General features: G+C 31.7%; 10 protein-coding genes across 16 annotated transcripts; 7 read left to right on the forward strand and 3 right to left on the reverse strand.

Moving 5' to 3' along the window:
* Positions 1-11,850: 11,850 nt before the first annotated feature.
* LOC133678221 (photosynthetic NDH subunit of subcomplex B 4, chloroplastic) lies at positions 11,851-13,481 on the forward strand. Of its 2 annotated transcripts, none has more exons than XM_062100466.1 (6): positions 11,851-12,047; positions 12,162-12,206; positions 12,321-12,480; positions 12,587-12,642; positions 12,729-12,800; positions 13,127-13,362. In XM_062100466.1, exons 1-6 carry the CDS (start codon positions 11,952-11,954, stop codon positions 13,130-13,132), a joined length of 435 nt encoding a protein of 144 aa, XP_061956450.1. In that variant the 5' UTR covers positions 11,851-11,951; the 3' UTR covers positions 13,133-13,362. The 2 variants fall into 2 exon arrangements, with proteins under 2 accessions (XP_061956450.1, XP_061956449.1); XM_062100465.1 differs by having other exon boundaries at positions 11,860-12,047; positions 13,253-13,481.
* Positions 13,482-28,269: 14,788 nt separating this feature from the next.
* LOC133677783 (GDSL esterase/lipase At1g74460) lies at positions 28,270-31,044 on the reverse strand. Its single transcript, XM_062099904.1, has 5 exons — positions 30,672-31,044; positions 30,329-30,459; positions 29,971-30,210; positions 29,589-29,838; positions 28,270-28,656 (listed from the first exon to the last, which is right to left on the reverse strand). The coding sequence occupies exons 1-5, from the start codon at positions 30,910-30,912 to the stop codon at positions 28,385-28,387; spliced, it is 1,134 nt and encodes a 377-aa protein (XP_061955888.1). The 5' UTR covers positions 30,913-31,044; the 3' UTR covers positions 28,270-28,384.
* Positions 31,045-38,573: 7,529 nt separating this feature from the next.
* On the forward strand, positions 38,574-41,122 carry LOC133678089 (geranylgeranyl diphosphate reductase, chloroplastic). The gene is made up of 2 exons (XM_062100283.1): positions 38,574-39,365; positions 40,133-41,122. Exons 1-2 carry the CDS (start codon positions 38,655-38,657, stop codon positions 40,832-40,834), a joined length of 1,413 nt encoding a protein of 470 aa, XP_061956267.1. The 5' UTR covers positions 38,574-38,654; the 3' UTR covers positions 40,835-41,122.
* A 7,248-nt stretch (positions 41,123-48,370) lies between these two features.
* On the forward strand, positions 48,371-51,294 carry LOC133677836 (uncharacterized). Its single transcript, XM_062099967.1, has 4 exons — positions 48,371-48,682; positions 49,152-49,832; positions 49,964-50,062; positions 50,729-51,294. The coding sequence occupies exons 1-4, from the start codon at positions 48,539-48,541 to the stop codon at positions 51,041-51,043; spliced, it is 1,239 nt and encodes a 412-aa protein (XP_061955951.1). The 5' UTR covers positions 48,371-48,538; the 3' UTR covers positions 51,044-51,294.
* A 4,896-nt stretch (positions 51,295-56,190) lies between these two features.
* LOC133678729 (probable methyltransferase PMT2) lies at positions 56,191-62,255 on the forward strand. 6 transcript variants are annotated; one of them, XM_062101207.1, is made up of 7 exons: positions 56,191-56,247; positions 56,775-57,420; positions 57,605-57,815; positions 58,233-58,521; positions 58,983-59,363; positions 60,530-60,607; positions 61,673-62,255. In XM_062101207.1, the coding sequence occupies exons 2-7, from the start codon at positions 56,782-56,784 to the stop codon at positions 61,905-61,907; spliced, it is 1,833 nt and encodes a 610-aa protein (XP_061957191.1). In that variant the 5' UTR covers positions 56,191-56,247; positions 56,775-56,781; the 3' UTR covers positions 61,908-62,255. The 6 variants fall into 6 exon arrangements, with proteins under 6 accessions (XP_061957191.1, XP_061957188.1, XP_061957187.1 ...); XM_062101204.1 differs by lacking the exon at positions 56,191-56,247 and adding an exon at positions 56,254-56,521; XM_062101203.1 differs by lacking the exon at positions 56,191-56,247 and adding an exon at positions 56,254-56,405.
* A 7,881-nt stretch (positions 62,256-70,136) lies between these two features.
* Positions 70,137-74,578, forward strand: LOC133677928 (NAP1-related protein 2-like). The gene is made up of 10 exons (XM_062100068.1): positions 70,137-70,489; positions 71,033-71,155; positions 71,282-71,332; positions 71,446-71,517; positions 71,670-71,783; positions 71,874-71,935; positions 72,761-72,821; positions 72,957-73,013; positions 73,095-73,139; positions 74,086-74,578. The coding sequence occupies exons 1-10, from the start codon at positions 70,361-70,363 to the stop codon at positions 74,173-74,175; spliced, it is 804 nt and encodes a 267-aa protein (XP_061956052.1). The 5' UTR covers positions 70,137-70,360; the 3' UTR covers positions 74,176-74,578.
* Positions 74,579-80,797: 6,219 nt separating this feature from the next.
* LOC133678820 (flavonol synthase/flavanone 3-hydroxylase-like) lies at positions 80,798-82,480 on the forward strand. The gene is made up of 3 exons (XM_062101336.1): positions 80,798-81,298; positions 81,388-81,709; positions 82,082-82,480. Exons 1-3 carry the CDS (start codon positions 80,940-80,942, stop codon positions 82,352-82,354), a joined length of 954 nt encoding a protein of 317 aa, XP_061957320.1. The 5' UTR covers positions 80,798-80,939; the 3' UTR covers positions 82,355-82,480.
* Positions 82,481-92,340: 9,860 nt separating this feature from the next.
* LOC133677947 (HVA22-like protein a) lies at positions 92,341-94,832 on the forward strand. The gene is made up of 5 exons (XM_062100094.1): positions 92,341-92,649; positions 92,938-92,964; positions 93,169-93,291; positions 93,827-94,073; positions 94,557-94,832. The coding sequence occupies exons 1-5, from the start codon at positions 92,588-92,590 to the stop codon at positions 94,608-94,610; spliced, it is 513 nt and encodes a 170-aa protein (XP_061956078.1). The 5' UTR covers positions 92,341-92,587; the 3' UTR covers positions 94,611-94,832.
* Positions 94,833-102,100: 7,268 nt separating this feature from the next.
* Positions 102,101-105,553, reverse strand: LOC133677949 (microtubule-associated protein RP/EB family member 1A-like). The gene is made up of 8 exons (XM_062100096.1): positions 105,259-105,553; positions 104,790-104,858; positions 104,592-104,678; positions 103,492-103,598; positions 103,233-103,375; positions 103,051-103,127; positions 102,657-102,770; positions 102,101-102,549 (listed from the first exon to the last, which is right to left on the reverse strand). The coding sequence occupies exons 1-8, from the start codon at positions 105,364-105,366 to the stop codon at positions 102,424-102,426; spliced, it is 831 nt and encodes a 276-aa protein (XP_061956080.1). The 5' UTR covers positions 105,367-105,553; the 3' UTR covers positions 102,101-102,423.
* Positions 105,554-134,805: 29,252 nt separating this feature from the next.
* Positions 134,806-136,376, reverse strand: LOC133678931 (transcription factor PRE3-like). Its single transcript, XM_062101453.1, has 2 exons — positions 135,922-136,376; positions 134,806-135,187 (listed from the first exon to the last, which is right to left on the reverse strand). Exons 1-2 carry the CDS (start codon positions 136,045-136,047, stop codon positions 135,038-135,040), a joined length of 276 nt encoding a protein of 91 aa, XP_061957437.1. The 5' UTR covers positions 136,048-136,376; the 3' UTR covers positions 134,806-135,037.
* Positions 136,377-144,179: the final 7,803 nt, after the last annotated feature.

Raw genomic sequence — 144,179 nt, forward strand, 5'->3', positions numbered from 1 at the left:
TGGGTTAGTCAGGTTGACCCTTCCGAACCGTGACCTAAAACTTGCCTCTGTTTGACTCTCAAACTAGGTTTTAAAAATATGATAATAATCACTTTTATCCATATGTTGACATAGTCAACCCGTGTTGACCCTTTCAACCTATGACCTAGGTCTTGCCCCGGTTGACCTCTAAGTCGAGTTTTAAAACTATAATAATAACAAATTTTATTCTTACATTAACCCGGGTTAGCCCTATTAATTTGTGTCTCGGGCCTTGTCGTAGGTTGATCCCCAAATCAAGTTTTAAAACTAAGATAATAAGATAATAACCACTTTTATTTTTATGTTGACTCGAGTCTCAGGCTTTGCATTGGGGCAAAACCTGAGTTGGTTTTAAAATCATGATAACAACCACTTTTATTTTTATGTTGACTCAGGTCAATGGTGAACCCCACTCATGGCTTGGGTTGACTCCTAAATCAGATTTTAAAACTATGATAATAACTATCTCGGGTCAACCCAACCCTTAACTCGGGCCTCTACCAGTGACCTGAGATTTACCCTTGGTCAACCACTGATTGATATTAACAATTTTTATCCTTACATGTTTTATTTAAAAGAATTTTGGAACTAAAAGTTTTTTACGTAAAAATTAGAAGGATTAATTAAGTTTAAGGACTTAATTAAACTTTCAAGGGGTCTTGTGGATTTAATCAAGGGCTCTATTGAAAAAAACTCAAGTTTAAAGGCCTAATTCAGATTAATTTGCAAAGATTGGAAGAAGAAAGACACAATTGAAACTTTATAAAGGCCAAATTGGTGCAATTAGGGGTTCAATTGCAAGAAACTTGAAGTTTGAAGGTTAATTAAAGGCCAAATTGAAGAAAAAAATTCAAAGACCAAAGACTTTTTCGCAAAAGACACACAACATGGGGTTGTACTGAACTTTTCCAGGGACTAATTTGAAAAAAATCAAAGTTTATAGCTTAATTAAGGACTAATTTGAACAAACTGGAAACCAAGGGCTACTTTGTAAAAGGCGCAAAACTTGAGGATTCTCATTTGATTTTTGGTAGAGACCTAACTACATAAAATTAATTAATGTTGTCTCAATTAAAGATGTTTGAGCTTAAATTGAAACAACAAGGACCAAATTGAAATTTATCAACATTCCAATTAGAAAACCCTAATTTTTAAAGTTTAAATAGATGACATGTCAATAATTTTTAATAAAGAGATTGAGTGACACATCGTCAGTCCTTATTTTATTGTCTTCCTCAATTGAAAGGTTAATCTAATTACCACATTTAGACGAATCAACATGACATCTCTAACTACCTTAGGAACTCCAACCACCACCATTTGACAAAGAAAATTTTCCTTTTCAAGGTTGAGCCACCTTTGTTCAACGTTTAAGTCTCACCTACCGCATAGAAGTCCTCAATTTATTGTCCCAAGGTAACCTTGTCTGATTTAGCAAAATTTAGTAGTGTTACACCCGACTTTGGATTGATGGTGGGAAAGCAACATGCCACCAAATCAATCATGGTTTGATCCTAGTTAAATAATAACACCCCTTCTAATAGATCAGAGGAAGAAAAAAAAAGGGAAAATAATCCCCTATGATCTAGTTTTAAAAAACCACCTTCAAACCTAGAAGTGGTTTTATAACTACCTGCCTTTTGAGGCTATAAAAGGAGAAGAAATCACAGAGCAAGAAAAAAAGGATGAAGAGGGGATTTTGATGAGATAAAAGCCATGAAAAGAGAAGAAACCTTGAGAAAGAAACCAAGCCAACAGTAAAAAAAATAACAGAAGAGAAAATAAAAGGAAAATGAAGATATTGTGTAGAAGAAGGTCAGAAGCTTTTTGAAAAAAACAATTAGAATCTATTCAAAACAAGCAAAAAAGGAAAGAAACTAGTCACAATCATCTTTTGAGGGTAAGTTATTCAACTTGATGGAATGGTATAACTCATTGGGAATACTCCTCATCTACATTTCAAGCTTTGATTCTTTCATTCAAGTATGTTATGGATGATATAACTCATTTTGATGTTGCTTGTGATGTTAAATGAGCTTTTAGATTGATAAAACAATATGGATATATATATTTGAATGTTGACAGTAGGTTATACACTTTGATCTATGTGTCTTACATGTTTTTAGTTGTTTTAAAGGTTTTAATATATAGATATTTATGTATGTGACTTGCGTGAATAGGTTTTTGTCCTTTATTTTGGATTTGGATGCTTTTTTCTAGGTGTAAGCTTTGCTGAGCATTTTGGGTTGGTGTTATTCAGATGAATTTTGCTTTGGGTCGTTGATTTCGGTGTCATTTTGGTCGATTGATAGTTCTTATATGTGTATGCATACCTGTTGATCTTTAATGTAAGGCTTTTTTGACTTAAAAGCATTGATTTAATGGCTTGAATGTTCGTGAATAGGTTTTCAAACCCTAAAATCTTACTTGAATGTTGATTTCACATATTATCCTCAGTCCAATCCATATGTTTAGAGGGAGTTCTGCTGAGTTGGAGCTTGCAAGTCTAGATAGAAAGTCTTTATAATTGTTGGCTCTCTTAGGTATACAGATTATTGTGATTCTTTGCCTTCATTTTTTTCAGAGAGATATCTTTGAACTTTCTAGAGATACTTCAAAATGGTGAGGTTCTTGGCCTTATAGAACCCTTGGTATTGGCCTACTGCTGAACAATTGATTGACCAACCACAATCTTTCATCCCTGTAATTAATCCCTCAATGAGTCGTATAAATTAGTCAACTACAGAAAGCCGTAAAAAGCTTAGATTGGATTTGAGCCTTCGTTTGTGAATCCTTGTTTCTTTTGGTTTTATTTCTAGCATAGTATTTTGTTTTGTTATTTCTTATTTTTGTTTAAGTGTGTTTCAGGTTTGTCAGTGTTCGTTGTTTCAGGTAATGTCTTCTATACTCTATCTTTCTACCTTAGGACATTGAGGACAATGTCTCATTTTGATTGGTATTTAAAAAACAAAAAACTAACCAACTAACTGTTTTTGTTTTAAAAACCATTTGGCAAAATTGTTATTACTAGGATGACAGAGTAAGGGGGAATTTTATTGACTCTTGAGACGCATCTTAGTAAACATTTTCTAATGGTTATTTGCAATATTCATAACAAGGCCTATTAGAATACTTCTTAAAATATTCAGGTTTACAAACTCTCGCATTGTTATCACTTGGTTCTGCTCATATACTCATTTAACAAATATTCTTAAACCTTCATTTTCACACACACATTTTAACATATGATTGTGGGTTGCACATTGGATTGTTTTTCTTCCAATAAAAGCCCCATCATCTATGTTTTCATACATTGAGCACATAAAAAAGAAGGTTTATTAATATCTTGTTTAAGAGGTATTGAGCAGAAATATAAAATTTAATGAGAGTTTGTTTATCTGGATAGATTAATGGAAGTTGAATGATAAATGCCTTGCTTTGTGGAATTTGCAAATTGTTTTTCTATTTTAACGCTTTGATTACTAGGGACTAGTAATAAGCTGGTTGGGGGGTGTGATTAGTACTTAAAAGTGTATTTTTATCAAGGTTTTATATCATCATTTTGCACTTGAAGTATCAATAACTCCTTAACTAAAACATGTTTTCTAATAACATATCTAATAATATAAGATACATTTAATTTATGGTAAATGTTCATCTTAAATGCAGGCCTATCACATAAATGAAAGAATTGATTGATGAGTTGAAGTACTGAAATTGAAAGGACAAAGAGATGGCCAAACTTAGAAAAGAGATGTTGGTGCAGTCGAAACTGAAACATTGTTCGGTAATCGAGTCATATCTGGAGCTGTAAATCTCGGATTTAGGTCTAGTTTATATGGATGGAAAGGTAAGACATAGGCCCACAACTTTCATGTGGAGTCCAAGATTTAACAAGGCCGTTTTCAAGTCCAAATTGTAGCAATAACAAAGAAGTCTGAATCTGTCCTGCAGCCCAGACACTATTCAGTGTTCAACTCATATCTCGAGTTCTAGAAGTCGAAATGATCTCAAAATTTTACCCTGGAAAGATGAGACAATTTCCTAGAACTTTCATGATTGAAGTCTGTTCAAATTATGACGTTATAATGATGTTGTTGGCAGACAAGAAGATAATAATTGTCACCAAGTCAAGATGTGGCCACCCATTCATCAATTAGTCAACAAATCAATAGTTTTGAATTTTGGCCTATAAAAGGAGGCATTTGCCATGTATTTAGGCATCTTGGTGTTCAAATCAAGATCATGCTCTTGCTCTCTCTTTTGTAATACTTAAGTTTTATATTAATCTCTTGTTTATACCTTTCATTTCCTTTTCTTTACTTAGTTAACTTCTTTCTCATTTATGTTCTTATCTTGTTTATTTATGTTTCTTTCATTCATTATGTCTAGCTAAGTTAATTATGTCAAGGTGAAAAGGGTACACTAATGGTGTAAGAATAAGTATAATATAAACTTAACATGGACCTTAATGTTGGATACTAACATGCTTCATATTTGTTATCTTGTTCACTTTTAATACTTTGCTTGTTAAATGGTTAATCTAGATTTATGTTGTATAACACTTGGTACAACAAATACTTGGCACTTTCATAGCCTATACTGTATGGTATAACCGACACCTGAGCTATGAAAGGAACTTGATTTGTTGTTAACATAAGTTATAATCATGAATGCGTGACAACATTTACAAGTATTAGCATTATTCAAATAAGATAACTAATGTAATCATGTTAACAATTTATAATCTGATTGGAACCTCCTTTGTGTGTGGTTTCTAATTGAATAATAAGAGTTTATACTATACTTGTTTGAAATACCATTAGTGGATCCTCTAACCTTGACATTTGTTGTTATCATTGTTTAATCCTTACGTTAATCTTTCATCTCAAAGTTCTCATCAACTTCTTCTTCTTCTTCTTCTTCTTCTTTATTATTATTATTATTATTACTATTATTATTATTATTATTATTGTTGTTGTTGTTGTTGTTGTTATTGTTGTTGTTGTTGTTGTTGTGTTGTTGTTATTTATAATTTATACAATTAACCTCTCTATGGTTCGACCCCGGTCTTGCCGGGTTATTTATTACTTTGACACTCCTACAGTTGGGAAACGACATCAATCTTTTGGTCGTGTCAAAAAGGTTTTCATTCTCTTGTGGTTAAGATAAATCCCTCGGAGATGAGAGGTAGGCTTTAAATCCCTCGAAGGATTTTTAACACTTAGGTGTTCATTCAAAGTTAAAAATATTTTTCAGGGTTTAGAAGAATGGCATACTACACTACCTAATACAAGAAATGAATTTATGAAGGGCAGCCAACCTTCCGATAAGAAGTCAAACCTCCTTTACTGATCGTGGAGGAGTCAAGTCAATATTACTTTGATTTTCTCAAGGTTGGGTTCTATCCTTTTAATGCTTACTAGGAACCTCGAAACTTCCCTTCTTTGGTGACAAACATATATTTCAAAGGGGTTGAGCTTTATTTGATACAAACCCATGACAAAAAATACTTCTTCTAGGTTAAGGAGGTGTTGCTCAAATGTCATACTTTTCACTAGCATATCATTCATATAAACTTTTATAATTCTCTCAATTGATGCTTGAAGACTTTGTCCATTATTCATTGGTAGGTGACTTTTGCACTCTTTAGTCCAAAGGGTATAACCTTATAACAAAATGTTTCATTTTCCATGATGAATAATGTCTTTTTCTCATCATCTGGGTGCATAGAAATCTTATGATACCTAGAGTTAGCATAAAAAGAACTAAGGAATTCAAAACCTGTCGTGGAATCCATCAATCTTGGGAAGAAGAAAACTATACTTTGGGCAAGCTTTGTTCAAATTTGTAAAGTTCACACACATCTGTCATTTTTCGATAGGTTTCCTTACCATTACCATATTTGCTAACCAATCTAGGTACATTACTTTGGTGATTGTTTTTTGTCTCTCTCCCTCAAAACTTTTCTTCTAACAGTAGGAGAAATGGCTAGATTAATATTTAATCAATGTGTGGCCACCTTATGGCTGATCCCAAGCATATTTGTACATTCAAAGGAAAAATTGTCTTTTTAGGTGATAAAGAGTCTTGTTAGAGCTTGCTCCTAACTTGGTTGTAGACTAAATCCCATCTTAGTGTCTGCCCTTGTCTCTCTAAAAGGTACATCTTTCAATTTTTCAACGGCTTTTATCCTTACTTCCACTCGTTCTTTCCTAGGACTTTGTTAGTCCACTGCTAAGGTTTTCTTACCCTTAAGACATGGAGAGGCACATTACCTTAAAAATGTTTGGTTGCCTTGTATTGTGGCCACACCCTATGAGTGGGGAATTTCAAAGCTAGGTATTCACTACTGATAGCAATGTTTATCTGATGGAGAAGAGGTCTTCTTATGATGGCATTGTAGGTCAGGCTCATATCAATGACCATAAAGGTTTGTTAGAGAGTTATACATTTTGGAAATGTCTCAACAGTGACAAGGATCTTCAAGACGCCCTTTACTAGTATATCTATGCTTGTAATCCTAATGAGAGGAGTCTTTACAGGGGTTAATTTCGAGGGATCTATTCTTATTTTTACTATCACTTTACTTGAGAGAATATTGATTGCACTACCATCATCCACTAATATCATATGGATATAGTGATTAGCCAAAACTATTGAGATGACAAGAGCATCCTTATGTGGGCAATTTACCATCCTCCTCGTCTTCTAGGGTAAATATAAGGGGTTCATACCATGTATTAGGGAGGTGAGTGGTAGTAAGGACTTGTTTCTTATACTTTTTTTTCCATTCCCACTATCACCTCCTATTGAGGTTCCACCTAAGATGACATTGATCTCTGGCAAGACTTAGTTAGGCTGGCTGAATTCTTCCATACCTTGTTCAGTGTGTGTGTATCCCTCTTCATAAATGATGCAACTATATTATTCGATAGTTTCACCAATATCTAACTAGTGTTTTACCTATGTTTCATATATATAATACCTTGATATTCTTTGTTTTATGTTTTGAAGGCACTTTTGGATGAAAGATGCAAAAATAAGTAAATTAGAGGTAATTCACAAATTTGACCATTAGTCAATGTTTTGTGTAGAGCATAAGTTCTAGATGTCAAAATGAAGTGATTCTAGTGGAATTAAAAAGCTAACATCTATACCTTTCTGGACATCTAAGGCAAGAAAATAAAATAAGGAAGAGCATGGAAATCGCAACCTTCAAAGTCAAATCTCACAATCTTCCAGTGTTGACCTTCAGCCATTTCAACTTGAATATATGGATCTACAAAAGTCCAATTGATGCAAACTCAATTTTGTTGGATTCCTGACTTAAAGACATATAAACTCTTCAAATTTTAGAAAAAAACAATGTCATATAAGGGAGATATGATTTTGCAAAGATGACAACTGAATTCTGCCAGCAAACAGGTTTCATGAAGAAACGAATCCAAATTATGTTCTGAAGCATCTAAACCGATATCCAAGTTTTTATTTCAGCAATTTAGCTCCTTTAAGTCAAAGCTTGAAGATTCCATGCAAGACTATTTCTTCTTTTTTAGGAAAATAGTTATTGAAGTATTTAAATGTAAACAATCTACTTAAGGAAGGACTATTTTGTAAAATAGAGATTAGGGTTTCCTAGGATATAAAAAGAATGAAAAAAGAGAAGGGGGGCAGCCAGCCAAAAGGAGAAAAACACCCCCTTCCTCTAAGAAACCCGAAATCATGCATTCCTTCTTTTTTATTAGTTGTTCAACAAACATGTAAGGCTAAACTCTTTTTCTTGGTTGTAAGGACACGGAAACCTTCGGATTTCAAGAACTGTGAGATCTATTTTACCTTTTCTTTTTAGTTTATATGATGAATATGTTTGTTCTCCTATGCTTATTTTTCATATGATTGTTTATTTTAATTGTTAGAGCGGACTCTAAGTTATTATTGTGACAATCTATTACTAAGTTTGATATCAAAACCGGAGTTGTGGTATATGAACTTGTGAAGCAATTGAGTTTAATAATTATGGCGAATCTACGTTATTAATCTTAGGGAGAACATTCAATTAAATCAAACATATACTACGGGTAGTTATGTTTTCTTGATTAATTAATTTATCTAGTTCTTAAGGCTGCCATTGAATTAAATTACTAGTGCAGACACTGTGGGTGTTTGATGGTTAGGGTTAATTATACGGTGGATCCATTAACTAACCAATGTTAAGAAGAGATAAATATTTAAAATATAAATTAATGTCTCGTTTTCATGATCAGTTCTGATTTTTGTAGGTGGACGTTTACTTGTGACCAAGGTTTGTTCTCTTGATAATTTTCTGACTTTATTTAATTTTGCTTGATAATTTTCTATTTTCTTTTACTTTAGCCTAGATAACGTCCACCCCCCCCCCCAATTGCATATCATCTAGCATAAAAATCTGACTTGAACCTTCCTCGTGGGATCGACCCCATGCTTGCTCTATACTATCTTGTGTGTTGTGTTTTAAGTTAGGGCAATTAATTTATGCGGCCGCGACATCGCAACAACAAACTGTTGAATATAGCCTTTGGCTATCAATTGTTTAATCTCATTCTTCAAAGCATAACACTATTTTGTATCATGTCCCTTGTCCTAAAAAAACATGCAATACTTATTAGAGATGCATGTGTAGAGAGTGGCTTTCATTGGTAGGGGATATTGGACAAGCTCCTTACCTTTAATGGCAGTATAGACTTCAATGATATTCATGTTTAAAGGAGTTGAAAATCTCTCGGGATAGGATTAGTGATCACGGGATGACCTTTTCATGTTGTTTCTAGAATTCAAATTATATATCGGGGAATGATTTGTCTATAAGGTTTTTTAGGTCAATTATCCTTATAAAAATGGAGAGGTTTGTATTGCAACACACTTGTCTCTTCCACCCGTATATGGTTTTTCATGACTTGTTTAACCTTAAGTAAGTTTCTGTCAGGTAAGGTATACAGGTCTCTTCATAGAGGACGTTCCCTCACCCCACGGATCAAGGCCTCAAATACCACTAGCTCAAGTAGCTCTTCTACCTTTAACATCTCCTCATTAAACCTTTTTAAGTATGCCCTTGTTGATTCACCCTCTAATTAAGTAACCCCAAATAGCTTTGTGGAACTCCGCTTTCACAAGTATACTTGTGCTAAAATGTGCCATCATCTTAGCACAGAGATATCTGAATCCTGTAATAAACCTTGGTTCCAAGTTGTTATACAAAATATGTGCTGATCTCTGAAAGTTATAGGGAATATCTTGCACATTGCATCACTCTCCACAGTAAGTAACTCTAAGCTACTACGCGTATTTCACATGTTCCCTTAGATCAGCGAGACCATCATAGTTATCCAAGCTCATCTTTGTAGAGATATAATCTTAGGGAATCCAGGTATTCAAAACTTATCTAGACAAGGAAGAGTCGCATACATGATGAGAACTATGGGAATCTCCTTGGAAATGCTCTAAAGTTAATCTATCTTCAATCTTTTGTCTACTTGATTATGGTCGGGTTAGTAGGTAGGATCAATCCCTCAGTATTAAGAAGAAGCACACCTTGAATACTCATTTTCTTGAATGTCATTTTGCCCAGACCTTTCAAACGTGTGTGACTATCTATTGGTATTAAGAGCATCCCTTTATAGTGGTACTAGGGCCTCTAGTCTTCATGAGGGTACTGGTGCTACGAAGGATGTTGATACTGAGGGTGTTGAGATTTGTTAGGGTGACATAACTTGATTCTGCCTTTGAGTAGCTAGCATTATTTAAGTCGGGATTCGTACTTGATTAATAAGCTACTGGAGGTCTGGCTGGGTAGAAGTACTCGCCTCACCATGCTGAGCTGTTACATGTCCAGGCCTGGATGTATCATGGTTACCTGTCATTGAATGATCTAGAATGTCTATAACAAGTTGGGGAAAGCACACTGAGGATTTTTTTTTTATCAGATTCTCATAGATGATGCCAATTGATGAAGTGTTAAAATTAGAAGTATTTATAGGATAAGTTTTTTTAGTTGTTGAATCATAAATTGGTTAAATGTCTTTGTAAATAGCTCATTTCTTCAATGTTATGGTAAACTTTCTTGATAAATGCTTCTGGATACTTGCAAAAAGTTCTCTTTTAGGGTGTTTGAGGACCCTTCGATGATAATGTTAGCAACTTAATAGAGAAAAATGGTGACAAATACACTTAAAGAGCCTTTAATTCTAAGATTTTGGTTGTCTTTGTGTTGAATCTGTATGATATTAATGTAAGAAAAAACTTGTCATTTACCTGGTAGTTCAAAGGGTATTTATAACCCTAAGACCTTGTCTTTTTCTTGGGTGAAAGGGCTAAAGAGTAATTTCACCATGTTGATTTTTATGATGGATAAAATCATCAATGAAAAAGAATATCTCTTACACAAATATTAATGAGGAAAAAAAAAAGAATCAGCACATGTTTTTGGATTTAAAAAGTAGGTCAAGACACATCTTTTAAGGGTTGGACTCGGATGGTGTGCCCAAACCTTCAAAGAGGTGTTGGGCACCAGGCTTAGGTTGCACCTAAGGTTGTTAAAATCGCGATGTACGATTTTACAAGTCAATATAGGCTTAACGTGTGAAATTATTCAAAAAACTTGGAAATGAATGAAATCAGGTTGAAATCGCATAAAATCATGATTTCACCACCAATTTTATGATTTCTGCATAATCTAGCCTCTTCTATTAGATAACGTGAGTAGGAACAAGGACAAACCAATCACAGTTAAGCATGTGTGTGTTTGCCTGTCTCTGTATTTGATTATGCAGCAAAGGATGTTTTTCTCACAACATCACTCTTTTGCTTGCCACCTATCTTCTTATATTTTAATAAATAGCATTTGCTTTTGTGATGGGATATTTTTTTAATTGGTGACTCTTTCTCCCTTGAAGAGTTAACAATATTCCTTGATAATTAATATATTTTGATAATGCAATGTAAGCCAAGATGATTAGTGAGAGTTAAACCACAAGATCGATGTTCGTCATCAATAATTAAATAATTAAAAAAATGATTTATTGAATTAGATAAGTTAATCGCATGAGAATTTAATTTTTAAGCATAGTGCTAAAAATTAATTATAAATTAGACCAACGTGGTAAATTGTGCTTCGATAATTATTAATATTTGACCTTGAATGAATTAGAACGAATTAATATTTTTAAAAATTTATTAAAAATTAATGAAGATAATGAAATTGGTTTTAGTTTACATGACACACCAGCAGATTATTTGTTTTAAGTTTGTTAATTATTAGTTAATGAAAAGTTATTTAAACTATATATGTGTTTTTATTTGAAGCATGTATTTTAAGATACTTGAACTATGTATGAATTTTTATTTGAAGCATGTATTTTAAGGTGCTTGAACTATGTATTGATTTTTATTTGAAGCATGAATTTTTTTTTAATGTATTTTAAAATTCCTTATGATTTTACGATTTTACGATCCGAGTTTATTTTGTATTTTTCGTGCCGTGTTAAAATCGTGATTTTAACAACCTTGGTTGCACCTAAACCCAACAAAATTTGGAAGTTTTTTTTTTTAGTTTAACAATATTTTATTTTCTATAAAAAAAAATTTGGAAGTATATAGAAAAAGTAATTAGCTTAATTTCCATGTTTAATTAAGAAAATGTTAGATACTAAAATTTTATCTATTCATATATATTGGGAGGCTTGTGTGAATAATAGAAAACGATGGACCCCGTTCTGCGAACATGAGACTAGCATTCTAACCCGAAACCATATCCTAAGAGTTGTATGCTTGCACGAGCGAAGGAAGGGGGTGGATATGAATTGTTTCCTTATCCATTTCAAAGTACTTAAGAAGGAACGAAAAACGAAACTCCAGCGTTTCAGAACGCAGTTAGCCTCCATCCAAAATTTATAATGGCCAAAGCTATAACGGGCTTTACCATCACAAAACCGCACATGCTTAGCTCTCTGCAGAAAACAAAATTGGACCTCAAACCATGTTCAGGAGGGGTAAAATCTTACAAACCATATATGGCTGTCCATTTTGTCGTAGATAACTTACACAAGAAGTATGAAAGCCGATAAATTGAGTAAATCTTTTCTTCTTCTCTCTACTTTTTTCAGCTTTGGCAATGTTCAAGCAACGGGCTTCTTAGTGGGTGGCTGCAGGTAAGTGGCTCCTTGCTCCAAATTATTGACTCTTTGAGTTTTGTTCTTTTGAATTAATGAAAAAGTGTACACGCAGTCACAGTAGATTTTTCTTAATATACTTTTGTGTGATAGCATAAACGCAGCAATAAGAAAAGAGCTTCCTTGAGTAAAGTGAATGCCTTCCCAGATTGGCCTCTAATGGCAGTTATGGTGGAGCATATAGAAGGTCAAAGAGACCTTATAACTCACAAATCTATATGGCATCTCAGTGATCGAGCCATAAAAAACGTCTGTAAGTTTTTCTTTTTCTTCTCTCATTCATTAATTTTAGCCAACTAATCACTATATTTCGTTAGGGGTTTCTTCAGTTTCTCTAATCTTCTCTTCTCTGCTTGTAGATGTATTTTACCTTATGTTCACTTGCTGGGGATGTTTATTCTTCGGTTCAATGAAAGTAAGCCCATATGGTTTTGCATGGAGGATCTGAAATTTATACATATTATTTGGCGAGATTCTAATGTCTGAGTTTTTATTGTATAGGACCCATATTATGACTCAGAGGCGTATAGAAAAGATGGAGGGGATGGCAGTGGACATTGGGTATATGACAAGGTATATGTGCTGACATGGTCCTTCCGTTCACTCCCATGTCTTTCTTTTTCCAGTAATTTTAATTAAATTCGCTAATATTGTTGAGAAAACGACTTTGGAAAGCATACTGAAGAAAAGATTTTTTTAGATTAAGATTTGCACAAGTTTGATGTAGGGAGTAAGGGATTTACTTCTCTTACTTGTAAAAGATTTCATGATAGTGGGATGGAATTCTTCCATCTCTTCCACAAACATGATCGATGTATAGTTTGTTTTTTACGTATCACATTTGTTGAATCTAACCAATTGTTTTTAAAATGAAATTGAGTAAGAGAATTCCTTCTCAGATGTAAAAACGAGACTCTTCCCAATATCCATAATGTGTCGAAGTCGTATACTGCTATTCTTTCCGCCCTCACCAGTTAAAAACAAAGATTGTTGACCTATATATATATAAACGGATATATATGCAGCAAGACGATATTGAAGAATCTGCAAGGGCAGAGCTGTGGCGCGAGGAGTTGATTGAGGAGATTGAGCAGAAGGTTGGAGGTCTGCGGGAACTGGAAGAAGCTGGCCGAAAGTAGGAGTTTAATGGAGAAACCATCGACCTATCCTTGTGTTTTACTCTAATTCTCAGTCACGTCCTTGTAAAAATTCAATAAATCATAACACCACATTATGTGTTTATGGTTTTTATTATTTTTTATGTTTTACTCTAATTCTCAGTTACTTGCAATTAACGATGAAAAAGAATGTTGTTTCACTATTTAATTAGAAGTAGTTGTTGCCTCATTATACACTTATTCCCAAGTGTATTTAATAGGCAATATATAGATTGACAAGCTAGTGGAACAAGATTTTATATCTGTTCCATTAATTAACAATTATGCCACTTTTCTAAACATCACCGTCTTTATAAATTACTAGCGAGGATGTTGGTATTTCATACCTCCATCATAGCATCAAGGTTATCTCTTTGTGAGAACTAATGGCATCATCATATCTGGTTTGATCACATTTTTGTAGGTTAGTGGTGGCTCCTTGTGAACTCAACAAGACAATACAAGTTATGACCACTTAGTTCAATCAAATTAGAATGAGCTACAACAAACTAGATTTGAAACTAGAATATAAATTCTAGGATATATAGTCTGAAGATGGTGTTTGAAAGTGATATATTTATACTCTCTAAAAATAAAATGTTTGTAGTAAAAAAGGAATATTATAGTGATGGACTATTGTAACCAAGGATGATATTAATAATAACAATAATGTTTGTATAAACTAAAAGTGATTTTGTGTTGAATCAAAATTTATAAAATCTTATTTTTAAATAATTAAAAACTAATGAACTTATAGATTTAATTCACTCAAATGTTGGTGATTTAATGTTTGTACAAACTAAAAGTGAAAAAAAGATATTATATTATTTTTATAAATGGTTGCATAAGATATTATTATACCTATTTGCTTAAAAGCAAATATGAGAAGCTTGAAATATTTAAATATTATAACAATAAAGTTGAAAACCAACTTAATAAGAAAATAAAGATAATAAAAAATGATAGATGTGGAGAATGCAAAGTACTTTTGGTAAATTCTATTTTTAAAATGGTATTATCCTCCAAACTACTATTATTTATTCACTTCAATAAAATGACATTGCAGAATTTATAAAACCAAACATTAAAAGAAATGATGATTGTCATGGTGCCAATTATATACTTAATAAATGCCTCATGAAAAGACAGTAAAAACACTATATGTATTGTAAAAAGGTAGAAGACATTTCTATAACACCTCAAAGTATAGAGGTGTCTTACAAAAATGACGGTACTTGATCTGAAAAAAAAGAGTCAATATAAGACCTAAAATTATAGATTGTATTTTTATTAAATATGATTACAATAATAATGTATATCAATTTCTTGTGCACGGGTCAAGTATTGAGAACATTCATCCCAATACTATAATAGAATCAAGGAATCTTACATTCTTTGAATATGTATTTCCATTTAATAAAGCATACAAAAATTGTTCACTTACAAAAATAATTGAAGCTAACTCGAGTAATCATCATCAATCAAAATATGATAAAATTGAGCTTAGAATGAGTAGAAAGGCTAAAATAACCATTTATTTGCTTCTAATTTTCAAACATACTTGTTAGAAAATGAACATTTGACCTACTCTAAGACAATGTCTTGTCCTGAAGTTTTTTATTCGAAGGAGATAATCAATAGTGAAATTGAATCCATTATGAGCAATCATACATGAGAACTAGCGGATCTTCCACCTAGAAGTAAAACCATTAAGATGTAAGCGGATCTTAAAAAATAAGATAAAAGCTGATGGAACTATTGAGAAATACAAAGCAAGACTTGTTCTTAAAAGATTCAAACAACAAGAAAGTTTGGACTATTTTGACATTTATTCACTTGTGTCAAGAGCAACTTTCATACGAATGTTAATTTCATCACAACTATTAATAAACTTAAAATAAATCAAATGGATACAAAAATATTTTTCTTAAATAGTTACTTTGATGAAAAGGTTTATATGGAACAACCCAAGAGGTTTGTTTTAAAAGAATAAAAATAGAAAATCTATAAGTTTGTCAAGTTATTATATAGTTTGAAATAAACACCTAAACAATGGTATGAAAATTTTCACAAGGTTATATTGTCATATGAGATTAAAATCAATGAAGATGATAAATGTGTTTATGTAAAAAAAAAACACAAATAAATTTTATGTCATTATATATTTTTATATGGACGATATGCTAATTTGAGCATCAATGATTACATTATTTAATTTACTAAGAAAATATTAACTAGTAAGTTTGACATTAAAAATTTAGGAGTTGTAAATGTCATACTAGAAATAAAAATTACTAGGACATTTGATAGATCGATATTGTCTCAATCTCATTATGTTGAGATTTAAAGGTGACAATAGCACTGTCAAAACAACAATAGACATAAGTGTACATCTATCTAAAAATAAAGATAATAGAACAAACCAATTGAAGTATTCTTGATTAATTAGGAGCTTGATGCATGTTATGAACTACACAAGATCAAATATCGCATACTTAGTAAACTAAATAGATTTACCGTTGTCCAAGGATTATTAAAAATCAACAAATATGGTACTAAAAAAATTAAGATACACATTAAACTATGAGATACATTACATTGGATACCTAATGATACTAAAAGATATAGTGTTGTGAATTAGATTTCCAACACTAGAGATTTCGAATCTACTATTGGATATGGCTTCACACTCAGTAAAGTAATTGTATCATGAAACTCCTATAAAAAAAACATGTATTGTAAGATTCAAAATAGAATCAAAGTTTATTGCTCCTAATAAAGCTGGAAAGAAAGTCGAGTGACTTTGAGATTTCTTAAAGGATATTCTATATTGGCCAAAATCATGCCAATAATTTATGTCCAGTATGACAAACTATTAGTAATTGGAAAGGCTCAAAGTAATATAAATAATAGTAAGTCTAGACGTATACATTGTAGATATGACAATGTTAAATATTTACTCTCGAATAAGATAATTTGCATTGACTATATAAAGTCAAAGAATAATATTGCAGATCTATTAACTAAAAGGTTTATTGAGGAAGCTTGTGTATAATTTACTGAGGAAAATGGTTTAAAGCCTTTAAAGATGAAAAGGTGTAATGATTGTAACCCTATCTAATTGACTGAAGATTTCATGATCTAGGTTTAAAGAAAAAACTAAGTTATATAATATTCTTAGTAGCACTTGAAAATTATTGTTTCGTGTTTATTCCCATGATAAAAAAAAAAAAAAGTTTTAGAAGAAGCATGATAAAAGGTGAGTTGTGCTCTTAGTGATTTTTATGTCTTGGTATACCAAGTGTAGTATAATTGAATACTCCTAATGAAAAATTACTTAAATAAGAGAGAAATATAATCATTTCTTTTAGAATTTACAAAAATACTAAATTCTTGAGCAATTATGTATTTGTAAGTTGTTCAAAGTCAAAATGAAAATAACCATGATAACCAAAAAAAATCTCTAAATAGAAAACTATATGAGTACTATTATCTTGATTTGCATAGAAGACTATATGGTTTAAGACATTGTGTTTACTACTTAGCTACATAAATTTGATAGAATTTCACTAAAATAGGTTCAAAGACAAAAGCTACATATCTTAATATAGTAATCATTCAAATTATTATCTCTCTATGAATATTCAAGAGTCTTTGTACATTGATTAGATAATTTTTATATACGAGGAGGATTGTTAGAAATTTATTTTAAAAACATGGTGAATAAACATATTTGATGTCAAATTAAAATTAAGATCTATTAACCTTTAGAGTTAAAATTTTATTGAAAAATTTTCTCCAACAAAAATTCTTTAACATGAAGCATTTACATAATTAAAACAAATTATAGGTTGATGAAAAATTAATCTAAAAAAACTTTTAGCTACCATGTTTTTATTAAACCTTAAAACCCTCTATCCTTTATGAATACAAAATTTTCTTATGGTTTATATAATTAAAAGTTAAAGGGTTATAAATAAGCCTAAGCAAAATAAAATTGGGCTTAAGTCGCTTGGCTCGGTACGAGCTCAGCTTGCTCAAGGAACTCGAGCCCCGAGCCACATGCCTCGGGTTTTTTTTTTAACTTGAATAGTTTTATTTATATATTAAATATTAGATTTTCAAGATAAAAAAACAAATATGAGGTTAATTGTCTTTTTTATTATGGTAATTAAAGTAAATAATTGCTAAAATTAGTTTTGCATCAATTTTTATTTTAAAAATCAATATAAAAAAAAGTTAAAAAGGAGATTTTTAACGACAGCTGATTTGCCTTCTTTATCTAGTGATTTTAAATTTACTTTTGTCTCAAGCTTTACTTGATATTTTGTTCTCACTCCCTTTGTTATAGAGTTTAGGATCTTGTTCTTCTCAGAGAATTTTAAGTCATGTTTCCTGGAATTCTTGTATCTTGTTTAGAAATGTATGTGAACAAAGTATTGTTGTTAGAATTTACACAAAAAACAATAAAGCTCCAAGAAAAAAAAAATTGATTCTTTACAACAACATTTTATCTCAATCAAATTTATGTGCCAAGTATTTTATTTATACTACTTTCTCTTAGTTGATATATAACAATTGTTTTATATATGTGCTAATATATAGGACCTTATTTTAAACTTTATTGCAAGCTTATGTTATCTAGTTGCATGCAATCCATACAAAACTTTTATAACCTCTAAATATCACAACATTCCAATCCTCTTGACAAAGATACTAGAAATCGGAAACAAAGTTAGGGGGAGGAAGTGTCGTTATTGTACACCAACAGCAGCAGCTAGCACTGCCTCAAGAGAATCTGAATTCACAATAGCATGGCGAATACCTTAATCCACACCAGCGTCGGTCCTTCTCTGATTGCTTCTGGTTCAGCCAACATGATGTTTTCATAGCCAAAATACCCTGAAAAACCAATTAGCCGCTGCCCCCATCATCAGGAAAAGTGCCACCAGTTCCAGCATGAGACAATGTGCCAGAATTTCTGCCATCCATATTAATCTTGACTGTAAAACCAATTAGCCATCTGCTCCCTTTAATGACCTCTTTGTTTATCGCACACCAAATAACGCAACACATCAATAAGCATAGCCTTCGTTGTTCCCATTGAAAATCTCAATCAAACACAATTACCATGAATCCAGTCTGACCAAGTGGATGAGAATAAATTAGATTGAAGTCGAAACAGATAATTGTTGCCACATCATTTTAGCCCGCAGACAATCATGTAAAGCATGCACTTTTGTCTCTTGTTCAACGCCACATCTGCTTCACAAAGAAGCAGTCATTCCTAGCTTAAAACGAAGCCCATTAGTTGGAAGTCTGTCATTCAAACTGCCAGAGAAAGAATTGTTTTTGGGGAATATCAAATTCCCATAAGCTCTTTTGTCTCTTGTTCAACGCCACATCTGCTACACGGAGTAGTCATTCCTAGCTTAAAACGAAGCACATTAGTTGGAACTATATTCCCCTAAGCTCTTTTGTCTCTTGTTCAACGCCACATCTGCTACACAGAGTAGTCATTCCTAGCTTAAAACGAAGCACATTAGTTGGAACTCTGTCATTCAAGCTGCCACAGAAAGAATTGTTTTTAGGGAATATCAAATCCCCATAAGCTCTTTCAGTGAATATTTGCTTCCATAGGATAAGGAATTCGGGTAATAAAATCATAGCCAGACTTAGTTGTATAACTACCTGACTTGGTCATCCACCTATCAAACCAAAGTGAGGCTTGCAGGCCATTACCAATTCTCCAAGTTTAACCATCTTTCAGAAAAGAAAACACCTTGAAATAGCCTTCAGTATCGGAGAAGCTCTCTGTGAAGGTCGATAAGACACAAGAGACCCCTCGGCTAGATACTTCTTGTATAAACATGAAACCAAGGCTTATCTCCCCTTTGAATAGCATCCCACCATAGTTTCCCCTTCATGGCAATCTTATTATCTCTTGTCATTCTCAGACCCAAACCCCTTCTATATTTTGGCAAAGTAACTGCATCCCAATTTACCAAATGAATACCGTGTCCCTCATCTGGAGATCCCCAAAGAAAAACCCTAGCAATTTTATCAACCTCCTTACAGAAATGGGACAGTAACCAGGCAGATTGCATGGTATAAAGATGAATAGTAGAAATGGTAGATTGAACTAGAGTGCCTGCCTGCCTTATTCAACAATTTTCACTTCCAACCAGCAAGTCTACAGTGAATTTTCTCTAAAATATGCTTAAAGGACTCCTTACTGCTCTTGATAATCAAGAGCACACCCAACCCAAGATCAGATGTGAAAGAAAAATTCAATCTCTGTCTCAGCTCTTCTTTATGTCTACAGCATGCATTAGGAGAAATAGAAGATCACGTTTTAGCATCATTAACCAGCATCCCAGAACTAGCACAGAATTGATCCATAGTCTCCTTAACAACTCAACAAAATTTAGGCTTTGTTTGGGAATGCGGCCAACCATCCCAAACAGGTTCTTAATAGAAGCAAAACGAAGATATGAAATAGCCATACCACAAATTTGAGACCACAAGAGGCCTCCATTTCTGAGTTGTTTCTTTACCTTCAATAAGCAGAGACAGTTTCTCCATTCACAGAACAAAAAGATTCAAAAATTAGGATCTCCCTGACTAAGGTCACTTTTAGGTTGAAAACAATGGAAGTTTAGAACCGTTCCAAATGATTGACAGCAAGGAGTTAGAAACACAAAACATGATCAGTCGAACATATGATGGAGGAAATCCAAACACAATCACTGTCTAATGTGTAAAAACAACAATCAACGCTATCATTTCGCAAACTCAATCTTCAGAGCAAATGAACCCAATCTTCTCTTGATTCGACTAATAGAGTGCATTTATTCCCGAGCCAGCACAACATTAGCCAAACCTACGTGCCCAGAGAGAAAAGCACTTTGGAAAGGGCTAATCAACTGCTCAAGCATAGGTCGAATACGTTGAACCAGAACTTTCATCAGGATTTTATAACTAACGTCGTACAAGCTTATAGGTCTGAACTGCTTCATACTCATAGGATCGTGCTCTTCAGGAATCAAAACTACTGAAGTTATCTCAGATACATACCAATCAAATAAAACAATATGAACTCCAACCAAACAATTGCACTATAATTAGAAGATATGAAATACACATAAAATGAAATGATGTGGAAAATTTATTCACCTGAATGAAACAGACACATTGATGCCAAAATTTTATAATTTTATCTCTTATAACACCGACACCGTATTCATTCCCTTCCTAAAATAGCTTCTCATTTCATATTGGATTCTCCTTTAATTTTTTATTTTTTTTAAATTGAAGGAGAAGCCATTTTAGGAAGAGGAATGAACAACGTGGCTAAGAGAAAATGAGGCGGCCAGCGACAGAGGATTAGGGTTTTCTTTGCCCTTCTTTCATTTATGCTTGCACACACACACACACACACACAATACACACACACACACACACATATGCGCTGCGCATCTGCTACGCAAAAGCTAATGCAAACCATCTAAACATCTCCTAATTGGGCTATTTAGTGCTATTAGCATAGAAACTCTTTTTTTTTTCTAATTAAACACATTTATAAAAAGTTTTTATGAAATAATATAATTTCTGTTTATCATGATTTTGAGACATAACATTTAATGAAATAATATAAAAAAGACCTGATTGAAAACATAACATCGATTAAATATTATGTTTCAAAACCATAATATAAATTAATTATTTGAGAATTCTAGTAACCACCACATCCAACCAACCAACCAAAATCAAGTAGCCAATGAAACTAAAAATCACAACAGAATTTATGTAAAATGAGTTTTTTTTCTAAAACTATTTTTTTTAACTATACGGGATAAATAATAATAAAGTCAAGTTCAATTAAAGCCCCGTTTATTTATTGGAAAGTAGTTTTATTTTGGAAAGTGAATCCCAAGAAAATAGATTATTTTTCGATGTTTAGTAGTGTAATGAAAAATAAGTTGAAAAATATTTTTCAGTGTTTGGTTATGTCATGGAAAATGAGCTGGAAAATAACTTATTAATATTTTATTTTTTTCAAGTTTATTAAAATAATGAGAAACAAATCTTACAAATTAAAAAGTTGAATGAGAATGAAATTGAAAAAACAATATAATTTCATAAATTATCTCAAATAAAATAAATAATAAAAAAAATCAAATCTAAAAAATAAAAAAATTGAAAGATAAAGAAATTAAAATAATAATAATTAACATTTCATAAATTATTTCAAATAAAATAAGTAACAATCAAAAGAATGAGGACCAAATTTGATAGATAAAAAATTTCAATTAAAAAAATGATAAGGGAAAAGCAAATAACAATTATAAAAATAAAGACCAAAATTATATAGCAATTGAAAAATTAAATTTTAAGGGATGAAATTGAAAAAACAATATTCAAAATAATATATATATATATATATATATATATATATATATATAGCAATCAAAAGTTTGAGGACCAAATTCGATATAATCAACAAATAATATGACATTTCTAAATTTTTCACAACTTCCGGAAAGTGTTTTCCGTCCAAAATAAAAGGAAAACATTTTCCTAAAAATCAAGCCAAATTTTTCTTTGATTAGAAAGTGTTTTCTATTAACCAACTTTCCTAATGGCAAACAAATACAGGAAAGTTTAGAAAGTGATTTCCCGAAAACTAGTTTTCGGGAAACAAACACAGCCTTAAAGAGTAAGAAATTATCTAAATTTAACCAAACTTCAGCAGAGTTTTTTTTTCATTGGTACTACCTAAAATTTTATACAGCTTAAAAATACTTGTAAATAACCACAATAACTATAATAACCAAACGCAATAGTTCTCACAGTTGGTAATCACAAGTAACTTCAAGTTTACCACACAAAACACACATCTTAACTATTTTCACCAACCATATTTATGAGCTATTATATATGAGAATCTTTTCATGAGACGAAAGCAAATAAATAAGCATACATACATGGATATAAAATATGAAATATTTAAACAATGTAATATTTTTTTAATTGAAATCCTAAAATATATCAACATAACTATGTATCTATTTATCTATGTCTATGTCATTTACTATGAATGATCTAGGCTCATTAATAGTGGTTGCTTCATGCTCATGTTTGAATAGTCTCATTCTCAACTACAACATCATCAAAAGTTAACTTTTATCCAAAGTTTGCAAGTGCTTTGAGACAAATAGTGAACCATAATGTATCCTTTATTTTCTTTGTCATTATTACAAAGTACAAAGGCAACCATTTGACTCTTCCATAGCAAAAACCCAACCCAAAAAAATGGACCTCAATTTTTCAAACACCTATATGATGGCTGGAAATTGGTTTCAAGACAACATATCATTTTGTTTTGAAATAAAAGAGTGGATGACTTGTCTTTCATCCCAATGCAAAAGAAAGGAAATCAAACCAAGTGCATGAGCCTCGGTTTCCAAGCCCAGGCGTGCTTAGGCACATGGGTCTAATTTGCTAAGCCCATCAATGTGTAGCTTATATTTTGTTTTCTTTAAAAAATTAATTAAAATGCTTTTTTTAATGTATTTTTAGCTTGCGTCAATTTTTTATATTTAAATTCTAATTAATATGAGGCTCTTGTTTTTAAAATTTTTAATTTTTCAATTAGACAAAAAATATATAGATTCTAAAATATAAGGTCATTAAACCTAAGGGTTATGATCTAGGTCACAAGTTGGGTAAATTAAACCAGTTTGATTCAGGTTTATCTCAATTTAACTCAAGTCTATCCAATATATCATCGTTCCAATATTATCTTATAAAGAAAATGTTAGATTAACATTGTTTTTTATTTTTCTTTTTATAAAAGCATATTGAGGTTTGGCTTAGTCAATCAAGTTATCGGGGTCATACATAAAGACTCAAGTCCACCTAGAGCGTCATCATGTTAGTATTTATAGTTTTTAAACAAAAAACCAACATCTAGAAATTTTTTAGTCAAACTAGGTTTTGAATGGATCATAGTTGGATCTATTAAATCGACTAGGTTATATCAGATCAACTTTTACATGATTTAATTTGAAATCAAAGCCAAACAAAGTTGAGGGTCCTCCTGGTTGACCCATCAGGCCAGATTGATTTTAACAATGATATCAAAGAGTTCCCCAAAGACAACCCTTGCACAATATATTATTTTTATGTTTTTTTTATACATTTGCCTCAACATTGTCAAAATGCTATTTTTTAATCAAAACTTTTTTTTTATGATGCTGTCTAAAAAACAAATATTATGATAAAAAATTACTAGAAAAAATAAAGCATGTTAATAAAATAAAGAGATTTTAATTATAAAAATACATTTTTTACTCTTATTTTAAATTGTCCAGGAATTTTATTATTTTTATATAATGAATAACATATAACAATAGCAAAGTTTTTATTTTTTTAGTGGTAAGTGATATTAAGCATGTTAATACGGTGTAAGGTGTTTTTAAAAGTGTTTTTCAATTGAAAATGTATTAAAATAATTTTTTAAATATTTGTTTTTTTTTAATATTATCACATCAAAATTATAAAACATCAATTTAATATTTTTTCAGGTAAAAAATAGTTTGAAAAATACTTTAAAAAATAATTTCAATAACAAACACTCCCTAATAAATGAAATTTAAATTATTATTCTTTTTATATATAAAAATATCATCATATATTTAAATAATTAAAAGAACTTTAATGGCTCTTGTGGAACAATATCACATATCGTGCGTTTAAAATTTTAATTTCACAACCAAAATTTTTTTTTGCTAGAAAATATGTTGACAATAATTATGTTTTTTTTTGTATAAAAAAATTTGATGGACATGAGGCGAAGCGTAGGAATGCTAACATTAATTAATTATTAATACAAAAGTGAAAGGATGGTGGAATTTAATATTCACCCATACCCATTACACTGTAGATTACAAAAGTAATTTACAGTATATTTTTCTTTTTTGTTATTTTTTACTTTTTTATTTTGCATTTTTTCTTTTTTTTCACTTTTTTTAAAAAATTTATTATTTTTTTCACTTTTTTTATTTTTTTAAATTTGTTTTTGTTTATTTTTTTTTAATATTGATGTAATTGAAAATTAAGTTTTGTAATTTATTTCTTTTCATTTTACCTTTATACAAGGTTAAAATAGTTTATCTATTTGTTAGGATAACCCAAGTTGTTTCAATTTACAAGTTTGTTGGGATTTTATTTCTTTTTAGGATGCGTTTATTTCCCGGAAAATGGTTTCCGGGAAACCACTTTCCAAACTTTCCTGTGTTTATTTGTCATTAGGAAAGTTGGTCAACGGAAAACACTTTCCGGTCAACGAAAAACACTTTCCGATCAAAGAAAAATTTGGCTTTGTTTCCAGGAAAGTGTTTTCCTTTTATTTTGGACGGAAAATACTTTTCGGAAGTTGTGAAAAATTTAAAAATGTCATATTATTTGCTGATTATATCAAATTTGGTTCTCAAATTTTTTATTGTTATATATATTTTGTTTTGAATATTGTTTTTTCAATTTCATCCCTTAGAATTTAATTTTTATATTAATTTTGGTCCTCATTTTTATAATTGTTATTTGTTTTTCCCTTATTATTTTTTAATTGAAATTTTTTATCTATCAAATTTGGTCCTCATTCTTTTGATTATTACTTATTTTATTTGAAATAATTTATGAAATGGTAATTATTATTATGTTAATTTCTTCATTTTTCAATTTTTTTATTTGTTAAATTTGATCTCTATTATTTTATTATTATTATTTATTTTATTTGAGATAATTTATGAAATTATATTTTTTTTCAATTTCATTCTCATTCAACTTTTTAATTTGTAAGATTTGTTCCTCATTATTTTAATAAACTTGAAAAAAAAAACATTAATAAGTTATTTTCAAACTAATTTTTCATGATATAACCAAACACTGAAAAATGTTTTCCAACTTATTTTCCATTACACAACCAAACATCGGAAAATAATTAACTTTTCCATAATTCACTTTCCAAAATGAAATTAGTTCCAACAAAAAAACAGGGCCTTAATTGAACTTGATTTTGTTATCGTTTATCCCATATAGTTAAAAACAATAATTTCAGAAAAAAAAAAAGTCATTTTACATAAAGTTAAAACATGTGGGGAAATTACTATAACTTTCCTCACATATTACTGTAGATTGCTACAGTGCTTTCTCTTTTTTTTATTTTTTTTCCTAAAATTATCTTTGTCAATTTTACTTTTTTAATATTGAGCTAGTTAAAAATTTAGTTGTGTAATTTTTTTTCTTTAAAATATTATAGGTTACTACAATATTTTTCACATGGTTTTTCTATTTTATTATACATAAAGCTAAAATCTATGGAGAAAGTATTGTAGCTTTCATCGCATATTACTGTGGATTGCTACAATATTTTTTTTTCTACAATACTTTCCCTTTTTTATTTGTTTTTTTTCCTCCAAAATTATCTTTGTCAATTTTACTTTTTTAATATTGAGCTAGTTAAAAATTTAGCTTAGTAAATTTTTTTCCTTTAAAATATATTGGATTGCTATAGTGTTTCTCCACGGAGTTTTTTTGTTTTTGTTTTTTTTTATTTTTTCCAAAATTATCTTTGTTGATTTTATTTTTTAATATTGAGCTGGTTAAGAATTACAGTTACAATATGTGGGGAAAACACTATAGTTTTCCTTGCAAATTACTGTAAATTGCTACAATATTTTTTTCCACATTATTTTTTTTTTATGTTTTTTTCTAAAATTGTCTTTGTCAATTTTATTTTTTAAATATTGAGCTAGCTAAGAATTACAATTACATGTAAATATAAGTAAGGCTAAATCATGTGGGGAAAACGTTGTAGCTTTCCTCACAAAACACTATGGATTGCTAAAGTTTTTCTACACATGGTTTTTTTCCAGTTTCTTTTGTGTTTTCTTTTTTTTTTTGTAATATTTTTTTCCAAAATTATCTTTGTCGATTTTATTTTTTTAATATTAAACTGTTAGAATTTAATTTTATAATAAAGCTTAATCATGTGGGGAAAGTATTGTAACTTTCCTCACAAAACACTGTGAATTTCATTTCATGCATCACAATATGGATAATTATCGTACACAACACTTAGGGAGGACGGGGACATAAAGATGATTCTAAACACCAAACAAAATCTCATTTAGAGGCAATAGATGACCATACACGTTACTCAAAGCGACAACATTTTTTTTACTCGTTTATGCATGCCAATCTTTTTTTTTAAAAAAAAAAATCTTTAGTCTCTACTTCAATTAAAACTCTTGAACTAAGCCCTAAATATCATTTAAACCATTCAACTTAATCTCTAATTCATTAATAACTATTCAATTAGGTCTTGATTTTCATTCAATTAAATCCCTAATTCGATAATAAATCTTCAGTTAGGGTCCAAATTCTATCCTCTCTGAGCCAATCCCTTTTCTTTCAATTTAGCCCTTTAGTCTTTATTAAATCCTCCATTTAATACCAATTTTCCTTTGATTAAAGCACAAATAAGGCACATGAAGTGTTCAAATAGGGAAAGGAAAAGGAAAGAAATAGTTGCCCGACCAAGTTAGTGCACTATAATCTGTCAGTGATTCCATTGGTTATTCTGATGGTGAATTGGTCACGTTACTGTACGGAGATCCCGGTTTGAATCTTTCGGTCATTCTGTCGGTAAAATCACCCGCAAAAACTTCCACATCATCAAACCATTTTAATTCACTTAGGGTGATGAATCCTCTATTGATTACTCAAACACTTTCATATAGTTCATATTATACCCAATATATGCTCATTTGTTAACCTTGATTAGAACAACGTATAACAGAATCAAAGCATAGCATTCCCTATATAAAATAACTTAGTGATCTTAAGTATAAAAATCACTTATACAACCATAACGTGAGTCTTTCTATAGACACATGTGATCTTTTTATATTGAATTTTCATGCAGGTCAGTTCAATGTACATGTCATATGATAAACACCTACATATAAGTTTTACGGATTCCTTATACTTCATCTTATGAGAGAAACTGTTTCCTTTCATAAAGGAAAGAACATAATTTATATTAGTCTTAATAGCTCTAATTAATATCAAGTTTTAATAAAGTATTAACCAGGAACATTTAGAAACAATGCTTTGATACAATAAGAATCTCATAATTATAATAATTTTATAATTTTCTTTGCAAATCTTTTCAATCCTAATAACTTTATCTTTACTCTAGATTCATTAATCAAATATTAAATTCATTAATTAAATATTTAATGAATATATAAATAAATCCTTTATTAAAATTAAATATATTTATATGAATAAAGTTAATGTCACGTATAAGTAACCAATTAGCTATATAACATATATACTAACTATTAGTTTTAATATGTCTTATAGCCAATCAATATTAGTATATTTATATGAGTAAGAATTAATTTATCTTTAATATTTATATAATATTATATTCTATAGTATAGTGATTCTTTTCTTCTTGTTCTTTTTTTGATAGGCAGAGCACCACCTAACACATCATAAACCAATTTAAGCCTTCTTAGCTATTAAACTTGATACTTTATTTATTAAAAATAATAAAAAAAGAAAATTGGATAGATATATATATTGAGATTTTTTTACTAATAAAATAAATATCTCAAATAATAAACATTTGATTCTTAAGTATCCAGTGAAAAGCTAATAAGTTACTTGTTAACATGATGGTATGTGAATACAAGCATTAAATTCATATTTTTAGTTTTTTTTAATAATTTTAATATAATAAGATTAACAATAAGAACAAATCTAAAAAATTTATTTTAATATATTTTTAAATAAAAAACACTTATAAAAAACATCTCACATTACAATAACAAACACTCATTCAATTTTATTATAATTATTGAATGTACGATAAATTCGCAGAAATAATAAAATAAATTAAAAAGAAAAAGAAAACACAGTGATATTTTATCCCACAGGTGACGGGGCAATAACAGGTGACGGGGCAGTAACAGGCGACGGTGCTGAGGGTGGTGGAGCATTCGTGCCGTCGACACGAGTAAATCCGAATTTCTTGATAAGTTCATTTGCAATCAACTCATTTGCGCTGTCTGATGGATGGTATTCGTCCCAAAACACGTACTTGCTTCTATCCTCGCACAGCGTCGATGCCGGAAGACATGTAAGAGCAGGTCGTATTTGCCCAAAGGAGCAGCATGGCGAGTCCGCGTTGTCAAATCCTACAAACATGAAACTCAGAACTTGTCATGTAAAACGTCCGAAGCTACTTTTTTCTAATTTCCTCACTGTCTTGTCTTTAAAGCTTCGTTGCCGCAATGGCAGCTAGCCAGCTTTCAAGACAATTAATGAACTAGGTTTAAATTTGTCGAGACCAGTTTATTTAGTTTTAGTGTAATATAACAAGATTATCATCTATTATATAATTCAAAACTAATAGGTTAATTTCTTTATATAAAATGCATAAATAAAATCAGCCAACCCGTTTATATTAATATATGTTTCCACTTCACTTTAACTTTGATATATAGGGATTAATTAATATCTACGTAAATCAAATATCAAATTTTACAGTATGTTTTTGTTGAATATAATGGATTACGGAATTTAATTAATAGTTCATTGCATTTACAATTTATATGTTTAGATGAGTAATTTTAAATAGAATCGCAATGTCATGGACGACGTTATGATTAATTGTAATAATTCATTATATTACAAGCATTAATTATACTAAAACAATATTATACTAAATTAGCACATGATTAATTAGAGCAATCAATCATGCAAGAATCTAGTTGCTAAAAAAATTCATTACAAAGAATAAACTTTATTATATAAAGAAATATATAACGACCAAAATTAAAGAACATTCAAATAAGTATCAATTTGGAAATTGCTACAACATGTTCAGGATGGCCTCTGTGGTATTTTTCTGAGAAAAGGCTGAGTATTTTATTATACATTTTACCGATTTAATTGTCTTTCTAAATTCGTCGTTGGATTAATTATCCAAAATAACGAATCTTCGATAGACTCCTCAGGATTGGTTTTTAAAAAGAGTAATTAATGGACAACTTCAGATCATAAGCCTGCTACGACTGGCAGAGTAAAATTGAGTTGAGCTAGAGAGAAAGGGATGAAGCACACGCACCGTATTTGTTTGGATTGCTGATGACATCGTTAACAACATCATAAGCCTCTCCAAATTTGAAGCTAGCGTTTACAAGTTTGGTGGACAGATTATCTAATAACTTGCTTGAAGCTCTATTGAAAGCAATAGCTAGTTTGTTTGTTTTCTCTTGACATTTTCCGGTTGTGCTCAGGACCCTTTGGAGAGGGATGCAGCCCATTGGTCCCAGACCGAAAACCATCAGCTTCCGTGCTCCGAAGCTATGCAATTTCTGTACAAGATTAACAAAATTAAGTACCCTTTGAAACTGAAAGACAGATGAGGATATATCTTCTTAATTTTCACAAGTATTCTCTCTGATTCTTAAAATTCAAATCAAACACGTTTGGAGCACTCGACTTACTCTTAGCTGCCCTTCAAGAGTTTCCATTAAATAATCAATGAAAGACTGATCATTGTACTTCCATGAATCGCTGTAAACTGGCATCAAATAATTGTTGATGAAGTCATTGCTTCCTAATGCAACCACATATTGGGATTCTTTGAAAAACTCGTCTGATTTTTCTTTCCCAATTTTGCTTATTATCATCTGCTGCGTTCCTTGAAATAACTCAATTTGCTTATTGAGAGAAAGCCTCTGAATCTGTCAAAATTAAGTTATATGGATTTAAACATTTGCAAGTCTTAATTAGGGCTAGCGTGTGTGTTTGTGTGTGTTTATATAAACATATATGTACACTCCTAGTAATTGATTAACTTACAAAGTAGCCACCAGTTTCATTCAAAATGCCACCACCTCCAGATGCATAGTTTACACCATTTTCCAGGATCAAATCTTCGGTTAAAGATGGGCTTAGAAAAGCAGGTGGTCTCGGTAGCCCAGTATTGTCACCTGCCATATATATATATACACGAATTATTATCAGGGAACTATATATTATGAGTAAACTGAAAGAAAACACTTCTTTCTAGCTTAATTCGATCAATGACAACAAATTCTAATGTATAGCTGCAGTATCTAATCATTAAATGATTGCGCGCTGGCCTACTGCTAAATAAAGTATATAGTTGGCATGCATGCATGGTGAGCTCTTTTGACGTTACCTATTATATCAGCAACCGTCCGCCCATTGGTGAACCTGCCGTTAGGCAGTCCATTGCCAAAATCTATACCATACCATGGCAAGCTCGCCTGAGCAAGACTCCTACTCAGGTACATGTTGTTGCCGACATCCGAGAGTGAATCTCCGAAAATGAACTGCACAATCTTGCATTCACCTCCATCAATCGTAACTCCGAGGACAGCCACCACCACCCATATCGCTAAGGCAACCCCGAACTTCATTTCTTCACAGAGCTAAGGCAACCTCGAGTAATTACTGGTGTCTTTCCCGGTTCTTCAGAATATTATGATTTGAAATATCACCATGAAGGGTTTGATTTAAACAAATGCCAGAGTGAGATTCTAAAGATTTTTTGCAAGGCGTTGTAACTACTGAGGATATCTTGTGAGTCAGAGGGTAGATATTGTTTGATGAACAAATTGTTACACTGACCCAAACCTACTACAACGACCACGTACTCCTTGGAGTTCTGGTTTGTTACAACTTACATCGCCATCAGAAGTTGTTCTCTCTCTTATTATATGACACGTGTACTTTAAGTAATGGTGGCTTCTGGATACCCATGTTATGTCTTGAAGCCCTTGAAATGCCTCTCTGATTGGTCAATTACTATATTGTCCTTCATTAAAAACAAAAGGGCGAGGGAGTCGTTTTCTTTTCACACTACACTGCCTAAAAATAACATTAAATTAAATTAATTCTGAAGGGTATAGTTTAATTGGTCAGGTCTTGAGTTTACTCTTTACATGTCATTAATTCGAGTTTCATAAACCTTAAGGTTACTAGAGACTTACATGATTGTTAACTTCAGATCCCATAGGATTAATCGATATGTACGTAAGTTAGTCCGGATACCTATATTAATTCACGAAAAAAAAAACATTAAATGAAAAACCTTTCATCGGCTATATAAGCTTTTCTTTTTCTTTTGATGAAGCAAAATAAATTCATAAATATATAAATTAAACATTTTTATTATCGAAACTAGAAAACGTGTGAATTTGAAGTTTTAGATGTAGAAGAAAGGAATTAAAATTATTAATCGAATAGTTGTTGAGAATTTATTTTTAGGTTTAAAAAACACACCACAGTACAACAACACGCCTCGATGAGCGAGCGTGTAGGTGTGTCTTTGGTGGAAAATAAACCAAAATAAAAGGTTTTCGAAATTCAACAACACCGCTAGATTATGAAGGAATGAAGAATAAGGAACCGTGGACGACGCATCATTTTTGTCGTTCAAGAGCTCTCTCTTTTTTTATTAATTTTTCTTCAAGGTGGGGCCTGATGTACTGTAGCCCATGCGTGTGCAGACCTTCTACCAAGCCCAACGTGTTTATGCTGGTTCTTTTTCTTTCTTTCTTTTTTATAAATACCTTTTTTCCAATATTTTTTTATTTTTTTATAAAGGAAGATTACTAAAACAAATTATAAATTTCTCTAAATTTTGTTTCCTTTATCTTCATACCTTTTCTTTTCACTTATTTCTTCGTGGTAACAGAATTAAATGAAAAGTTTATAAACACAATGACTAGGAAAACTAAATATAATAAATAAAAACAACAACAATAATAAATTATTATTTATCACTTATTTGAATAAAAAAGTGATATTAATAATTATATATTTTTTAATAATACAATATGGATGCATTTATATCCTATAAATGAAAGAAAATTAATGTAAATATACAATCGAGACTGTTTAATAAGTAATTTATTGAAGGGGAAAGATAGAAAAACAAACTAGAAAAAATACAGAAGAAAGTAACATTTTTTTTATTAGAGGGCATATTATAAGAAAATATTCTTCTAGTTCTTTTGTTTTATTTCTTTTTTGTATGTTCATTTGATTTTTTTTAACGTTAAAAGAATACATAAAGATAGGGAAATATATCTTCTCATATGAAATTTTAATTATTTTTTTAATTTATATTCGTCGGTACAAGTTATATGAAATTATACAAGGTACATTGTTATTTATTTAAATTAAGATATATTAATTTGTTGGAAATGATGATATGGTAAGCTATCTAGAATATTTGTGTAATATAAGATTGATATAAGAAAATAAGGAGAGAGAAAAAAAGGTAAAACATAATATATACATATACATATATATATATATACATATACATATACATATATATATATATGTATGTATGTATATGTGTATGTATATGTATGTCTATATATATTATCCATTTTATATTTTTTAGTGTATTTTTTAGTTTTTTTTTCTGGTAATCGATACTTTTCCAATACATAGAGCAGTTTATCTTAGTGTCGGATCATGCAAAAAAAAAGAGCATATATTTTGCATATTTATAGGTAGAGAATCCTTGTAATTTCTAAAACGTATTCACAATCAAATCACACTTATTAATAATTTTATTTTAATTTTTAATTAATGGTTTTTATGTGTGTAACCCATTAGGTTCCCTAATAATTTAGCTTAAATATAAATCACAATCCGAAATAAAATAGAGTTAAATAAATTAATTTAGTATTAATTAAAAAATTAATTGATTTATATTTGAAGTCAAGTACAATATAAAGCAGCCTATCATGATCCCTTAATGATTAGGAAAGTCGTAAGTGGTTAACCAGTTTCTCAGTGTAATTATTATTTTTTCATCAACAATGTTCTGATTTAAATATTATAGTATGAATTGTGTATACTACTATGTCTAATCATATTTGTTCTCAGCACCATATTCATTAATTTTTTGAATAAGATTTAAACCTTTTTTTTTTCAAATCTCATTTCACATATCCAAAAATCTACAATCAATATTAGTTTAAAACATATGGAATATTTTTTCTTAATTCATGTTAAGTGATGAATCATCTTTTGATTACTCAAATATCTTCATATAGTTTTTACTATACTCAATATCTGCTCGTTTGTTTTCCTTGATTAGAACGTCATTTACTAGGATCGAAGCATAACATTCGTTGTATAAAATAACTTAATAATTTCATATCTAAGGATCACTTACAGAACTATCACGTGGGCCTTTTCTATAGACATAGGTTATATCTCTATATAGAAATCTCATACGGGTCAGTTTAGTGTACATTTCATTTGACAAACACTTATATGTTAGTTCTAGATATCCCTCATACCTCAATTTAAGAGTATAATTGCTTCCTTTCATGGTGAAAAAAACATAATATAAATCAGTTTTAACAACTCTAATTAATATTCAATTTTAATAGAGTATTGACCAATTTAATTAAACTTTGAACTTTTCAACTTTTCATGCATGCATTGCCAATTTAATTAACCTGTGAAGCATGAATGCATGCACAAGACGGATAATAATGGAAGGCCGCCCTCTAGGATTACCACATGTGACATGCCCACGGACATGAGAGTAGGTGGAAGCACCCAACTCATTCTTGTCCATAAGAGGGTCTTAGATACATTCCTCCATTTCCTTTTTCTTTAAATCGTAATGCTAATTATTTTTGCATCGTTTAGTTTTCTTAGAGAATCGGTTCCTGTTACTTCTTTTTTCATTGCTATTTCATTTACAAGCTTTGGCATATTCTAGAAAAATTACAAGAAAACCGGATTATGAATTTGATTAATTTATCTGTAATTTGGCCTTTATAAATATATACAATGTTTTTGATCTATGACTTGATATGTTTATGTATTTTGATTTTTCTTTTTTTCTTTTTTCTTTTTTATAATTGATTGGATAGCTGTATTGTAGTTCCTGCAGCATGGGAAGCTAGAAAGCCACCGTGATGGAGCAAGTGGAAGTGGCACCTCCTCAGGCTATGGAGGTTCGTTTGAAGATCCTCTTCACTTCTCTCTACCATACTAATGTTAAGCCATGGTACGTGATTGCATTTTCAATTTTGAGAAATTAATTAATACTTAATCATGCATGTGATCATGGAAATGTAGATATTATTAACTATTCCTAACTTGAAATAGTTAATTAAATTTAATATTTTTATATTTTAGGATGATCATGTCGATGTTAGTAAATCCTATTGACATCATTATTTTTTCATTCTCAAAACCGATTAATCAAATCTAGAAAAATACCGATAACAATGGAACTCATTGGTATCATTAATTATTTCTAACTAGAATAATTAATTAAGTCTGTTTTCATTTCTCATTCATTTCATTAGATGCTTCTCTTTTGACAACATTTATATATAAAAAATCCAAAAATTAAACAAGCTTTCATAATTATGTACATTTAAGAAAGATATAGGTGTAAAACACTTACCTGCTGTAAAAGTTTGACTCGTGCTCCCTTGCTGTTATTATGCAGCTCCTGTAATCCCTTATGTATTCACAGGTATACCATATTATTTCATATTCAAGTTATTTTTCTTTTAATAATAATAAAATCAGCAAATATTGACTTCCCTTCAACAATTTTTTCCTTCACATTTGTGTTTTCCTTTACATCCCTTAAGATCATTGTTTTTTTCATTTATCTAATCATAACTAACATTACAAATCTCGTTTCCGAACATGGCTTATTTTCTTTAAACGTTAAAACCCAAAACTACATAATTTTTTTAGAAGGGAAAGAAACTCAATTCTGCCCCTAATACATCTAAATTACCCGTTTTAGCAACTTATCGAAATTGCCAACAGGGATGGCAACCCGATCTCTTCTTAGATTTTTATCTATATTTGAAGTTCTAGGACTCCAAATTAGACAAGGCCAGTCTTGTTAGAAAGTTAATATCCTTGGCTATAACATCTATGAAATAACCTTTCCCAAATTCTATTATTTTTAGGTTCGAATCCCCTATGAAAGTTAGGAAGATGAATTTGTCCAATTTCGTTAATGTTTTAAATGAACCCTTAAATATTCTCATTTTCCACTCTCCCTCCAAAACAACCATGTTTTCATATTATAAACAACACATGACAAACAATTTATAAAAAAGATCATGAATTTGGCCACCTTTGCTTCTTTAACCGTTGAATTTTTTTCTTTGGTATCTTTATATTATTTCACATTCAAGACAATCTTCAATACTTTAATTAATTCAATTCCACACGATTCTATATTTTCTCAAAATTCTACTCAAGAGCCCTAACTCAAATTCAAGATTAATACACCAATTCCTAATTGAATTCAAATTGGCTTACATAATCAATTTTAGAGCCTCTTACATGATAATAAATTGGACTTCAATCCTTAACTAGTTGAAAAATTTCTACAACTCCCTTTTTGCACATCAGCTGGCCCTCACTCTCTCCCTTCTCCCCACAATTTTCTTCACTTGTTTCTTATTAATTTCCTTGTCTAATGATGCTTTCCTTATCAATTGATCCAAGCCTTGTGTAAACTTATCACATTTTGGTGTTTTTCTCTCATTTTTTTAGTGGAAAAAATCAAATTTCTCTTCTCCCTTTTATTGTTGCTACAACTGACCTTAAAGATAACAAAAAAAGGTATTTATAATCTCATTTTTTTTATTTTACACTTGACCCCACTTACTTAAGTGTTTTATTTTTGACCCCTTTTTTTATTATTATTATTTGAGTTACACCTCCTTTTATATTTGATAATTTCATCCCTCAACATTTGAATTTAATTTTTTTCGTTACATTTAACCTCACCCTCTTTATCTTCAAGTTAATTAAAACTCTTTTTTATATATATTTCAAAATATCTTACTTGGGAAATTCATACCAGAAAATTTTTCGATCCCTAATTTATTTAATTTGTACATTAATTATCCCATTTTCTTTCTTTCATCTATATTATTTTTAATTTATGTAAAAGTTTATTCTCATGGTTTATATTATTCATTACTCATTGGGTAGGATAACCATCCAAAAAACACCAACCAGTTTGGGCGAGTCAAGACGACATCTATTGGGTTCAGATTAAATTGCAATCCCTAATGTTAAGGAATGAAATTGAAAACAAACTAGAATTAGGAAAATGTTAAAAATAAAATAAATAGCTATTAAAAGAATGAGGACTAAATTTAAAATAAAAATTAAATAAAATTTAATTGAAAAAAATAACTTACAAAAGATTAAAAAAAACAATTTTTTTTATATATTTCAAAATATCTTACTTGGGAAATTCATACTAGAAAATTTTTCGATCCCCAATTTATTTAATTTGTACATTAATTATCTCATTTTCTTTCTTTCATTTATATTATTTTTAATTTATGTAAAAGTTTATTTTCAGGGTTTACACTATTCATTACTCATTGAGTAGGATAACCACCAAAAAACACCAACCAATTCAGGCGGGTCGAGATGGCATCTATTTGTTCAGATTAAATTGCAATCCCTAATGTTAAGGGATGAAATTGAAAACAAACTAGAATTAGAAAAATGTTAAAAATAAAATAAATAGCTATTAAAAAAATAAGGACTAAATTTAAAATAAAAATTAAAAAAATAACTTACAAAAGATAAAAAAAACAATTTTTTTATATATTTCAAAATATCTTACTTGGGAAATTCATACCAGAAAATTTTTCGATCCCCAATTTATTTAATTTGTACATTAATTATCTCATTTTCTTTCTTCATCTATATTATTTTTAATTTATGTAAAAGTTTATTCTCAAGGTTTACACTATTCATTACTCATTCGGTAGGATAACCATCCAAAAAACATCAATCAGTTCGGGTAGATCGAGACAAAATCTATTGGATTCAGATTAAATTGCAATCCCTAATGTTAAGGGATGAAATTGAAAACAAACTAGAATGAGAAAAATGTTAAAAATAAAATAAATAGCTATTAAAAGAATGAGGATTAAATTTAAAATAAAAATTAAAAAAAAATTAATTAAAAAAATAACTTACAAAAGATAAAAAAAAACAAAATAAATAAAAATCAAAAGAATAAGGACAAAATTTGAAATGAAAACTAAATGAAATCAAATGATAGGGATGGAATTGGAAGAAAACATTAACCTACAAAAGATTTTGAAAAAATATAGATGCAAATGAAAAGAATGAGGAACACATTATATAAACAAAACAAATGAAAAGAAACTTGTATACTTTGTCTAAAAGATGAGAGAGAAAAGGGAAAGTAGAAAAAAAAAGTCTATCAAAGTCACACCATCTGTCCTCCATTATAATGATCGTCACCGTTAAAAAGCTCATAATGCCGCTTTAAACATCATTGTTAAAGGTGGTGTTTAACGGCGACAGAAGCCTGAACATGCCACTCAAAAAGCAAGGGTTTTTCTCATTTATTAACGTGTGCGATACACATATCAATAACCTTTTCTTTTCAAATATATTTTATATATATTAAAAAAATCCAACCACTCCTTACTCTAACCAACCATTGCAAAAAAATAAAAACTAAAGAAAAGTGATGAAAGACCCTTGACCGAAATAAAAGAAAAACAAAATTATAAGAGTATTCAAGTAATTACATTGTTAAAAAAAATTACAAAACCAAAAACACAGGTTGTATTTTTTATTTTTAAAAATAAATTAATAATTTTTAAAAAATAAATTAATAATTTAATTATTCAATGAAAATATAAAGAGATTGATTTACTCCAAATAAATTGATAATATCATTTTAACCCGTGAAAAGACTTTTTCTCTCTCTCTCAAAACTTAGCCTTTTTCGTACAAATATGTTGGGCAAAATTATTAGTGCATTGTAATAATCCACGTTGCACCCAGTCTTGTTTTACATTGAAAGGCTGAGTTTATTTTATTTTTTAATAATAATATAATTAAATTATTAAGAACATCCCCCGAAATCTACATGCAATATCCATATCCAATCTATACCATTCACTTTGTTAATCCAACAGCCAGCGTCTCCTCATATCCAAAACCTTATCCACCAGAAATCTTGGAACTCGTACAAGAATTACTAAGAAAATCCAAGTACATACCAATGCTTAAGTCATCAGAAAAGATGAACAATATATTTTAAAAGGCTCAAAACACTCTCAAACCCAACCATAACAAAATGGCTTCTTCCGTTGTCTTCAAATCCTTCACCGGACTCCGGCACTCCTCCCAGGAACATCCCAAAGTACTCCATTCCCACACAAACCCCATATCCTCTTTCTCATACCGCCGCTTTCGAATCACAGCCAGCAAGTCTAGTCCGAAGCTCCAAAACCGCAACCTCCGAGTAGCCGTCATCGGCGGCGGTCCTGCCGGTGGTGCCGCTGCAGAAACATTAGCCAAAGGAGGCATTGAAACATACCTCATCGAACGAAAGCTGGACAACTGCAAGCCATGCGGTGGTGCCATCCCTTTGTGCATGGTGGGTGAGTTCGACCTCCCACTGGACATTATAGATCGGAGAGTGACCAAGATGAAGATGATCTCTCCTTCTAATGTAGCCGTTGATATTGGACGAACTTTGAAGCCTCACGAGTACATTGGCATGGTGAGGCGTGAGGTGCTTGATGCTTACTTGAGAGAAAGAGCATCAACGAATGGGGCTAAAGTGATAAATGGTTTGTTCTTGAAAATGGACATTCCTAAAAAAGGTAGTGAAAATATTAATTCACCCTATGTCTTGCATTATACTGAGTATGATGGGAAGAAAGGTGGAACTGGAGAGAGGAAAACTTTGGAGGTTGATGTGGTTATTGGAGCTGATGGGGCAAATTCGCGTGTCGCCAAGTCCATTGATGCTGGTGATTATGACTACGCTATTGCTTTTCAGGTATAGTTAATTGCTAATGTTAAATATTTCTTAATTGCTTGATATTTCTACTTTAAATTTATATGCTTTTGGTAACATCTTCCTTCACACACTGCTTTAATGAGTTAAGTTATGTTCTGTTCAGTTGTGAATTGCCTTGAAGACGTTGCTTAAAACTTTTATCCAAATGTGGAAGATGTTGATTTCACATTCCTACAGTAAAAAATAATGTAAATTATATATTGAAATTTCATTTAATAACTTCAATTTTAAGATTTTGGGTTAATTAATAGCATAAAGTAAATTGAGTTTATATAAATTACATGAGGTATCATCATTGTTCTTGCCCTTGTTTTTGTCTGTTGATCAACTGCATTGGAGAGTCCTTCGATCTCACAATAATATGGTACAATATTGAATTTCATCAGTGGATTGACGAATATATATATATATATATATATATATATGTGTGTGTGTGTGTGTGTGTGTACATAAAAATCATAGCTGCAATGAATACTGTAGTCATGCAGCTGAAATTTTGGTGCTCGTTTGCCATATAGCTAATCTTATTATTATTATTATAGCCCGGATGAATTATTACTATAATCTCTCAACTGTTTCTGTAAATAAACATTTTAGATAAAATGTTTACATAAGCTTCTGAGATACAGGGCATTGTTTATGCTTCCACAGTTGGATTTTGTTCAAACATTTGTATTGAACTCACGAATCCTCCACTGTTGATGCTCTTGAATTCTTCTTAATCTCCCCCCCCCTCATATTTACAGGAGAGAATTAAAATCCCCAGTGATAAAATGGTGTACTATGAGAATTTAGCTGAGATGTATGTTGGTGACGATGTATCACCAGATTTCTACGGGTGGGTCTTCCCCAAATGTGACCATGTTGCTGTTGGAACTGGCACGGTGACACACAAAGGTGACATAAAAAAATTTCAACTAGCCACAAGAAACAGAGCCAGGGACAAGATCCTTGGTGGTAAGATTATACGAGTGGAAGCACACCCAATACCAGAACACCCCCGGCCTCGCAGATTATCAGGGAGGGTAGCGTTAGTGGGTGATGCAGCTGGGTATGTAACCAAATGCTCCGGTGAGGGTATCTATTTTGCAGCTAAAAGTGGTAGAATGTGCGCGGAGGCAATAGTTGAGGGTTCTGGAAATGGCAAGAGGATGGTGGATGAAAGTGACCTGAGGAAATATCTGGAGAAATGGGACAAGACATACTGGCCTACATACAAGGTGTTGGATGTGTTGCAGAAAGTTTTCTATAGATCAAACCCAGCAAGAGAAGCTTTTGTGGAGATGTGCGCAGATGAGTACGTGCAGAAGATGACATTTGATAGCTATTTGTACAAGAGGGTAGTGCCTGGGAACCCCTTGGAGGATTTGAAGTTAGCTGTGAATACCATTGGGAGCTTGGTGAGGGCTAACGCACTCAGAAGGGAAATGGACAAGCTTAGTGCATGAGAGATGAAGAACCATGCCGTTAAGACGCCTGGTTCTTCCCCCACATCGACTTCCATGAGAGACAAGCTTGAATTAATGTGTCCCTCCTCGAACTTATGCAAGATGATATTTGTAATTGCGCACAAGTAATTTGCGATTTTTTGTTATCCTTGTAGACTGCACTAGTTTTGCGATGTCAGGAGGATTGATGTTTCGATCTTGGGAAGGGCTCTGAACTTGAGAAAACATTTTTCAATTTGCATGCCTAAGTGCATATTTAATGCCAACTTCTTCTGATCTTTATCCTTACCATGGTAGCATGTTGAGGTGTTGTTCTTTTAATTAGAGGTTGGTTTCTTTTTACTTCCCTTCAACTATCATGATAGCTTTATCCACTTTCTTAGAGATTTCTGTATTCATCTGTCTCCCTAATATGTTTAATATGTCATGGTCTGTTACGACCTCGTTTTGCCCTTACCTTTTTCTACCAAGGTTTTTGTTTGTATTGTGATAGATATTAATTTATGATCAACATTGTTGTTTTGCATAAGAGTACAAGAGATCCTATCTAGTGTTAGTTTTAAAGACTACGATTGTTAATATCATGTTTCCATTAGTCATGCCAGTTACAATACTTTTCCCCCTTAATCTTGTAGCAGTAGTGATGATGTGATTGTTAATATCAATTGGTTAAATATTTCTTCACCTCTTTTTTTTATGTTAAAAAAAATACTCTTTGTTTTCTTGAACTTCTTTATTAGCCTTTGCAATTTTTGAAGGAAAAATAATGGTACTGATTTATCTTTTTTTTAAAATCTCTGAAATAACTTCTCACGTTACCTATTTTACAGGTATATTTAATACTTTTACACTCTACTAAATTTAACCAAACTTGCATGAAAATGATCCTCTATAGTTCCTCTACAGCTCCATGTGAATATGTCATTCTGAATGACAACCCATCGGTGCTGGTGCCGGTGACGGCCTAAACATACCAACTCAAGTAACTTTTTCTGCAGATTTGACAGTGCACCATATCTATTGTGAGCCAACGGTTGAGATCCTTCCCAACAGAATCAAGGGCTGAAATTTTTTTCTTGTGTAGACGAGATTGCCTTCGTCCACCACCTATAAATAGAGGTGGATTTCATGGCCTGAAAAAGGAGAAAATCGGGTCTAAAAATTGTAAAAAACCAGCCTCCCACCAGTTTCCATTTTCCTTCTTTCCCCGTCAGTCTTCTGCAACTCTCTCCACCTCTTCCCCAGCTGCCTTCTTTGGCGAGAATACCAACAAACCCGGCCTATACACCACCACGAACACCAGCTCCACCACAGGAAGCCAACACAACCAAGCAGCCACCACGACTCTCTCTCTCTCTCTTCTCTTTCCGACCTTTCTCTCTCCTCTGCGAACTTCTTCATCTTGCGTAGTAGCAACTACGACGACCAAGCTCTCCATCAACGCCGCCACCAGCCTCTCCACAAGCATGACCACAGGCCCTCATCACCTCAGGTGGTTCTCCATCCCTGCCTTGTATCAACCATCCCTATTGCTCACTATTGCTATCGCTGCATGCAGAATGAATTCTGCATGCAGCAACCAAAATAATTTTTCCACGCATATTTTTCATAAAAAAACAAAAGTTGCATCTTTTTCATGTTTAAAAATCCAAAAATGAATATCATAACCAGTTTATGATTATCCATTAGGATTTGGCCAACATGTCAAAAATATTTTATTATAGAACACATAATAAGTGTTATATTTAATCTGAGTTATTGGGTATTAATATTTAAATATTTCATTCCATTTATGAGATTAACTTCTGTAATTGATTTTAGAGTTTACACAAAAAACATTTAAAAAATATGTTCAACTCAATTTTCTTTGCACAATCAAATATAATAAAAAAATATTTTCTCATAATTTATTTTTCATGAATAAATGAGACTTAAAAATAAAGTTAACTAAAAAATTCTACTAAAAAAAAATATGAACTAAAAATTGTTATTTTCTCTCATTTCCTATTATATGATAAATATCCAAAAATAATTCTATGCTTATTTTCATAACACTTTAAAATATTAGAAAACAATAATTTTTTTATTAATATTTCCTTTACCATATTGAGCTTCAATGCATGTGTTATTGCAGCTTTTTCCATGTGTTGTTATTATTATTATTATTATTTAGTTATTGTAGCTTCATGTAGTATTACAGTTGTGTTTTGCTTCTTTTCTTACCAATTATCTAATGAAATAAAATAAATAAATAACATAATAAATCCCAGCTCTTTAGATCATTCCTTACAAAGCATATGTCAATTAAAAAAGACTTTTTATGTGTCATGATTATATTTTTAGAGTCATTTCTTGCACTGCCTTTTTGACCTACCAATTGTCTTATATACTCATTATCTTTAAATTTCTGTCACTTTGTTAATTTTACAAACAAATATTGGCTTTGAAAATGTGAGACATTGTTGATCGACCAATAATTTTGACTAGTTAATTTTAATAATATCTTTTCTTCAACACTATCTTCAAAATTACTATTTAAAAAGACAATTAGCCAAGTTTGGCTTAAAAAAAATAGTTGAGTGAACAACATGGTGATCTCTTACTCGGAATTCTAACATACACTAAATGTATGCTAGTCCACACCCCATATCACACTTCTTATATTTCTTTTATTAGCGATAATTTAATCACTTGACAATTCATATGACATCCTTTCACCTTGAATACCATTCAAAATATCGACATCATTACGCAAAATTTCCTCCTTTCTCATAATATCCAACATTCGGTAATTCACATTTTACATCAATAACATATTAAATCATGGAATTTAACTAGAAAGTATAGGTGCGGATCATCTATCTGTAGTAAAAGCTCTACTCGTGCTCCTTTGCTGCTGCTGTTGCACCACACCGATGGTCCCTCATGCAATCACAGGCTCATCTCATAAATTTTCCTCATTCAAGGATACATTTTATAATGATCATATCAACAACCAATATGTCTTTCTTTCAATCATTCCTTTCTTTATATTTGGATTGTTACTGTTTAAATCTTGAATTGTTACTCTTTCGAACTGTTACTCTTTTGAACTGTGAATCATTATTTTTTTGAACCGTTACTCTTTTGAATCGTTACTCTTTTGAACTATCACTGTCTGCAGAGGTCGCATTCCAACTTCTACTCTATTTTTAACTATATCTGAAGTTCTAGGACTCTGTTTCAAGCGAAGTTGGTCGCATTGGAAAGCTAAGACATTGGGCTACAGGTACCCTGAAGGAAGGAGAATCCATTTCTGCCCTTAAGATAGTCAAAATTGCTCATCAACTAATCAGTCCTACTGCCCTACAAAGTCAGTCATGACCCAGTCTCGGTTGGTGACCCATAACTTGAGTTTTATAGCTTCAAATTGAGCAAGACAAATTTTTTTAGTTAGCTAACATCCAAAACTACAATTTCTATGAAGAAACATAATCTTAATTCCCTTATACTCCCACCTGAAATCTCACCGAAAGTTAGGAGACAAGTTTGTTCAGATTCGTCACCCCATTCCATTCACACATAACATTCACAAACTACATTTTCTAGATAAATTATCATGGTTTCACGCCACCAATCATATACCACACATAAATTAACTTAATTTTAATAATTGATACTTTTTTATCAATTCAAGTCTAATAACCCTAATCTATAATTCAACATCAAGGCATCAATTCATAATCGAATTTAAAATGAATTATAAGATCATGTTTAGAACATCTTACCCGGTAAGAATCAAGATTTCTATCTTCAACCATTCGAAGATTTTTTACTCTCCCTTTTTTCTATGGATAGCTGGTACTCCCCTCCCTCTTTTATTCAAATTTTTCTTGTTAATTCCTTGCCCCCAAGTGTTTATTCTACCTATAAACCCTTAATCTTGGATGGGTTCTTGAAATTTTGGTGTTTCTCTCTTGATTTGCAAGAATGAAATACAAAAACTCTCTCTTTTCTTTCCTTATGGTTGCTGCAGATTTTTAATGAGGAGATGAGTATTTATACTCTATAATTTCTCTTGTTTGCACTTATACCTCATTTCCTTTAAGTGTATTATTTTTGCCCCCACATCTTTTTTTTTTATAACTCCACCTTAGAACTTTTTGTTTAGCTTATTTTTCTCAATTTAATCCAATTCTTAACATTCCCGGGTTAATTATAATGTCTCGAAATATTTCACCCGGAAATTTATATCCCAAAAATTTCTGAATTCCCATTTTTTTTATTTAACTTTATGTATGAATTTCTTCCCTTTATTTCCATTTAGTTAGTTTGCAATTTATGCAACCTTATTTTCCCGGGATTTATAGTGTCGACGGGGTCGTTGGGCTCTTTAAAGGGGGTGTATTGTAATATCCCACATCAGAGGGTAAGGATTTAGTAGCTGACCTTATTAGTAGTGTTGGTTGTTGACTTGTCAGACGTGTTTTGGAGCCATGCGTGGTCATCAAAAATAAATCCGTGAGGGCAGTAAGACTCAAAGCGAACAATATCTAGCAGGTTGAGCTGGGTTGTGACAAATTTCATGTCAAATTGAGCAAAATTTCAAAATTATTTACATTAATTTGGTCAAAATGCCCATTCAAAAGGGAACATAATTTTTGTACAAATTTATCCACAATTCATTCATTACCCATTCCTAATTTATGCCCAAGAACATGATTCTTAACAAATATTACAAATTTAAACATTTCAATTCAACTTTCCATAACATACATATTCTTTCTAAGCTTCAAAACATACCAAAGTAAAATCAATCATGGTGAAAGTGATCTTTACCTCTTAATCACAAGAAATCAAAAGGAAATTGATGAGAAATTCAAGTTTTCTTCACTTCTCTCTTTCTCTCCTTAACTTTTAGCACCTTTATTTATAAGTTTATAACCCTTCCCAAAACTTGAAATCTTTTATTTTAATCTCTAAACACTTTAATCTTTATTTCTTAAGTGTTTTAATGAAGAAAAATCAAAAGAAATCATGAAGTTTTGCTCCCATTTCTTCCCTCAATAACTAGCAAATCTTGGCTTCCAAGGAAGCCATGAAAACTATTTAGTATTTATCCAATTAATCGTTATTTATCATATTGCCATTATGTTATAACTTATGAAGTTTTTTGTTTACCTAGAATCCTGTTTCAATGAAATTTTTACAATTTATCTTACCTCAAAGTTTTAGTCCATAAAACTTCATTTTAGGTATTTTAATACGTATATATTTATTTTATTCCATTATTCTTGGGGTAAATTTTCTAACATTATATTAACACAATAATACTTTTAACCGAAGTTTACAACCGAAATGTCATAGTTAGTTCCGACTATTGTAAGATATAGTTAAATCCATATAAAAGATATGCATATGGTTGTGTATGAGGCGTAAATACACTAATATATCCATCTATAATTGGTGGTGGTGATGTCATTAAAATCAATAAAAATATAAAGAATTGTATGGGCGTATTAGGGGTGTGTCTGGACACATTTCTATGTTATAAGGGTGGATTAGATTAAGAAGACCTATATATAAGAATGTTTAATATTGGTTAATGTACTAAAACTTAAAAAGATGATAAATTGTTAGACTTTTTATGACTAAAAAGATGACCTCTCTTTGTTGCTTGTACTAATTATTTGTCTAATACAAATACAATGAGTTTACTTATGTTTTTCTTCAAATGCATAATTATTGGCACTTTGGTGTTTGTTAGCATAAATAATGTGAAATTTGATCCCATTTGACATGCTAATCTTTTATTTTTTAGATGATATTTTAATTAATTATATTATTGGTTAATCATTTCTACATTCCAATAAGAAGAAATTATTTTTTCGCATCTAACTTCGCGGCGACCTTTAAAAATTAGATTTTCAAGAGAAAAGAACAAATTTTTAGCATCTTGTTCTTAGAGAAAATGTCTTGTTTAAAAAGGAAAGGTCTTATTTAAAGAGTCATCACCTAATATTATAGTCACTAGAAATCCTAACTAGTCAATATAGATTTTATGGTATGAGACAGGTTACGCAAAAAGAAGATATTATCACCCCTGAAGCATCCTACCTGAGATACTGCATTGCTGATTTTATCTTAAATTTCCAAGGATTTGTTGTGCTATGCTCCCGATGGTCTGCTTATAATATTCATGACCCTGACATCAGTGAATATTCAACTACGAATATTTTCAATTCCAACGTTGGTAAATATTACGTAGCAAAAAAATATATATGGTATTCCTGACTCTAACATCAGTGAGTAAACCAGTAAAATGAATTGAAATCAATGTATACATATACTTTTTAAAAGAAAAAAAATGTATCATAAATTTGATTTGCATTTCACAGTAAAAATCCATAGATTAATTATACAGTGAAATACCTAAAAACGCATTAAGGACTTACAAATAAATTTAAAAAGGTCAATAATTTTTTTTTTGAATTTTCTGATATCCGAAAAGGTTTATTTGGTTAAATATCAAAATTAAAAAGGGTGGAATAAAAAGGATAAAGCATAAGAGTATAGTCAAAGCCCAACCCAACATCAAAATTTTCTTTTTCTTAGGTCTAGTCCAGCCCGATCATTGACACAAACTAGTGACCCGACTGACCAAAACCACAAATCAATAGATAAAATTAAAATGGGTTAATGTTGTTGCTCATCCATGTACTCTTTCTCTTGTATTTAAAACGTTCATATCCTATTTTATTTTATCTTAACATTGGTCTTATGCATTATATTTTTATTATCATTAAATATCTTCATGATGCAATCACCAACACCATTAGATAATGACACATGTTAGATGGCCAAATTTTAGAATATTTCATTGATGTACGTCTTAGTCCTTTAAATTTCTTAAAAATTACTTTGATCCCTATATTTTATTTTTTATTACAAAAAAGTCCTTAATTGAATATTTTGGGTCCTTATGTCTTGCAATAAATTCAAATCAAATCCCAAACTTATCAAATTAATATATATGATATTATAGGAAACAAAAGTCTTATTTTTTTAGTACTTTATCTACTTTGAAAGCAGTAGCGACATTTCATTGTGAAAATAGATAAAACAAATAACCTTTAATAATTCTTGAAAGAGATATGTGGTGACAATAAAGCTATTTTAAAACTATATATATTTTTTTGTCTGATGTTCATAGTTTATGCAATAAAACTATATTATTTTAAAGAATATTGACTAAAACGCTAATGGATATTATTAATAGAAGGACCTGATTCAAAATATTCTAAAATATTTAATAACATATTGATAATGTTTATTAGTTTACCATCCAATTAAAATTAAAAAGGATTCAATTTGAATTCTATAAATCTTAAAGTTACTAAAAATTTACGTAGTTGTTAACTTGAGAGTTATTGAAATTAGTTAAGGTACGCGCACCTGAATATCCATATTAATAAATGTTTTTTGAAAAATACATATTTGTAACAGTTGCCTTGTGATAAAAAGGATAAGATTGCAACTTCTTGAAAAACTATAGTGGTAACAATCGGGATGTTTGAACTGTAAGGGAAGATATGAAACATTGAGGAATCCCAGGGGCAATTTCATCTATTTTTTACTTTTCTAGGTTGAGGAAAGGAGGAGGAAGAAAAAGAAGCCCATAAGGATCGGGAGTGATTAGAAACAGGGAACGAAGGGAGAATAACCATGGCAGTGGTCATGGAATCGGCAGGGAAGTGGTTGGAGAAAACGCTGGTAGATTTGGGTTTGGATTTGGATAGGGATATAATATCTGGGTTAGTCTCCTATTGCGAACTCGCTCAACCTCTCGACGCCAAAGAGTATCTCCTTGTAAATCCCATTTATCTCTTACTTTCTTCTCAAGATTTTGGAATTGTCTTTTTGGGTTGTATATTTGAACCGCTTAGTCTTACATGTAATCGATCTCTTTTATCACCACACCTTCCGTCATCTGTTCGTGTTATTGTTCTTATCTTTCTAGGAATGTGAGGCGTGTAAGATAATTTACCAATCTAGGAGTGGACAGTCAGCCTGCTTAAGACCCGACTAGCTAGGGAAAGCGATACCCTTAACGTCACAAGCTAGATGTGATCTCTTCTGTTTGTGCTTATCTTTTTGCTGAAATTGAAATGCTTATTTTCTTAAAAATTGAATCGCAATGGTAGTCATATCTGTGCGGAATGTTAAAAATATTTCCCCACTTGTTGGTATTATGATTCAGAGACTGCATGTCAAGAAACGACTGTTGTTTCGCAGTACCTTTTGGCTGTTTACATTTCTGGTTTGTCTCTGCTTGCAGAATATTATTGGGCAGGAAGCCAGCAAAGGTGTGATTGAGGAATATTTACAGCGTAGAGGTCAATCAACTCTTGTCAGTAGCGCCCCAGCTGCTCAATCTTCAAAACTTCAGCCATACATCAAACCACTAACAGAAAACTATGTTGTCTCTGGAGGCAAGCAACAAGCTAGAACATCTAAAGATATAGTTTCCAGTGCTCAGGGACAGGCAGAGCCAAAAACAGATACTGTTTCCAGACATATAGGAAATAGGGGTCCAGCTGAGGCCAGTGAGTCGAGGCAAAAAGGAATCCAAGGTAAGTCTAGGAAGAAGAAAGCTGGAAAAGTCGTTTCACTTGCAGAGGCTGCCAAAGGGTCATTTGTCTTCCAGCAGGGGAAGCCATGCCCATGTCAAGCCCGTCAGCATAGACTGGTGAGTAATTGCTTATCCTGTGGCAAGATTGTCTGCGAACAAGAAGGAGAGGGGCCTTGCAGTTTCTGCGGTGCCCTTGTGTTAAAGGAAGGAAGTACGTATGCTGGTCTTGAAGAAAGCATGGCTCCTACATCAGATGCTGAATTTGCAGCTGAGGCATATGCTAAAAGGCTTGTGGAGTATGATCGAAATTCTGCAGCACGTACAACTGTTATTGACGACCAAAGTGATTACTATGAGATAGAAGGCAACAGCTGGCTATCAAATGAGGTATTCAAGTTATTGCGATATGCAACATACTGGTTGCATTCTCTCTGTTGCATCTGCCTACAAGGAGTTGAGCTCTCTCCTTTATCTTTTATCTTTTTATCATTCTTTTTTTTTTTAATTTCTCTTTACAGGAGAAGCAACTCTTGAGGAAGAAACAAGAGGAAACAGAAGAAGCAGAACTGGCCAAGAGAAGTAAAGTGGTTGTGACTTTTGATTTGGTTGGACGCAAGGTATCGAATTTTTAGCAACCAGGCTTTTTTGTGTCATTTCAAATAATTCTCGTTTCTCCATTCCTGTAAAAAATCCTTGTTTTTTCAGTAAGCTTTCTGCTTTAAATTTTAAATAGTGGCACAATTATGACTGTTCCTGCTTTTGACATCTCTTGCTCATTTTTTAAAAGCTTTGACTGTAATTTTGATGCTGCCCAAGCTCCTGCATCCTCACCTTTGTCATTCATTTGAAATAAAACTGTATCCGGATATAGTTATTACAGACTTTTCCTTTTCGTCACGGTTTGAATGGGTAATGTGTTGAGTTGGGGTTTATAGGATTTATATTCATGACTTTGAACAATGTAACTGCCAAATCAATAACACTAAGCACACATGCACACCTGCATGCAAACCTTGTTGTTGCACGCGACCTTTTGCTTGAATAATGTAACAAAGAAGAAAAATAAAATGAATGTGAGAGTAGCTTTTGTGTTGAAGTTCAGAAAAGAAAACCCAGCTTTTCTGTGGTGTACATTAGTCCCATCTTTAAAGTTACGGAATCACTGGTTTTTCCACTTCTTCTGTATTGTTCTTTGCCTCGTGGATTTTATTTGCAAGTTATATGTGGGCAATGCTTTGCCTATTGATATGTATTTCCCCCCTATAACTTGCAATGCTGTGCAGGTCCTCTTGAATCAAGATGATGTTGAAGAACTCAAGTCTGAGAACAGAATACTTCGGCCGCTAGATGAAGGAGACAGGGAAGTGAACCGAATTAAACCAAACCCAAGTCTTCGAATACAACCTGTTTTTTTGGATCCAGGACCTAGTAGAAAGCCTGCTAAGGGCAAGCAATCAAACAAGGGCGGCCTTTCCAAAGGTTTGTGCATGGAGATAACTGGTAGGGTGCAGCATGACAGCAATGAATTGAAATATTTCATGTTTGACAACCGGTCGGAGACATCTTCCATTGGAAATCTTGGTAAGGTTCGCAATTGAGCCGGCATGTACGCTTGCAAGATGGTGAATGACTGTTCGTGGATCGACATTAGAATCGCTGTTCGGGTTTTGGCTGTCATTACTATTTAGTGGTGACATACCTTTTCTTCTATCATTGATGCAAACGTAATACTCCGTTTATTGCTGCGGATTTCTGGATGTTAGATTTTTTTTTTTGTGACTAGTACAAATTTTTACTTTGCTTCTAAGATTTGGGGGGTTTCTTAATTTTCCCCAAAGCTTTTGTGTCTTCCCTTCCATGTATCTACATCCATAAACTACAAGTATAACATTTCTCATTTTATTTCTCATTTCTTCTATTATAATTCCACTCAATTATTCTTCCACAACTAAATTTATTTCTCATTTTCAACTTATTTGATACAATTCCTATTATCATAAAATTATATAACATTTAAATGAACATGAATTTTATTCCATCTTGCTTCAATTACAAACACAACTACAAGTATAGATACAACTAAAACTCACTTTAAGTTCAACAATTTCTCAAAGGTATTAAATTTCTAAAACATTAAAAATTCATTTTTATCATATAACAATAGAACCACTCATGAAAAAACATTATTCATAAGCTTAGTTATCACAATTTCAATACAATTTACAAGAATAAAACATACATCAAACCCTCTTTTTTGTCGCTCTGTAGCCGCCCCCTAGGCTTCACTACCCATCCAACATGATTTTGCTCCTACAATAACTTACAAGGATTTAAGAAGCTCAATTTCTAGAAAATCCACTTTTCCTTCAATTTCATTTTAAAAACCTTAATTCAATTTTGATCAATTTTACTCAAAATCACTAAACTTTTGCTCTAATTGATACAAAGGAGTTCCAAACACATTACATGGTTACAAAACATATTTTGAAAGTCGAGTTGTCAAAATTTTCCCAAAGCTTCTCTATTGTCCTCTTCTTTCTTAACTTTCTCTTTCTAATTCAATCTTCCATCTTTTTGATCTTTTTAACTTTCTAGGATGGATGTGTTCTTCTCTCTCAAAACACTCTATTTATACTCCTAAATGTCACTCTCTAGCCCTTCAAGGTGAAAATGATATCTTTCTCCCTTGACTGCACCCTGTAAGTTTTTAGAGGGCAACCAAAATGATTTGATTGTTTTGAGAAATGGTCAGCATGGTTTATTAAATCGGTCCAGCCGTTTTGAGAATGACTAAATTATTTTTTATATTGGAAAATGGATATTTTCGGTCATAAAGTCTAGCCGTTTTGAGAAATGACTAAATTATTTTTTATATTGGAAAATGGATATTTTCTGTCATAAACCTTTCTTCTTTTATCTTCTTAATCATTTTTTTTTCATTTTATTACATCATAATTTTAATTATATTATTATTTTTTTCAATTTATCCTGAGATTTACATACCCACCCCTCTAAACAAAATCTTTTAGTTAGCCTCATTCATGTTATAGAGCTTAAGAAGCATCTTAACCCACTGATCGATCCTTTTCCATTTCTTATATTTCCATAAGCTTTAACCATTCAGGATGCTCATATTGCTGAATTACTAGTGAACATTACTCCTTCAACTTTAAATGTTTCAATAAGCCTAATTTGTCCTATAAAATAATTTTAGCGCTAATGTTTATTAATAAAGTGGAGGAATATTTAATATGAATTGATGCTAGAATGGTCTTTAAAGATAAAAAAAAAATACTTGTTTTGATATTTTAAATGGAAGATCTTACTAATTATATTATATTATATTAGAATAACACTAGTTAGTGATATGCATATCCTACGCTACAAGATGAACTAATTTTTTTATTCAATGTTAAAAAAGATTGTAGTCATCAACGATGCATATTTGACCTTCAATTTTTTTTTATTGCATATTGTGAATATCATAGTTTTTAAATCCAGTCCGATCCAAGGTCCGGGTTCCGAGTTTTGACTGGGTCACTAAGTCGTCTAGGTCAATTCCTATTTTAAAAAAATCAAAACAACGTTGTTTTAGTAAAAAAAAAAAGTCAACGAGTTGTAACTGAATTTTATCGGGTCATCGAGTCATGATTTTTTCTATTTTTTTTTCAACCTGACCCGGTTCTAATCCTGGGTCAGTCGGGCTCCGGCCGAGCCAAGTTTCAAAACTTTAGTGAAGATGTTGCATGCGTTTAATAAAAAAAAAAGGGAAGCTAATTTCGGCATAAAATATTTTGAGAAACGATAATTTTGACATGAATGTATTTAAAGAATTATAACAACAACTCACTACTGCTTGCAGATTGGTGAGGGGAACTTATTTTAATCCATTATCTATTATATGATAGGAGAAATTGAGATGTGGAATAAAACTTGATGAAATGTCTTTTAAATAAAAAAAAACATGAATGGCTGCTCAAAAGAGCACTTGCTAATATCATACAAAGAATGCTAGATAAAAAAAATAGAGTAAAAAATGAATGTTATATAATACAATAATATAATATTTTTTTAATAATTAAATTTTGAAATAACTTAAATCTAAATAGAAGAGAATTTGTTTTTCATTAAAACTTGTTTTTATGATTATGTTAAGCTATTGCTGAGAACCAAATATTTTGGCAAATACAATCTCAAAATTATTGTGTTATATTATTTATTCGATTATATAATAAGAAAAATAATAATGCACATTAAAGACAAGAATAAAATTTAAAAAAAAATAAAGGTTATATAAAAAGAGTGCTTGTTGATATTATAAAAAAGAACGATACAATCTTATAACAATAGAGTAAAAATTGAATGTTGTATAAAAAATATTATCCTAAATATTTTTTAATAACTTAATTCTATATAATTTAAATTTGGAAGTTTGAATTGTCAAACTAGGGTGATGTTTGTTTGTTTGTTTTTATAAATGGAAGGGCAATGATCTGGTTTTTTTTTTAAAATAATTCTTTTTTTGCTTAAAATTAATTTTTTTAATGTTTTCAGATCTTTTTGATGTGTTGATATAAAAAATAATTTTTTTAAAATAAAAAATATTATTTTGATATATTTTCATAGCACTTTCAACCACAACCACCCTCTTAATTAGTTAGTTAGGAGTTAAAAAATTAGTTACAATTCTATTAGAGTTTAAGAATGGCACGAAACTCTTGCATATAAAAAGGATTATTATTTTTTTTATATTTTTGGATCATTTTGATGTGCTGATTTTAAAAATTAATTTTTAAAATTTGATGTATTTCTAAATAAAAAATACTTTGAACCGCAACCACAATACCAAGCAAGCCGGATCAAAATTTTCTAACTACTACCTACTGTGTAATGTATATTCCTTCTTGTTAGTGTAACTTTTGCAGCTGCCAAATAGTCGGCATAACTATTGTTGCCTCTTTGTCTTCCTTGTAACTTTCCTCCTCCTCAACACCTCATGCTCATGAAACAACAATGATAGCCCTGAAAACCCCCAAGCTTCCATTTTTTTTTTTTAAAAAAAGAAAGAGCCCACCAGAGGACTGAATCAGCTCTTCCAAAACCTGTTGATTTTTTTAAAGAAAATCATCATGCTCTCTCATCAATGAAGTAACTCTAACAAAAGAGGAAGAAAAAACCCAAAAAAATTAGTCAACTGACGCCTTCACCGGGTGTAGCATGTTTCTAGTTATTTTCTAAGAGAATTCCCATTTCCCTTATATATTTTCTTTATTTTCTTGTTGATGCCATGAACATTATATATAGTTTAACGTGGATGTCCAGGCCAGTTTGGACGCACCTCGACTAATCCCACGGGTCCTGAAGTTAACGATCATATAAGCCTCCAGTGGTCATCATATGAGCAACCATAGAGGGAACAAATCTCTTAATCCCAAACTCTTATCACTGAGTCACTACCTAGATGACTGCCATGAACATTATATTGCTAATAATGGCCAGCCTGAGGGAGCCTACTGGGGAAGATGTTAGGAAGTCACATAAAAAGAAAATGCAAGGCAGTAACATAACTTCAATGATTTTTTTTTTTTTAATTTCATAATATTCATCCCTTACCGATTGAAATTTCAAATCCACAAATACAATGTAGAGAATGTCAAGATATCAATTAGACTTGTAATTTGTAACTTACATTAAGGTTTTAAGTTTGTTTTTTTAAAATTATCAATTTAAGTCTTATTAATTTTAAAACTATTAAAAATTTATATGATTATTAATTTTAAAATTTATAAAATTAATGAAAATAAATACAAACTGACCCAACATCAATATTAATTTTTAAAAAGAAAATACAAGCGTGTGGTGTGAAGTGGGTTCTGTTTTATTTGTTGTTTGGTTTAAGTTGAAACTATTCCAATGAAATCATTAGCAAATCTCAACTTTTGTCTGTTACCTTCGTGTTCGAGAAAGAAAATTCAGAGCTGTTTTTACGGTAAAATACATTTTAGTAGTCCCTCTATTTTAAGAAATTAGTCGTATATACCCTTCTACTTTAATTTTTTTCACACAAGACCTTGTGTTTTTTATTACTGGTCATGCATAATCCCTCTATTTAGGTATGTTAATGTTACTTACAGTGCTAGAATTCAGCACACTTAAATTAAGTTGGATTAACAAGATATCTAATTTCTAGAGATAATTAGACTATTAGAGAATGTTTTACGAGGTTATATCTTTTATTGTATTATAATTTTATTGGGTTAATTTTTTCTCGATTAATTTAATCTTGCTCGAGTTTAAATTATAGTTTTAGAGATCTATTGAAATCAATTGTTTTTATTGTTAGAGTAATTGTGTAAAAAACAAAAAAAATTGAGAACCAAAATTAAAAATGGTTCTTTTATATCAATTTTTAGTGGGGAAAAGATAAAAAGAAAAACAAGAAACTATATTTTCAATTTTCTGGAAGAAAATCTTGAAACTAGATTAATAAAGAAAAAAAAACAAAAACAATATATAAGAATATTTGAGTTAATAACTAAATCATTATCTCTACCATTTGTCCACCACCATTACGAGATTCATACCATAGATTACGAAATAAAAAACTAAAAGAATAGGGTTTGTGAACAAGATTGGATTGTAGGGGTAAGTATGAATACTTTGAAAGAATAGAGGGACCGTGAAAGTATTTCACAAATAAAATAAAATAAAATAAAATAAAAAGCAATCGAAATGAAGGAAGCGAAAGGGAAGCCGGGAAGAGAAGAGAGATCCTCGTGTCACTCTCCACGTTTGCATTTAGGTAGATGACGATAAGTGGATATACCTTCTCGCCCAATCAAAAGTATAAAACTATTTGTCTCTTCTCTGCATCTCTCACACAACAAATTTCTGAAAATGAAACGTCAGTAGTGATTTTCTTCTGATTTGTGGAACTACACGACATCATCCTCATCCTCCGTAAGAATTGTTCAGTTTTTGGATCTTTTGATTTGGTCCTTGAAATCAAGAAACCGTGTTCATTGGGATTTTATTTTTCATGTACTGGTAGTATTTGACTTTTTCCAACATGAAGGGTACATGCCTTGTTTTATAATTCACCTTTTGCAGCATGAAGAGAAGATGTCCTGTCGTATAATCATTACATTAGTGTTCAATTATGAATAATAAGAACAGGGTTTGTTGTTAGTTATCCAAGAGTAATTAATTCTCTTTGATTAACACTAACTTGTTATTATCTGCTTGCTTTCCATCATAACAGAAGAGAAGAGAAGAAAAAGCAGCTGTATTTCTTAATTTTAATTCCGACTACATTTCTTCACATCTCAGGTGCGTTATGGCTACAAAAGGGAATTCAGGAGACCGCAAAAGCAATAACAGTTTGTTTTCCATATTTTTGATTGCGGGTTTATGCTGTTTCTTCTACATCCTGGGTGCTTGGCAGCGAAGTGGCTTTGGAAAGGGTGATAACATAGCCTTAGAGATCTCCAAACAGACAGATTGCGGTGTTTTCAACAATCTTAATTATCAGAAAAGTGGTGATGCTGGCATGATTGATGATGGAGCACAAGTCAAGGAGTTTAAGCCCTGTGAAGACAAGTACATCGATTATACGCCTTGTCAGGATCAAATGAGAGCAATGACGTTTCCCCGAGATAATATGATCTACAGGGAACGCCATTGCCCTCCTGACAACGAGAAGCTGCCCTGCCTTATTCCAGCACCAAAAGGATATGCAAACCCATTTCCTTGGCCCAAGAGTCGCGACTATGTACCCTTCGTTAATGCTCCTTATAAGAGCTTGACCGTTGAGAAGGCTGTGCAGAACTGGATTCAGTACGAGGGCAACGTGTTTAGGTTCCCTGGTGGAGGAACGCAGTTTCCTCATGGAGCAGATGCCTATATTAATGAACTCGCTTCTGTTATCCCCATGGATAATGGAATTGTTAGAACTGCTTTAGATACTGGATGCGGGGTAAGTTAAATTATACTAGTAGCCTTTGTTTTCCTATCATGTGGTCTCTTCTCTGCATCTCACACAACAACGACTGTTTTTCTTAATAGTCTGATTTTTGCTTAGTCTGCACTCTGCCGCATGGAGCTTTGGTATTTACTCTCTTTCGAATTTCATTTTGCTCATTGCTTTTGACGGTGCTTAGGTTGCAAGTTGGGGTGCATACCTTTTCAAAAAGAATGTTATAGCTATGTCGTTTGCACCAAGGGACTCTCATGAATCACAAATTCAATTTGCATTGGAAAGAGGCGTTCCTGCTGTTATTGGTGTTCTTGGAACTATCAAGCTTCCATATCCATCGAGAGCCTTCGACATGGCCCACTGTTCTCGTTGCCTGATCCCTTGGGGTGCTAATGGTGAGAATTACCTATGCTTTGTTGTATAAAACTATAAAGTATTTTTAAAAAAGGCATTGCAGGCAAGTGCTCTAAATAGTTTCTTGCTGTTGATTTATCTTTTTGTATGCATTACAATTACCTTATAGAAGCATGAACCAGCCGAACCACCTTGGCCCTGTTGACATGACTTGCAAAATCAGGACATCTTGGAATTTAGCCATTAGAATGTTTTTTTGAGTTTAGCCAGCATTGGATCAGTTAAAACATTATGCTATCTGGCTATAATAAAGTGTAGGATGGCTACTGACATGGACCTTCAATGTGTTTGTGGCCTTCATAATTTATATGTTTATATTTTCATGATATTTGATATTATTTGGCTAGATAGTTGCAATGCAGTCATTGAGAGCTTCAAGTTTGGACTTCCCTTTTCAGATGGAATGTACATGATGGAAATTGACCGTGTTCTTAGACCTGGTGGTTATTGGGTGCTTTCTGGTCCCCCCATTAACTGGAAGAATAATTACCAAGCGTGGCAGCGTCCTAAAGAGGAATTGGATGAGGAACAAAGGAAGATCGAAGAGGTTGCCAAACTTCTTTGCTGGGAAAAGAAGCATGAGATTGGTGAAATAGCTATCTGGCAGAAAAGAATAAATAATGATTTTTGCCGTGAGCAGGATCCTAAACCAACCATGTGTAAATCAACAAATCCAGATGATGTTTGGTATGTTTTTGTGAATGTTTAGCAACAAATTTATGTTTAATATTTCTTCTCCAGACAATTTGCTAGAAAGAAGATGAACTTTGGTTGAAAAATTCAAAATAGTTTTTTTTTTTTTTTTTCCTGTTGTGGAACTTCTGCCTATTATTTTCCAGCAAGAACAACATTGATATAGCAGATCCATGTGATTGTTGTTCCCTAAGCTGCTTTGTTAGTTTATTTATTTATGTTCTTTGGTCCTGTTTGAGTGGATTGCCAGCTGTTGCAATATTGATGACTGAAATTATGCCAATAGTGTTACCATTACTTAAGTTGCAAGCTGCAACGAGGATGAGTTTCCATGATGAAAGATTTCAGTAGCTTGCGTATTTCAAATTATTCAGAATGATAAGTTCTTTGAAGTTATTTGTTTGAGGTAGAAAACTTTTGCTCCATGTTTACTGTAGTTTTTCATATTTTTCTAGGTACAAGAAAATGGAGGCATGTGTAACTCCTCATCCTGAGACAGATGAAGTCACTGGTGCAGCATGGCAGCCATTTTCAGAGAGACTTAATGCCGTTCCTTCCAGAATATCCAGTGGCTCCATTCCAGGATTGTCAGTTGAGACATTCCTAGAGGACAGTCGAACATGGAAGAAGCATGTCAATGCCTATAAGAGGATAAACAATGTCATTGACTCAGGGAGGTATCGCAACATTATGGACATGAATGCTGGCATGGGAGGCTTTGCTGCAGCTCTTGAATCTCCAAAATTGTGGGTTATGAATGTTATGCCCACAATAAATGAAAGAGACACTCTGGGTGTTATATATGAACGTGGCTTGATTGGCATATATCATGATTGGTAAGTTTTGGAAAATGCCCTTTTTGTTTTTTTTTGTTTTTCCTTTCTCTGCTCACATTATTTTGTTGATTGAATTTCTACTACTAAGTAGTGCAGATAGAATAGCCATAAATTTCTGTTGATCACGGCTACACTTTCCCCGTCATTTTTCTAACAACGTTTCTTTTTGGCCTCAACTCAGCGAGGCTTCTGTCCCTACTATCTGGTGCTAACTACACTGGTCTTTTAGGTCTCAACTATTTGGTTATGATCCAATCCAGAGCACTACTATGGTGCAATGGGTTCTCGTAACAGGACGGTCTTGAGTCTGGGGTTATAGAAAAACATCCAAATCTTCTTCTCCCTGATATAAGTTTTCTTAAAGCAAATATTTTGGCTGTTTTTAGAATTAGAAGCCTCTCAGCTCACTTTTACTGGAGGTTTGAAGCTTAACTTGGCCCACTGTTTAGGACATAACCAATTTTAAGGTTAGTTAATATGGGATTTTATGAACCAAATATAAGCATTTTAACAACATTTTTCCAATGAATACACTGCAAATTTATTGGATAAAAAAAATTTCCCATGTCATTCATACTTTTGCATTTTGATGAGTTTCTGTCTGGTCTTGAAAAGAATTGTGGAGATGAGAAAAGGGAACCATAAACCAAAGAAATTATACTTGTGAGTATCTTTTGTGCATGGTTGGTGTCTTAGAGGATTAGAGAACCTAATACATCTTTTGTTCTTCCTGATAAGCAAGAAAAATGAATTTAGACTATGTTGTAGATGGAGCTTGATAGGTGGTAGTGTTTACTCTTTTACTGACTAATTTTGGCTATGCTCTAACCGTGGTTATTCTACCTGGCCATGTGAAAACTACCTTCATGCTCTGATGTTTAATATGTTAAATTTTATCCAATAATATTACTGTAGTATGGGGAAGGTTTAATCTTATTCTGGTTTTTATTAAATTTTTAATTTGCGAACTTTCATTTATAGGAGTACAAGAAGAAAGTAACATGGGTATAACTCTTTTTACTGTTTTGTGTGTGTAAATTTCTGCTGAGAGTTCCAACTCTTTTTATTGAGAAAAGATTGTTTATGTTGGACTGATGTCTCTCTTATATCATTTACGTTCTTTAATGTCTTACTTTATCCTATGATCTTTCTTCTTTCTGCATCAGGTGTGAAGCATTCTCCACTTACCCAAGGACATATGATCTTATTCATGCAAATGGTGTTTTCAGCTTGTATAAAGACAAGTAAGTCTTTGTTTCTGATACTTTTTATTCAATTCTAATAGAATAGAGCTTTAGGATTTGAGGAAAATGCTTGGTAGCACAAATGACAGCTTGAGTGGGAATGATTTATAGGGGTTTAAATGATTATATTTAACCATGTCCCAGTGTTCCACCAAACCTAACTTGCAAGTAGGTTCGCATGTTGCCTTGGGTAAGATTACGAAAGCAAAAGATCATTTGGTTCGTTATGTAGTTTTTCTTGATCCAACAAATGTTGCATATTATTTTCTAGCACTAAATAGTTTTTAGATTACAAAAATAGATTCTCTATGGGACCAAGTTATGTAGGACAAAAAAATATCTTAAATAATTTGTATTATACTGATGAACGGTTAGTTATTGTACTTTTTAGGTATTTAATAAGCATCAAATAATTTTATTTACGGTTTGAATTATTTATCTTACTAATTAATAAAGTTTTAATATACCAAGAAGTCTCAAATCACTTGTAATCGTGGTATCCATATGTTGTTGATACCTTGTTTTGTAAATCCTGATTTAAAATAAAATAACAAGTTAGATCCATTCCTTTATTTTTATATTTTATGTTTTAGTGTTGTCTGAAAAACTTTTTGAGAATAACGAATGCAAGTCCTAGGATTTGTTTCATGACTTGCGTCAATTGGAAGTGTAAAAATGTATCATACGTTGATTTTTCCTAGGATTTGCTCTCTCTTCTCTGTTTTATGTCTTACAAATTATTAGTTCACTCACTAGGATCGCAGCAAACTTATTTTGATCCACTACAGAGAGAATCAACAAGGTCAAGGGACGTTCTGACTTAAGTGGGTCAGTGTTTATTGCTAGCGCGAATCAGTATATTTTAAACTCTTGATTGCTTCTCGCCTAAACACCACTTCCTTCTCAAAAGTGGACGTTATTTTGCAAGGATAGGAAGTATTTTTGAAATGAAATCAATGCTGCTGCTCACCCGCTCTTCTTTAGCGTTTCTTGATGAAGCATGCCAACCTTCAATTATGGTATTTTAAGAATCTTTGCATTTTTGTTTTGTTGCAACCATTGCAGGTGCAATATGGAAGACATTCTTCTAGAGATGGATCGTATTTTAAGGCCTGAAGGAGCAGTCATATTCCGTGATAAAGTTGATGTGCTTATCAAGGTGAGGAGAATTGTGGGAGGGATGAGATGGAAAGCGAAAATGGTGGATCATGAGGATGGGCCGCTTCCGTCAGAAAAAGTGTTGTTCACCGTCAAACAATACTGGGTTGCAGGCGAAAACAATAGCACTTCATCACAGTGAACAAGTGTTTTTGGATTATATCAGGGGGGTGATTGTATCAGGAAGAGCTCAACCTTTCCTAGTCAGATCCTACAGATTACTACTACACATGGGTCATCTAGCTTCCAGCCAGCCAAGGAATGCTGTTTATGCAGAATTGTTCTAGCTTCCAGCCAGCCAAGGAATGCTGTTTCTGCAGAATTGTTCTAGCTTCCAGCTAGTCAAGGAATGCTGTTTCTGCAGAATTGTTTGTTTACCGAATTATGCTCTTTCATTTGAGATAGTTATAGAATGTAGATAAGTTAGTTTCACCTACCAATTGCATCATTCTTTTCCCGATTAATAAATCTCTTTCTTGGCTTTTGAACATGCTGCTACCATGTTTAAAAAGTGATTTTTCAGTGTGATAATCACATCTTTTGCATTAAAGAGCTTCAAGAGAGTTCCACCTAGATTCATTAATGACCTTCACATCTTTGGATTAATGTAATATAATGGTTTGTTACATTTTCAATGTGTAATTTTTGAAATTGAAATGCTGGTTTATTGCATTACAAGATATTACATAAAAAGAGAATTTCAAAACATCATTAAGAGTGTATTTGGTATTGTGGTAACTATTGTGGTTGTGGTTTGAAAAAAGTTATTTTTATAAAAAGTATTTTTAATTGAGGTTGGTTTGAAAAAATAGGTGTTTGTTTAAAATTGTGATTGAAATTGAGGTTGAAGAAAAAGTAGTTTTAATGTGTTTGGTTAAAAATGCTCTTAAAATTGAGGTTATAAAATATTTTTTTAAAAAAAAGTACTTCTAATGTGTTTGGTTAAAAATGCTTTTGAAATTGAGGTTATAAAATAATTTTAAAAAATATATATATTAATATTGATGGTTTTTAATTTAAATTTTATGGATTTAACTATTGCTATTACATCATGAAATAGATCACACTTAAAAAAATTATTTTAATAAAAAACTATCTACAATTTCATTATGTACAAAATTCATCCGACAAGAACTACAAAATTAGATAAAATATTATCAAGAATAAAATTAAGATTATAGTACGAGTAAATTTAATTCACCTTAAACTAATTTAAAAAAAAAAACAAAAAAAAATTGTTGTTCACGTTCACATGAACAATACGAGTGAAATCAATTAACTACACTGATTTTTTTTAAAAAAATCCCTATTCAGCGAACAGTGGAGACATGCTCCACTGTTCACTGAATAGTGGAGGCATGCTCCACTGTTTAAAAAAAAAACTATTCAGTGAACAGTGGAGGCATGCTCCACTGTTCACTGAATAGTAGCCTCAGTTTGGGGGACCCATGCAATTTGCTGCTTTCCATTTCCCTGCGTCTCGCACGCAATAAATTGGGGGACCCATGTACAGTAAACAACTTTTTTTTCTTAACCAAATATTTGCTTAGTGCATTTTTGAAGAAACGCAACCTCTACCTCGTAGCCAAACGGGCTCTAAGTAATCATGCAGAGGCAAGTATTTCATCCATTTTATATGTATTTTTTTAAGAAAAAAACACAGAAAAAAAAGAAATAGTTGGTTTCTTGAAATATATATACACAATGAAAATCATAAATCTAAAAATTTTTAGGAGTCCTAATAATTATGTTGACAGGTCTAGAATTTATACAAAGATTACTAAAAGATTAGATATTTCTTTTGGCTTTAAAAATTTACTTAACGGCTAGATTATTGCATATTATAGGTTGTCCAAGTAACTCGTCTCTAATAATAATTCACATGAATTATCAGTAAGAAATCTCCTAACTCTTTTTAAAAGAGGTTTAGGAGAGAGTGATCACTATACTTTAGAGTGCTAGCTTTTTTTATGTGTGTTTTAGGTGTTTATGCATTCTACTTACTTTTAGAAAATAAGAGGCATGCATTTTTATTTGTAGAAAAACCTAAAAATCTTATAAATGATAAAATATCAATTTTCCCCTCAAATAATATCACATATATTATTTTAGGCTAATTTTAAAAATTTATTCAATCAAGTCCTTATTTGATTGTTTAAAGGTCTAGAATTGTAATCATAATCTCCTGTATTAATTATATTATAATCCTCAAATTCTAAAATTTATTTATAATCAAGTTACACTTGATCAATTATCCCATTTTAATTTTTGACCAGTGGTTCTTATGTGTGTGATTTATTAGGTTTCTAAATAAGTTGACATAAATATAAATCATAATTCTAAATAAAATAAGATGAAATAAATTAAAAAAAAATTAATTTATTATCAATTCAATAATTTATTGATTTATATTTAAAGTCAAGTACAATACCTAACAACCTCTCATAATCCCTTAAATATTAGAAAAGTTATAAGTGGTTTCACTTAACTTTCTAGTGATCAATTTCTAAATATAATTATTATTCCTTCATCAATAATATCCCTACTTAGATATTATAACATAAAATATGTCTATATGTCTATTATGTCAAATCATGTTTATTCTCAATATCATAGTAATTGATTCTTTGAAGAAAATTTGAAACTCTTTTTAAATCTCATCCCACCTTACATAAGGATTTACAATAATGTTATTTGAGAACAGATGAAATATTTTCTTTAATTCACATAAGATGATGAATCTTCTTTTAATTATTTAAATATCTTTCTATAGTTCATGTTATACCTAATATCTGCTCTTTTATTACAATTGATTGGAACAACATGTTGGAAGATCTCGAATTGTGTAAACTTGTTTAGTATATTTGTTATTAATATTAAAACTAATAATTCCTAAAACAAAGTAATCTTGAAAATAAGCTTAAAAAGAGGCACAATATTTTAAAAAAAAAAAGAATTCAGTTAAAAACCCACTACAAATTTAAACAATACAGGTTCTAAGGCCTAACTCAGGCTCAAAAGGTCTACGGGAATTGTAAAGACCCATCTCGATTCACTCAAAAAAAGAAAAAAGAGAGAAGAGACGGGGTAAGAAAGGCAACAACACATATTATAATATTATACTTGTACTATATAAATAACGATCGATAGACTAACTTCTAAAATAATAAATATCAAAGATTAAGCACATATAAAATATAAAATATTAATTAATACAAAAAAAGAAGAAGAAGAAGTAAGCAAGCCATGTTGAGAATAGGAAAAGTTATGGAGGCAACGATCACATGAAAGCAGCTGCAAATGGTATGGTATGGTATGGTTAGGGTTCTACCTTTGTTAGAGAAAGTGTTCATACTGAGGTCATAATTAATAGAAATGATGTTAAGTCAATGAGATTTTTTAAAAGATTTGATGTCAAATGGATGGGATTTCTGTTGTTTGAATCCAATGAGTACTATTCGATGTGATTCTATAAATAATTTTTAATGTTTTTTGTTTTTTGTTTGTATATATTTATTTGCCAACCCTTCGAGATTGTGATATTTGAGGATTTTATGTAATAATTAGTATTTATTTCTTATTTATTTTTGTGAGATTGACATATTGATGTATTTATTCATAAATCTCTCATTAATTACTCGGGTTGGGTCATTCAAGAACCAAAAAGATCAATTAGTAAAGATTTGACCATAAAATAAACGAAATAAATAAGCTTCCAAGCTCAACTTTGACCACCTTGCCAATTTTTGGTCTCAATGACTTAAATAAATAAATAAAAATTAATTAATGAATTAATTAATTATTCTAAATAAATCTTGAATTCCAGTAAGAGGCTTGATTGAAAATTAATCAGCAAAATAAACTTGGAAAATAATTAGAAAAATAATGGCAGGAATGAATTAGATCTTAGGATTAGAAACATGTAGGGTGGCCATTCTTAAAAAATAATATTTTTATCTTCTCTTAAATATAATTAACTACTAAACCTTCATCTAAAATCATGCATTTTTTTAAGATTCTTAAAGTACTCTTCAAATATTAAAAAATAATATTTTTTTTAAATTTGTGTTTTAAATCATCTATACTTGTCTATATTTATTTGAGACATCTTATTTCAAATTTATGTTTTTTATGTTTTATTCAACTTTTAAACTACTTGATATAATATATCCTTATTTAGAATAAAAAAGAAAATCCAAAGGGTGGATGGCCAGTGATGACAATGCTAAACCTTACTTCGAGAAATAATACTCGTATAATTTATACTTCGAGAATTCTTTCAACCTTGAATTCCAAATCGGTTTTTTTATAAGGAACTACTAGCTTTGATTCTACACAAAACACCTAATATATTAGATAATTTAATAATAAATCTTAAGAACTTCAATAAAATGTTTTTGATCTCTCATATAATATATTTAATTAATCATCCTTAACATGTTGATTCAATCATTGATTCCATGAACAATATTCTACATATTTTTTATTTTTTCCTTTTTAATATAAAAAAATACAATTAAAAACTTAATTTTGAATGAAAATGAGTGACACCTGATAAATCAAGATGAAATATGGAGTTCTAAACTTAACTTTAAAAAGTTAAGAATAAAAGAACAATAATGTCAAAAACTAAACCATATAAAAATGCAACTCAAGTAAATAAAGCTATAAATAAAACTTTAAAAGAAAAAATTAAATTGTAATAAATAAAAAAAAGCAATAGATAGCACAAAGATGAGAATAAATTATGTATATAGAGTTGGTCGTTGTTTTCAACGACTAAATGATCTATTTATAATATTATAAAGAGATAATTTCATATAAATATATAATTTTAATCCTAGTATAATTTATACTACTTTATTTGTACTTATTTTTCTGATAATTTTATATGTTTATACCACTCTATAATATCCACTAGTTAATTTGCTAAATACTACTTTTATTTAAACATCATTATAAATTTTAAATTACTGATTGATGATGTATTTTACTTTTTTTTATTATTAGATTGTCGAATCATCGTCTTCATCGATTTACTTGAAAACAAATAGCAAAGAACTAATATTCTTGATCATACGACATATAGATAAATTAATTTTAGTATAAAAAATACTTTAAAGTGATTGTTATCATTCTTTGATATAACTAATCTTCTTATCTTAAAATTCTAAAGACTAGTCATAAATGTCTTGGCTTTCTTTAAAATCAAGAGGTGGCTCCTTTTCTCTTAATTAGCCTTTTCTATACTAATCCTTGATCATGTCCTCGTGTAAAATAGAAAAAAATATGTGTAAGTAAGGGGCCTTGAATTTAAACCCCGAGTTTTAGAGTTTTAGAGGGTAACCACACATTTAAATAAAAACACTCTTAGTGTCATTAAGTATGGTTATTTATTTAGGCACAGCTCTAATTTTGTTATATTAATATAATAATTTAATTTAATTAAAAATATTATAATTATAATTATTTAATGTTATATCTAGCATGTCCTTATGCTAAGTAAAAACAAGTATGAAAGCATAACATTTTACAAGTATGGAAAGAGATTATATGATTCTCAAGACAAAAAAGCATTATCTTGAAAGATTTTTTTAAAAAAAAGTGAAAAGATTGAACCTTCAAGTAATCAAGACTTTTTAGCTTAAATATTTTCACTAAATTGTGAAATAGCTAAATATAATTGATGATAACCTATGATGCTATCTTTGCATTCAAGAAGAGCTCCTAGGAGGATTATGCATGTTGGACATACTTATAAGAGTTATATGAACCTAGTTGGGTAGGGGAAACTTGAGAAATATCAAGTGTTGGTATAAAAAATTAAAAATAAAAAATAGGATGAACAAACTATTTTATTAACATACCTAAATTTATTGTCTTACAATTTTTTAAATTTGAGATTATTATAATTATAATTATTTAAAATTTAAATAATTATAATTATCATAATCTCAGTTAAAAATTGTGCCTAAGTAATAATGTTGTATTAAAAATTGTGCCTAAGTTAACTTATTAATAATAAAAAAAAAAGGATGAACAAACTTAGGACCAATCAAACCAACCGAACTCTGAAGCAGGGGGGGTTGACTTCGTACATGATTTTGCTTGCTTTGGTAAGATTTTATGCAACGACTACTCTTGTACAAGGAATAATGACTAATTTTTTTGAATCCCCTATAAATATCCTTGATTCCTATACATTTGAATTTAGAAACTAAACAAGAAAAAGAGAATGAACGTTAGAAAAATTATTGTATTATCAATGCATCTTTCTTGAGAGCTTACTTGATTGAAACCTTTTATATTATGATATTGAGCTTGAATATTTGATGGATTTCCTCTCAGAATGAGCGTAATCATCTACCTAAATTTATTTGTGAAAACATTGTGTAAGTTTGAGTGTCATAATAAGTCAGATTCTAGATTTATTCTCTATAAGTTATTAGTTCGAGTTTTACAAATCTCATGGTCACTGAAGGTTTACATAACCGTTAACTTTAAGACCCGTTGGATTTGTCAAGGTGTACGCAAACTGACTCGAACACCCACGTTAATAATAATAATAATAATAAAATAGATAGTGGATTAACTTTAAGGGGTGTAGCTCAACTGGTTAGCTTTATATTTGCTCCCTAAAGGTCACTAGTTCGAATCCCAAAAACTCAGGGTCACTGGAAGTTTACATGGTCATTAATTTTAAGGCCCGTGAGATTAGTCGAGATACGCGCAAGTTAGTCCGGACACCTACGTTAATTAAAAAAACAAATAGTGGATTGTGAAATTATAAGTTGTGCTTGGAATTGAATGTGGACTTGGTAGAACTAGTATATTATTTATCAATCTTTACAATCTTTATTTTTATTATGGTATGGTTATATATTATAAAGTTTTAATCATCTTCATGTATTAATTGTCTTGTGTTTGTTGCTTTAAGTTTTCACATATGAATAGAGTGTGTTTTATTCTATCAAGGCATAGTAACCCTCTTCTATGCCTAGCTTTCAATCCTATATGAACCAAATCTCTAATCCCTTTCTATTGATGAAAAGATCAACCCAACTCCTATCATTATGGCAGACACTTTAGTGCCTAAAAGAATGGAAAGGAAAGTGTAAACCTAACTCCAAATAAATTGTTATGGGTACAAGGGAGGCTCGAGTAAAATGGGGCCTTTTAAAATATTTAAAAAATATTTTTTTATGGATATATAATAAATAAGGCCTTGAATAATCTTCATTTTATATTTAGGGTATTTTATTAAGTGAAGACAATATTCATTTCATAAAATATAATTGAAGCTTAAGACTGCTGGGGTGTTTGATTGGTTGTGATGTCTATATATCCCAAAGGGTTAGAAAACATTGCAATTATAATGATAAGTTTGGATTATCTAAGGTTTAAGGAATAAGTAAAGGCATATAAAACTTTTTTGTATTCAAAGTAAAGAGCTTGAATAAAATGAACACAAAAAAAGATATTAGTTGAGGTACATGTAAATTGATTCAAATATTCATATTAATAAAATAAAAAAATATATCATTCTTTGATATCTTAAAAGTTAGATGCTAGAACTTTGAATTTTTATTTAGAATAGAGAAAATTTTAAAAACCTATTATTTCAAAATTTCATGATAATTTTGAATTTTTTTTTTTGTGAAATATAGATTATGATTATTAAGAGCTTTTTTTCTTATACAAAATTTTTGGATAGTTTAAAAATAGAGTAATACTCTAATTATTTGAAAAACTAGATACAAAAGCAATATTTCTTTTCCTAGAAAATTAAAAGACCAGTTTTATTTTTCTATATCTTTTAGGGAACTTCATTTATGATATATTTATTTTGAAATATAAATTTATAAAATCAAAAGTTTCATGATTGAATTAAAACAACACTTGGTATATTGAGGTTTTGACATACGAGGATGGAGACTATTATGTGAGTTATTTGTTGGTTATTTACCATATATGTTTGATAGTAAAAAAGGTGTTGTTTTTTAATTAAGAATTTTTTTTAGATATTTTTTAATTTTTGATATCAGTATATCAAAATCATAGAAAAAAATCTAAAAAATCAATTTAATATTTTTTAAAATGAAAAACAGTTTAAAAAACACTTTAATAAATAATACCAACACAAGTCATTTGCTGGTTATTTATTAAATGTGTATTTGTTAATTCAATGCAGGGTACTTTTCAATTAAAAATATATTAGCACAATGTTTTTTTCTATACTTTTTTATTTTTAAAATAATTATATCAAAATCATAAAAAAAAACCCTATAAAAATTAATTTATTATTTTTTCAGATAAAAAATATTTTAAAAAATAATTTTACTACCAAAATAAACACTCCCAACCTCTACAATTGACTCCGTAGCGGATTCAAACTCGCAAAACCCTAACACTTTTGTTCTCACTATGACGGGAAAAAGCAGGGAATAAAAAAAAAATAGAAACAAAAGAAAAAGGGGAAAGCAAGACAAGGAGGTTAAAGGCACTAGGGTTTAAGACAGTCATCAACAGCATAAACAAAGAGTGAGAGAGGGGGAGAAGGGGAGAGAGGTTTAGGGGTTTTGGTGGATAGAGAAAATGGTGGCAGACAACAAGGGTAAGAAGTTGAAGGTAGCGGAGAAAGGCGAGGAGGACAATAACCAAATCGATGAAGAACTCATTCTCACTATCGAGAAGCTCCAGGAGATCCAAGACGATCTCGAAAAGGTAATGTAAACGTTCAATGTTTTTGTGTATGCGCTATCAATGTCATATATATTTGTATGAAATTTGAGATTTTTTTTTCTGGTTTGGTAGAGTCCAATTACTTTGCATAATGTTTGGTTTTGTACATTTTGTCCTATATATATATACTGAAAATCAGACTCAGCTTATCCATTCTGGGTTTATGCTGTCAGATACCTGGATGTGCTGATTTGCTATGCTAAAATGATTGCTCAAGTTGTTTAATTCCAGTTATAAGTATCTGGTTATGTGATGATGGATACTTGTTCCAGAAAACCAATAGCTAATGCAAGTTTAATAACAAAAAACATAATCAGGAAGGAGGATTATGTTTAAATCATGATTGAAGTAGGATTATGTGTACAGTATGTTGGGAACGATGGCCTTTTGAATGATATGCCTTGTTTGTTCACTGTCTGATTATTTATTTATTTATTGACGCTTGGATGTTTTTTTTTCCTTCTTTGTCTGTGTTTGTTGCTACTTTATACCTTGAACTGTGCTTTGGTTTTTCTGTTTTCATAGATTAATGAAGAGGCAAGTGATAAGGTCTTGGAAGTAGAGCAAAAGTATAATGAGATACGCAAGCCAGTGTATGATAAGCGGAATGAGATCATCAAGTCGATACCTGACTTCTGGTTGACTGCGGTTAGCAGTCTTTTCTCATCTGCTTTCTTATCAAAATATATAATTTTTAACTACTATTATAATATGCCCCTGCCTTCCCCGAAACAGAGTTCATCATTACATCTAATTGTTTGTGGTTCCCTGCAGTTTTTAAGCCATCCTGCTCTAGGTATTCTTCTGAGTGAAGAGGATCAAAAGGTTTGGTTTTGTTCCTGTATGATCTGAAGATTAACTTGTACACTTTCATTTGTTCCCTTCCCTTAGCTGCCTGTCTGTGTAGTAAATTTGATTCCCTTCTTGTATTTTGGTAGATATTCAAATTTTTAAGTTCGTTGGAAGTGGAGGATTCAAAAGATGTTAAATCTGGTTATTCAATAACATTTGTAAGTTTATTCTCTGTCCCCTGCTTGTACAGTTTTGCATGAATAACTGATTCTACTATCTTTTCTTTGCTTGAATAGAATTAATTGACATCTTTTTGTTGTTGTAGGATTGATTGAATAGTTCTTGATTCTTTTTTTTTTATCATTTGCAGAACTTTGAACCCAACCCTTACTTTGAAGAGACAAAGCTTATAAAATCTTTTGCCTTCCATGATGAAGGAACAACAGAGATTACTGCCACACCAATCAGCTGGAAAGAGGGCATGGTAACTTCTTCTTGTCATTTCATAACAGGTTTCTCTAAATTGTATATTCTGTTTTGTTTTTTTATTTAGTTGCATTTCTAAAATGTGAAGGGTCTTCCAAATGGAGTTAGTCATGAAAATAAAGGGAACAAGAGGCTTTTGGCTGATGAAAGGTTTATTTTCTCAACCTGTTTACTTTTTCTCTTATTTCCTTACTCCAAATCTGGTTCTTGTATTCCAATGGTTCTTTTCTTATCTTTATAAATATCTTCTGTACTAGTACAAATAAGGGAAACATTAAAAAAATATCATTACGCAAACAATAATTTCAATTTTTCTTCTTTCAAAACATGATTTATTGTTGGGTAAACTATATTTTTGCATTGTAGATTCATCAGTGTTCCACTTCTACCCCCATAGTGTAGAATATCCAAAATTTACCCTTATATATATTCAAATTTGTCTTTAACTATTAAATAACTTACAACAAGCTCTGTTTTGTTCATTGTTTATTTTGGTTTTTCTTAACTTCTCACATTTTTCTTCCTAGATCCCTATAATTCAAAACTAAAATAAAAAAAAGTAGGCTATGTAATGGATAGAAGATAAAATTGGGAATTTTTTGAAATTGGAAGGGTAACTTCAGAGAATTTTAAACTAAAGGTGTAGAAGAGGAACATTGATTAATGTATAATGGCAAAAATTAAGTTTACCCTTTATTGTTTGATTGTCACTAGTCATGGTGCTCATTTTCCTGCTCAACCAACTTATGATGTCTTTCCATTTGATGAGTGTGTGAAGGGTCAATTTGATCTTTGTTTTAGTAATAGTGTTATGATGTATGCTTGTTTTAGTTTTAAGTGGAATACAATTCGTGCTTGCAGGATGTCTTATATCATTGTTTAACTTTAGTATATTGCCTATTGTTTTTCCAAATCTGTTCTTTGTAATATTTTGTATTTTGTGCCTCACCTTCAAATTCGCCTGCTTAAATGCAGCTTCTTTAGCTGGTTTAGTAACACTCAGCCAAAAGGCATGATTGATGACATGCAGGATGAGGTAAGTTGACCCTGTAGCTTACAAAGTAATAGAGCTTTATTCCTTGGTATAAGCATTATGGATATTTTTCTTCTTTATCAAATAGGTTTACTGAAGCTAGCTGTTACAATCTCTTACATAATAAAATAACTGCAGGTTGCAGAGATCATTAAGGAGGATTTATGGCCCAATCCACTCTCATATTTTAACATTGTAATTAAGTCCTTTTCCTCCCTTTTTTTCTTGAAAATGAAGCTTGAAAGCAAGTGTAACTTTCCTAATTCTCCAATGTAGGATCCTGATGAAGAGGACTTTGATGGGGATGAAGCCAATGAAGGGGTAAATGGATCCTATTTTATTATGTTTTGTGAATGTTATAACGTTTCTGGTGTTTTCCCTTCCATTTCAGCTGAGGGCATGCATTTTTTTTTCATTATTTCATTGTTGGTAATTGGAGAGTTCATTTGATGGTTTTCTTGATGGCTTGTTGGATGTGAAGATATTGAAACTAGAATAGATGGAAGATACTAGTTCTGCAGAAGTATGAACTTGATAGAAAGTCTTTTAGCAAAACTTGACTGGACATGAAAACCAAAATTCAATGATGTTTTTGGATTGATATACAAATCAATTTACAATTGCATGAAAATGAGACCTTCGACAAAATTGAAGTTGCTGAAGAAATCTGAAATCTGAATAGCAGGAATTTGGTGTTCCATAGTGCTTTAATGCAGGCTAACTCACTTTGGGCATCAACAAATTCCAATTGTGTAAAACATATTTAGCTATTTAAAGATTTTTTTAATCCTGTTGGAAGAAAGGGTTGCTGGTGGGATCTTAAATTCATTCTTCAGGGTTTGTTATGGCTGTAGATATCAGGGATGCTGCATTCGTTTTCCTAGTAATGACATCATTGCTTGATCTTTCTTAGCTAGAAACCATCCATAAAGATGATAGCAGTTTAGGTGCAGCTCTAATGACTGATTAAAGAATACATGTGAAGTTTAGGCACCGTTCAAGTAATGACATTATTGCTTGTTCTTTCTTAGCTAGAAACCATCCTTTAAGATGATTCCAGTTTAGGCGCAGCTCTAATGACAGATTAAACAATACATGTGAAGTTTCATATGACAGACATTCTGCTGCTTATCACAATGAAATAAAAGTTTTGTACCATTATATCAAGCCTGTCAGACTGAATGAGAATTTATTGGAATCAGTAATAGGATTTCCAAAGAGGATTTTTCAAATGTCGTCTGATTTCCTGTGTTTTGCCTAATTGCAGGACAAAGATGGTGATGACTCTGAAGAGGAGGATGATGGGCAAGAGGAAGATGACGATGACGAAGAAGAAGATGATGACACAGGCAAATGATTTCCTTTACTTCTTCCGTTTACTTGTATCAGCTTTCTTTTTCGGTCAACACCTTGTATAAAGTGGTCTAAAAGGATTGCTGGTATCATGGGCTGGGGATGGTAACCCACGCTTAACTTTTCTGTTGGTAGATTCCTCTACTACATAGGGAACTAGCTGGTACCATGGTCGGATAGTGGTTTTCTGACTTTATTCCTGTTTCAGGGCCTTCCTTTTTGAGTATGGGGTTATTTTTGTGATTTCCTCCCTGAAATGCAGGTTTATAGATGATGATGGTATGTTAGCCTTTTATTTTAACTCCTTTTGCTGTGAACCTCATCAAGTCAAATGTAGAATATCTGTGGTGTAAAGCTACTTGAATATCCTATATTTGTTTATCGTAGAAAGTTATGTTTGTGGGATAGTTGAGAAATCTATACAGCTTATCTTATCATAGGAAGTTAATGATGTCGGATTATTATGAAATCTATATAGCTTATCTTATAATGCCATTTAAACTTAAATGACTAGCATAATTGGAACTTTTTTGCAAAATCTTGTAGCTAACTCATAACTTTGAAACACCAAGTTTAATGTTCACTATCCGACTCATATTTCATTCATAATTAGTGGAAAGGCCAATAGGAATCATGGTGATCATGATTTGCCTGTTTCCCTAAGTTGTGCAATCCTTGGACCTTGTGGCTCCTCGGCAGCTTGAATCTTGAATAAAAAATGTCTACAAACTTTGCCATCTCCAATCTCATGAACTTTCCCGACTTGATCGTCTTGGCACCCTGATAAACCATAAAGAACTGTCTTGATTATCGTCATCCATCGCTTTGATGGTATTTTCTCCCATTTGTTGGATATGGCACTTGAAGTCACACCAGAAGCAAAGCCAGGAATATGATATCAATGGTTTAATTCAGTGAGAGTGAATTTTGGTGGTTCAGATTTGTGAAATAGTCAGGAAAAAGGTAGGCTCTTTAGCATAGCGACCTGTGTTAGAACACGCAACATCAATATGAGCATAGAAGTGAGAAGTGATTGAACACAATATCAATTAGAATATAGAAATCTAGCGGTAATGTAATGATACTTTCTTCACGGGAAACCTAAAAGAAAATCTGTGTGCTAGAAATTCTCTATTTGCTTATATCATAAAACTACATGTATGGAGCACTAATAAGTAAATTAACTAAATCTATAAACTAATTAACAACAATAAAACACATTAAGAGCCAACTATGGCATATTCCTACATCGCACTATTCACATAGTTAGCTACATGCTCATTGCATTATTCACATCATAGTTCATAGGCTTTTTTGCCTTTCTAGGCCCTAAAGTTTTTCATTATTTGCACTTCAGTCATTATACTTTACTTCCTTTTATTTTAGTCCTTCCAGTGGTTGGATGTGTTGGGTTTTGTTTCACATTGCATTCTCTCGCATATGCGATATGACAAAAATTACTCCTACATAACATTACATTAAAGATTCATATTACAAAATTTAATTATGGAGTTTAGTTAAACAAAATTCAAAAAATAGGGACCGGTATAAAAAGAAAGCTAAAATTATTGTAATTTTCCATTTTTACTATTCAAATGACATTATATTCTACACTTTCATCCTGATAGTTTTTCACTCGTATATTTCAATTATAAAAATTTATTTCTTTTGCATTTTAATCCTTAATTGTTGAGGAATAAAAGAAAAAGTCATAAACAAAAGACGAGGAGAGAGAAAGCTCTCGGTTAATCATAATTTAGACTAAAATACGATTATTTTGGTGTTAATAAGTTTGTCTTGCATATAAAAGTTCAATGGAGATGGTTTGGGTGCTAGATGATGTTGGAAAAAGTTAATTGAGATAAAAAAAAGTTTGTTTTGATTTGATTTAGCTCTTAGGCTAATTGCATAGTGTTTTTGTCTTGGAAATTTGATTATAAAGGTTTAAGGATGTTTTTTTAGTGTTTATAGATTAAAAGATGTTGAAATTTTGGTTTCAGTGGTTAAAAAACATTGGATCCTAGTTCTTTGATCACTTAGGTGACCAAAAATTTTTTCAATAGTCGAAAAGTCGAAATGTTGCTTGGCCTTAAAAATTAAAAAAAAAAGCTTGTGAGTTTGATCCTTTTTAAAAGCCAAGCATGCCCTTTTTGGTTCTAAAATAAAAATCATTTTAAATAAAACAATTATTATTATTATTATTATTATTATTATGTTTTTAAAATCATACCTTGCTTTTCAAATAAGATTTTTTTTTTAATGGTTTTTTTTTTAATGGTGACATTAGCAATTACTTTATAAATAATTATATATGAAACTAATATGCATAGTTTTTAAAAATTAATTCTTATAAATATTCAATGAGATTAAAACATTTTTTTTGTTTCTTTGTAAAATTCTCTTAAATGAATTATTCCTTTATCCTTGCATACATTTGCATACAAATTAGCAAGGTATAATTTTATGAATTTTTTTTATTGAAACTTGCTTTTCAATTCATGATAAGTTATTCAAGAAATGATCCTTCAAATAAAAAATTATCTTTATTAAAATAAAAAATATAAACACGAAAAAGAGAGTTTTCACTAAAGAAGAGGACAACCTGACCCACTAGTTTCTTAACAGTTTTTTAAAGATTAAAACTTTAATTTTTTTTACTTTATAAAATTCTTTGAAATTAATTATTCATTTATCTTTGCATACATTCACATAAAAATTAGCAAGGCATAATATTATACTATTTTATTGAAACTTGTTTTTCATGTCATGATAAGTTCTTATTCAAGAAATGGTTCCTCAAATAAAAAAAAATATCTTTATTAAAAAAGAACGAAATAAATAAACATGAAAAAGAAGTTTTCACTAACAATATGTTTAAAATCATCTGAATTGAATTAAATTTAATTAAGATGTTTTAATTAAATTTATTTTGAAATCTTAAGTTTTCATTATATTATTATTAAATATATGAGTTGAGCCGGACCAAGCCTAATTGGGTTAACTAGGGGCCCAACGTGCTTATCTCTCTCTCTCTCTCTCTCTCTCTTTGGGGGCTGTGCTGGAATGAGTCCAACCCGGCTAGGTTGGGCCGACTAACGACCTAACATCTTTTGTTTTTTTTTTACATTGAACTGGGATAGACCCGGCCCAACCATCTAGGCGAGGTCTGCCAGTCCAGGATTGCATGGTTATTGGCTCGACCCAACAACCATGTTAATTATCTAGTCATTGTATGAAAAATCATGCAATGACTAGATCAGGGAGGGGGAAAACATAGGAGGAGGAGGAGGTGGCGCAACCTTGCTTAGCCGAAGGCAAACGGTTGCTGGAGTCATTCCTAGTGTTGTAGGGAAGACCAAAGTGTGGTTGGTGGTGGGATTGACAGCGTAGGCACAGTGAAAGAAGAGGTTGCAGGGAGAAGAAAAATGGAAACAGGGGAAATAACTGATTTTTTCAAACTTTTACTTATGATTTCTCCCTCCTTCAGACCATGAAATCCACCTTTATTTATAGGGATGAAAGAGCGATATTTTATCTTTAATGATGTCAAATCTTGGCCATTGATTTAGCCCCGAAGGATTCTAACTATTAGCTCAAAGTGACCATCATGAATTGTTAAATTTGTCACTTGAAGGCTGGTTGGGTTGGCTATTTTAGGGTAGCAATGACCGTTGTGGTGTCAATTGACCAGAAAGAACCATATTAGGATGTAGTCAGATGTCAAGTCATTGTTTGTGTGCAAGTTTTGTCAAATTTGGTGGAGATATGAAGTATTAAATGCCTTGAAAAAGAAGACCACTCGAGCAGTTTTTTCTAGTTTAAATGAAGAAGAAGATGAACAGTCACTAGAAGACACGTTATTTGGTCCTTTTTTTTTAACTGTTCAAAACGACATTGTTTTAGACTTTTTATGGTTTTAATTTAGGGTTTTGGTCAAAGTATAATTTAGTCCTCCATCATTTAATTTCTTTCAATTGCACCACTAATTGACCCTAAACTTTTAATTTTATGCAATTTTGTCCCTACTGATCTTCAATGTCAACCCTGACTCTAATGCCTTTTTCACATTAGACATTGGTCCTGGATTTATACAATTTGATCATCAATTGACCATTAAACTTTTAATTTTTTTCAATTTCACCTCTAATTTCAATCAATTGAGTCCTCATACTTCGACGCCTTTTGCAACATGGTCTTTGGCTATAAATTTTTTCAATTTAGCCCTTAACTAACCTTATAGCTTTGATTTTCTGGCGATTTACCCCTGATTTGAACCAATTGACTTTGTAAAAATTAAATTTGGTATCTTAAAATTTTAATCATCTCAATTAAGGCCAAATTAGGCCCCTCAAACTTATTTTTTTACTAATTAAGCCTCTAATAAAATTAATTTGACTTATTTAAAATATAATTCAGTCCTTGGACCTAATTAAATCATTTAGTTAGACCCAAATTAATTTTAAATATAATTAAACTTTAATTTGACCCATGATGTCAAATTAGCATATTAAAAATCTAATTATGTTCTTGGACTTAATTTTTATGCAGATTCGTTTAATAATCATGTAACTTGACCTTAAATCTGTATTGTATCTCCAATTTTGGGTAAAATGAAGTACAATTACGCTCCCGATTCCATCCAAAATTACAGCTTGATTTTTTCTACATTTGAAATCTTCTCAACTTGCTTTTGCCAAAATACCAGTCTTTTTGCTATTATTATTTTATTTTTATTTTAGAAAGAAAAAATGGTGAATTTGGGTAATGACCTAAAAATGAGTTATGACATACAACATCACCAAAATGCTCCTCTCTTCTTATCCCATCATAGTTATGTAGTCTTGAGAAAAAAAAAAGACATTAAAAAAATATATTTGGATTTTATTTTTTGGATTATTCATGGTAATGGTATTAGAGGTAGAAAAAGAGGGTGGTGTATGTTATGGTTGAAGGAGGTGAGTTATTTGTTGTTAGAAATTTCTAGAGTATTGAGACATCTTTGAATGAATAAGATAAAAGTGATTATGATAAATATAGAAAATAAAATGCATTAAATTTAGTGATAGAATCTCTCTTCTAAATATGTGAATTCAACTTATTTATCAATTGAATTCAAATTAAACATTATATCTGAACTCAATTAATTGGTAGAAAATTGATTCCAAATAGCCAGTATAGAAAAATTTGATAAAACATTAATAGTACAAACTATTTACCCAACACACTAGTTTCTTGACAGTTTTTTAATGATTAAAAAATATGTTTCATGTCGATAACATGTTAGTCCTAACTTTATTATGAAATAAATTGACTTGGTAACCTTTCTAGTTAAATAAAGTAAACTAGATTATATGCATACACTATTAATTTGTTTTCTTGATTAAAAATTTAAAATTTTAGCAAACTATTCACTAGCTAAAATTCAATCATGCAACCTTGTGTGGGGATGTAGGCCTGATCTTGGATGCCTCGGTCTGTCTCGAATGTCCTTTCTAACCTAAACATGTACGAGGTTCATTCATTTAACTCTTTATTTTTTTTAAAAAAATCCTTTTAAAATAAATAATTAAAATTATATTTTAAAAATCATTCAATTATTCCAAGCATTTTAAATGAGATTCAAGTTTTTTTATGGTGATTTTTGCAAGTACTTTATGAATAATTATATATAAACCTAATATGTAAAACAATTTTAAAAAACTTATATGTTAATATTCAATTAGAATTAAAAATATATATTGTTTTTATATTGTTTTCATAAATTAGTTATTATTTTATTCATTCATATATGCACATAAAAATTATCATGACAATTGTTTTTGGGTTGAAACTTGCCTTCCGAATCATGAAAAAATTTTATTTAAAAAACATGCTTATGATAAAAAGAACTGTTTTCATCAAAATAAAAACGAAAACTAAATGAAAGAAGTTTTACCTCAATAAATATATATTTTCTCTTAAATTTTAATTATTAGAATCTTGTGAATTTTTTTTGTTCTTTTTTTCAATTTCAACCTTCAACAGTTAATTAATTAGAAATTAGGCTTTATAATTGATTTTGATTTATTTTTTATGGGTTATCCTAATCTTGTGACTTAGATCGTGATTCTAACAAGTTAACTCAAGTTAATTTTTATGTCTCTTTTCTAATGGATGTTTTTTTTTTGTTTTAACCTTTAATATTGAGTTGATTTGAAATTGAGTTTTATACTTTATTTTGATTTCTTTTATATGAGACTATCATTATCTCATGACTCCGGTCATAAATTTGACAAGTTAACTGAAATTGATTCAGGTTGATCTAATATGTTGGAATTTCAATATTTTAAAAAAATATTATCTTTATTTTTATTTGAGTTAAATTGTGTTTTTACTAGCTGTCCAAATTATATTTGAATCCATCAAATAAACTAGATCACATCAGTCGGCCTCAAGATAATTTATTTTTTTTTCTGATAAAAAAAATATTTTTTTTACATTAAAAAATTTAATCCTACTAGTAGCGTGCCACGTTAATAAAGTAAGATCTACAATTTTAAGATTCTCAATGCAAAACGACACCAAATTCCGACGTGGAACTCGTCATCTGGTTTGTCCGCACTATTTGTTTCTATGGAATAAGCAACGGATTTTGTGTATTTGGTTGCTCAAACTATGCTTACTGACATTGCAGAAGTGGGAGTTTATTGAATAGTTAGTCCAGACTTGGGTAGTACTAGCTATACTCCCTTGTGAAAATCGCTCAAGTAAAACTGAGGTGAATTTGAAATGGGTGAGTCTTGCATTCCTACTGTCGATCTCTCACCTTGCTTCCGAGAAGATGATGAGGATGGCATGAAGAAAGCCAAAGAAATTATTGGTCAAGCTTGTTCCGAGTATGGATTCTTCCAAGTGGTGAATCATGGTGTACCTCTTGGTTTGATGACGCGAGCCATCGAGCTTTCCAAAACATTTTTCGAGACGTTGCCGAATGAGGAGAAGCTCAAATGTGTTCCTAATTCTGGTGCTCCCCTTCCGGCTGGTTATAACAGGCAACCAGATCAATCGCCAGACAAGAACGAGTATTTATTGATGTTTCCACCAGGCTCTAACTTGAATGTTTACCCACAAAACCCTCCTCATTTTAGGTCACGCTAGCTCACATAATTGTTTCTTTATTGTTGCCCTCTTATATTTTTTGCATTAATATTCCCTTTTCCCTAATTGATTTTTCCAGGGAGGTATTGGAACAGATATTCGCTTACTTTACAAGGCTAGGTGTGCTTATAGAGAGCATATTAAGCCAGTGTTTAGGTCTCCCTTCCAACTTCCTCAAGGAATTCAATCACGACAGGAGCTGGGATTTATTGGTAGCCTTGCATTATTTCCCTGCAACCGAAACTGAAAACAGCGGAAACTCTGAGCACGAAGACGGGAATTGCATCACTTTTGTTTTCCAGGATGAAGCTGGAGGCTTAGAAGTTCGCAGAAATGGGGAATGGATTCCAGTCATTCCTACGAGGGGCTCATTAGTCGTCAACGTTGGCGATGTTATTCAGGTAAAATATATCTATCTTTCTCGAAGGAACATGCCCTTTTCCTTTAACTAAAATCCTTCTTAGGTTGCAATCTCATGTTATCATCTGCTAATTGTACAATCATAATTAATTTTTAAAAGAAGAGTTAAATTACTAAATCACTAGATCTGAAATAATAATTAATAATAATCAATATCGTTGTCAATTAGTTTCATTAACATTATTCTATAATGAAAAGACAAAAGAGTAGTTGCTATGACCATTTTTTTAATTTGCATGTTCCTTCGCTATTTTCGTCTGCATGTAATTAAATATAATATGCTCATAATTAAGAACTACAATATTGTTGTTTGCTGACTCAATTTGGGCACTGGACACTCATCTCAAATTAAGGTATTGAGCAACAATAATTTCAAGAGCGCAACGCACAGGGTGGTGAGACCGAAATCCAAAAGCCGATATTCATACGCCTTCTTTTATAACTTGCACGGAGACAAGTGGGTGGAGCCACTGCAGCAGTTTACGAAAGACATCGGAGAGGCACCCAAGTATAGAGGTTTCCTGTACAAAGAGTACCAGGAGCTGAGAATGAGAAACAAGACCCATCCACCGTCGACGCCTGAAGACGTGATTCGCATAACCCATTATGCACTCAATACCTCTTAATTAGCCTACAATATTCTCTTTAAATTGGTGTATGAATTTCCTAAACAAGAATCCTTCAACAGCTCCTCCTTTCCTGTTTCTGTTACTATTACAGTACTTCTGTCAATCCTTTTGGTTGCTTGATAAGCTGGGCATGCATGTGTGGTTGTGAATATTATCATCTCTCTTTCACTTGTATATTTTTTTCTTCTTTTGTCATTCTTGACGGGTTAGCATGAAAAATCAACGTCTCAGATTTTAACTCAAGCTAGATTTTAAGTTAAATAAAAAAAATAATATTTACTCAATTATACTTAATTAGAGGCTAAACCTAAATATCAAGAAGGGAGTTTATTTTTTTTAAAAAATGAAACAACGAAATTTTAATAATAATAATAATCAGCTGGAAGTTCATCCACGAATTAATCTAATAATATAATATTTATCTAAAATTATTTTTGAATTAAGAAGTGTGTGAGAGTATGGTTGTAGTTATTTTTGAAATAGTTTTTTTTATTTAAAAATGTATTAGAATAATAATTTTATTATTATTATTTATAAATTATTTTTTTATTAGCATATCAAAATAATTTAAAAAAACTAAAAAATATTAATTTTCCGAAATATTTTTAAAATTTAAAAACAAACAGATTTCTAGTCTCAAAGACAGGGATGACAACTGCCCTATACACATAGATAAGCTACATTTACATTTTGTTTTTATTATCCCTCGATGAACAGAGTTTAGAAAACAGTGCCAACGATATTGTGCTTAACGAGACTGTCCGTGACTGACCACTGCATATATTATACTAGAAATGAATATAACTAGTTGCGTATGTCATTGAATAAAAAAAAGACTTTGGAGAAAAAGACATATAGTTGTTCAAAGGAAATTAAAATTTGTAATATGACGAATCTGCTTGTACTAATTGCTAAATCGTTTTTGTAAGAACACTTCTTAGTGACCATGATTTGCTTTAATACGGTAGTAGAATGAGGTGTTGTAGTTATCCACCCACCATTAATACAAAAAGAGATGATTACACTTATTCTTCAACATATTCGAAGCTCCATGTAAACATATAAAACCCGTAGTCCAACAGGTTAATCTGAGATCTAGGCATCCCAGAGTCGAGTCTTGATATTGCGATATCATGGTCACATAAATTAATTACTTTAACTTAAATAAATAAAACAATATAAAACAAGTAAAGGGTCGATCTCACAAAAAAAATCTAGTCTGGTTTTTGTGTTAAATGATTCAAAGATGGGTTTTTGTGCTTTGAGATTATCTAAACTATGCTAAGGTAAACAAAATAAAATAATCAAACTAAATTAAATAAACCGAAATTATTAAGAGAAAAACCTTGGTCTCAAGTAAAGATCCGCCGAAGAAAATCAAAACTGATTATTGAGACGATACATCAATTTATATTATGAATATTTATATTTCCTTAATATTAGTCACTTAACCGATTCACATTATAACTAACCCTAATCATTAAACAACCACAACGTCTGCGCTAGTAATTTAATTTAATTTAATGGCAGCTTTAAAAATTAGATAGGTTGATAAATTTAGACAACACAAGTGTCTGTAGTCTATGTTTGATTTAATTGAATATTTTCCCTAAAATTAACAATATAGATCCACTATAATTATTAAATTTAGTTGTTTCACAAGTTAAATATCACAACTTCGATTTTGATAGCAAACTTAGCAATAGATTGGTTAGAATAATAACTTAGAGTCCGTTCTAACAATCAAACTAAACAATCCTAAGAAATAAGCATAGAAAAACATTCATACTTATCATATAAATTGAAAAAAAAAGATAAAATAAATATCATAATTTTTGAAATCCGAAGGCTTCTATAATCTTTCAACCAAGGAAAATAACTTAGTCTTGCATAACTATCGAAAAACTAATGAAGAAAAAAGATGAAAATATAATTTCGGGTGTAGAAAAAAGGTGAGTTTTTCTTTCTTTCTAGCCGCCACCTCATTCACCTCTCTCTCTTTTCTTTTTATCAGATAAAAAAACCTAATACCCACCTTCCTACTAGTTCTTTTTTATTATGAAAGAAAAAAAAAAGGAGTCATTTTTAAAGTAGACAATCTATATTTAAGTAGTATAATAACTACTTTCTTATAAAAAATGAAAAATAGTCTTGCAAGAAATCTTCAAACTTTGACTTTGGACTTAGTGAAGTTAATTTACTTGTGTAAAGATATTTTTCATATGAATAAATAATTGTCATATCGGTTTGGATGCTTGGGAAGTAAGTTGGACTTGTTTCTTCACAAAACTTGTCTGTTGGTAGAACTTATAGGTTGTTTTAGAAAAATCATAGCTCTCTCATATGAGTTTCTTATCTATTGAAATTTGGTAGGTTGGTAAGTTTTTGAGTCAGGAATCCAATAAACTTGAGTTTGCAACAAACAAACTTCTCTAGCTCAATATATTTAAGTCAAAATGGTCGAAGGTCAAAACTACCAGAATGCGAGACTTATCTTTGAAGACTGCGATTTCCATGTTTTTTTTTTGTCATATATTGATAGAAAGGTATGAATATTAGCCTTTTAATTCCACTAGAATCAATTGATTTTGACCTCTACAGCTCAAGTTTTGTGTAGAGCATCGATCAAAAGTCAAATTTATCAATATTAAACATGAGCTGGAACATGGTTTGAATTTTATCTCCAAATTACTTCTTTTTGAGTCTTATAATATCAAAAAGTATCTTCAAAACATAAAAAAAAATATTAAGGCATTTTATATATAAAATATGAACAAAATATTAGGTAAATGTGGGTAAAACTATTGAATAATATGATTGCATAACTTGACCAGGTTTCAAATGGTCAAAACCCGGACTTGCAATTAGTCTAGTGAAACTTAGGTGACCTGCCAGGTCAACCCGAAACCCGGATAAGACCCGAACATTTTTTTTATATAACCCAAAAATATAAAATTAATTTATGAATACTTGGCCTCATATATTTAGTTTTCTAGCCCACATACCCATGGAATGTTTATTAACTCTTCCATTTGGGATATCTATATTTATAGTTTATATCCACATCAAATGTTTCTTAACTTTTCTATATGGCATAACCATATATATAACATTCATTCACATGGTTTATTTTCTATTTTTTTTCTTTATAGGATAGCTATATATATAAACTACATACAAATGGAATGTTTCTTAACTTTTTCATATAGGATAACTGTAGTCTATATCTACATGAAATATTTTTTAATTTTTTCATATGGAATATTAAAACCTCATGTTTTTTTTTTTTAATTTCTCCTAGGTTAATCCACGTTAAGCTATATGACCCAGGATCCGGCCTCTTGGTTGGGTTAACCCCGGGCTGAGTTTAATAAATATGCTTTGAATATCTAGTTAGTAGTTCAACACTATTTTTAGATATTGTCATCATGGCTAAGTGAATAAAGTAAGCACTATGGTTGGGAAGGATTGCGAAATTTCAAATAATGGCTAGAAAAAGGAGGATTTGCGTGAAAAGAACAAAGATAATGAAATGGATCAAGTAGAAGCCAATAAATTTCAATATATGGGTTGTTGAACGGTAAATAAAGACCCCATCAACAAAAAAATATTAATAATAATGATAATGATAACCTACAACCATTCACTCCAACTTGGGTTCACCACCACAATTCCATACATTAAAAAAAAAACTAAAAGGGCTTAGGAAAATACTGTAACATGTGAGTGAATCCATTGTGGATTTAAGCAGTATTTTTTGTAATGATCTTCTTATTCTCGCCTTTTTTCTCACATGATTTGGTGCCCTCACTGGCTTTCTTCTCTGCAATTGCAGTCTGATCAAAGCTTCAATTCGGTTTTGTTTGTTGCAGTTTTGCGTTGGGATGTGCTAGCCACTAGGCATTGAGGGGATCTGTCCGTGAGTGGATGTGGCTGGTGTGACTGATTGCTCTTTGGAGGGGCTGGGCTGGGATTTACCAGCTTGAGCTTGGTTGACCATGGCTACATTTTAGGGGTGTGTGGTGAGTCCTTTCCTTCTTTGGTTAGTGGGGTGTGCCATCATTGTGCATTAAATGCACACCTCACTTACGATGTGGCTAGGCTAGCTCTATTCACCAAGAAAGTAGGGGCTGATTTGTTGAGATTAGACATTTGGTTACTTTGGTATAATTTTTATTTTTTGTACCTCTACTGCCTTTTCTCTCATGCCCAAATTTGCAGGGCTCAGTTTTTTTTAATATGGATTATACAGTGTAGTTCGCATTGAAAAATTTATTTTTTTAAGTTATTTTTTTTGTTTTTTTAATAAATATTTTTTTGTTTAATTTTTTTTTGTTAATGTTAATTTTTTCTATTTAGTTATTAAATTTTTATAACATGAATTTCAGGTTTAACCGGTTAACCTAGCTAATTCTGGGTTAACACGTAATTTTTTTTCCTATTCATTTATCAAACTCTCATGACACGAATTCCAGATTTGACGAGTTAACCTGATTTGAAGGATTAACCCAATTAATTCAGATTTTTTTCTTCATTAGTTTTTTTCTTCATGTAGGCTTTTTTTTCTTTGTTTTTTCTTTTAAATTAATCTTTTTTTTTGTTTAGTAGTTTTTTTTTTGCTTTTTGCTTTTTTTTTTATTTTTAATTATTTTTTTAAAATTTAGTTTGTTAATGTTAAATTTTTTCTATTTAGTTATCAAACTTTCATAACACGGATCTCAGGTTTGACAGGTTAACCCAGTTAATTCAATTTTTTTTCTTTTTCTTCATTAGTTTTTTTTTCCTGTAGGTTTTTTTTCTTTGTTTTTTTCTTTTTAATTTAGTTTATTATTATTATTATTATTTATTTAGTTATCACATTCTTATAACATGAATCTCAAGTTTGACGGGTTAACCCGATTGATTCAGATTTTCTTTTTCTTTTTTCTTCATTAGTTTTTTCTTCCAATTTCATCTTTAAATATTGTAATTAACTATAACTAAAAGGCATCAACCTTTTTTCTTCCAATTTTATGACACGAATCACAGGTTTGATGGGTTAACCTGGTTTGACGAGTTAAACTAGTTGATTCCTTTTTTTTTTTGCTTTTTCTTAAGTAGTTTTTTTCTTTCAATTTCATTTTTTTCCGTGTTATGATTTGTTTTGTTTATTGTTTATTAGATTATTGTGATCTCATAAGGGGATTTTACTGTACCCCTCCTTGCAAAGCATTATTCATCATAATAATGCTTTGTTTTATTGTTTTTTTTCTTTTCAATTAATTTTTTTTTAAAATGTTATGCTGTAATATTAATTTTTTTTCTTTTTAATTATCACATTTTTATAACACGACTTGCAACCAGACCTATATACTAGGCTCCGGGTTTGATGTTGCAAACAAACTCACTTAAAATTTGGATCATGCAAGTTTAATATTATTATTAATATTGTAAATATAACTTTTGGATTAGGCATAATAGATAGACTCAATGCTCTTAGGTACAACTTTGCAAAAAAACCTACCACTCTTAGATCTTAATTTTTTTTAATATTTTTTATATAAAAAAATTAACCCGCAGCATAGCACGAGCCATGTTTCTAGTATCTACTAAAGGCATTCCCCTCAATCTCTCCTTCTTTCAACAATGAACCAACATATTGTTAATAGTTCAAATACATGGTCCGTAACATGGACTTGGTCATGAACCATAGTAGTTTCATGTCACTCTACAGGTGATTAATAGTTAGCCTTCCTATGACATATTGTTAAGACAACCTAGATCCATGTTGCGTAATGTATGATATCATAATTACATTAAAGGTTCAAATACATGTTCAATAAAAGATTTTCAAACTTAATTTTTTATTAATTAAATTTTTAATAAAATTAATTCTACTCATTAAAAATCTAATTAAATCATTGCATTTTTTTAATGTAAATTTATCTAATATTTATTTAAGTTAACTTTGAATTTACATTGTTTTTCATTTAGATTCTTCGAGGATGTAATTAAATTTTAAAAGATATCAAAGATGCAATTTAATCCTTTTATGTTTTATTTATGCCTCTGTTGATACTTTTTTAGTCTGAGCTTGACAGACAAGGGTTGTCTGTCTTTTCTTTTCTTTTCAAAACTTTTGTTCTGTTATGGCAAGCTCATAGTTATGATTATTTCCCATCAGCAGCCCAACCTGTGATATTTTAATTCGTTCATGAGTTAGCCATCACTTTCACTTCCACTTTCTTTTCCTTCTGCTACGATCAACTATCCTTGCAAAGCGTATTATCTCTTGCGCTCTACAGCCTTTGTTAACTCTCGCAGTCGGTTACAACCAAGTGCGAGGCATGTTAAAGGCTTGGGTAAGATATATTTCAGGCTAACATTTTATTAATAATTTTTCAACTAGTTTTATATAAAAAATAAATTTATAATTCTCAATTGATTTATTAAAAAATTCTAAAAATTTACATGGAGTCTTCTAATATGATGTTTTAACTTAAATTAAAATTTCAGATTTTTTTGGAGAAATTCAGAAATTTCATGAAAAATCACAATTTAATAAGTTTTACATTATTGGATGTAATTTTTAATCCGACGATCAGATTGAGCTGAAATTTTACAGGGGATCTTAAAATATATTGAATAGAATCTGGTTAAAATTTTAGGATAAACGGAACTTGGTAGTGCTAACAAAAAAAAAACTGTAAAATAAAAGCAAAACGACTCATTAAGAGTAAAATAATTATTTTCCATTAAAAAATAAAACAAATTAGTTCTTCCTTCCTTTTATATATTGCCGACTGGACATAAGCAAAATAGGAAAAGAAAGAAAATAAGAGGCGAGAAAGAAATGAAGAAAAGTAAGGGAAAAATATAAAACAAATCCAATGAAAAAGAAAAGAAAAGTGAGAGGATAACCTTATAAATTTACAAAGTCCAACTTATAAAATACTAATCTAAGGAAGAATAAGTGAAGGAAGGAGGAATTGAGAGAGGGAAAAAAATTAATTACTTTATTTTCTAGTTGACATGATATTGTTATTTTATTCCGGTTGAGGGATTGTTACAATATCGATTCAGATTCGATTATAGATAAATTATATTCCACAAAACATAGAAGGATAAAACTTTAATAGTGAGTTTATTTTTACTTTCACTTTAATTTTAAATTTATTTTTTAATATTTTAAATAGTGTATTTAAATTAAAACTTTACTGTTAACTTTAAAAATTCATATACATGAGTTAATAATTAATCTTAAAAAATATTTATATATTTATTTAATAGCTAGAATAGGAAAAATTCATGGCTTGATCATGGTTACAACTATGCTCTTAACTTTTTTTGTTTTGTTTTATGCTAATATTTCTTAGAAATAACTAATCTTTTAGTTCATTTTGCATTTACAAAGGCTTTGTTAGGTGCGTGCTTCAAGTATAATTTGTTTGCGCAAGTTCGTGCCTTTTATCTCCTTCTCTGCATTGCGTACAACTTTTATTGCCCTTCTGAATTTTATATTCTGCCTATGTTGACAATTAATTAATTCATAATGTTTTTTTTTTTTCTCCTCTGTGTAATTGGAATAAATTAAGTCTGTTCAATGACAACTACGGAGTTACTTTAAAAGTCCATGTTATCTTGATAAAAGAAGGTTTAGCTAGCTGGTGATGTTAATTCCACCATCTTAGATGGTATATACTTACTTTTTTTTTTTTTTTTTTTCTGTGCTCTTGGTACTTTCGGTAGGCATCCTAGCTAGTAATATAATTAATCAATGTTGACATATAACCAAGTTATGCTGTGAAGAAATGATTCTTTAAGACCATTGTTTTTTATTAATGTCATCGCACCTGTGATGGATGAAGCATAAAAGCTGCTAAACAATTAAATTAATGGAATTTTATTTCCTTCTCTCTACACGAAGCCTCGATCTTCAGAGATATTTCTACCCTTTTGTTGAACTGTCATGATAGTTAGCTGAGAAGTCTAGAAAAACATTTGTTGCGCGACACAATGAACTGTTATGGTGAGAGTTTTCTTGCTTATCCAAGAACAAATTTGCTGGGAAAAAAAAAAAAGAAAAAGAGGCAGCCTGCTGCACTGTTTGTTACCCTACCTGCTCACGCTCCATTTCAAGAGATTCCTTTCTTATTGGCCCAATCCATTATCCTTGAAATTAGGTTTTGTCATATTTTTATGTCATCTTAGTTCACCATGTTGCTAGCTGTTGCCTTTGCTATTTTTCCAGCTCTTTTTTACAAATCTTTCCTACGACATTTCCTTTGTAGCTGTCTTTTCTACAGTATTCCAACGAGCTTTTCGGTGCTTTACTTGGCCATTATGCTGGATAGTTTACTGAGAAGTCTGGGCTTCTCTGTAAAAAAGCATTTCTATAGCGCATCCCTTTGTGGTCTAGAAAAACATTTGCTTCGCAAGACAATGAATTGTCGAGGTGCGATTTTCCTTGCTTATATATCTAGGAATAGATTTGCTGTGAAAAAAATAAAAGTAAAAAGACAGCTTGTTGCACTGTTTGCTACCCTCCCTGCTCATGCTTAATTTCAAAGAACTCCCTTCTTATTGGCCCAGTCCATTTATCCTTGAAATTAGCTGCTGCTTCTTCTTCTTCTTCTTCTTTCAGATTTTTATATCATCTTAGTTCACCATGCTGTCGCTTCTTAGTTTGCCTTTGATATTGATCCTGCTTTTTTGCTACATATTTCCCAGGACATTTACTTTGTAGCTGCCTTTACGACTTTTGTCACTTGCCAATTTTTTTCTTCTTTTAATTTACATTTCCTTTCTTTTATCTCTCTTTGCTTTTGATTTTTGATCTAGCCCTTACTGGCTATTCTTTTACAGGTTCCTTAGTTACTTGGCCTTCTTTTAAATCCATTGCTTGCTACAATATGGATTTGCCGTGAAATCCTTTTTTCAGTGACAGTACTCTCATGCAAAAAAAATTACATTACTCTTCATCCTGATTTATCTATATGTGGAGGCTAGCTGCTACGTACAGATTGTAGCTAGTTGATTGTGGATTTAGACAGATGGTTGTTTGGACGTTCATTATTTTCACTACATATATTGTAACTTCACCTCTCAGTACATGATATATAGCTAGATCCATCAAACCCTCTTTCTCATTCCAGTACTGGTTTTCTGTTTTTCTTGACCAAAGTTGATCATTTCTGGCAAGCCTTGCATGGCATAACTCCTGGTGATATTTGATATTTAAATAAAAAATAATAACAAAACTAGGATAATTATATAAAGGGAAAGAAAAAAAAAGTTTCATCTATGTATTAAATGATGGAATAAACAGTTTTCCGGAACGAATCTTGGCAAACACTCTAGTTTATGCAATAAGACGAGTTTGTTTTGAATAAAATTGGATATAAAAATTAGTAAACGGAAATGATTAAGAAAAATCTGATGAAACCGTTGGGACTAAATTGATAAGATTTATAAGTTTGTGATCCAGCTGAGAATAAGAACATAGCTGAAGGACTAAGTTTGAGATCTCCCTAATTACTATAATTATGTTCAACTAAAGAAATTAAAAACACAATTATTCAATAAATAGATATAAATTAAATTAGTTCCTAAGCCTAGCTTAAAGTCCGAATTAAGCTGTGTAATGCCCCTAAACGAGCTTACCCAAAAATAGGCTCGAACTAGCTTCAGCACCTCACTAAGGTAAGATTTGAGAGTTACATTTTAAAATGTTTATTTAAAAAACAAAATACATTAAAAAAACATAATTTTTATCTTTAAATTATTTTTAATATTATCATATCAAAATAATTAAAAAAATTAATTTTTTAAAATACAAAAATAAATAAATTCAAAAAATTCGTAATTCGTGAATCGTTATCGATGGAAAGGGTCGATCACTTCCATAGATTCCACGGTGTTTGTTGCACCAAACCCACTGCCACTTAGGAAAAAGTAGGGCAGTGCCTTTGTTAGTGGTTGAGCTGTACAATCAAAAATTCAACAAACCGACACCGTAGATTACAGGAACCACCGTACTCCGCGAAACACTAAATACAAGCCCGGAAACAAAGCTTTTGGTAGCTTCCACGTTGTTCTTTACTTTATAGGACTCTCTTCCGTCTCAGTTTTTTGAACACCTGTCTAACAACACACAGTCATCGAGACAGACTGAGGAGCTACTTCTTGTAATAGAGTACAGAGACAAAGAAATTAAACAACATTGTTATTGTTTTTGTTTTTCTCACAGAGATGGGATCTGGGACTGGAAGCTTCTTCAAGGTTCTTCTTAAGAACTTCGACGTTCTTTCTGGGTATGCTTTCCTTCTGCTGTATCTTTTTGTTTCAAGATTTCTTGAAACTAAAAACACCCAAAGCTTCAATTTTTATTATACTGGGACTTTTGCTTCTTGCTTTCATGTGTGATGTGAGTATTTCCTTGCTAATGCGATGGTGGAACCCCTCGAAACATATATGTACTCTTTTTTTTTCATGATATAGGTTATTTAAAGACATAGCAGACTCATAGTTTTATTAATGTTCTATATATGCACTGTGCTTTAAAAAAGAAACATCTAACTTCTAATTTGAATAATTTTCAGGCCTGTGGTTAGTCTTGTTTATCCTCTGTAAGTACCCACCTGTTCCCTGTTTCCTTTTTTCTTCTTCTCTTCCCTTCCTTAGTTTTTTTTGCGGCTATCCTAGTTTTCGATTTTGATTTTACTTTTTGGGCGTTAATTTATAAGCTCGTCCATAAAGGGTTCATCAAATATTCAGTTTTGTTGGTGGAATGAGAATAGATTGTATCACTTGATTTGGCTGTGTTTGGACAGGTATGCATCAATTAGGGCAATTGAGACAAAATCTCACGTTGATGATAAGCAATGGCTTACTTACTGGATTCTTTACTCAATGATCACACTCTTTGAGCTTACCTTTGCCAAAGTCATTGAGTGGTAAGTTTTCTTCTCTTATATATATTAGCATTGTTACGCTCTTCAAATATTTTGTTTAGTTCTGTTTGTATTAGCGTAACTGTTTTTGGAATGGAAATTAGGGAATTGCATTGCCTGTGGTGGCAAATTAGTTTGAATAACATTGTTTTGTAACTTCTTTTTCGCTGTTTCTTGTATTATCCAAAGCTGACCAACACACGAAGAACTGTCCTTTGAGAGAATTAAGTCATCTTGCCTTTTGTTCCATCCTAAATATAGTTCGAAGTTTATCGTGCTGAATAATATCTTCCCTGAATGGGGAGCACATGTTTTATTGTGACATTATAGCTTGGTGCAATTTTGGTGCACTTTTTAATGGAATAAAGTACAGGAAAAAAATCAATTATCATGGAAGTTTAATTTTATTTAGTTTCTGGGGTAGTCTCTCTATATGATGAAAAGCCTTGTTAAGTTGTCATTGTTATTTTAACAGTCCGCTTTTGCTGCTTTATTTTGCTGTAGCCAGAATTTGTTAAGCTTGTGAATGTAATGGCAGGATACCAATCTGGCCATATGCGAGGCTCATTTTGACCTGCTGGTTGGTCATTCCATACTTCAGTGGTGCTACATATGTTTATGAGAATTTTGTGAGACCTTTCTTTGCCAACCCACAGCAAACCCTTAATATATGGTATGTCCCAAGAAAGAAGGATGTCTTCAGCAAACCAGATGACGTTCTAACTGCTGCTGAGAAATACATTGAAGAGAATGGAACTTCTGCTTTTGAGAAGCTCATTACCAAGGTAGTTGATGAGCCATTAACAATTTTTTTAAACTAATTTTGGGACCCAATATTTTTCTAGGAGTGAGTCTACTGATAAAATGCCAACACTATGTTTGACTGGAAAGGACCGATGGATAAGTGGAGAGGGATGAAAGAGGCCCTTGCCACATCATTCCCTCTTTGCCTGATGGATAAGCAGAGAGGGGTGAGAGACTAATGATAAAATATTAAGAAAAAATAACAAGAAAAAACTTGAAGAATACCTATGAGCCATTGGATTTGTGGGACCACCCATTGGATCCCATAACAAGATCATCCTCCGGTGGTGAAATTTTTTTGTCATGTTTTCTTTATGTTTTAACATTTTTGTCACCAAAGATTTTTTGGGAGTTCCCTTAATTGATTGTGACTGTGATAGATTAAATGTCTTATCAATATTATATAGCAGTAGCATTAAATATCTCCAGCACATCGCAACTAATAAGATAATTGCTCCATGCAGGGTAAATCCAAGAGGAGTAGCGGGTTATTCTATGATGAGGATGACCGATACTGATAGCTGTTAGCTGGTCCTGCTACCTTGTTCCTTGTCGGGGAAGACTAGTTGCTTTCAGTTATTTCCAGTTGCTACTTACTAGAGTTCTTTGTTGTCAATGAACCTGGAGTTTTTCTGTGTGTCTAATGTGGTGGTTGGTTCGTTCAAGAGATACAGGATGTTGTGTAATGATATGCTATGTAAGTATCATGAGTGCTTGCCTTATTATCATCCGTTTAATTACGTGCTTGACCTTCTCAAGGAAAGATGAAAATACGCAAGTAACGCAAGATCATTGTGATTTATAGTAACCATTGATACTGCCTTGTAATATTATCTTCATTGCGAAAAGATTGTTACCATACCCTCCGATCAGCCAACCACTAATTTTCTGCTGAAATGTTTTTCCTCCATTTGGGTTTTCAGTTTGGAAATTGGCAATGCAGCAAGTTATCTGTTACTGTTAGTTTTCAGGCGTATTGTCATGCAAGATGTGTTATATGACTTCAGTACGCGAAGGCCCTATTCCAGAGTCATCAAGCTTAATTCCCACAGTTCGGAGAGAGAGCGCTGCTTGGATTTGCTGTATTCGGAGTATGTCACGGAGTAAAGCCAGGCTGCCCGAAGAAGTTGAGTGAAGTTGCTCATTTGTCCCTCTCCCGAAATCGTGGGAGTAGATCAGATATTCTCGTATTTGGCGGAGTTGAGAGCTATCTAACCTCTTGAACTCTTCATCAAAAGCTTTTCTATGGGTCAGTTTTATGTTAGAATCCGACTATTCTGTGGTCATCAGCTGTCATGCGGCAAATGCTCTAGACCATTGTTCTATGACAAATCCTTCTTAGGTTTCTAGCTGCTGTTCGCTTTGTCCACATTTTGGAACAGGGAAATCACGTGGCTGATCAAGTTAGAAGAGAGCATGACTTCGTGGCCTGGTTCTAATTAACAATAACAAAATTAGTAAAACAAAATGGTGTTCTTGAACAGTTAAATCAATGTAAAAATGTGACTAGTTTTGTAAAAATTTGAACTTTCTTTGTCTACTTTCATGAGGTATTTTTGTTATTTTTTCATTTGCTTTTTTTTCTTGAAGTTTTGATTTTTCAATTTCATCATTTTATGTCATATTCTCAACTTTTATGTTTTTAAAAAATTTCTATCATTTTGCATTTTCTAGTGTGTTAATTGATTTAGACATTGTTCTTTGTTTATTGGGCATTGATTTAGCAAAATTGAACTATAATTGTTGTTAAAAAAATCAATTAAAATAATGAGGATTAAAGTTTACATTCTAAAAAATGGAAGTCCCATTCAATATTTTTTACTAATTAGGGCATTAAAACCAAGGTAGAGAAAGAGAAGACAAAGAGATAAAGAAATAAAGAAAAAAAGGGTTGCCAAAGCCACTCCTTCCACCACATGCTTCCATAGAGGAAAGACCTTTCTAAGAGCTTAGAGTAAGTCACATGCGTGACAACAGTGCTACAACCTTCCTTATCATGTGTTACATGTGCTAAACATTGTTTTTCCTTTTCATTCAATTCAATCTTTGATTCTTTAATATCTTTTCAATTTAGACCATGATTCTTTAATAACTCTTAAACTTTTTTTCCTCTTGGTTCAATTTTGACCATTGATGCATCTCGAGTAGCCCAACTTTACTTTAATGAGGTTTTTCGTTTGCATGACATTCCTAGGTCCATCACTTGGGATAAGGATGTCAAGTTCATGAGTAATTTCTAAAAGAGTTTGTGGAGAAAAATAAGAACTCCGTTAAACTTTAGTAGTGCTTATCATTCTTAGATTGATGGGTAAAAAGAGGTGGTTAATCATAGTCTCAACAACTTACTGCAAAGCCTTGTAGGAGATAAGCCAAAATAGTGGGATATGACATTACCACTAGCGGATTCATTTATAATAGGTCTCGGAATTGAACTACCTAACTAAATCCCTTTGAGATTGTTTACGGAAAAATTCATTTTGCAGTACTAGAGCTAATTCTTGTTCCTTACATCAGATGATTAAGCATCCAAGCAACATATATGGAAGATTACGTGCATGACATTCATGATCATGCCAAACAAACAATCAACGACAACAATGTTAAGTATAAGTTCCTAGTTGATACTCATCGTAGGAGAGTGGTGTTCGAGGTTGATGATTTGGTATGGGTAATCCTTACACATGATAGGTTACCGGTGGGTGAGTATAACAAGTTAAAGGAAATGAAGATAGGCCCTTGTGAGGTGTTGTAAGAAATATATGATAATGCTTACAAGATTCGTCTTTCTAATCATCTAAAAACTTCTAATGTATTCAATGTCCAACATTTGACATCTTATTTGGAGAAGGAACAAAACTTAAGGTCAAGTTCTCTCCAACCTAAAAAGAATGATTTAGTCAAATCTACGATAACGGGTGATTCTGAGCAATTAGGTATGGATCTACCACAACTATATGAGGATTTGCCCTAGAAAAATTATATTGATGGCTTAGCTGATGCATTTATGGACTGGTGAGATCGATCTAAGCCCAAGACGAGGTTTAGTTATGTTAGGCTAGAATAATGGCTCAAAAGAACCATAACTTTTAATGTAACAATTAGGTCCATCTTAAGTTCTTACAGGATTTTCTAGAGACTATTTTTCTTTTAGTAGCCATTATGTCTCTACGCGAATTGTTAGGTCTTTAGATATAAAACATCTCGCCGAGACCCTCAATTTTGATAGTTTTGTTATTTTTCTTGTTACTTTTAGATTTCATAACTTATTTTGGATTTTATGCTTTTTTCCTTTGTATCTTTGTATTTTTTCTTTATTTTCTAGTTGAGGTAAGATTTCTGACCTATTTAAGATTTTGTAAATCTCCTAAGAAAACAAACTTTTATTAGCATTATTGTTAAAGAGAATAAACCAATAAATTTGAAGTTTACATCTGCAACCCCTTTCATTTATAAAATTTATGTGTTCTTTATTTGTTGTTGTCTTTAGCTTTCTTCTACATCAATTTTCCTCTTAATGAGAGGAATTCTATTGAGGTATTTTTGGCTTTCATATCACATGAAAAAGTAAATCACAGTTGAGAGAGGTTTTTCATTTTGATTGTGTTTTTCAAACAATTTGTGTTTTTTTAGTTGGAAAAATAATTTCTTGAGGTTATAAGAGTGCTTTTGGGGGGTATTTTTATGTAAAAATGAGTTGAAATTTTGATTTTTGGATAAAAAAATTCACAACTTGATCTTTCAGCCACTCTCGGTGCCTAAAAACTGGGTTTGTAAAAGATGTTTCCTCTGTTTCTTTTTAAAAAGTTAAGCATCATTCACCTAGTTTGATTAAAAGAAAAAGAAAAAGAAATGGCTTATACACGGGGGCTTAGGTTAGGAGATCAATGCACCTAGACTTTTTTTAAAAGGCCCACGGGCGCTAAGCTACCAAGGCTCGCATGCCTACCTTGTTTTAGTTTCTTTTTTTTTTCTATTCTTTGATTTTTTTTCGTTATTTTTTTTTCAAATTTTATTATTCAACATTTTTTTTATTGTTGATATTTTTGTGCATTTTTATCCTTTAATATTTAGTTGATTTTGAATTGGTCTTTATGATATATTTGGGTTTACTTTTTATAGGATTATCGCAATCTTATATGAATGTCCTGACATTTGGTTGGTACTTGATGAGGATACAAAAATCACAGGGAATATTCTAGAAGAAATTATTCCTTAAGATCCTTGTATTTCATTCACAGTGTATTCTACGACCTTCACTTTAAAACTGCATTGGCTTCTTCTTTAATGGATCTCCTTAGGGGATGTGAATCTCTTCTTAAATAAATACCTGCACAAAGTCCTTTAAAGACCCTTAGGGGTGTTAATGGAGGACCCTTCAAAGATCAAGTCAGTACTAGGTATTTTTATGTAGCAAAAAGACATTAATGAAGATATTAATAAGCTTTTATGAAGATAAAGAGGAGGAAGGGGAAGAAGATGTGGAATTCAGGTTAAAGAAGAAGAATTGTGTTTATGTCTCAGAATATAAAGTTTCAAACCCTTTTCCTGTAAACTCCTGCTTTCTTTTATATTACTTGCCTTGACTTGCTTCATTTAACATATGAGGGGTAAAAATATAATTTCATAATAGTAAAATAATATTATTATATTGCTCATACCATCACATTTAATTAATATAAGTATGGACCACTTATTCGTATTTAATGGGATGTGATGGACATTATAATTACTTGCCCAAGCCCGGATTATGGGAAATTCAGTGTGGAATTACCTTTTAGCTATACCTTGAACCTGAAAGAAGTTAAGTTCAACTCATACGTTGAACCCAAAATGAGTTAGGTTTAACTTGTGACTGTACCCAAGAATGGTTAGGGACAGGCGCATCATAGCCCAACGTGGAGTTGAGCGCGGACGCATCATAACCCAACTTAGGGTTGAGCGTGAACGCATCATAAACCAATGAGAAGTTGGCCTCAGACGCGTTCCTGACCCAACATGGGTTTAGGCGCGAACATGTCCCCGACCCATCATGGTTTTCAGTGTGGACGTGTCTCGGCCCACCATGGGCCTGGGTGCCGACACGTCCTACCCCAACGTGGGGTTGGGTGCGGATGTGTCCTAGCCTAGCTTGGAGTTGGGCGCCGAAAAAGAGATAACCCTATTTTGGGTTGTGATTCTCGTGTGTTGGCTTTTAAATGGGAAAGGTTTTAGGAAACTATAACCCATTAGTAGCCTTCTAAGTCAGCTTATTTTTGAAAAAATAGGCAGACTTGGGCCTAAAGAAAATTTTGACTAACCTTAGTTGAGTCGTAATCCTAATCAAGATGTTCTTTATACTCCTTCTATCAAGGCCTTACTGGCAGGGATAGTCTTCCTAGAGAGTTCATTGTTTGAATCTTCAATATATGTTCTCAATCCTTCTTTCGAGGAGCATTGGACACTCACTACTGTCCTGGAGAAATGGGTCTTAGACGCCACAGGGGTGTGTAACCCTGTTTGGACCAGTAGGAGGTGTTGCTATAGGAGGGCTGGTTTTAACACTTTTTAATGTTGTAGATGCTGGTACCTATGTTAATTAGGAGAAATGTGGGTCTCATACCATACACAGGGTGTATAACCCGAGTTGGATAGACGGGGTGTTATTGTAGGAAGGCTGGTTCCAGCACTTTTTGATGTTATAGAGGCTGGTACCCATGTCATCCAGGAGAGATATGGGTCCATGACGACACATAGAGTGTGTAACCCGAGTTGGATAGACGAGATGAGCCTAATAAGGCCACCCCAACACTTTTGAATGCTATAGAGATTGGTCTCATGCTGTCTAGGAGAGATGTGGGTCCCAAACTACATACATGAATAAATAGCCCGTTTGGACAGACATGATGGACCTGATAAGACCGTTCCAGTGCTCTTACTTCCAACTGAAAAGGCTAGATAGAAGGAAGAGAGGGGCATTGAAAGTCGTTTTGAAGAGTGAAGCATTGATCCCTTAGTATTACCTCAGAGAGGTGGGTCCTAGATGCCACAAGGGTTTGTAGCCTCAATTGGTGACAGTAAAGGTTGATGCTCACTTTGAACTTTGCTACCGTCCTAGAGAAATGGGTCTCGGATGTCACAAGGGTGTGTAACCCTGTTTGGATCGGTAAGAAGTATTCTTGAGAAATGAATGTAAATTAAGTAAGAACACAAGTGAAAAAAAAGCATTCTTTATTTATAAATTCAACAATGATATAGCTTAAAGTGGTATGAGTGCCTTGCATGAGAAAGGTCAGAGCCTTGTAGGTATTGTAGGTGATCAACCAATAGGGCTTTATTGCCCTTTCGACAGGTATTTGCACATTTTCTTGAGGCTTCCTGGTTCCTTTTCTCTGCAGCTACCGCTTTAACTATTGGGAACTTCATGGTTAAATACTTAGTGCTAACCACTACACTGATCTGATGGAGCAATAACCTCCCGATGGTGGCATTATATGGAAGTTAAATGTTAATGACCATGAAGGTCTGTTGGATAGTCACACAACAGGGTGCAGTTCCTACAATAATAGTCAACTCTATTGCTCCCTTCACGGGCACTGCTGACCCTTCTATCCTGACGAGTGGTGTTGGCACTAGATTCATTCTAGAGGTGTTTACGCCTATTTTTTCATGGCCTCTACTAATAGGATGTTCATTGGGCTATCATCATGCTCTAGAATCCTGTAAACCATATGATCTTTCATGACCGTGGAAATCACCAAGGCATCTTAATATGGATGTTTAATCCCCTATCCATCAACATGGGTGAAGGTGATGGGTTCATGCCAAGAACTTTCTTAACCCATTGTAACTAGAACTTGATCTCTCAGCCTTGTTCTCTTATTATTGGTGACACCTATGTTGGTAGATAAACCCCTTAGTATGTATGACAAGGATGTCTGGGAGTGCTGGTCTCTGTTGCCTCGCTTCATCTCCCCTTTTTGAGATGGATCCTTTTTTAGGAATTGTCTGAGGTATCCTTGTGTTAAAAGTCTCTCCACTTCTTTCTTGAGAGCATAGCAATACTCAGTGTCATGCCCTTTCTCTCTATAGAACTAGTAGTACTATTCGGAGAACTTGAGGCTGAGATTAGGCTTTGAGAGAGAAGAATATTGAGGTAGGTTTTGACCCTTCAAAGTTGTGTAGATCTCTGTGTAACTAGTGTTTACAGGAGTGTAAACCCTTTCAGGGCCTACTGGGATGTTCCCTGGAGGGCCTTTTCTTCTTAACATCACGTTGTCTAATAGAGAACGATTCCTATTAAGGGGTTCAACTCTGACCTTTCTTTATGGATCTAAGAGGAGCTTCTGCGTAGCTAGAGCTTCCTCTACTTTCATGTGCCTCTCGATCATTGCATTAACAAATTTTTTTTTAGATCTTTCCAGTATTTTTAAATTCATGGAATTCCTTATTTGAACTCCTATTCTTTTCTACATTATGTTTTTTTTCTGGAACAAACATTCCTTTCTTAAAGTTCAACATCTAAAATCCCAATTCTAGTTATCATTTCATCACATGTTAAATCTTAAATGAAAATTAACCGGCAACTTTCAAACAAGTGAATAGAAACTTTCTTATGATGGGATGAATCGGGGAACATCTCGATGACATGACTGTTTATGATCTGGTACTTCTTTGTAGCTATGGTGGCGGAGGTAATTGAAGATGATGGATGGGAACGGCTCTCCAAAAACTTTTAGTTTAGGAAAATGATAGGTGCACAAACTGCCTAAGCGTCAAATCCCAGAGCAAAAAATTCTCAACCAGTCGCCTTCACCTCTGTCCTCAGTGATGCGTGCATATCATGATCAACTCCTGCCCCTTTCTTTTAGTTTATTATCATTCACGAATCCGCTATATACATCTAAGGTATTCTATTTCCTTATCTTCATGTGGGATAATGGAACAAAAGAGACCAACATGTGGAAATCAATCAAATAGTTCAGGACAAAACACACACACACACGGTGCAGAAGAGAAAAGCAACAGCAGCTTCCCTTTAACTTCGATAGATTAGTCACTGCTTAAATTCAAAAAAACCCAGGAAAGTGTAATAAACACCTACAGACATGTGCATAATAAAGAGGCAACTGCAGCTCCCTTTAACTTATATCGATTAGTCCCCACTTAAATACACAAAACACATGGACATGTAATAAACGGAAAATAATACACTTATTTACCTTTAACAACATTAAGAGTCTATAGCATAGTGAAAGATCACCAGCATCTCATGATTGAGACGGGTTTGCTTCTAATAACAATGGTCTGAAAGCCTTTACTTTTCCTAGGCAAGATTCCATTGCTGGTCGAAAGTCAAGCCTCACTTTCAACTTCAGTCTCAACAGTATTGATAGCTTCAGATAAATATTCCTGAGCTTCTTCAAGTGCAGATTCCTTGGCATCATCAGCGTACAGTATCTTTTTTATTGCAACTGTCATCTGCATGGCATTTAAACAATGGCATGACTAAAAGCATAACCCCGCTCCATATTTATGATACTAACCATGTCTCTTGATCTATATATTAGGCATCTAGAAACTCTTACCGGTAGGTCCTCCATTTCAGGAATCTGACATAGTATTTCTATATCTCGCAGCTTCGCAAAGTAAAAATCTCTTTCTTTTTCCAAATGGTCCACTGAGAGCTTGAGATTTGTAACCTGTATGCAAACCAGAGTCATCAGTACTCACCGTCAATATCTTTTCATATTGCAAAACTCTGTTATGATAACTATGACTACAAATTAGAGCTAGAAAGAGCATGTAGGTTGATGAAAATTTTTAATCTCCACCATCAGTGTGAAACAATTGATCATCCCCCTGCCAAGTTGATAGTCAAAACTCTAAAGTTCAAGAGAACAATCTGCATACATCATAGACACTAAATGCAAGGGGATTTTGAACTGCTCCTGTTTCAAATACAAGAAGAAAATGGAATACCTCCTTGGACAAGGCTTGAATCTCCTCTGAATAAGTTGCTCCACCTGCCACAGAACTTCCCCTACCTTGCTTTGGCCCTATAGCAATGTGCATTAAACAACAAACAAATAATTTAGGAAAAACAAAGCCAAAATAAAAAAGTGAGGCATGGATTTGGAAGATATCACGTGGTCTGTACTTACCGGACATTTTATTCAGGTCAACTGTGTCACCAGAGCCAGAGTTATGCATATTGTTTGCTTGCAGTGATTTTGTGGTCTTCTGAGAACTCTTGGAGTTACGGTCCTTCCCACCCTTACTTCTCCGTTCCACAGGATTATAGTTCCTTTTAGAAATAAAATACACAATATGTTTACTTACATGATTAAAGCACATGAAAAACAACTATTTCAAGCAAGTTAAAAGTAATGGAAGAATGATGTGTAAGAAAACATTATATACTCATTCATGATTCCACCATTTACAGAGTCACAGTATCGTTTCAGCCATTGTAAGAATTCCAAGTTGTCCAATGGCCTTCCCTTAACAAGCCTGTTAACTTCAATATGCTGCCATTTAGACAGAAAAAGAAGGGATGTCAAGGAAAATATAGTGTCTCCTGGCTCATGTTACAACTTAGAAAAGAATTGTATCCTGTCTCCTCACTCGTATCAGAACTTAGAAGAATATCAAAATTGTAAGTAAAAACATTACAAATGAACTCACATGTTAGCACAAACAACATTAAATATCAAAATTGTAAGTAAAACATACAAATGAACTCAGATGTTAGCACAAACAAAATTCTCAATCATATCGCTAAATGTACTAGCAATACACAACAGCAAAACATGGAATAATATCCATTTGCTGAAACACCAATGTTGCGTTTGGTTAGTGTCCTAGGACAGAAAGGACGAATATAAAAGAGATGAAAACGTGTTTGATTGAAGAGATAGAGTCACAAAGTAAATGTCTTTGAGATAGTTTTGGAGTGAATTTTATATTATTTCAAAACATGAAGGACATAGACATATCCTCTCTATCCTCATTATCTTTGTCTCTTCTATAAAGTGAGGTAATAGTGTCTAGCTTCTCATTATTTTTTTCCCTTTTCTTTTATTGTGGTTGTTATTTTTTTCTTTTACTGTCTTTGCTGACAGAAGCCAAGTTCGCCTTCTTTGCCTAGATTTTATCAGACTGAAACAAACCTAAATTAGCAAATCCAAGAATCTCCCATCCAACTCTGGCTTTGGACAGGCTGAAAAATAATGCCAAACTCAAATAGATGATCCAATCAAGGAAGATATGGTCCAAATGATAACAAGAATGAGAAAACGTATGGATACAAGATTGGAATGCTGCAAATTTATATATCTAAACTGTAGTATATGATGGAAATTACATTTTTACTCTCTAGAAACTTCCTGTCATGGATCAAGCTAGTAGAACAAGGCTCATATGGTGATTCAGTAATATTAAATGAAATGAAACTGAACATTAAGAAGATCAACACAAAGAAAGAACAAAAAAAAAAAAAACGTGAGAGATTGAATTAGTACCTTCTCAATTTTCAACTTGTTGAATACATCTTGCAGAACCTTGTAATTTTGGATCATATCATATTCTGTCTTCGCATCAAAATTCACCTACAACAAATGGAACTTAAATCTAGCGGAAGGCATTCTATAACTTCAATACTCAACCAAATGACAAGGCAGATATTAAAAACAAAGATGTCGCAAATAGCATTCTGTCACCTTGTGCATAGGCACAACTCCTGGATAAGTCATGTCCATCATCTGACACTGCACCGCACCAGAAGCAGCCTGCACACAGTAATTGACATGGGAAACATTAGAAGAGAAGGAATTAAAAGGCGTAATGTGATCTCATTCCAAGAGCATTCGATAATAATATAGCAATCCAAAGTACATGTAAAAAAAAAAGTTACAATCCTGCAGGCAAAGCTCATGCCATAACTGGTTCTAAGAGTCCTCGAGGCCATGTCAACAGAGAATTCGATAATTTAAATCAGAGCATCCCCTTTTGTTTCCTTTTTTCGTAAAAGAAAATTGTCATATGGGAAACAAAAAACCCATTTCGTTAACATGCTCAAAATTGCTAAAACAATACGGAAAGCCAAACATTCCCTTAAATTGAGGCAGAATAAATAAATCCAAAAACGCAAACAAAACCATAAAGAAACAATTTTTTTTTATAAAAAACCTCTTCGATACGAGAGAGATTGAGCTGAAGTCTGTTGTTGATCCATGTTAATATCTCATTTCTTCCGACAAAATACGCACTGTCCATCATCCCTATATTCGACGCCATTCCTCTCTCTGTGTTTTTTTTTTTTTCCTAGAAGATGAGAAATAGTTTTCTTTTAAGAGCAAGAATATGAGGAAATTTTTGGTTTTGATTTTGATTCGAGATTAGAGCGTGAAATTAGGGGTTGCCGTTTTATTTATTTATTTTTCCGGTTTTGATTTTTTATTTTTTCAGTAAGTTGAAACTGAAACTCAAGAAAATGAGTGGTGAAAAAGAAAAAGAGCGAAACTGATGATTAGTTAGCAGATAGAGACAGACAGCACCAAAAATAAATAAATAAATGGAAATGAAATTCCAAAATTTTGTTTATGTGGCAGGCACCGACTCATTGTGTTATACATATGTGTGGTAATTTTTTTATTATTTTAATGAAGATATCCAGGCTAGTTTACATGTACTTCAATTAATCTCACGGGTTCTAAAATTAACAATCATATAAGCCTCCAGTGACCATTATATAAGCAACCACAGGGCTCGAACCTGAGATCACAGAATGAGCAAACCTCTTGGTTCCAAACTTTTATCACTGGACCACCACCTAGATGGTTTGATACATTTTTTTTTAATTGGAAAGGTGGTTGGGTGATTTGAATTCTTTTCCCATTATATAATAATTACATAAATTATAATAATTTAAATATAAATTTATTTTACTACATTAAACTATTAATGTACACAACTGTTTAAATATATATGTTTTTTTTAAAACAATCACATTTCAAGTGCTTATACTAATTTAATTGTTCCAAGCAATGCCATGCAGAGGACTAAAAGGGAAAAAAACAAGAAAAAAAAACTACCTAAATTATAAAGGAAAGTTATAAATAAAATAATAAAAAATAAATTGGAAGATATAAATTTCAAATGATAAATTGCATAAATAAATTGTATATATAGATTTGGTCATTTTTTCTAGTAACTATATCAGGTGCTTTATATTGGTGTAATGTTTGAATTCTATCTAAACATCTAATTTCAATCTGATCATATACAGAATTTAGGCATTAAATTTTAATCCAATTTAAATTTTTCCTTGCTAATAATTAATAATCAATTAAATCCAAACTAATCTATATCCTTGATAAGCTCATTATGTTGAGGACTCTTATTATGAATAAAATTGAATTTTTTAATTATTCATATGAATTCAAATTTTTATGATCGATTACTTTTTTTTGATCGATTATGTTTTCTAGTCAACTGATTAACTACTTATACACTTAATTAATTAGAAAACTATAAATTTGGTCCATTTCACTATTCATGATCGATTTTAGCTTTTTTTTTTAATTTAATATTGAACAAAGAAATATACCTCATCATGCTAATGATGTAATTGATCATAAAATTGATCATCCATGAGATGGATAATAAACATTGTTTGCTCAAAATTATCAATCATGGTCTTTAGTGTTTGATTGACATGTTAGCAAATGAAGTCATTTTTAAATCTTCACAATGTATAATGTTTAAATTATATTTAATTTGTCAACTTTACAATTAATGTATGTCACATTCATTTCTTTCATAAAAACTTAAATTCTCTTCAACAAAAACCATAAACACTTAGAAAAAAATGAAATAAAAAATCTTAAACTCTATTTTTTAATCTCCAACTTTTACTCCTATATAGACAAAAGTTGTGATTTTAGACTTTATTGGCTGGATGAACATAATGTAGCAACACTTTGGTGAAGAATGGTTAATTAGTTTATAGTAAAAATAAATTCTTTTTTAAAATATATTTTACAAAGAAAATTATAAAGTGAATATAATTATGAGAATTCATATTGTATTTAATCATTGTTTCTAAATATTTTTGGTCATTACTCTATTAACACTGAATTATTTTGAGACCAATATATATCATGTTTTTTTTATATATATATAAAATGAAGAAATTGTTCTCAAGATAAGTATGAGAGATATTTGTATGAGAGATATCTATAATTAATATGTGGGTGTTTGTTAAATGATAAATACATTAAGCTAATTTGCATGAAGATCTTATATAAAGAGATTATTTATAACTATGGAAAGACTCACGTGATATAAGTGATCCTTAAACTGGAGATAATCAAGTTATCATATATAGAAAATGCTATGTTTAAATCTTGACTACATTTTATTTTAATCAAGGTATTTGAGTGATTATGATATGAACCTAGAGGGTAAGAACTCTAGAACCCACAAACAAGATAGAAATAACCCAAGAAAGCTAAATTATATTGATAAAAAAAAACTCAACCCAATAATTACCTGAATCAAGAAACCAAAGTTATTGGATGAAAAACCTCGATTCTTTGATTATAAAGAATCAAGAATTGAAAGTATAGGAAGAACGCTACAAAAACAATTGATCTTTGATAAGTTCAAGAAAAGTTCAATGAAGAACCTAAAGTAGGAGCAACCTCGCACACTTACAATATTATTCTAAAATAAGCTAAATCTAAAGAAAACCTAAATAAAAGTTAAATAACCATATTTATACCAAGTAAAACATCTTAAACAAGGCTGGAAAAATAATAAAAGAGTTTAAAATAAAATATGAAAAGGAATCCTAAACAAACTAGGAAAATAATGCAATTCTCGTACATCAACTTTTAGTCTTTATTACAAGGCCTTTCCAAAGTTTGATAACTATAAAAATTTAACCATATAGGGAATAAGGTCTTTAGAATCTTTTAGAAAATTTCAACCTGATCCAACAAACGAATCAAAAGTTACACTTATTAGCATAAAATTATCCATTAGAAAAAATAAGTCTTAAACCGCCTCTAATATCATTGAATAATGAGGATTCTTGCTATACAAGGAATCATTGAAAAATAAGGATTGTTACATAACTAATCTTCTTGGAAAGTAAGAAATCCTTACAAAATAAAGATTCTACATATAATTAAATCCTTTCCTTCTAAGAATCCATAAATCATATGGAAAACATTTTTAAAAAAATTTTCTTGTTTGCTAGTAGTTTTTCAAACCTGATTTCAAATATGTTATTCTCTCTCATCTAGATGAGCTACTAGGACTAACATATATGGATAAAAATCTTGAGATGTCTAGTTTACAGCTCAACTAGAATTGCAGCAAACTTCCACCTATGACTCTAAATATAGCCTAAAAAGTACATGAAGGTCCAGTTTGGCAAATTTGCAATTTGTTAACCCAAACATCTTTAATCAACCAAATCAATTCCTCTTGGATCTTTTTAGTTTTAGACATTGTGATTAACCCAATCGGTATCTCTAATTTATTATTTAGTGATACTAAATGATTCTCATCATGAAAGCTAAAATTAGATTGATAAGAAAAAAAACATAACATAATGATTACCTGAATCAAGGAATCAAATTTATTGAATGAAAAACCCCAAAATTTTGATTGTAAAGAATAAAGAACTAAAAGTACAAGAAAAAAACCACAAAAACAATTGATCTTTGATAAGTCTAAGAAAAGTTCAATGAAGAACGTAAAGTATGAGTAGCTTTGCATACATATAATATTATTTTAAAATAAGCCAAGTCTAGAATAGCCTAAATACAAGTTAAATAACTCTATTTATATTAGGTAAGACATCTTAAACAAGACTAGAAAAATAATAAAAGAGTTATAAATAAACTATATAAAAAAATCTTAAATCAACTAGGAAAATAATAAAATTCATGCATAGTAGCTTCTTGTCTTTATCAGAAGGCATTCTCAATGGCTAATCATAGTAAAATGTTAATCCTATAAAGAACAAAGCCTTTAGAATTGTTTGGTGAAATTTTAGTTCAATCCAACGATCAGATCAAAAGTTATGTTTATTATTGTAAAGTTGTCCATTAGAAAAAATAAATCTAGAACCACCTTTAATGTCTTTGAATAATAAGGATTGTTTTATAAGGATTGTTGTTGCATAGGAATCCTTGCGAAATAAAAATTGTTGCCTAATTGATCTTTTTAGAAAGTAGAGAATTCTTGCAAGGTAAGGATTTCAAATGTAATTAAATCTTGCCTTGTAAGAATCTATAAATCATATAAAAAATAATTCTTTTTTTGAATTTTCTTTTTTGCTATTATATTTCAAGCCTGACTTCAAATAGATAGTTCTTTCTCATCTACATAAGTTACCAGGCCTGCCATATATAGATAAAAATCTTGAGATGTCTGGTTTTCATCCCAACTAGAATCACAATAAAATTTCATATGTAGCTTTAGATATAGCCCAAACAATACATAAAAAGGTTCAATTTGATAGATTTCAACTTTTTAACCCATCCTGAATCAACCCAATCAATTTCACTCGGATCTTCTTAGTTTTAGGCCCCATAATAAGACCAATTAGTACCTATAATTTATCATTTGGTGATGCTTGTTCATTCTCATCAGATTATAAAGGAATTCATCACTTTAGGTGAATTAGAAAAATATTATGTATATTCTTTAGAAATATTGATTATGAAATCCTTGTATAAGGTGGAATGAGTTTTGAAAAAAAAAGGTTTTAAATCTTATTCAAGTAATCAATGACCATGACATTGGGAACAAATATTATTTGACAGAGTCGATACACTTTATGCTCGAATATCTAAATTAAAATATTATTTATAACATGTTTTTCTAGCTATTTCACTTAATATCAGGATTTTAGATTTATACTATAAGATACTAACCTGGTTTATGAAACTAAGTTCTTACTCAACTTTCTATACACTTTTGGCAGGAAGATGATGTAAAAGATTTGTTTCTATACCAGAAACACATGACTATGGAATTTGTTTCAATCTCAGATGGAGAGAAAGCAATGGCTAATGAAGGTTATGTACTTTTCATTAAATAGTTGAAGTTGGCTAATTTTGGTGCAGAACACAAAGAACTGGTATTCATAAAAGCTAACATGTTGAGGTAATGAGAGCTATTAGTTTATGTACGTGCAAGATGCCATTTAGGTTTCGATATACCAAGATAGTATAAGTTTTTGGCTTAGATGAGGCAATCAAGATAGTTTAATTTGAAAATTATAAATTAGATCATTAATTTTCGTATTTTGTTTTCACATTTGTATCATTCATTTTCATTTTTCTTTCTTAATCTTAATTTAATCTTTTGAACGTAAAATAAAAAAAAATCATCAAAAAGAAAAAAAATTGAATAATTTGGTTTGTATAGTCTGTTGCAGGATTGTCATAGAGACAAAAATTGTATTTGAAGAGAAAGATGCTTCATCAAATTCTACTTCTAAGTGAAACTCTTGTTTTTCACCTTAATAGGAGATACAAATCGTGGGCACCAGATATGTAAATCATGCTTCTGCGGTCACTTTTTGATACTTAAAAATCTCACCTTTTCCAAGCAAGAACAATTTGTTTGCAGATGGGCTGATGCTTTCTGGAGGACTAAGTGAAAACAATGTTTTCATAATTCTTTTTTTTTTCTTGCAACGACAGGATATAAGAAATTGATCGTTTTCCAAATGTGAGGGCATAGAGGAACTTTAAGAAGCTGTAGAAATTCAAGCATGTTGAAGGGGCACCTCTGATCTAGATGTTAAACTATCTTAATGTGCTGATGGACCAAAATTTTATTATCAGTATATCTTTATATATATTTTTTATTAAAAAATATGAAAAAATTTATATATATGAATATAATTTTCTTGAATTTTTAGGTGTGTTAAGTTGACATGTACCAGCATAAACATATCTTAGTGGAGACTCACTGGTTCTGGTTAAAGCTAGATACAAGAGGTGATTGAGTCTGGTGCAAGCTAGACCTAGCCACGATTGAGCTTGACAGTGCGCCATACACAGGCATGTTAGAGGCATGTTGAGTCTGGCACTAGCCACGACTAGGTTTGATAGTGTGTCAGACTCAAACGCGTAGGTTATTAACTATACCCAAGAGATAATTAGATCTAACACAATCAATTCTATAGATTTTTACATAAAATCTTAGAAATTATTTTATAAAAAAAAATAGGCTTAAATAAACAAGTCTATTATGTGTATTAAAATCTACTTGAATTTTTGGGATTTCATCATGGATATATATATATATATATATATATATATATATATATATATATATATATATATATATATATATATATATAAGCAATTGATTGTGTTTGAATTTCTTCATGTTGGGCTTTCTTATTGTATTTTCATTTTTCAGTGTAATTCTATTCTTTCCTTTTAAATCGGCCAAGTCTGCTGTATATGAGGGCTAAAAAGAATGTAACTCACTGTACCCATATGAACTCTTAGAGATCCTTCATTGTGTTGTGATTGCCTTCATTGTCCCTGCTTGGATTGATCTTTCAGTCTTCAAATGTGGAAGTGCCCAGCTAGTTTTGCTTTGTTTTGATGATGGTGCAGGTCATTGAAGATTATGCCAAATTCAATCTTCTTTTGAAATCAAGGAGGTGAAATATAGAAGAAGAGAATTTCAAGCTTGAAGAACCTATAAACATAAAAGGGAAGTTTTATTTGAATTTGATACCGCAATATGTTAAAAAAAAAAGAAAAAAACTGTTATCCTTCCTAGCTAAAAAAATAATATAATCCAGCAGTGCCTGAACTCATTTTTGTTTTTAATTTTTTATATAATAATGGTTTTTTATATGGTTTTTTCAAATAATTTTTAAATTTTAATTAATACCCACCCATTCTCTATGATTTTTTTTTAGCCTTTCTTGAATAGCAATTAGTTTTTAATTATATAAGATGTGTTTAGTTTTTTTAGAAGTTAGTATGGTTTATATGTAATTTGTTTTTTTGTATATTTTATAATATTTTTAATATGTGCAACCTGGCATTGTATTGTTTTTACTTTTATTTTGTGCAATAAATTTTATGTGTGTCAATCTTTATTACAAATTGACTTTCATAAACAAATTTATTAGACACAACCAGATAAATAACCCGTGTTGCGATATTAAATATCTTTATCTATATTGGTATCTTAATTTTTCCAATTATGTTTTTATTTATCATTGATTAATGTTTTTATTTATTTATTTACATAAAGATTAGTGGTTTATTTAATTGAATGTGTGCATAAGTTTTTTTTATTTACATTTATGATTTTTTTATGTAAACAACCACATTGAAAAATTCAACATGTTTAAGTTAATTTGATCATGTATTGGTGTTTTCAATTTGATCCTTATTCTTATGATTTCTTTTTCATTTCTTAGCTTTTTTATAAAAGTTTTGTTCTTTTTAATTTCACCATTAAATCAAAGTTGATAGTGAATGTTTTTTGGTCCTCATTGATTGATTTTTTTTATATGTATGTTTTCTTGTTTGCTATTGTTGCCTCTCTCTCTCTCTCTCTCTCTCTCTCTCTCTTTTCTAATGTGATTTAAATAAAACCAACTTATTTGTGTTTGCGACGCCAAAATATTTTACTAGAAAAATAATACAGACCCACAGCACAGCGTAAGCACCAATAACCAGTATAAAACACTAAAAGGTGTGGGTTTTCCATTGTTGATGACATTGTTCACATACTCACAAAATATCGTGGACATACTGGTTGTTTTTTAATAATTCATTTTGGTATTCAAAGTTTTATTTTGAGCGATTTGATGTTAATTGAAGGCCAATTGCTTTTGATTTCTTAAGCAATGGTGGAATTGAAAAAAGAGGAACCAAAATGAAAAAAACATCGAACTTGAATGGTGTGCCAGATATTTCATGAAAAATACACCATGTCCTCAAACTTTAAAAACATAGCAAATTATACAATTTAGATCCCTTTAAATTTTTTTAAAAATCACTATTAGTAAAAATGTTTACTTGTATTATTTCTCGATCATTGGTTAGAGAGAGGAGAGAGAGATAGGTCACTAGATTCTGGAAATAAAAGAAAAAGTCATCGTTCAAGCCATTTTAGACCACCAAAATAGATTTTTTTGGTTTCCACAGGTTTCATGTGATGAGATAAGTTTCATTGTGATGTTTTAGAGCCTTAATATTGCCTGAAAAAACATATCGAAGTTAAGAAAAACAAATATAATCCGGTTTGTTTTCAGGTTTTCGAACCTCTTTTTAGGTTTATTAGGTTGTTGAGCTGGTTTTTATGTGTTCCAAAGATATGGCTGGTGAGATTTTTTTTGGTTGAAATGACTTAAAATTTAGTTTTAGAGCAAAAGAGACTTTTTTATTTTTCTGACAACCACAATGGTGGCCAAAATCTAGGCTAGCAAACAACATGTCGTTTATATATTAAAAAACAGGGGTGAATGAATTTAAAAAATCAAAAAAATAAAAAGTAAAACCAAGCTCAGGCACGTGGGCCTAATCTAGAAGGTCCACCCATACGCCTCAACTTTTCCTTGTGTTGGCTTAGGCACAAGGCATTTTTTGGCCTTTTTTAATTTTGTTTTTTATATATATTTAGGCTAAGTATAAATTTAAAAGAAAAAATATTTAGCTTAGTTGAGTCTATGACCTAAATATCAAGTTTGGCAAGTTCAGCTACAACAAACTAGACTATTTATTTTTTAAATTTTGATTTTTTTAATTAATACCTTTTTTGAATTTTTTTAAAATAATTTTTAAATATATGTTTCTATTAATATCACTCATCAATGATTTTTTGTTTTCTTATTAACCTTTTTTGGAAAGAGATTTTTTAAAAATTTATTTTTTGTGTATTTAATTTTTGAAGAGATCTGTATGATTCAAATATATATATATATATATATATATATATATATATATATATATATATTGTGTATAGATGAAATTTTTTTTTAAAAGGATAAAATTTTCGATAAGATTTTACTTCCAGCGCGACAATCTAGTCCCACTAAGGTGTTTCACACACCCAAAGAACTTTCCCTGAAGTCTTTCACGTAATAGACGGTCAATAAGAACACAAATAGATAAATCAGAAATGCAAGCACAGTTTACAGGAAAACACTCCCAACCTTTATTAATTCCGAAACAAATGATACACAAAACTAGTTGTGTGTGCCATGCACAATTATGCTTGCAGCCTACACCTCATTAGTTCTCTTTTATAACAAGAGAATGTGGAAGTTGCATATAAAATCGTCACCCCTAGACAGATCTATACAACTGAATAGTTTGGACAAATAGTAACTGCCGAAAAACTGCTTCTAACTACCCCTATTGTAACTTCCCTTGGTTTGCCACCTCCCAAACCTTAAAGCTAGTCAGTTGAGCCCTCTCTGCCAACCTAATTATGCTTCTGCATGTCTTTGACAACCCTTTATCCAAGTTTGAAGTCGTGCCGAACATGCTGTCGATGTTTGCACACACCCGTTATGTGTAGCCTCATGCTACCTCTGCCCATGCATGTTGCCTCTACACATGCATTCTTTTGAGATCCCAACAGTGTTCTTGTTGATGTGACCTTGTGCTTAGGACTGTGACAAACCACCCCCACTTAAAGAGTCTGACCCCGTTGTCGGAATCGATGTGAGGTAATCTCGCACCTTGTCCTCATACTGCTATAAGTCAGTATCTTTCTCCCACGAAACCTCTTCATTTCTCACCCATTTCATTAGAAATTCAGTCATTCAATTCTTTCTATGCTGCCTAAGCCTACGATGATCCATTATTCTAACAATGTCATCGTCAAACTGCTTTCAAACCGTTGGGGGAGCACGTTGTGGCTTATTTCTGTCCAGGTCCTCCTTATCTTTGTAGTAGGGTCTCAAGTAGCTAACATGAAACGTAGGGTGAAGTTTCATCTGTTTTGGTAATATTAGCCTTTACACAACAACCTCTACTTTCTCCCTAACTTCGAAAGGTCCGTCATACTTTGGTATCAACCCTCGTTTAGCCAATCTGCCTGTAATCTTCTTCTAGATCTGAGGTGTCAATTTCAGTAACACCTTGTCACCTACATCAAACTCTAGGGGCTTTCTCTTCAAATCAGCATACTTCTTCATTCATTTGCTAGCCTTTCTCAAACTATCTTAAGCTTGTTCCAACAACTCCTGCCTTTCCATCGCATATTGGTATGCTGCTAGACTTCTTCCCCCTGATTTCTGCACCGAAATCTCCATAAGAGTTTGGGCCATGCCTCTAGCACCAACTCGAAGGGACTTGCCTCTGTCGCAGATGATCTGTGAAGGTTATAACAAAATTGGGCACTGTCCAGCATCTCTAGCCAATTCCGTTGTGTTAATCCTTTTTGTTTGCCCATCCGTTTGAGGATGGTTAGCCATGGAAAACATCAGTTGCGTCCCCATCATTTGAATTGTGAAAAGTGGTGCAGACTTGGGTAGAGGTGCTTCAGACTTGGTTTGACGAGGACATCGACTTCTTTTTAGTAGGGGAGGTTTGTCATAAGGTTAAAATCCATTAAGGAGCAGGCTGATGAAAAGCATTGCTGGATAGTAGCTACGAGGTGGCAACTTGCATGACAGTAGCGAATATCAGCAGCGTGTTTGTGCGGCAGGACACAGCAGCTAGCACGACAGTATGCTGACGAGAGTTGGGGGCTTAGACGATGGATTGCCCAAGACTTGATGAAACAGTGTTGGGATGACATAATGAGACAGTGGGGAATTCGACAGCGTCGACAGAATCGGCAGCAGGGGCCGACGATAAGTCTGGACAATGAATAGTCCATAACTAGACGTAATAAACTATTGGCACATATGACAGCACGCATATACAGTGGCAATATGCAGAAGGGATAGCTAGCTTGTTGGGTGGCAGGCCATGGAAGAAGCAGCAGTTGAGGGTAGTTATCGGTAGTTTTCCAGTAGGCCAAACTAACCAAAACGTGTTTCTAATATGTACAGTTTTGTAATTTTTTTTATTCAATCAATTTAATACATATTTTTATTTCTATTATTGTTTGATTGAATCAAAAAATTATTTTGATAAACAAATTTAGCAAAAAAAATCGATTAAATATCACATCTTGTGAGATTAAATATCTTGATCTACATTTGTTTCTTAATTTTTCTAGTTTTATCTCTAGTTATCATTTATGATTTTATTTTCATTTATTAACATACATAGATCTCGATTTATTTAATTTTATATATATATATATATATATATTTATTTATTATTTTAATATATAATTTTTTTAACTATAAAAACACGTAGAAAAAACTTGTGTATGTACTTTTTTTATGAAAAAACATATTTGGCCCACGGAGGTAAAATAACTAGTTTCAAACAAAACAAATTGGTTTTCGAAATGGGTTGTTCATTTTGCTTCTTTTTTAAAAAAATTTAAAATAATAAAGTCTATATTTAGAGATTTAAAAGTATTAACAAAAACATAAACCAAAAACAATATTAAACGATTCCTCACTTATAAAATTTTGTGTAGTCATGCAAAAACTTTGTTTGTTTTCATTTTTTTGTATCATTTGCAAAATTAATAACCATTTGAAATCTACTTTGTTTGGTTTTGAAATTTTTTCACAATTAGTTGTTTTCTTTACATTTTGAAAATAGAAAATAAAAACGAACAAGTTTTTTTATTTTTATTTTTAATTTTGAGTTTTAGAAATAAAAATTAAAAATCATACCAAACTATTCCGTAGCCTAATTGTATTATTTATATTTTATATTTGTTATGTATAAAAACAATAAACTCTTTTGAAACCTGCTTTAAAATTGAGATATATATATTTTTTCTTATTTTAAAGGGGAATGGTGATGATGTTGCTTGTGGAGGTAATAACACCAGTCATAGGATCAGTCCTTGCATTGAGAGACTTTATTTGTATAAAATAAGATTGAATATTGTAAAGTGCATATTATTTATAATAATAAGGATAAAAGAGCGATTAGATTGTCGAAGAATCGAGCAAAGCAATGCATCTGGTCATGTCCTGTAATTTAATTCTTAAAGTGAAACACAGTCTCAAAAGGTTGCTTTGCCATAAAGCTCCTCCTGCTTGTTGATTAATGATTATGATAACTATGTTTAAAAATAATATAAATTATATTTTGAAATTTTATCTAAAAATTTAGTTTTTGAGTTTTGATGGTTATTTAATATGATGTTAGAGCCTTAATGATTATGCGGTCACGAGTTCGAATCTTAACATCCTCGTTTATTTAATAAAAATTAAGCACAAGGTAATGTGGGTTTATATAAATTTCAAGTTTAAAGGGCTTTCACTTGAGGAATATGTTAAATAATAATATAAATCATATCCTGAGATCTCATCTAAAAGTTTAAGCATTTAGATTTTGATGATTCTTTGATAAGTTATGGTGATTATTGATATCCATAAAGAAAAACATATACATATAGACTAAACTCTTAATTAAAAAACTTACACTAGTAAAGCAACAAGATTAATTAAAAAGTTATATGCTTGATGAGATAGTAAAGTTTTTTGCTAGATTGATCAAATAAATATATATTATACAAACTCAACCAAGCATCTCTACTATCATGCATTAAACTCCCTAAAATGGTAATAAAATGAATTCATGCTCGCAGGGTTGGGTCGGGAGAACATGGACCATACATACGTGGCAAACCCATTTACCCACTTGCACCAGTCATTATGAGATGTCGTGTATATATGACATCTCTACGAACTGTTCAAGGCAATGCACACATCAATGCTGTCTTGGACAATAAATTAATGTTGTTAAAATAAAAGGATAATATATTACTTAATGCCTAAGTTTTAATGTTTCAGTATTTCCCAAATAAATATTTTGTACACAAGTTAGATGCCTGCTAGCAGGCGAGGGCGGCATTGAATGCAATCAGAGATTTGCTTTCTGCATGCATGTATCCTGTAATTTCTTTGAAGGCTACTTCTACTCCACTGGTTGGTACAAGGGGCCCTCGTGTACTGTGGATGGGAGGGCTCATGGGCTGGCACCTGTATGCATACCTTACAAACACAGCATTTAAAAACTACGATCATGTCAACTTTTGGATGCCGAAGGAGTCGATGTTATCATGTCCACAGCAAAAGGATGTTTATGGTAGGAGGATCAGATTACGAGTCGTATTATCAATCCATATGTACCTATAACCACAGATGGCTGGGACGTTTTTCCTCGCAAGATTGCCTTTTTCAAACTGATGGAAAAAGATTTTATCTCTAATTTTTTTTATAAGATTTTCCGAAAAATACGATGCCAAAGAAAGCGAATGGACCCGGAGCGCCTGTACCTACAGGCGCACTAGGCAGTAGGCTCGCATGAACCAACACCATCTCGCCATAAAAATAGTTGTGATGGGCACGCCAGGCCCTGATGAGCTGGCCTAGCACATTATCGGCCCAAGCACGTTGGGAAAATATGCTGCCAGGCCCTAGCACGTTGGGAAAATTGAAAGAAAAGGTTGTAATTAGACCTCCAAACCTTGTCATATATGACTAATTACAACCTTTTCTTTCAATTTTCTTTAACTAAACCCCGAATTGCATGCCAACATGATGTTTTGACTAACTATAAATTATCCCTGCCATCTTGTGGCTGAAAATATTTTTTGAATTTTTTAACTTTTATATTTTCTTTTGGATTTTTTTTATAAAATAGACATAGTAAAAATGAAGAATTTCAGAGGAACCAAAATTGAGTTATGATAATTGCCTTTACAATGCTTAATGTATAAAGATTTGTAAAAGGCTTTGTATAGTAAAATTATGAAAGCTTGGTCTGATGGCTGGTGAAAGTGTTTCAAGGAATTAGAGAATACACGATTGAGATATGAGCTGTAGGTTGATGATGAAAGCTTTTTAAAAAAATGAAGAAAATATGGTCAGGATTTGAGCTTTTGCTAACTTATGTCTCAAAGGCAACTTGAATTAGTTGATTTGTCTTCGTAATGGTGAAAGTGATCCTTCTATAAATTGCTCAGTATATGGTATAAGATATCACCAGAATCTCCATCTTCTATGTTCTCATCATTTCAAAATGGGAGAGATTGTTGAGTTTTTTTTGTCATATATTAATATTTATATATTAATAATTAAATGAAAATGGAGTATGATATGGTTGGTTGGGAATAAGTTTAAACATGTTTATATAAAGATTATCAATAAGCATGAAGAATTAAATGAAGAAATCAATCAAGAAATCCAAGATGTAAAGCAAGTGAAGACTTAGTTCTTAAGGATTTATTTTAGTGTAAATTATATACATCTTTATATCTTACATGATAACACAAATTAAAATGAATTCATACACTTCACATTGTGTGCACTATACGATTGATATGCATTTAGTCAATTCAAGATTCAACAGACTTAAAACTTTTGAAACTGGATTTTAAATTGAACTAGTTGAATGCTTGTTTATAAGGGATGAACACCTGAGAATCTGCAGGAACTAGTCGACCAATTGACTTGATCATTTTGAACCAGTCGACTATTTCATTTATTAGAGGAATAATAACGGTTATAAAATGACTAGTTTTGCTTAGAAACATATATATAGCTTGTCTACTTACAAAATCAAATATAAAAAATTGAATATATATCATATATAAGCTAATTTAAGAGCAAAAAACAACTTCAAATCATTAATCCTAAATCATACTTGTATTTGTGCACTAAAACCTTCATATTTTTGCACAAGATTATAAACTCTCACACTCACTACACTTAAAAACCTTTATACATTTTAAGTGTTATTATGTGAGATATAGAGATATAAGCTTCAATTGTATTATCTACTCTTTTATAGATTATTGTTACATTTCAAATAAATTGTAATCCTTCAAGAGTTTAAGTGAAAAACTTTTAGTCATTGATGAAGTACATTACCATGGTGAGAAATCTTGAAGAAGGCATTTCTTCAAGTGGTGAAAAAAAGCGTGGTGAGGACTTATCAAGGACACTATAATCTTTGTCTTGAATTAGTAAAGAATATAGTACTCAAGACCAATGTCATAACCCATTTCTAGGTTATTCCTCAAATTCACTTTTTTAATAAAAAATAAATAAAGGCTGGCAATGTGGAAAAAGTAGATTGGAGAGGATTCCAAAAAAATACAAGCTGCAAGTTTGGAAGAAATTCGAGGCCTAATTGTATCCTATTATGCCTAAAAATAGAAAAACAATACATATTTAAGGTCAAATTAAATGATTATTGGATGAATAACAATAAGTCCAATGACATAATTACATTTTTAATAGGTCAATTTGATTTAATCATGAGTCAAATTAAATTTTAATTATGTTTAAGAATCAATTTGGATCCAATTGAAGGATTTAATTAAGTTCAAGAACTTAATTATACTTTAAATAGGTCAAATTAATTTTATTAAGGGCTTCATTGGTGAAACATTAAGTTTAGGAGCCCAATTTTAGCTTAATTGAGAAGATTGTAATTTTAAAAGACCAAATTTAATTTTTACCAAGTTAATTGATTGAAATTATGGGCAAAATCACAAGAAAATTAAAGTTTTGGGGTCAATTAGGGGTCAACTTGAATAATTTCACAGCCAAGGACCATTTTGTAAAATATGTCGAACTGTAGGGGCTTAATTAACAAAAACTAAGGGTGAAATTGAAGAAAATTAAAAATGTAATGGTCAATTAAGGGTTAAATTGAAGAAATCCAAGACCAAGGATCAAATTGAAAAAGATGCGTAAATGAGGAGCTGGTATTGTAATTCGTCAGGGGTTAAATTACATTAAATCAAAAGTTTAGGGTCAATTAGGGGTAGAATTAAATTAAGTCAAAAGTTTAGGGTCAATTAGGGGTACAATTAAATTTTGATCAAAATTCCTAATTTAAACCTAAAACGACACCGTTTTAATTTTAAAAAAGGGACTAGATGACGTGTCGTCTGGACACTGTTCATTATTTTTCTTGTTTTTAGCCAAAAACGTTATTTGGGTGACTAGTTTTCAGGTGCATTTAATGCTTCATTTCACCACTAATTTTGACAAAACTTGCATGCAAATGATCACCTGACATGGCTCTACAACCCCATGAGGTTAGTTCAGATTGAGTGCCACCATGGTGGCCGCGGTGCCAGCTTAAAGTGACCAACTCAGACAACTTTCAACTAGAAGACTTGACAATTCATGTTGCCTACTTTGAACCATCAATTGGGATCCTTCCCAACCGAACCAAGGGTCAAGATTTGGTACTATTAAAAAAAAAACTTTCCTTTTCCACCCCCTATAAATATATTTGATTTTCTTGGCCTGGGCATGAAGAAAATCGGGTTGAAATTTGGCAAAAAATTAGCATTTCCCCCCTGGTTTCTATCATCTCTCTCTCTCTCTCTATCATTCCAGCCACCAACAGAAGTCACCACCAGCTTATCCGCCACTAAATCCACCACACCTCATCAGCGCGACCACTAGCCGGCCACCCCTCATGCCTAGAATAACCATTGTTTCTTCCTTTCTCTCTCCTCTGCAAACCTTTTTCTTTTTCCTCCCACAACCGACACCAGTCACCATTCCCTCCGCCGACACCTCCTGAGCCATTAGCCAAACCTCCTCATCACGTCCTCAACCCCCACACTAGACAACATTCTCCTCTTTGCTTTGCCTCATTCTTCTTGTTTGTGGCTGCTGCATGCAGAATTCATTTCTGCATATAGCAGCTGATTAATTAACCACTGCTTTGGGCCGGGCTAGTTCAGGCCCAGCCCAAATGGCTGGGTCGGGTTCGACCCAGTCAAAAACATCTATTGGGCCAAGATCAACCCAACCATTTTGGGCCAAGATCAACCCAACCCAACCTATATTTTATAAGAATATAATATTATATATTATAATATTTAATATTAATTTTTTTTCAAAAAAATCCTTTCAACAATTTATGATTTTCTTGCATATTTTTCTACCAATTTTGATTAATATTGGGTTGTATTTTTACACTGTAAAATACAAATCCAATATTAAAATACTCTATTTTCTCCGAAATATTTCTAATATTTTTAAAAAAATTAATAATATTTTGAAACTTTTAAATTAATTTTCCTTTTCCAAAGAAAAAAGAAACAAAAGATATGTTTTGTTGCATATGAAAAAATCCTAAAAAGCAAAAAAATTGCATTTTTCTCATGTTAAAAAAAAAACAAAAAAAATTGATATCGTAACCAATTTATCATTATCCATTAGGATTTGACCAAAATATCCTCTTTACCAATCTTTTTATTTTTCTTTGGGGTTTAGATGTAGAGTTTAATATTTATGAGGTGTAAAACTACACAATAGAGTATGCTCTTAGGTATTAAAGATACAAGGTGTAAAATAAATGTGATGCTAAAGTTTAAACTTCACCCAATGAGGTAGAGACTCTCTCATGAAGGGAGATCTGTCTTAAACCTTAGAAAAGACCAACAGTGCACTAGGGGTGATGCGTCTTCCCCTCGCACAACCAGTCCCTTACCTAGACTCTTGCAGACCATAGGTTCTTAATAACCATAATACTAAGTGGGGATTCCTAAGCCTTAATCATAATTTATGATTAAATCCAAAAAAATCTTTCCCACAACACTCACCTCTTCAGGAGGCATGATAAAAACATCATCGTCGCCCTCAACATCGCGGCACCCGTTACAACTAATTTGATGCTTGAGGTGTGGATGTAAGTTTGTCGAACTACGTTAAAAATTGAATTTTCAATTTTTATCTCTATACTCTTTACTTTAACCACTTTAATTATATTGTTGGTTAACTGTGAATTATTTTTAATTGAGTTAATTGCAATAATTACACTCATTCTTGGGTGTTATTATTGTTTTAATTCTAGAATAATAATTTGTTCATTCATTCAAACGAAAAAAAAAACTACATTTAGGATCTTAATCCCAAGTGGAGGCATGTAATAATCTTGCAAATCAAACAAAGCGTATAATTTTTAACTTGGTTTATTAGGTTAAGATGTAAATGAGTGTGAAATGCCAAGGAAACTATAAACTAGATAAAAAAAGTAAAGCAATAAAAATAAAGTAAAGTAGTAAAAAAAATTGTATATTATGATAAATAAAAAAAATTAATAAATTGCATAACGGGGATGATCATTATTTTCAATTGCTATATGAACTATTAATAATATTATCAAGATCAAGTTTTACATAAGCCATAAATTCTATTCCAATACAAATTATTTATAACAAATAAGGATTTTAGAACTTGTAATATAATACATTTTATATTTTCTATTCATGCATGCATCTTTTTTGAAAGTTGTATATGTTAGAACTCTAATTATGTCATAAAATTCATCAACTTTACTATTAAAGACTCCTCACATTGGTCGATGATTAATCTCATTTATTTTCAAAATAAAAAATCAAAAGACTCCTCACATTGGTCGATGATTAATCTCATTTATTTTCAAAATAAAAAATCAAAATCTATATACCTTAATTTGAAAGTCCAAGGAATTAAGAGGCCAAACAATTAATTAAGTGCGTGAGGGAATTGGCTGAAATAGGTTGATCCCACTCACAATGCGAGGAGTCTACAAAGGTTTGATTGACTTTGGTCGAGTGGTGTTAGAAACATCTAGGAGGGATAGTTACAAAGTTGTGGCACGTGGCAGGGGCACGTGGCACGTAGCATGTTTAGGTTTATCAAAATCTATAAACCTTAGAGAATATATACTAGCAAGTGAGAAATGTTTGGTTTTGTTTTCTTTTGCATCGAATTCTAGGTGTTAGGGTTCTGGTGAGATATTTTAATTTTAAAAAAACAAGATATTTTTGGGCCGTAAAATATATATGAGCTTACACATATTCCAACACGTGTTTGGGCAATCAGGCCTCTGGCGAGCTTTTCTTCTTCGTTTTCCTTTGTTTTCATTCCTTTCTTTCACTCGGTTAGTATTTTATCATGGAAATTATGTCAGCAGAGAATTATGAGAGAGCGTACATTTCTAAATAAATCCCGGCCCTTTTATTGGTCTCTTGCATGGAAATATATTTACAATACTTAATAATTGAACATGGCGTCAGAATATCTAATTAAATAGTTTTTAGAGATGGTACTGTGATAGATTTTATGAGGGCTTAGCAGATAATGGTTTTACTTTAGACGAGAACAAATACAATAAAATCTTGACGTGTGGATCATTTGAATGAACAGTGATAAGATCACACTGAAATGTTACAAACACGATTAGTGAAGTATATGAGATGTTCTTAGGGCAAAACATGCTTAGCTAGAAACAGTCTCCTCCACCATGAATGTCTTCCTATGCGAACTCCAGCCATGGCAATCAATTCAAAGAGCTTAACTAGGAACATTTGGTCACTAATTTTTAATTAAAGTAGTAAAAAAGATACGATACCAGAAATTTTTTATAAATTAAAACACTCAAACACTAATAGCATTATAACTATGGAGATATAAAAAATATTTAATTTTTATACTTACAAATTTATTTGTCAAAAGACTATTACAACCTTTTATATTGAAAAAAACAAGAAAACCCTAATAATATTGAATAAAAAAATAAAATATGCAAACACTTCATTTTAAAAAAAATGAATATGTTTCATGAAATATCATTATCATATTGGCAATCTCTTAGATAACTAATTTTTTGATTGATTTTTGATTCATTGATCAATATGCTACATGGTTCTTTTTTTTTTGGTTTTTTCTTTCAACAAGAAAAATTAGAATTAAAATCTTAATTCCCAACTATTATAGAATGCATAGCATTTATATATCTGAATAGAAAATTAATGTAAAATTATTTTAATGTTGTAATCCCTACAATTACTGTAGTGTTCTGCCACACACACACACACAAAGAGGAAAGGTTGACTAAGTCATTTTATTATTCTCAACTTGGTATCAGAGTCCTAAACAAATTAAAACACTTTCTCTTCTCTCTGCTATGGACTTTGCATCCCAGCCACAAGCTACCTCCCTCTCTACAGCACCAGCGGTGTTGACTTCCTCCTCTGCAGCAACCCTTGCCTCCTCCAATGCCTCTGTTCTACCGTGTCCATAACCTATAGATGATGATCACGCCCTCTTTAACCCAACCAATTCTCCTTTGCTGCAACCTTCTTCTGCTGCTTCTACTGCAGATTCTGTCGCCAGCATTGCCTCCCTCTCCCACACTCATCAAGTCATCTCTCTAAAGTTAACAAACACCAATTATCTATATTGGCAAATGCAGATGAAGTCGTATCTCCTACGCTAAGGAATTTTCAGCTTTGTTGATGGTTCAAACTCTTGTCCCTCTACACATATTCTTACCACCGATGGTACCTCTCTTCAGGTAAATCAGTTCTTTCTTCGTTGGAAATAACAGGACCAACTCATTCTAAGTGCTCTGTTTTCTTTGCTCTCTATGGAAGTTCTCCATCTTATTGTTGAATGCCAAACTTCAAGTTTTAGCACACACTTGAGCAAGCTCTAGCTTCCACATCCAATTCGTGTATTATGCAACTTCATGACTCCTTTCATGATCTTCAACAAGGTGATGAGTCCATAACTTAGTTTATACAAAAAGCTAAGGCCTTATTTGATGAATTAGTCGTTGCTGGCTAGCCGGTATCACTGAAGGATTTCAACTTATATGTGTTTTGTGGCTTTCGAGAAGAGTTTAAGGACTTAATAACAAGTCTTGTGACCAAAATAGAGCTTCTCTCGTATGCTGATCTTCATAGTCATCTTTTAACATATGAATTCCTTCACAAAACGTCCCTTTCATCCATGAGGTCTGCTATCATCAATACACCTTTGCTGCCCACGCCCAACACCCCTCATATAACCTTCTTTTCTCATCGCCAGTCTCCTGGAAATTTTGGCCGCAGTAGAGGCTGTTTCCATGGAGGATGGCGTCCCAATCAGTTCAACAATAGAGGGTACAGGTCTGTTGCGTCCAAACTTGATTTCTGCAGCCTCCTTAGCTCCTTCAACGGTGATAGTGATAGTGATAGGCAAGGCCATTGACAGGGCAATTGGCAGTGCAGTAGGGGGCATAATCCACAGTATCAATAGTGCCAAACATTTGGCCATACAACCCCTCACTACCCTCAACTCCAACATCGGGGCTATAGACAGCAGCCTAGTGCAAATTTGGCGCTGTGTAACATGTCCTCAACCGGTACTGCCGATTGGTTTCCGGACACTAGTGCAAATCAACACGTTACATTTGACCTTGCAGGTTTGGTTGCCTCAGAACCATATCTCGGTAATGATAATTTGCATTTTGATAATGGTAAGAGACTCCCCATATCTCATATTGGTTATACAAAAATATATACACCTCATCGTTCTTTCACTTTGTTTAGTGTTCTTCATGTTCTTGCCATTAGGAAACGTTTCCTTTCTGTTCAAAAATTTTGTCTTGATAATAATGTTTATTTTGAATTTCACCCTTTTGTGTTTTATGTCAAAGATCTCAACACCAACGAAGTCCTTCTCTCAGGTCAGAGTCAAGATGGTCTCTATGCTTTGTCCAAGTCTTCCATCACATCAGTTCCTTAAGCCTATTGGTCTCCCTACTGTTTTGCTTTTGTTGATTTATGGCATTGTCGATTAGATCATTCTACCTCTTGTATTTTTCAATTGTTAGTTTCCAAAAATAAGATTACTTGTAACAACAAACGTCTTAATCTTCAATGTCAAAGTTGTCCATTAGAAAATTCATCGTGTTTGTCTTTAGGACCTACGATTCACAAAACATCTGCTTCACTTGAATTAATTTTTAGAGATGTATGGGGTCCTACAACAGAGATAGATAACAACCTAAAAAATGTGTTAATCTCTTAACTTGGCTTTTAGAGGTTTAGAGAAAAGAAGAGTAATGTTAAAACTACAAACTAGGAAAATAATAAAGAAGAAGCAATAAATATAATTAAAATATGTAAAGAAAGTTGTTAAGAAAGTGAAAAAAAAAGCTCATGAATAAATTATGTATATGGAAGTGATTATCCTTTTCAATGTTGAATGTTTTATTTATAATGTTATAAAAATAAAATTTTATATAACCATTAAATTCTATTTTTATACAAATTGTATAAAGCACAAAATGACTATATAATTTATATTCTTTATATGCTAATTATTGCATATGTTCTTGTCATAATACAACATCCACCAATTATCTGTATAAAACTCGATCATTAATCGTTATTGTCAATCCTCTCTGTTAACGTGATTACTAGACATCCACACGGGATTTGCTTGATTGTAGGAGATTTGCCTTGCACAATATTAGCAACCATATCAAGCAAACGTATTTGAGTCATATTTCATTACGTATCTGTCATATTTCATTACGTATCTGTCATATTTCATTCCTAAACTAACTTATATTCTCGTGTATATATATAGTTGTTGTATCTCAGTACAGAGGGTCATTCAAATAATATATACACAATTCTTTGCATCCCTTTTTTGTTATTGTTCTTTGGTCTCTGTTATCATGGTATCAGAGCCTAGACTCTAGATCCAAATTTCTCACGTGCTTCCATGGTCTCTATGTCTTTGCAATAATTTGTTCTTACTTCTCTTTGGCATTCATACAAACACCTCTCTGACAGTATTATTGGAGTCTACAATTGTCGTGTGCCTTGCTCCTTGTCATCATCATGGAAAAACCTGATATTTCACAACCCATTACAACTATTTTTTCTGGTTCAAACTATAATCTTTGGATTCAATGAATGAAAAGCTTCTTAATTGGTTGTAAGCTGTGGCATTTTATTACTGGAGATATCAATAAACCAACCAAAGAGAAAGATGAATCTGATACACAATTTGCAGATTGCTTGAAGGACTGGGATAGTAAAAATCATTAGATTATTACATGGTTCTGTAACATCTCAGTACCAACCATTCACATACAATTTGCAGATTATGACTCTGCAAAAGAAATCTAGGATTTCTTGGCTAATCGATATCAAACCACTAGACTTGCCCACTATTATCAGTTGTGGACTACACTTCATAGTCTCAAACAAGGATTAGGTCAATCTGTTAATGATTTTCTTGCTCAAGTCCAACCAATTTGGAATCAAATATCTCAGGCCAATATTAGTGAGGATCACTTGCATCTCATTCAGGTACTTATGACTCTACGATCTGAATATGAATCTATTTGAGCTTTTTTTCTACATCGGGATCCACTCCCTTCATTAAACACTACTATTTAGGAGATTATTTTTGAAGAGACTCGTCTCAATCTGGATAAATCTCCTCAATTTGACATAGCTCTTGCAACTACTCGGTCCTCACATCAGAAATCTGGCAATCAAACATGTAAAAATTGTCATCAAATGGGTCATTTTTTGCTACTTGCCCTATTATAGAATGCAGATATTATCATGCTTTTGATCACATTCTTGAACATTGTCCCACACGTCCTCCAAGACCAAAAGGTGGGTTCTCTAAATCTAAAATTATATCAAAGCCTAGCTCTTCCTCTGTCATTGTTGCTGCTACTACTGAAGATTCTACTTTTGTCACTATGAGTGATCTTGAGGCAATGGTTAAACAAGTTATCTCTTCCAATTCCTCTACTGCCATGTTTGCTACTACAGGTAACTTGATGCAACCATATTATTCGATAGTTTTACCCATATTTAACTAGTTTTTTTCCTATTTTTTTTATATAAAATGCCTTGATATTCTTTGTTTTATGTTTTGAAGGCACTTTTGGATGAAAGATGCAAAAAGGAGTAAATTGGAGATAATTGGCAGATTTGACCTTCAGTTGATGTTTCGTGCAGAGCGTGAGCTCTAGAGGTCAAAATGAAGTGATTCCAGTGGCATTAGAAAGCTAACATCCATACCTTTCTGAAAATATAAGGAAAGAAAATAAAATAAGGAAGAGCATGAAAATCATAGCGCTCAAAGTCAAATCTCGCAATCTGCCAGTGTTGACCTTTGTCCATTCCGACTTGAATATCTAGAGCTACAGAAGTCCAATTTATGCAAAATCAATTTTTTTGGATTCCTAACTCAAAGGGATAGAAAATCTCCAAATCTAAGCAAAAAAAGATGTCATATGAGGGAGATATGATTTTTCAAAGATGACAACTGAATTCTGCCAGCAAACAGGTTTCGTGAAGAAACGAGTTCAAATTATGTTCTGAAACATCTAAACCGATATCCAAGTTTTTATTTCAGCAATTTAGCTCCTCTAAGTCAAAGCTTGAAGATTTCATGCAAGGCTATTTCTCCTCTTTTAGGAAAATAGTTATTGAAGTACTTAAATGTAAATAGTCTACTTAAGGGAGGACTATTTTGTAAAATAGAGACTAGGGTTTCCTAGGATATAAAAAGAATGAGAGAAGAGAAGGGGGGCAGCCAGCCAAGAAGAGAAAAATTCCCCATTCCTCTAAGAAACCCTAAATCATGCATTCTTCCTTCTCTTTGATTAGTTGTTGAACAAACATATAAGGCCAAACACTTTTTCTTGGTTGTAAGGACACGGAAACCTTCGGATTTCAAGAAATGTGAGATTTACTTTAACTTTTCTTTTCAGTTTATATGATGAATATGTTTGTTCTCCTATGCTTATTTTTTCTATGATTGTTTATTTTAATTGCTAGAGTGGACTCTAAGTTATTATTGTAGACAATCTATTGCTAAGTTTGATATCAAAACCGGAGTTGTGGTTTATGAACTTGTGAAGCAATTGAGTTTAATAATTATGACGGATCTACGTTATTAATCTTAGGGAGAATATTCAATCAAATCAAACATAGACTGCAGACAGTTATGTTTTCTTGATTAATCAACTTATCTAGTTCTTAAGGCTGCCATTGAATTAAATTACTAGTGCGGACACTGTGGTTGTTTGATGGTTAGGGTTAGTTATACGGCGGATTCGTTAACTAACCAATGTTAAGAAGAGATAAATATTCAGAATATAAATTGATGTTTCGTTTCCATGATTTGTTCTGATTTCTGTAGGTGGATGTGTGCTTGTAACGAAGGTTTGTTCTCTTGATAATTTTCTGATTTTATTAAATTTTATTTGATAGTTTTTCTGTTTTCTTTTGATTTAGCCTAGATAACATCCAAACCCCCACAAATTGTATATCATCTAGCATAAAAATATGACTTGAATCTTCCTTATGGGATCGACCCCTTGCTTGCTCTATACTATCTTGTGTGTTGTGTTTGAAGCTAGGATAATTAATTTGTGCAACCGTGAAATCGCAACATAACTCTCCTTGGTTTTTTAACTCTACATGTTGTAACCATATGACCACTAATATTAATCTTTTGTCCTCTAAAACACCAGTTTCTTCCTTGCCACCAATCCATACTGCAAATGGTACTAAAATGACCATTACTCATATTGGTCATGTAATTACCCCCAATCTTAGTCTTCCTGAAACGTACCATATTCCTAATTTGACACTCAATCTTATCTCAGTTGGTCAGTTGTGTGAGAAAGAACTAACAATTATCTTCTCTTCCTCTGGTGTTCAGGTACAAGATTCACAAATGAGATAGATTCTTGGAACGGGTCGCAAAGTAGGTCGATTATTTGAGCCTGCATCACTTCACTTACCTCAGAAATTTGTGTCTGCTGCTACAACCACAAATTCTTCCATTCACCAATGGCATCTTCGACTTGGACATGCCTCAACTAGCAAAATTCAACCTTTAATTTCTCGTGGATTATTAGGATCTACTAAGTTTGAGTCATTCAATTGTTTACATTGTCAGCTTGCAAAACAACCTACTTTGTCCTTTTCTAATAATGTCTCTATTTCAAATAGTCCTTTTAGCATAATATATTCTAACATTTGGGGTCCTTCTCCTGTTTCTTCTATCAATGGTTTTCTGTATTTTGTGTTATTTATTGATGATCATTCTCCTTTTATCTGGATATATTTTCTGAAACATCGTTTTGAGCTACAACAAATATACATTACCTTTGCTAATATGGTTAAAACTCAGTTTTCTTGTGCCATAAAAGTTCTTAGAACAGACAATGCCATGGAATATCGAGATTCTTCCTTCAATTCTTGAATAAGCACGGTACTATGGTTCAACGTTCTTATCCTCATGCCTCACAACAAAATGGTAGAGCTGAGCGAAAGCATCGTTATATTCTTGATTATGTACGTGCTTTTCTAATTTAAACATCATGTCCTGAAAAATTTTAGGGGGAAGCGGCTCTTAATGTTGTCTATACTATTAATCGGCTCCCTACTTTAATTCTTCATAATTTATCTTCTTTTGAAAAATTGTTTGGTCAGCCTCCTGACTATTCCTTTTTTAAACCTTTTGGATGTGTTTGTTTTGTGCTCTTACAAGCTCATGAACATATAAAATTACAACCCCGAGCCCGTTTATGTTGTTTGCTTGGTTATGGGAATGAACATAAGGGGTTTCGATGTTGGGATCCTATTTCTAATAGATTACGCATCTCTCGTCATGTTGTCTTTTGGAAAAACACCATGTTCTCTTCTCTTTCAAAGTTTCACCACTCTATCCAAACTGACTCTTTCTTTTTCACTAACTCCTCCATTGATTTGTTTCCAAGTCCTATTCTAGGTGATTCTGACGCACTCACTGATAACTCTTTACCACATGATCCCCCTGAATTTGTACTAGTTGTTGATCCTGCACCTGGACCTGCTACTACTCTTGCCAATCCTCTTTGCCGCTCCACTCGGGTAAGAGAAACTCCTCATTCTCTTACAGATTTTCATTGTTATTTTGTTATTGCTACTCTTCATAAGCCTCGATCTTATCAGGAGGCAAGTACTAACCCTCTTTAGTAGCAAGTTATGAGTGAGGAACTTTAAGCTTTGGATAAAACTCATACTTGGGACTTAGTTGATCTTCCTCCTAACAAGACACCTGTTGGCTGTAAATGGGTTTACAAAATTAAGACTCGTTCTGATGGAACTATTGAGCGTTATAAAGCTCGTTTGGTTGCCAAAGGATACACTCAAGAGTATGGTATAGACTACGAAGAAACTTTTGCTCCTGTAGCTCGGTTAACATTTGTTTATAGTCTATTAGCTATTGCTGCAGCTCAAAAGTGGAAGCTATTTCAGATGGATGTTAAAAATGCCTTCCTTCATGGCGATTTAACAGAAGAAGTTTATATGCTTTCTCCTCTTGGTTATCATGCTCCTCATAAAGTTTGTAAACTTCAGAAAGCCTTGTATGGATTAAAACAAGCCCCTAGGGCTTGGTTTGCCAAATTCAGTTCCACTCTTACTTAGTTTGGCTTTCTTTTTAGTTCTCATGATTTTGCATTGTTCATTCGATGAACTGACCATGGTGTTGTTCTTCTATTAATATATGTTGATGATATGATAATAACGAGAGATGATGCTTCCAGTATTTTCGAAGTTCAACACCATCTTAGTCAGAATTTTAAGATGAAAGATCTTGGTTATCTTAGCTATTTTCTGGGTTTTGAAGTTTCTCAATCTTCTGAAGGCTATAACTTGTCACAAGCCAAGAATGCATCTGATTTACTTTCTCATGCTGGCGTCACTGACAACAAAACAAAGTCCATGCCCCTGGAAATCAATTGCAAACTTACACCTCTAGATGGCACTCCTCTTGCTGATCCTATTTTGTATTAACAACTTGTTGGGAGTCTTGTCTATCTCACTGCTACTCGACTTGACATCTCATATGTTGTTCATTTAGTAAGTCAGTTCATGTCTGCCCCTCACTCTACTCACTTCTTTGTAGTGCTTCGGATACTTCGTTACCTTAAAGGCACTCTTTTTTATGGTTTACACTTCTCTACCAACTCCTTATTGGTGTTGTCTGGCTACTCTAATGCTGATTGAGGTAGATATCCAACTGATCGTCGGTCTACAACTGGATATTATTTCTTCCTGAGTGATTCTCTTATCTCTTGGCGTAGCAAAAAGCAAACTGTTGTTGCTCGCTCTAGTGCCGAATCTGAATATCATGCTATTGCAGATGCTTCCTCTGAATTAATTTGGTTGTGGTGGCTATTAACTGACATGGGTGTTCCACATTCTTCTGCCACTATGCTTCATTGTGATAATAGAATTGCTATACAGATTTCTCATAATGATGTATTTCATGAGCGTACAAAACACATCGAGATTAATTGCCATTTTGTACGACATCATGTTTCTCATGGCACCATAAGATTGGTTTTTGTCTCTTCTGAACAACAAATAGCTGATATCTTCACCAAAACACTTTTTCTAGGTCGTTTCCAGGATCTCTTAAGCAAACTAAAGATGACATCTACTATACCACCTTGAGTTTGAGAGAGGGTGTTAGCATGATTACTGGACATCTACACAGGATTTACTTGATTGTAGGAGATTTGCCTTGCATGATATTAGCAACCATATCAAGCAAATGTATTTGTGTTATATTTCATTACGTAACTGTTATATTTCATTTCTAAACTACCTCGTATTCTCGTGTATATATATAGTTGTTGTATCTCTGTAAAGAGAGTCATTCAAATAATATATACACAATTCTCTCGTATTCTCGTGTATATATATAGGTGTTGTATCTCTGTAAAGAGAGTCTCTGCAGCCTATCTTTGTTATCGTTTTTTGATCTCTGTTATCACTCTTTTCTAGTAGGTGATTGATTTCAAGTATCTTTATTGGTCGATAGTTGATTTCGACCATTTTAACTGGTTCGCTAGAGAATAACTATTATTTTTCTTCATCAATCAAATAGATAAATTATTTTTTATATAAACACTTATAGTCGTCTGCCCTTTCAAAAGCCAATGTCCCACACCGCTCTACGTTCTTCGATCCCAAATCATGTAAACACCCTATGCATTAATGTAACAACATACTTTTCGCAGATGAGTTGTTTATATATTTTTGGCTCATCACCGTCGTCTCGCATTATAAAACTTAGAGACAGAGAACAAAGTCAAATTTTATTGTTGACTATCTACGTGCAGCTCTTCTGCTTGGTTTTGCGTGCATCTTAGCCAGAACTACCCAATTCCCTTTCCCAACACAATAGAAAAGGAAAAGATGTATAGAAGCTATGCCCACACTCCCAGCAGCAGAGTATAGAGAGACTACTTCCTCTCTTTTCCTTGTGTATATTATATACTTCAGTGGGAAGCAATGACAAACAAGGCTATGTACCTGTGCTTGGTTCTCTAGAGCACCATGTACAACGAAAAATGAGCCAAAATATCTATCACAATTATGGTAATTAAGTATGTGTGTGATGAGCTTGGCAAGTAGACGAAGGGAACTTTCATAGTGTAGTGTATATTGCACTCGATATCAGTACTCGATCGGTGCTGGCAATAGGCACCCACTCTAGATCTAACCTTAAATAGTTCATTAACAGTCAAGTTAAAATATGTAAGGGTTCCAAGAACCGTACCCTCCCTCTCTATTTATTTATATATATTTTTTTAAAGAAGGGATTATTTAAGTCCATGTATCCATGCTCTTCAACGTGTATGCATTAGATCCACTACTCAAGTTACGAACGTGCAATACTTCTTTGTTTTGATAAAACTATGGCATTGACTTGTTCTAAGCAATACTGTCACGCTTGCTGTGAAGAAATTGACAAGTTCATTTTCCATAAAATATAAACGATAGGAGATTTTTTTATTATTATTAACTTTATTATATTCCTTAACATAGCCTCGCAAAAGGTTTTTCTAATCTCTAAAACAGCACTACTACGGATTAACTCTGGTGCTAAAATCTAGAAATTAAAATCTAAGATAGTGAAGAACAAAGGAAGAGAGAGGAAACATGATCCTACTGCATAAGCCAAGCAAGTAGTATTAATCCTTAATTAGCTCTATTGCATAAGTAGGTTCCTGATTATTGCAGCTTGGGCTGTGTCAGTCGTTTCCAATAGCTCAGACAGCCGCTCGCTAAGATCACCAACCTCTCTATGCAAGCTTTTAATATAGTTGCACGTCTCCTGCAAGATCTTGGCAGCCGAAACCTTCGAAGAATAAAAATAAAATAAAATGAAAAATTGAACTCAGGTTAAAAGCTAGTAAAGCACAAACATATACCGAAGGTCTCAGATGTAGCTTGAAAAAAGAAGTAAACATCGATCGCAACATATATATGTAAAGAAAATGTCTATAATTAGATGCAAGTCGCACAAAAGCAAAACCTACCACATCAAACGTTTGTAACTATTATACATATCTACGTACCAACACAACCCAAAAAAAAAAATGGATCTGTAAATAGTCTGGTAGTCCAAGAGATTGCAGTACTTAGATAACAGAAGCTGTACACTTGAATAAACTTTGTGGGTCTTTCATGGATCAGTAGAGGAAGTTATTCGTTCAGTATATTAATTAGGAAGAAGTCAAAGGAACTACGTCCGTAAGGAACTCGACAATAAAAAATCCACTTTGCTTTACATTTCTTAAAGGAAACTGATGACTGCTGTGTATATATGCACTATAATTGTTACAGTACTAGCTACTAGGTTTTAGCTCCTAAACCATGAGAAGCCATCCTTTCTTTTTTCTTGGATTAATTTTTGTTTGAGACCAGTACTCCAATTAATAGAGATAAAAATATCATCTTAGCTATAGCTCCTACAATTTGAAAACAGTTTACCGGTGAATATATTATATAGCTGGGGAGGTCATAAAACTAGTTATAAATTAAATAGACTTGCTAGTGATAAGTTTTGTTTTTTAACTACCACTATAGTACCTTGTCAGAACGCCTGTTACGAATCTCAGGAAGAAGTTGTTGCAACTTTGTAACAAGATCAAGGATCTGATCATCACTGATTCTTGAACTACTTGATTGCCTTGATCGTGACCTTCGGCTAGACATGTTCTTGAAATTGATATTCACTTAATTGTGGAAGCAGTAGGAGCACAAATAAAGAAAGAAAGGATGATTATAGATGAGATACAGTCTATATATATATATATAATCAGGCGAGTGAAAAGTATAGGTACGAAGAAAGAAAGGTTACAGGCGAGTGTGCAAGTTAGAAAGAAGGAAAATACTCATGAGAAAGAGTGAAGAGGCAAGTTATGGAAAAAGGTGAAGTGGGAAGAGAAATTAAGAAAGGGAGCACAAGATCACAAGTAGTGGTGTTGGAGCTAGTGGAGAAAACAAATGTGAATGCATGGGAGAAAGCAGTGGACTAAGCTTTCATTTAAATAGGGTTTTTTTTAGAAGAAAGAGAGTGTGTGAAAGAATCAAATTTCTAGAGATGCGCCATACTGTCTTCCTTTGTGTGTGTTCCCAGGTCGGAGTTTGATCTCAACTGGAATCTCGCACTCTCTCTTGTTTCGTAGCCAGCGAGTATGTGTCAGTCCCTCCACGCAGTACCATCTTATTTTATTATCCCCCCTGCACTAATTAATATTTTTAATTCTGTTTTTCCAGAAACCTAGATTTATTTTCATCTTCTCATATATATATATATATATATATATATAGAGAGAGAGAGAGAGAGAGAGAGACACACACACACACCCCTGATATTTTGCCCTGCATAACTTGAGATGATCATCATCCTATTTCCTTGAAAATTTTAAGACAATATTTAAAAAAATATATTAAAACAACAATATATTAAATTGATTCGGGTTAATCTAGGTTAACATATAAAATCTACAATAAAGATCATGAGACTGTGATAATCTCATAGAAAACAAATTAAAAAATATTTTGAAGCCTAATTCTCAATCAATCCAAGGTTAAAGGATGAGATTGAAAAACAAATAAAAAAATACAAAAAAAATAACTTGAGTTAATATTGGTTAACCTGTCAAATTTAGGTTATGAGACCGAGATAACCCAATATAAAAAAAAATGATGAAGCTCAATTCTCAATCAATCCAATTTTGAATGATGAAATTAAAAAAAAAATCAATTAGAAAAAGAGACAAAAAAAGACCTGAGTCAACCCGTCAAACCTATGACTCGAGCTATGAGTATGAAATAAGCTCATAAAAAACCAACCAAAAAGAAACCATTAAGATCAATTCATAATCAACCAAATATTAAAGGATAAAATAAAAAAAAATCCAATTACAAAAATAGACCAAAAAACTTAAGTTAACCGGTTAACCTATAAAAGAAATATCATAAGTCATGAGACTGAGATAACCCCTTAGAAAAGAAAACCAAAATAAATTATGAAGTTCAATTCCCAATAAATCTAATGTTGAAGGATGAAATTGAAAAAATAATAAAATTAAAAGAAAACACAAAAAGAAAATATTGTTTCCATGAACAATACTTTATGAGGACAAAAGTAATAATTTCTTCTCCTCAATTAGTTTATATTAATGATATATAACAGTTCTTGATTTGAGATACTTCAATGGATTTATAGTTCACACACACACACACATATATATGTTAAAATATTATTTTTAATCATTTAACTTTTTATCTTATATTGAGAATTAGTCGTAAATGATGAGTCAAGCTCAAACCGAAAACATACCTAACCAATCATGATTTGAATATCACACATTTTTTAATGGAGAAAACGTGAAAGAAAATAGCAGATTCTTTCTATATAACAAAATTTCTATGTTTTTTTTTAAAGAAATTCCCTGTGAAAAGCAAAGAAAAAAGAAAAAGTCGAGCCATTTAAATTACATAATTTTTTCTAATTTAATTTCTTAGTTATGAGTTATATTGTTCAATTTTATTCAAATAAAACATTCTATAAACACCATTTAACAAGGTAAGTTGTAGTTACCAAATATTTACACACTAACATATCTTAAACCTATCCCATTTTTCTAGTATTTCTTATAAATATGTTCTAGTAAGAGCACAAAATCATTGGTTTGTAGTAATTTAAGATGATTGACAATTTGAAAAGAAAAAACCTTTCTATACACCTAAAACTAAATTAGTTTAAACTTAAAAGATTAAATTATACTTTATTAGCTCGGGGTCCACATCATAATCATATAGTCAATGTCCTAGTACTCAAAACATGATTTATAAGAGATACAATGCTAAAGGCATGATGAGTCATGAAACTTATTCAGGCATCTAAGGCCCAAACAGAGCTCACACTTATTTGGATCCAAGCAAATAACATGACCTAATGCTTTTCCTAAATGGGGGTCGTTGATTTTGCACCCTTAAGAGTCGTGATGCCCAACATATCCGAAGCACACATTATCAAAATGGAACGGATGTATCCAAAGGGATTAACATGATGGCACCTTAGGATAAAAGGCTCCTAAAGACCCATGTACATCAAACTCTATATAGAATTGTTAAGAAATAATAGGATTGTTACACTTGAATGTAATACCCCTTGGTCAAACCTAGTTTACTTGTCACCAACCACAGAGACATAATATATATTTATTAAATGAAGACACATCTCTTAGTCATGTGTCCCCTAGATATTGATCTTATTATCATCATTATCAATAGTATATAACCTATAAAACCTATAATAAGGACTACTTTTGTAGTGGTTAATTGTCAATCTAGACCTTTATCCTCTAGTAATGTAAAAGTGTAGGTTGCAAGCACATCAACCATCCTATTCTTGTATGGACACACCTATATAGGTTCAAGACTCTATAAAAAAACTTGATCCCGAAGTTAAGTAATATTCTCTTTGAAAACATCTTCCTCTCATTCATAAGAAAAAACACATATAACATAATTTCTTAAGGTCTTCTTTCACCATCATTAGTGATAACTTAAGCTAAGGAGGAATTGGTGGATCTTCTTAATAAAGTCCTTTATGCCAACATAAACGTAGAAAGTCCTCAATGAAGGAGACCCTATTTCTCCTCTCTTATGACATAAAAGTGATGATACTAATAAAGATTAGGTGCCTGAGTCACAAAGCATTGAACTATTAAACTCAGGGTGAACCTAGATTTCTCAAAAAGACTATGCTAATAGTTGTATTAAGAAATAAGGTGTATAGACGAAAGACCATTGGTTATGCAGGCAACCTAGACAAGATTCTACTAGCCCAATATTCTCTAAGACACTACGAGCCTAGTAAAAAAGTGATAAATATCAATGATTCACTTTTGTAGCTTGCTAATGCAAAAACTTTTTTGGAAAAATAAATATTTTTCTTAGTTTTTTTATTTTTATTTTTCTATTCTGTATTATTATTCTTTTTTAGTCTTTGGTATTTGAAAAGAATAGTTTTCATATTTTATTTTTCCTAAATATTTCTAGAATTTTTTTAATTCTTTCTATATAAAGGATTGTAATAGCCTTTTAGTAAGTAAGAATATGATGAATAAAAATTATTTTAGGTGTCTCCCTATAGTTCTAGTGTTTTTGGTCTTTGAGAGTTTTGACTTGTAACAAATCTTGTTACCAATTTCTTCTAGTTTGAGTTAGTGGTATCGATGCCAAATCATTCCTAGCAAATGTTTTTTATATGCTACTGAAACTTCATGTTTAGAGGTTATAAAGGATGTTTTCATGATGGAGGATGGTTTTTGATTGGGAAAGTTTTACTCAAAAACATTATATTGGATATTTTTATAGTCGAGGCAGTTTATGATTGAGAAGGTTTTGCTTAAAGAACAACATGTTGGATGTTTTCATGGATAATTTGAATTTGAGTACGAGTTCAATCCAACCTAAAAAAATTGAAGTTGGAGAAATTTTAGGAAATTTTATAATTCAATGTTTCCTATTTAGTATAGGAATTTCTATTTTACCTCATTAATTATTTTCTAGGATTTGTTTTTCTTTAAGGATTAGGGTTTAGACATGGATGAATAAATCAAGTATTTTGGTATATCTTTATAGTTATAGATTTACTTGGTCTTTGAGGTTTTTTATATGTAACAAACCCCGTTGATTTTTTAGAGTTTTGACTTGTAGCAAGCCTCATTACCATTCACTTTTTTATCTATATCACTCACCAACTCTCAATAGAAATGTCAGTTATTGCTCATCTTAAGCCTTCTCTTAGTGGGGAATGAACATTTTGGGATCGTTTCCCAAAGACTTTAGGAAGATATAATTTATCTTAGTGATAGTAGAATACTTCAACAAGTAGGTGAAGGCTTGGTTAAAATAATTGCCAACAAGTTCCTTTCATTTACATTAAAAATTACCATTTGTTTGTTTCGGCTACTCAAAGTCCTAATGACAATTAATGAGATCCAATTTGACACTGAAAAGAAGAGGAAGCATTGCTAGAGGCTGCACATAGAATACATGTTCTCTTTCATGTCTCCTTCTTAGACCAACAATGAACAAAGATCATAAATAGAATACTTTAAAATTGACTTTAATTTAAAAAAAAAAGCTAACAAAGAGTGGACAAATATTATTAAATAAATAATTTAGGCACTATTCACCTAACAGGAATGAAGGAAAACTCAAGATAAACCTTTATTTCCTAAAAAAGACCCGACTAGTAGCGTTAGTGAGAAATAAGGCTTATAAATAAAAAAAATAGCATAATATCATTATATCAAGGTGAAGAATATGTTTTTAATATGAGAGATTTGATCATTAGAAAGATGTAATAAAATAGTAATCCAGAAAGGAACATTTACTTCAAGGTTACTTGTGTGATAAAAAACATTTTTCATCTCCAAGATATCAACAAGAAGAATCTTTCATGCACATGGCACTTAGATCACTTAAAAATGTATCACCATTAAGAAAAGTTATTTGCTCGTACTCTAATATTTTGATAAGAAATGTAAGAAACGTACACTTTCTCATATATATTTTTCTATATGAATCATTCACCTTGTCTATTTATAATTGAAATTTCTCTTCGAGCCTATGGCTTTCTCTTTCGCCTAAGTATAAAGACTATATCCCTCTAAATATAAGAAATTATCTTGCTCATGTATATAGAAACCTACCTCACCCAAAAATAAAAACAATTGATATTCGATCATGAAAAATCACCTTATCTACATAAAAACAATCTTACCCAGGTATAAAGGATAAGTTTCTCTTTTTGCAGGAGATTTTAGAGAAATTGAGTTGTCAAATGCAAAGTTGATAGTGCTGAACTAACCTTGACAAGGTAGATAAGCATGAGGATGGTAGAAAACAGTAGTCTAAGATGATTTTGGGATGTTTTGCACTTTTAATATTTTATCTATAACTTTTTATCAAAGTGTTAAAATGATTCAAATTATCTTGATTTAGAAAGCTTATTTAAAGGCACACATTATAAGCAAATAAATACATTAATTACTTTTTGTAAACCTTAAATTTTAACACACAGTATAAGCAAATAAATATACTTGATTGCTTTTTGCAAACCCTAAATTCTTTCTTTTAGGTCCTTGTTTCTCTATTTTTAAAATTTTTTTGGTAATCTTTTGAGACTTTACTTTATGGTTTTTTAATTCCTGTTTTTGCTTAAAATTTATGGATTTTCTTGTTTTATTTTTAATATCCTGAATAATCAAAATTTATATGTTTGGAAATATTTCAACGTTAGCCATTTAAGCCTAACTTGTGAATTGTTTTGGGTATCTAAAGCATTATTCAAAATTCTTATCTCTTTGTGCTATATTTGCATTAGATTAGGATCCTTTCTAAATCTTCTATCTTTCTAATTTTTTATTTAAATATAATTTTTTTTATTTTAGGTTATGTCATCCTTTGAATATAAAGGTCCACCTTGCTCAAGTATAAAGACACACATATCTTTTTTTATTATTGATTTAATTATTTTTTAAATATTGAGTTTATGAAGCCAATTTATCAAAAAAAGGCCCAACAAGAATGGATTGAACATGAATAAGGTGATACTCAGAATGAACCCATTCGAACCTAAGATATCTTCGCTATCTCTACAACAAAGGGATATTGAACTTCACTCCCATTAAGGCATAAAGCATGTTAAACCTAAAAAATCCTAAATGTTGGGACATTAGATCTTATTCCCTATCCAGGCTTGTTAAATATGAAAATTTCTTAAATGTTAAGACATTCCATTCTTTTTTGGGAGACAAAAGAGGGGCAATTGACTCGAATAAGAAAAAATATAGAAAAAAACTCAAAGAAGTAAAAAAAAAAAAGTCATAAAAACCCATAACCATGAAAATATTCAATACATATATTAGAGAGACTTTACAAGACTGAAGCCATATATACCTACCCTACTATCTAACTCTTCATCTACATCCCTCAATGCTTTATCATCATTCTTTTTAGGGTCATTTACTAAGTACTCATTTTAAGTAGTAGTGGTAGCGTGTTTCAAAAAGATCTCTCCAAAATTAGGCAAGGTATCAGGGTGAAAAGTTTTAAAGAATTCCACTACCACACTCTTAGACAAATTTTAAAAATGAAGATTGCTTATCACTTCAACCCATTTACACTTTGTGACCTTCTTTAAGGCATAAGTTCCATTAAAAATTCTTAAAAAGTCATTTGGTAAATCATTAACAATATAAAGATGGAAAAACTTTGTCCGAGCTTTAAAGGTTTTGCATATAGCTATCACTAAGGCCAACTCCAGCTCCTCAGTCCTTTATTAGCACATAAACAAGTTCTAGTTTCCCTTTAAATAAGACTTTTTGGTTGTTTGAACTCCATAACTAATGTATCCTTTTTTAGAGAGGTTTTGTAAGAATTTCACGGGTAAGTATCAATTGGTAATCCAAGTTTTCCTAAGAGTTCTATATAGCCTACACCTTTTCTCTCAAAACTTAAAGAGTTTGGTTATCTTTAGTGACTATCTTAATGATCCTAACCATTTATTAATGCTTGAATTCCTATCACTCAATGTTATGAAAATAAAGTAAGGCTATATGAATATAAAAATTATTATGATAACATAACATGAGCAAAATGATAGTGAAAATGTACTTTGAGAAAAATCCATTTATAATTTTTACCATTTAAACAATGTCGTTATAAGGGTAGATAGGTTGTCCTTCATTTACTCATCAACTTTCTTATAGAATTGACATATTCATTCTAGTACTTACACATAGGATAAACCTTAGTTTTGTTTGAAGGTGAGGGCTCCATTAAATAAATTATGTTATTCTTGTTCCACTTTTAAGGTAAAGGACAACGAATGTGATAGAGCATTATCTCATTAATCTCTGTTTATAGAGGTTATAGTTTTATGACCATACCAATACAATATTTAGGAAAGACCATTAAGAAGGAGGAGGAAGTCATCCGAGTTTCCCTTATAAGAGTGACCATTTGAAGTTAGGGTTGATGGAAGTGGTCTTAACCCTTGTCCAAAGTTTAGGGCGATTGGTTATTTGGGGGAAGATGAAGGAGTCCCCTTAATTATCTCTTGCACTGTTTTCCTTTTCCTTTTTTCTTTCTTTAATTTGGTAGTCATCCTTGTTGTGGCTCCTTAGAAATCCATATGCTCGGGTATAATGAATTGGTTGTCTTTAGAGGTTTAGTTTTCTCCCTAAAAAATAGTAATCACCTCCTTAATGGACCAAGAGGAGCTTGTATCATTATAAAATGAGGTTATTGAGTCCCTAAGTAAAATATGTAAAGTGACATTTCTTTTTCAAGGTTTTTTCTTTGGTCCAGATCCACTATAATAACAATAAAAACAAAGGATGCATAAATAAGCCAAGTTTAAATAAATTGTTAAGAAAAAATAAAAATAAAAAATCTTATGTATTACCCATTAAGGTCTCATTTAAAGTACACCACTAGGCCAAGGGGTTAATCTTGTACTAAAAAATAAAAGCCTACAACTTTCTACATATTGACTTATTAATCGATGTCCACGTAGGCTTATTGTTCCATGGCCTAACTAGGTCCTTTAAAATCCAAAATATCCTCAAATCTCGTAAGGGCTAATTATAGGAATTTCCCTTCAAAGGCAACATGAACAACTTACTGCACTCAATTGCATGGATTTTCTTCTGTTCGATTACTACTTTAACAAGATTTTTTTGCTTAAAGAGAAAAGGTGCAAGACCATGCCATTTCTTGAGTCTTATTAAACATGTTCCTAACTAGTAGTAGTGTCT

Source organism: Populus nigra, chromosome 18 (assembly GCF_951802175.1).
Source record: "Populus nigra chromosome 18, ddPopNigr1.1, whole genome shotgun sequence".
NCBI lineage: Eukaryota > Viridiplantae > Streptophyta > Magnoliopsida > Malpighiales > Salicaceae > Populus > Populus nigra.

What these genes read in the sequence shown, in the direction of transcription:
- LOC133677949 (XM_062100096.1), bottom strand. Translation starts at nt 105,366, where the DNA reads ATGGCGTCGAATATAGGGATGATGGACAGTGCGTATTTTGTCGGAAGA. An exon ending in GAGTTGTGCCTATGCACAAG is followed by an intron (nt 104,679 to 104,789) that starts GTGACAGAATGC and finishes CATTTGTTGTAG; the next exon opens with GTGAATTTTGATGCGAAGAC. An exon ending in AATGGTGGAATCATGAATGA is followed by an intron (nt 103,376 to 103,491) that starts GTATATAATGTT and finishes TATTTCTAAAAG; the next exon opens with GAACTATAATCCTGTGGAAC.
- LOC133678729 (XM_062101202.1), top strand. An exon ending in CTTTAGATACTGGATGCGGG is followed by an intron (nt 57,421 to 57,604) that starts GTAAGTTAAATT and finishes GACGGTGCTTAG; the next exon opens with GTTGCAAGTTGGGGTGCATA. An exon ending in TTCAGCTTGTATAAAGACAA is followed by an intron (nt 60,608 to 61,672) that starts GTAAGTCTTTGT and finishes CAACCATTGCAG; the next exon opens with GTGCAATATGGAAGACATTC.
- LOC133678221 (XM_062100465.1), top strand. Translation starts at nt 11,952, where the DNA reads ATGGCCAAAGCTATAACGGGCTTTACCATCACAAAACCGCACATGCTT. An exon ending in TTCTTAGTGGGTGGCTGCAG is followed by an intron (nt 12,207 to 12,320) that starts GTAAGTGGCTCC and finishes TTTGTGTGATAG; the next exon opens with CATAAACGCAGCAATAAGAA. An exon ending in TCGAGCCATAAAAAACGTCT is followed by an intron (nt 12,481 to 12,586) that starts GTAAGTTTTTCT and finishes CTCTGCTTGTAG; the next exon opens with ATGTATTTTACCTTATGTTC.
- LOC133678931 (XM_062101453.1), bottom strand. Translation starts at nt 136,047, where the DNA reads ATGTCTAGCCGAAGGTCACGATCAAGGCAATCAAGTAGTTCAAGAATC. An exon ending in GTAACAGGCGTTCTGACAAG is followed by an intron (nt 135,188 to 135,921) that starts GTACTATAGTGG and finishes TATTCTTCGAAG; the next exon opens with GTTTCGGCTGCCAAGATCTT.
- LOC133678820 (XM_062101336.1), top strand. Translation starts at nt 80,940, where the DNA reads ATGGGTGAGTCTTGCATTCCTACTGTCGATCTCTCACCTTGCTTCCGA. An exon ending in CAAAACCCTCCTCATTTTAG is followed by an intron (nt 81,299 to 81,387) that starts GTCACGCTAGCT and finishes TGATTTTTCCAG; the next exon opens with GGAGGTATTGGAACAGATAT. An exon ending in ACGTTGGCGATGTTATTCAG is followed by an intron (nt 81,710 to 82,081) that starts GTAAAATATATC and finishes TCTCAAATTAAG; the next exon opens with GTATTGAGCAACAATAATTT.
- LOC133677947 (XM_062100094.1), top strand. Translation starts at nt 92,588, where the DNA reads ATGGGATCTGGGACTGGAAGCTTCTTCAAGGTTCTTCTTAAGAACTTC. An exon ending in GTTAGTCTTGTTTATCCTCT is followed by an intron (nt 92,965 to 93,168) that starts GTAAGTACCCAC and finishes GTGTTTGGACAG; the next exon opens with GTATGCATCAATTAGGGCAA. An exon ending in TTTGCCAAAGTCATTGAGTG is followed by an intron (nt 93,292 to 93,826) that starts GTAAGTTTTCTT and finishes ATGTAATGGCAG; the next exon opens with GATACCAATCTGGCCATATG.
- LOC133677928 (XM_062100068.1), top strand. Translation starts at nt 70,361, where the DNA reads ATGGTGGCAGACAACAAGGGTAAGAAGTTGAAGGTAGCGGAGAAAGGC. An exon ending in TCAGCTGGAAAGAGGGCATG is followed by an intron (nt 71,784 to 71,873) that starts GTAACTTCTTCT and finishes TAAAATGTGAAG; the next exon opens with GGTCTTCCAAATGGAGTTAG. An exon ending in CACTCTCATATTTTAACATT is followed by an intron (nt 73,014 to 73,094) that starts GTAATTAAGTCC and finishes TCTCCAATGTAG; the next exon opens with GATCCTGATGAAGAGGACTT.
- LOC133677836 (XM_062099967.1), top strand. Translation starts at nt 48,539, where the DNA reads ATGGCAGTGGTCATGGAATCGGCAGGGAAGTGGTTGGAGAAAACGCTG. An exon ending in ACGCCAAAGAGTATCTCCTT is followed by an intron (nt 48,683 to 49,151) that starts GTAAATCCCATT and finishes CTCTGCTTGCAG; the next exon opens with AATATTATTGGGCAGGAAGC. An exon ending in TTGATTTGGTTGGACGCAAG is followed by an intron (nt 50,063 to 50,728) that starts GTATCGAATTTT and finishes AATGCTGTGCAG; the next exon opens with GTCCTCTTGAATCAAGATGA.
- LOC133678089 (XM_062100283.1), top strand. Translation starts at nt 38,655, where the DNA reads ATGGCTTCTTCCGTTGTCTTCAAATCCTTCACCGGACTCCGGCACTCC. An exon ending in ACTACGCTATTGCTTTTCAG is followed by an intron (nt 39,366 to 40,132) that starts GTATAGTTAATT and finishes TCATATTTACAG; the next exon opens with GAGAGAATTAAAATCCCCAG.
- LOC133677783 (XM_062099904.1), bottom strand. Translation starts at nt 30,912, where the DNA reads ATGAAGTTCGGGGTTGCCTTAGCGATATGGGTGGTGGTGGCTGTCCTC. An exon ending in CTCTTGAAGGGCAGCTAAGA is followed by an intron (nt 29,839 to 29,970) that starts GTAAGTCGAGTG and finishes AATCTTGTACAG; the next exon opens with AAATTGCATAGCTTCGGAGC. An exon ending in CAGCAATCCAAACAAATACG is followed by an intron (nt 28,657 to 29,588) that starts GTGCGTGTGCTT and finishes TCATGTTTGTAG; the next exon opens with GATTTGACAACGCGGACTCG.